The sequence below is a fragment of the Aspergillus thermomutatus genome, assembly GCF_002237265.1.
Source record: "Aspergillus thermomutatus strain HMR AF 39 chromosome Unknown NODE_11, whole genome shotgun sequence".
Classification (NCBI taxonomy): Eukaryota; Fungi; Ascomycota; class Eurotiomycetes; order Eurotiales; family Aspergillaceae; genus Aspergillus; species Aspergillus thermomutatus.
Genome location: NW_020798059.1, coordinates 1 through 133,967, shown reverse-complemented (window position 1 = coordinate 133,967; position 133,967 = coordinate 1). Strand labels below are relative to the sequence as shown.

The window sequence follows — 133,967 nt, the reverse complement described above, 5'->3', positions numbered from 1 at the left end:
TGCTTGACTTGGACCCTAGTCTCAAGAAGAAGAAGGGCGCCAAGTTCTTTGAGCTGGACGAGGACATGGATTTGGAATGGGTGAAGGAGCACCAAGCCTTCCTAATCGAAGAGCAGCGACAGAAGATTAAGAAGAAGTTTGAGAAGGAGAATGAGAAGCTTGTTGCGGAAGGAGAGAAGGAAATGAAGGCCAGCGAGCTCGAAAGCCGGCTCGAGGCGGCCAAGGAGATGGAGAACAGGTTCAAGAAAGAAAATAAGACGGGCAAAGTCGAAGCTGAGGGCAAGAGCCCGAGTGTCGAAAAGATCGAAGCAGCCATCACGAAGCTCGAACAGCGCATTGAGACAATGGAGCTACAAGCTCAGGACAAGGAAGAAAACAAGGAAGTCGCTCTGGGAACTTCGAAAATCGTGAGTCGCCCATCCTCTACCCCCATGATCATGAGATGCGCCGGAGTATCGACTGACATTTCTTAGAACTACATCGATCCTCGTCTTACAGTCGTCTTCAGCAAGAAGTTCAATGTCCCCATCGAGAAGTTCTTCTCCAAGTCCTTGCGGGAGAAGTTCGAATGGGCCATCAAATCAGTCGACGAAAACTGGGAGTTCTAGATGCCGTCATTTAAGGCCGTTCAAGTCGATCCTCGCCTTGTATTGGTTCATGAATTTATCTTTACGTCTCAGCATTCTTTATAGCGAATAGACGGAGTGCTCCATAGCATATTCTGAATTTTGAAGCCTTTCCTCGCCACAATACTTGCTTGGGAAGCCCTGTCTATCGTCCTGCTCACTCAAGCAATGTGCTTCGGGCGGTAGGAGAATTTATAGGGTTCATCCAATGCTTGCTTCTTGATTTGGATCTCTGCTTTTGCTCTTTGATTGCGTCTGCTCGCAGAGGTTGGTGACCTGGTTTGCCGGCTGGGTGACTTTGTTCCACCAATCTGATATCATTCAAAAATGATAGATCATTACAGTTGTCGATAAATCTAGAGAGAGTACACGATCTACAATATATATGCTTGTGAAGATCACTCATTTGACTTGCAAAGAGGAAGTGTGCCATTTTCCAAGATCACAAACCCGTGTCACAGGAGTCCTGTAATACCTCACCATGCAAGAAACACAAATGGAACGAAATAACATTATTATACATTTTCATCTAGCAATGCGGTCCGAGTCAGATGCAGGCATCAATGGCAAAGAAACATGTTGGCCATGTTCGACAACGAAGAGTAGCAGAAATGTACAGTAAAGAAGCAGACGGGAAATTCCAGCGCAGCCAAAGTGCATATGTTATGTTATGTACACCCAAGTCTAAATGTTCATGAGGGTCATGAGCAGAAGAAGAAGCAGCACTCTCTGAAGCAAGGAAGATGATGAAGTATGCAGGTGGATACGAAGCGGATATCACGAACATGCCGGTGTTGACTGTCGCGAAGCTGGAGGTTGAAGAAAAGAAGAGTAGAAGAGGAAAGTTCAATTAAAGAGAAGAAGGTGTCAGAAACGGAAATCCCTCGTTTGTGGTTGAAGCTGACTAGGAATTCCTGGCAAGATGGCTATGTGGTGCCTGACACTCTTTTCGAGCGTCGAATCTCAGGGTCATCTTGTGGTGGTCTTGGAGAGAAAAAGCTCGGTGGACCCGGCGATGCTTTTGGAGGTTGGGTGATTGCTCAATAACAGGCTACGGGCTCTATGGCCACCAGCCCATACGTTTGTAGCTCTCGACCATGGCCCGGACTCCGTCCGCATCAAAGCGTTCTCGCGTTGGCTTCCAACCGGTTGTTGTTTCGAACAAGGTGCCATCAATCGACATATCCTGGTCCTTGATGACATCTTTCTCGAGGAAGGGGCTGATCGGCCCAGGACGTGTGATGCCCGTTTTCTCCAGCAGCTCTGCCCAGCCCTGCAAACTCACCTCATTCATGTCATCGACAACATCGTCAAGATTCAACTTGGCGAGTTGAGATGCCAGCGATCCGAGGAACGAGCATTTGAGCCCGAAGACCGTGGACAGAGCCTCCGCAACATGTTCCTGGCGAGTGTCGCCGTGGTCGACGACGTTGAAAGCAATCGGGACGGAGTCGTCAACGGTGGCCGCCCTCCATTCGGCCGCCTTCCACAGAGCGCTGGCTGCGTCTTTTACGTAGAGCGTGTTAACCTTTAGGTTCTTGGTGTAGAGAAGTTCCAGATCCGTTTCCATGTCCAGGTGTACCCGCGCCAGGCAGATACCCATCGCGAAATAACCCGAGTCGTATTCACCGTAAACGTGTGGAAGCCGCAACAGACAGTAGTTGAGACCCGGAATCTTCTTCAGCTCTTCCGAAGCCTTCAATTTCCATTTGGCAAGACGGTGCCAGGGCTCGAGCTTGTCGTTCTCTTTTCGAGGGGAGGAGCCAGGCTTGTACACATGAGCGGTTGAGCACTCGACGTAGGAACGGATGCCTCGACGAGCCACTTCGCGGCCCAATGCCACCGTAAGATTATAACTTCGTAGTTCGTAGACGTCATCTGGCTGAGAGTGCCGTGTCTCACCACCGCAGTTGATCACATAGTCGAATTGTTCTCCGTTTGCACGGTCAAATATCCGCGGGAAATGCTCTTTACACCACATCAGACGACCGTCAGCAGTAATTTAGAGCAAAATATGCGATGAAGTGGTCACTCACGCTCCCGACTAGCGTCTGCTTGAACGAACTTATCTTTAGAGCATGCCTCCTCGAATTCGGGTGCCAACCAGGCCAGCTGAGGAAGGACCTTGTCCACAAGTCTGACCTCCGATGCGAGGTTGTTTTCATGAATGTACAGAGCTAGATGACGACCGATGAATCCTAGAGGGTTTTACGAGTTATAGGTCAGTGGTCCTTCCCTTTTTACCCCTTTCCTGGCATAAGAATCGAGATCGTATCGCGCATACCTAATCCTCCGACAATTAACACAGCAGGCTTTGTCCCTTGGTCGCTCGCCATGATCGTATGCGACGGTACTTCAGAAACACGCTTAGATAGTATCTCTGCTCGCTTTCCTCTGACCTCGACTGTCTAGTCAATTGTAAACCAGAATCGAATCAAGTGAAATGTTTTCAATCGAGCTGGTTAAAGATTCAACGCCCCGCACCCAAGTCCGACAAGCCAAAAGAATGCGGGGGGAATATTCAGAAAAGGGGGAGGGGAAAAAGAGAAGGAAAATGATTAGAGAAGAGATTAAGTATCAGTCCGCTAACGATGAAGGTGTTGACGAGTCTAAGTGAGGACGACAAGCCTTTTTTCTTTGTCTGGTTCTTGACAGTTCCAGGAAAGAAAGCAGAAAAGAAAGGGAAAAGGAGATGCCAACGTGCAAACACGAGGGCGACTCAAGATGGTCACTTGGGGGCAACCATTTTGGGACTAAGGAGACGCTTTGATGAGCCGGAGCGTATCAGCTTTAATGGAGTCGAACCTAATGGCCCCGGCCTTTGAAACAGCCTCCTCTGATCTGCTGTCGATGAGTTGCACCACGCTTGTAAATTGCTTGCTTTCGCAATGAATCAGATGGTTCATAATGAATTAAAGGTAGCATCATTCTTCGTTCCAACCGTTCTGTGTTCTGTGGCGTGGCAGATCGCCTCGACATAAAGAGTTGAAGAAGATCACCATGATGACGGCATCCCATCCTTCTGCCTCTCTTCTGGAACTAGATTGACTAAATCTATCTACGGTATGACCCGAACCAAATCCAAGGAACCAGCAATCATCTTGTTGGTACATGGTAGACCAGTACATGCTTCAATATTATTCCTCCTCTATGCTCTGACTTACTGACTCTCCCTCGTTTTGTCCAGTTGCAGAGCCATTGACAAATGCATACCTACCGGGTATGAGGATCAACTTCATCTGCGAGAGATTTTCTCACAAATAAAAACAAAATGATGATAGTCACGAACATGGACCAACAGAAAAAGGTGGAGGGCCTTTCGCATTTCCCACCCGAACAAACTCCGTTAGCGCTACGTCTAGAAATTTCGCCAGCACAGTGGGGATATCCGCTGTTCAGCATAACCAATATCTGCTTGGTCTCTGCAGAGAACCCAGGAAATGATTGATCATCTCTTCCCCTGCCAAGCACGCAGTGTGGGACGCCCTCCGTTCGTCAGGGACACCGTCCGATCATAGTTCCGCCTCTAAGTGGGTTTGCTCCCAGGAGGTACGAAGCCACGCGCCCCAAAGAGCAATGGTCGCGCAGAGAGGCGCAAGAGAATACTGGCTGGTTTGGATTGTTGGTCACGATCACTGTGAGAGACCGAGGGACTATTCCAGATTGCGAGACATAAATCCCGTTTGGGCAGATGAAGCCGATCGTTTCGGGGTATGGGATGGATGATCGACGTTCGTTCATTTGCATACTACTTGTCCATTCGCAACTAAAGATCGAGCGTCTGAAGTAATAGCTAGTTATTCCTGGAGCAATCTGAATTGGTTCCTCGACCCTCGTAAACATGCGCTTGACTTCACTAAGCCTTGACCACTTGAGCACTCGCTGGCGGAGGGACTACAAAAGCCACTATTGAAAATACCAAAAGCTTGCGCAGACATGTCCGGACTCCAGACTGCAGAGCCTAAAAGGCCCATCATCCTAGGCTATTTATTGCTATCGCTCTATTTCCCACATGGTGCTCAAGCCACCGCTGGGGCAATCCAAATCCCGCAATGAATGATTATCATTCAGAGCAACAAGGCAGGCATTTCTCACTCTGGTTCCCCTCCATTTGCTTCCATTTGCTTCCATGTCCGAGTCAAGAGTTGCGAAAGGAACTTATGTCTAGATAAGGGTTCCGCATAGACAGGGTCAGGGGACAACATGTAGCATCACAGCGATGTGGAATCGCTGCGTTCCACCCTGACTCTGCTCTTCACTTTTGACTCTCCATGCTGTCCGAAGTTCCCGCATGACTAGTTCTAAGTCCTCGTCCCTACCCTGGCGTATCCGTATAAAGAACTCTGACCAGTCGAACTTAACCGACGCCGCTACAACGGCTTGTGGTGGAGGACTGCTGTCCCACTTTGAGATCTCCTTGTTCAGTTGAGCGCTAGGATCCCATTCGTGGATGTTGCATTCCTCCGCCATGCGTGCTAGGAAGGATGCTGCGGATTGAAAAATCTGGAAAGGGACCCAAACAGGCGCCATGTCCGGCTGGTTTGAGGCAGATACCAGGAACTTCGTCTGCTGCTGTAGTGCGTCTTCGGACATCCGCGCTGTGTCTAAATTGCCTGTTGCAGTGAATCTTGAGTGGTTGGTTATCAACGAGTTCGTTTTCGGGGATCCAGAGTAGTCAGAATGGTTTATGTTTCTTGGTGCCTCATTCAGGCTGGCCGGGTTCTGTGTTCTCATGATGCTATCGGCGGTGTCATTGATTGAGCTGAACGGCCTAATGGCCCTGGTATCTGCACTTCTGAGTCGTGTGGGCGAAGCTTCAAGATCATCAGGGGCTCTCCTTTTCCCTAGACGGCCATTGCTTTCGCCAATCCTGGACGATAAACTTCCTGCCAGTCCATTTGTAGGAACGAGGCTCGAGGAAGACAGCGTTTTGGCAGGCGCATCGCATGGGGTTTGAGGAGTCTGGGTTGCCCTTCTTGTCAGACATCATATCGAAACACCGAATCAAAAGAGCACATTCATTTCACTGACCATATTAGCCTTGAGGGCGCTTCGAGCCTTCTTCTGTAGCAGCATCACAATCACACGCACTATCCTACCACGGCATCAAAGCAGTCAGTCAGCGGCGACCCAACATATAGACCGAGTACTTACTCTTTCTTCCTCTCCGGGTAGAGACAAAGAGAAGTCGGATCCGCTCGAGAATCCTCCATAAGGAACCTCTCTCTATTCCGCTTCGTACCCCAATACAGCGTCCCATACAGGTCCAAGAAGCTCTCAGCACACGACCTCCGCTCAGTTTCAGATTGCTCCAACATTCCCCAGTCAAACCCGAATTGCTCTGTGTGTTCGGTGAGCCGTGACAGGAATTCCTTGTGATATTGGTCTTTCAAATCGAGAAACAATGTAAAATCGCGGTATCGCATGTTGAGGCGCAGAACACCCTCGTCCAGAGCTTCTTCCATGGCATTCTTCTCGGTATGTCCGATAGATAAAGTTCTCTGGCTCCTTGTTTTGGAGGCCATATTTCGTGTTCTTAATGTGATCGTGATCAGTTTAGTCTTCGGGCCGGCAAGAGGTGAGCATTGAATGAGAGCGTGGGATGCATTCCTCTCGGGAAGAGTGTGGTCAAGGCACAAAGGTGTGAATGTGAAGTGATGAGTGTGTTGAGTTGATTCATGTGTTGGACTGTCTTAGTCGTCGGTCCAAAATCCAACTCTTTTTCGCACTCTCCACAAATTCACAAGAATTGATGTTTGCAAGCTTGTTTAATTTATGCAGGTGATTGCTATTGCAGGCAAGATATTTAGCTGTGCTTTCTTACTCCCTATGCTTTGTGTGCGGTAATGCCTTTTAGAGTGAATGAGTTTCTTTTACTCTTCAGAATACCATGCATCGTTATAAGCCAGGATTAGACTTGAGAAAATGAGCTCGTAGCTTTTAAGACTAAGATAGTGAGTGCTTTGATCAGAATGAGTTATCAGAGCTATGTAGTATCATGGTCATCATTATATAGCGAAACGCTTTCAGAAAGTAAAGCATAACCTGACCAAGCTGAACAGCTTAATCTGTGTACAGGAAGATTCCTTCAAAAGGTTGCTCAGCGCAAAGTACAAGAGTAGACATTGGTCTTTGACTCCATTACTCTGCCCCCAGATATTTCAAAGAGTTTTTGAGTTCTTTGATCGCCGTATTAACATCATCAAATGTCAACGCAGACACAGCCCAGCGGGCATGCTTTTGAGCTTGGGCAATGGCTTGGTCATCAATCCCGTGTGAATTGCTTTGACTTGAAGCTGAAACTGTGGGTACGGCCGCTGGTGCTGGTTGCTGGACCGGGCGTGAGACTACCGGTACCGGTGCTGTATCGGGTTGTGCAGGTGTTGAAGGAGCCCAGGTACTTGGCTTGGGATGATTATAGAAAGAGCTGGGTTGGTGAAACGTAGCTGGAGGACTTGCAGGAGGAAGGTCGGAAGGAGGAGGAAAGGAGTGGAACGAATTAGAAGCAGCGGGATGATGAGCGCCCAGGTTCGAAGGTGTGTCTGGGAGATTGGGGATCGACGAAGAGGAGGCAAACGTCACTGGAGCTGAAGGAAGATTTAGGGTCGAGCCTTGCTCGCCAGTAGGACCTGTTTCTGGAGCAGGTGTCCGTGGAGCGCTTGTTGGAACATCAGGTATGGTGAACGAATCAATCGTACGCTGCGGCCGAGGAGCCGACGAAGATCTCGACGGGTGCAACGATTCGTCCAGCGATGACTGCCGTGCCATAGCTCTCTCGGCACGCTCCGATTCATCAGGGACCTCCTCCACGGTTGGTTGCTGCGGCTGCGAGACAAGATCTGCCTGCGCCTCAAGATCATCTTCGGTTACTGTCGGTCCTTCTGTCTCGTCGTCTTCCTTGACAACCGGGTTTGTTGCGTTGGGATCCTCTCCGGCCTTGATCGCCTTCACAATTCTCAGCGCATGATACTTGGCAAACTTGATTTTCGCAGCAATTTCGGGTTCGAGTGGGTTCCAAATTTGACATAATTCAAGAAACGTAGCGGCGGCCTGAAAAGTGTCTGCTGTTTGCCTGCAACCCGTCAATCACAATCCAATCTTGAGGTTCGTCCATGACTACTCACTTGGTCACTTTGTTGGCCCTCATAGTCGTATCCGCCCGGTTGAAGACCTCCAAGCCGAACTGCTCCACGTAGGCATTTGCCGCGACTGCATCGATCACTGTATCATTATCCGAGTTTTCATTTCTGAACTTTGTACCATAACATGTCAACATTCAGTTACACTATGAAATCGCTCCAGGGGGTCCCATTGCTCGACGTACTTGTTCCAGCTTCTCCATCAGATCCATCGCGTAGAGTTCGACTTCATGGTCCGATCTGTGCAATCCTCTCTCAATTATTTGGTTGGCTATCCAGTAGTTACCTGCATTCGTAAAGTTATGTGTCAGCGTAGGTGTCTCGAAAGTACAATCGCACGGCACTCACACCAGTAGGCAACGACGGGCTTCACCCGCTCAATTTGGGCCGCTCTGGCCGCGAAACGCCCAATGTCCGCAGACTTGAGACTAGCAGGAATGTTGCTCATCATTGATATGAATAGATTAAGCTCAGCAGCCGTATGTGTATGGAGAAATCGGGGATTGTTGGGGTGGAGGAGCGGGACGCATGAGCAAAGCGGGGATGACGTTGAAGCTCCAATTTAATGTTGTCGGTCACCGTACCGAGCCTGGTGGAAATTGAACTACAACCGTAAACGGACTGCAGAGACATGCATTATACACAGTATGCTCATTTAGGATTTTCCAAACTACAATTCAAGAGAACCATATAATTTGCATGTCAAATTGATGGTTTTCAATCATTATTTTCATATCTCGTTACTTGTACTATCGTACGGCGTCACGCAAAGGTCTCACACTCATCAACAACCCCGCAGACCTAGACAACGTTGCCAAATCTGGTGTTCAAGCATCTTCAACAAACCATTCTCCGATCTCGACTCGCTCTTCTGCCAAGGCCTCAACCTCAAAGTGATCTTCTACCTGACCTCCAGGACCTCCAATCCTTTCAAGGACAATCCACACACCACGGCTGTCCTCAAGATCTGGATGCAGGTCGAAGTCTTCAATACGTACTCCAGATATGGCATCGCTGTGATCTCCGTCTTCTGAAGTTGCCAGAACCTCCTTGTAAGGACCTTGGCCCAGTTCAATTGTCATCAACACTGGTGAAGGGCCAACGGGATGACTCCCGATCGTGGAACGGCGACTGCGCGCAATAAGCTTGATTCGGGTAAGTCGCGGGACCTGCAAAGGCGCAAGCATCCTGTCTCTTCCCGGTGGCAAGACGCCAATATCTGATATCACTGCTCGCCGTCCTGCTGCTTCGGGTGCAAGGGGCTTGACCTCGCATGGAACCATAGATGAGACCCAAAGTGTGAATCGGCCAAGTTGGTCGGGAGCGAATGTGGAACAAACAATCGTGTACACACCCTTATCCAGGTGTCTCTTTTCAGCAAGAGCCGCTCCACGACGATAGTCGCCGCTATCAGTGATAATGTCGCGGTTGCGAACTCTAGTCACACGCTTTCCGTTCGAAAAGAACAACTTGGCATGTATTGCAAGGTCGGTGTCGGACGATTCCAACAAAATGGAAATATCGGTCGTATTCGATAGCGTCAATGTGAACTGCGGATTCGTTGGATACCGAGCTGATTCTGCATTGCCGCCTGCCGTCGAAGGCATCCAGGAACTCTGGACCTTACTCACACACATATATTTATTCTGTGATGGTGCGATATGCACAGGCGAGATTGAGAGAGCGGATAGTGTGAAATTTTGACTCAAAGTGGGCAGCGATTCCTCAGAGACAACTGCAGTATAAGTTGTTCTCGGCGGCATCTCTAGCCTCATCAGGGTGTTGGGTGAGTCCACGTAGGGACCCCGATGAAGAGCACCATCACTTAGAGAAACACGCTTACCATCCGCATTGAATACGTAAATGCTAATAAACCCAGCTTGAGCGTTCTCAGATAAAGAATAGCCGGGATGATCAATCGTTCTGAAATGCTTGCCGAGGAGCAGCCAGACAGTACCTCCTGTTTCGGAGGTTACTGCAAACTGGGGATTCTTCACGAAGCAGCCCGGAACCCCCTTTCCAGCTGCGAGGTCCCATGTAAAATGGATATCTTGGCGATATTTGAAGAGTCTGGGACTCCAATTCAGATAAAGGTTTTCAAAGTTTTGCAGGACCACCTCGCAGTCCATCCAGAACGTCCCAGGAGAGAGAGACGACCGGTCATGCGGCGCGTTTGACTCAAGGGCATTCTCGGTGCTTCCATCAGCCGTGTGGACTCCTGCCCATGGGTTCTTCACTAACATTTGGCGACGCCCCTTGAACTCTTTCATGTCAAGAATCGCATAATCATGCTCACTGACCAAGCCCAGTTCTTCCTCTTCCCTCTCGGTTAGCTTCCCAGTGCCGATAGTCAACAAGACATCGCCAAATTGAAACGACCTAAAGAGACGCTTCCATATTTGATCGCTAGTCACATCCTCATGATGTAGGAAGACTTGTTCGGGTATCCAACCCGTCAGTACCCACAGGTCTGTTCCAGAATTACTCCCGGGAAAGTCATAGCCCCCTCTAAGCTTTAGGTACGCCTTTTCCACGAGCGCGGGCCACAGAAAGTTGGGGTTATTTCTATCGATAACGTAAAGTGACCTTGAGGTCTTCGACGATGGCAAGCGGTCATCGATGACTACCTTTCTGAAGCATCCGTTGAAATAGAAACGAAGAATGTATCGTCCTGAAGGTGAAGCCTTGGGGTGGCTTGTGTCATACTCGCAGGGATAAATCAGAGGGAGATAACGCTACTTCCATGTCAGAGCCTGAGACACGAGTCATCAACAGTCGGAGGGATTACCTTGTCAAGGCCACGTTCTGACCGCGAGGTTGTAGCGCAGAGACTGGCGACAACAGAGCAGTCTGTCAAGACGTCTTGTACAAGATCAGTATTCTCTGGTACGGACATTACGGACGTTTCCCCGCCTGCATGCTTCGCCAACAGCTCGGAAGGCCGCTTCCACCCATCAAATATGTCCTTCTGTTTGTCAGAAAGATGGAGGTCAGGCTTGTCACTAGCTTGTGTTAACAGTCATCCAGACACTACATGTAGTAAAAACTGCATGAACGTACATGAATAATTGCCCTCCCTCACTAGGTTCGAATTCTTCTAGACTCGGAGGCCCCGCCCATGGCGGAAAGATAAAGCCATTCAGCTTGGCCCCTTCAAGTAAGATGATCTCTTCACGAGTTGTGAGCGTGCGCGTAGAGACTGGTTTCTGTAGTTCCGCTGCATGTCTGTCATGGACTCGGATCGCGGATCGCCAATCCTTGGCTTCTTTGATTTTCTCTGCTCTGGAGAGCCATTCCTTGCATTTCACATCCAACGACTGCTTATCTTGAGTGGTGGCTGCCAGAGACAAAGCTTTCATATAATGCTCAGCGGCGTCAATAGCAGCCTCCAGGGCTTGTCTTTGAGAAGTAGCTGCAGATACATCTCGTTCCGCTTTCTAATCACTGGTTAGTCGAGGGGGTGCCTGCTGGTTAAGTCGAAAGAGTGGAAACTATCTACCAGAGCTTGAGCAATCAGGGTCTTTTGCGAAGAGCCGTGGGGTCTAGACATCCTGCCCCACGAGGGGTAAGAATTGTTTGCTGAGCGTCTGTATGGGTGTAGCCAGATCTACTATGCGTCACGGCCTGTCACCCTTGCAACGAGCATCCGCGAGACATTAGGCAAAGATCAGCTAGCAAAAGCCACCTATCAGAGTACGGAGGGATCAAAACGGTTGACTCTGCTTGTGACCGATCCGAGGGGTCGCAGGGAAATCTCCGATCGTGACATCCGAGGTCAACACTGTCCCGCGATGTGTTGTATCTCTGACGGGTTTCCGATTGGCGGGTAGTTATTTAAATAGAGGTGGAATCAGGAAATGGGTATGCGATGACCTTGACGGTCTTTGAGAGACAGAGAAAATGCCCTTGTCTCGCTAGTAGTGAATGGTAATTTGCTCCTTAGGTCGAACGTATGACGATGATAATAATGATGATAGTGCTGAAGCATGTAACCTTGAAAGCTACCTATGTACGGAGTAGATAGATAGCGTATGGTTCGGCGGGGAGGAACGGGAATGCGGCGGGCGGTGAAGGCGGCAGACAGAGAACACAGTGGACCAAACACTGGACACTAGCAACAGAGATACCTCGGCTCATTTCGTCATGCGCGGTCCACCGAGGTGCTGGGTACTTCCGTACTACTACTGTACTGTCAGTACGGAGTATCTAGTAGATACCTACCTACCTACTTACTTGTTTCTTCTCTTCAGACAATCTCGTTGCATTCCCTTTTTCATACTTGGACTGATATGCGTCCAGTGCGTTCGCTTTCCTCTGCCTACTGAAGGATAACGGCGTTGCGATTAATTGTCATCTTCCCACCCCACCCAGAATTATCTCTCTCTCTTTGCCAATTATTACTTCGCCCAACCTTCAGTTGGAGATACCGAAGTGAATAGAGACTGAGTCTTTTGACTTTTTCTCTCCTTTTGTCCTCCATACCTCCTTCTTCCCTCAACCTGTCTTGAAGAATCACATATCGGGGTACAATTTAGCTCGTCGCAGACAATGACGGGCCAATCCAAAGCCATGCGTCTTTCCCCCTGGGGAAGTGCTGTTGCGGGTGCAACTGGCGCAGTTCTCGCGAATGCGATCGTATATCCGCTAGATATGTACGTCGTTTTCTCTTATAGTTGCAGAATCTGAAGGTTACGAAGCTAACACAAAAATGAATTGATCTACAGAGTCAAGACGAGACTGCAGGTGCAGGTGAAGAGCGACAGAACCGATGGATCAGACGGAACGGTGCACTATGAATCGACCTTGGATGCCATCAACAAAATTGTGGAGAGCGAGGGAATTGAGGGTCTATATTCTGGAATCGTTGGGTCCTTGATCGGTGTTGCATCCACCAACTTCGCCTACTTCTACTGGTACAGCGTCGTTCGCTCCCTCTACATGGCATCTGATCGGGTGCCGAAGCCTCCTGGCACCGCTGTTGAGCTGAGTCTGGGTGCCGTCGCGGGCGCTGTTGCTCAGATTTTCACTATTCCGGTCGCAGTCATTACAACCAGACAACAAACACAACCGAAGGGGGAGAAGAAAGGCTTGATCGAGACGGGTAAGGAGGTTGTCAACAGCGAGGATGGCTGGACTGGTCTGTGGAGGGGTCTCAAGGCCAGTTTGATTCTCGTCGTCAACCCGGCAATCACATACGGAGCCTATCAGCGCCTGAAGGACATAATTTTCCCAGGGAAGAACAGTCTCAGACCTTGGGAAGCTTTCCGTAAGTTACGCACGTCATTCGACTGTGGTCGCCGCTTGAAAACTAATTGGTATTTCAGTTCTCGGTGCACTTTCAAAGGCTCTTGCCACCATTGCAACTCAACCACTGATCGTTGCGAAGGTTGGTCTTCAGTCTAGGCCACCCCCAGGTCGCGAAGGAAAGCCCTTCAAGACCTTTGGCGAAGTCATGCGTTATATCATTGAAAAAGAAGGAGCTCTTTCCTTGTTCAAGGGCATTGGACCCCAAATTACCAAGGGACTTTTGGTACAAGGTCTCCTGATGATGACCAAGGAGAGAATGGAACTTACGTTCATTCTTCTCTTCGCATACCTGCGCAAGATCAGGCAGGAGAAGCTTCGAAAGGCCGTTGACGCCGCTGCGTCGAAGGCCAAGACGAGTCTTCCCGCGACTCTCAAATAGAATTCTGACTCAGTCGGCCTTAATCTTCTTTGTTCCGCGACCACAATTTCTCGTCCCACCTTCATTTCTGTTTGTTCTTTCAGGCGCTTGGGTTTGTATATTTCTCGGGCTTCCCTCCTAAAGGTTTTCTTCGATCCTCCTGTATATTTTGAGAGGCAGCCATGATATATAGAGCATGAACTATACCTCAGATGTACATCCAGGATAGACCTGCGTAATGCAAAAGCTGATGATTACAGAGAGACAACATGTGTCGGTAAATCTTTCGCGATACAGTCAGACATCGACAAAGTATAGAGACGAATCCCCAAAGGTAAACCACTCAGTACTACGTGCTACCACCAATAGACATTATTGTGAAGGGTTGAACAAGGTAGGATATGATCTGTAATATTGTTCGAGAATAAGTCCTGTAGATCTGTCCAGTCTGGCCGCAAAATATATCGCCTCGGATAACGGGATATATGTTTCGGGTCTGACCGCCCAACCCTTCCCCATAAACAACACTAATTACGAACTGCGCTTCTCTCAATTGTCATCAAGCTTCGGATTGCCAGTCCTAACTGGCCAGTCCTCCACAATCTCAAAGCCTCCAACCAAGCAGCAGCGAGATTATGAGCCGTCATGCGATGGCCGCCATGGGCTTCCGACTCGCAAGCCCAGCAACAAACCGCGAAATCCTCATCCGAACACGATGAAAGACAAGCCGCAACGAGCTCGACCACAACCTCAAAAAACAAGGACTGGGAGTCCTCGGTAACTGCGATAGACTGGGCTGCCTTTACAGAAGCCAGAACGATCATCCCTACCCTGATTCTGACGAGCGGTTTCCTGGGCGCATTCTACATCCATCACCGCTATCTGCGCCGGTTCCCCGACGCAGTGAGTATCACGCCCTCGTATTTCCGTCGCAGGAGTCTGCTGGGCCAGGTCACGAGCGTTGGCGACGGGGATAACTTTCGGATATATCATACACCTGGCGGGAGACTTGCGGGGTGGGGATGGCTGCCGTGGAAGAAGATTCCGACGTCGAAGAAGGAATTGAGAGATAAGACGGTGTGTTTGACCTCAGTTTATTTCCTCCTGTCGTCTGTTGCCAAGGAGAGTTACGAACTATATCTCATACTGAAATTCAGGTCCACATTCGTCTAGCTGGCATCGACGCCCCCGAGCTCGCTCATTTCGGCCGTCCCGAACAGCCGTTCGCCCGCGAAGCACACCAATGGCTGACCTCGTATCTTCTCAACCGTCGAGTCCGCGCCTACATCCATCGTCCGGACCAGTATCAGCGTGCGGTGGCCAGTGTGTACGTGCGCCGGGTTCTGGACTTTCCCCCGCTTCGTCGTCGGGACGTGTCGTACGAGATGCTGAAACGGGGGCTCGCGACCGTATACGAAGCGAAATGGGGCGCGGAGTTCGGTGGCGAGGCCATGGAGCGCAAGTATAAGCAGGCAGAGTGGTGGGCGAAGCTGCGGGGTGTTGGACTGTGGAAGGACTATCGTCGCAATACGAAAGAGTGGGAGAGTCCCAGGGAGTACAAGACTCGGATGGGACTGGAGGAGGCTGTGCAGCCCCGGATTGAAACTAAGAAATGAGGGCATGACCGGGATATGAGTTCAGGGTAGTGTATGGTGTCTATAACCCGCTGTCACGACGTTACGGTTGATATCCTTTGCCTTCCTTGTATGATGTTGACGTTTGGAGAGCTTCTGTGATCATAACTTTTACGTTATTACTATAGATATTCACGCCATGACCTTCTGTTTGTCATTCTAGAAGTTGAGAGGAATCTGCCTTCTAGTTATCTTTCGCCAAGTGCATATTTCGGTTCTCAGAGGCCGGTCGTCTCCATGGCTTAGGGAAACTCGCGTGGTTTCTGGTCCACCAACACATTAGGTCTTTGGCTTAGTAGTCCCAGAGTTGACAAAACCAGGTAAGTGAACTAGAAGTGATGTGGAAGAAAGGCAGGAAAGCAGATTAAGACACCTAGACTTTGAATACTTTAAGTTAGAGCTATTTCCTCCTTAGGTGTACGTGATTAAGGCAAGAAAGCTCTATTATAATGGACACCCTCTGTATATAGTGATTTATGACACACTTATGGGGTATATATGAAGACCAGCGAGCAATAGTGAAGAACTTAGACACAGACACGCTGTCATCATTACTCAGAGCCCTACCTTTACTCAAAGAATGGATTATTCTTCTGTAAATAAAGATAAGCTTGACAACTGATTATGAATTCAGTAGTAGCTGATAAAGCTCATGGAGTCCTGATCATGGAGTTCAAAATACATTGACTCATGCAGAAGTGATACCCAATTCATAACAACTAAAACCGTGATTGCATGTCTTGTCCGTGTCTTGCCAACCAATCGCATATGATACAGACGAAAGTTCAATAGCAATATGTCCAAATGGCAAGTTTCAACAGAACTTGCGCTCAATCTCTGCAAAGAGCTTTGGGCTAATTTCATCGCTAGAGTTGCCCTCCACACGCCATAGACAGCCCTTCCGCTCATAGTGCTGCAGCAAAGCCTTGCTGGTTTCTTCAAACTTGTGCAGTCGCTGCTTCCATGTATCGATCGAGTCGTCCAGCCTTTGTGTCAGGGGCTCTCCCGTCACATCGTCCTTGCCAGGGACTTTGGGGACGTTGAAATCGGTGTTGTACACTCTCCCGGACGGTTCGTGGACCCAGCGCGATGCGATTCGCGAGAGAATGACGGATGGTGGTGTGACGAGGTGAACGACGAAATTTACGGGGACAATTGTGTCCAAGCTCGACGCTTGGGCGGCAGTTCGTGGGAATCCATCGAGGATGAATGAAGCGGAGGGGGATAACGATGGGGTCGGACGAGATGTGTGATGTGATGTGGCCGTTGCGAGAGGCGGTGTTGCTGGGAGCCAGCCCTTGGACTGAAATTCGGAGGAGATGAGCTCGAGGATCATGGAATCGGGGACGAGGTTGCCAGCCTGAATTGCCGCCTCTGCTTTGAGACCTTCGACCGGACAAGATGGTTAGAGACATGCGCTTGTGCGACTCAATAAGATGATCTGGTTTACCTATCGGGGTCTTCTTCCGCACATTTTCGCGCAACAGGTCCCCTGAGCTGATCGAGGATAGCTCTGGATATCGTGCGAGGAGCCTTTCTGTCTGAGTTCCCTTCCCTACGCCAGGCGCACCAATGAGGATGATACGCGCAGCCTTTCTGAGCTGCCGAGTGATTGAGTTCATCCCCTTCATTCGCCCGCGTGCTGATATGAAACACTCTTCGAGGGAGGATTATGAGCCTCCACGTTCCGACAGCCTCTTAGATTCTTTGAACTTTAGCCGCGATGTTGCTAGATGTAATCAATTGATAAGAAAGGGAGGTTGAGACCCCAGATGTCATGCGCTGTACATATTCAGTCGAACTGTTTATTTCAATTGTACTTGAGCCTGGGAGATTGGCAGAGGAAGCTGTAACTGTCTGGAATCATATAGATATAACCTGTCGATCAAAACAATAATATATCTGCAGTGTTTGAAATTAACTCCGACACTTTATCGCAGGGCTTGGGGAAAGTCGCGATGGATTCCGTGGGGTTTAGCACCGTCTTCTTGATTAGGAAATCGGTGAGCGGAGATCGGAGGAGAGTCCGACGAGTCTTTACGACCCTTTGCTGGCAGCAGAAGGATACTTATAAGCCCGATATTGGAGGATACAGCTATATCAAAGGGTGTATAGTTGAGATGAACCGACAACATGCGATGCTGTACTCCGGAGTATACCTCCTCTCTTTCACATGCGTGCATGATACTTCCAAGTCCAATCGCATCCGTGAGCAATCTTTCCAGTGGTACGACTCCACCAGTCGAGTCCACCCGGACAAATCCCGTAATTCGAAGCTACCGGGGACTCCAAGCGTTCCTCGGCTGTCGAAAATGGAGGCCTGAGGCTACAAAACTCTGGAAGGGCGAAGGGAAAGTCACGTGCCTTTAGTGATCGACGCGTACTGAGCGCGTCTCGCGTGGGGTTCGTGAAAGTGGACGATATTGGAGGCTCGACAGTATCTCTACAAGACTGCCATTTGAACACAATATTCGCGCGCAGATAGACTCGGAAGTCATTCTGGACTTCAATTCAAAATGATTCGGCAAGATTATCAGAAAATCGATCCAAAGAGAAGAGCGACCTTAGACCACAAGAAAAAGCAGTTCGCATCGCCGGTATACAAGCAGCAAGACTACCCGCACCGTCTGAATTTCTACGATATTCCCCCAACCGCGGAGATCACACTCGAGCAGTTTGAGCAATGGGCCATCGATAGACTCAAGGGTATGGATGGTGATTCCTGTTAGCATGCCGTGTTCATCGACTCATAGTTCTGTCCAGTACTGGCCGAAATCGAAGCCTGTTCCTATCGAAATAAGTCGGCTGCGGAGACAGCGGCGCATATCACTCCTCTCCTCCAGAAATATCTCCCACTTTCCTCCAATACATCCTCTTCCTCCGGTGCATCAGATCAGCGACTAAAGAATGAACGCCAGAAAGATCACTATTCCCACTTCATCCTTCGCCTGGCGTTTTCAGCAACCGAGGACCTCCGCCGACGCTTCGTGCGGGCGGAGACAATGCTGTTCAGGTTTCGGTTTCAACAAGATGACTCGCGAGAGAAACGCGCCTTTATTGAGTCCTTAAATCTTGATTGGGAACCTGTAAGTGATGAGGAGAGGCGCGAGGTTGCTGAGAAATTAGTGAGTGCGACACCCGGTCTGCGGCGTGTTGATGAGGAGACTTGGTACAAAGTGGACTGGGAACGAGTACCAGAGCTTGTAGAAAGGAGAGCTGTGCTTCTGTCCAAGGGGAAAGCATATGTGCCTGGCAGAGAACAATTGAGTATGATCATTGCAGAATTCACAGCGCGATTGGAACGTGCCCTCGAGGTATGTGTCTCCTTTACTACTGCATCGTGACTGATACGGACCGGCTGACCTCTACAAGCTCACGAGCCGGGCCCTCCCACGATTGGATGAAGATGATCGTCTCACGCCGATCCTAAATCATCTGTCGAAGAATTTCGGTAGCGCAGAATCAGTATACTCGGAAGGTGAAGGGTTTGTTGAAGGCGCGCCGATTACTGCCAGTAACATTGATCGCCTTTCACAACACTTCCCTCTCTGCATGCGAAGTCTACACATGACGCTGCGCAAGAACAACCACTTGAAGCACTTCGGTCGACTGCAATACACGCTCTTTCTGAAAGGAATCGGTCTATCTCTCGAAGAGTGTATCATTTTCTGGCGACAGTCCTTCAAAGGCTTTACAGACGACGAGTTTAATTCTCGGTATAAGTACAATATCCGCCACGCCTATGGTGACGTCGGTGGTGACGTGAATCGAAGAGGTCGGGGATACCCTCCTTACTCTTGCCAGAAGATCCTCAACGACTCCAACCCTGGAGTTGGCCAGACTCATGGGTGCCCCTACCGTCACTTCTCCGTCGATAATCTCATCGGACTACTTCAGTCCACAGGTGTTCATGACAAGGAAGTGTTACGAGGCGTGCGCGAGGACGTTGAAAAGACGCGCTATCACATTGCTTGCAACAGGGTCTTTGAATGGGCGCACAAAGCGGATATCAAGCGGGTCAAGGAAGATGGTACTTGGAGTCAGACAGATTTGGACACCATAGTCCATCCGAACACTTACTTTAAGCGCAGCTATCTTCTCAAGCAAATGGGAAAGCCTCCCAGGGATGCATGAGGTGCACTGATACGGTTTGACGAAGCTATGGTCTTTTCTATTTTTGTGTTGCTAGGTTCTTTCTCCCACTAGGCGTTTTGGTTATGGGTATTGCAGGACACAACATCCGGATTATATGTTGAGAATGTCAAGTGTCAAAACACTCCAAGTACTATGTGCAGGGCTTTCCGCATTATTACTGTGTATATAGCTTAGGACTCCAAGGAGCAAATTGTACGAAGTCGTTTGTAACCACAGCTGATTCCCAGATTATCGGAAAGGATCGGAACGACCTCTCAAAGCCAGGTGCCCAGCAACGGGTCAGGTCAGTCTTCGCGCGATGCGAAAACAGCCTCATCATGAAAAGAGACAGAAGCTGTTGATGTATGTTATCGGCGGTTGTTGATGAGAAGAAGAGAAAAAAAAAAAGTTGCGGGAAGCGGGCAATCCGGAAGTATTTAAAGCAGTGAAGGCGGCGCGCTAGTGCACGCTACGGCTGTCTGCAGCAACCAAGGATGCTGCAACCTGGCCTCATGCCAACAGTACCAGCTTCACACAACATATCCCCAGATCTACGTCTAGCTCCCGGACAAAAGCTGTTGGCGTCGGTCATTTGAAGATAAGATTATGCTACAGAAATTTGTTCTTACTATATAGTCGAAGCGATCATAGAGTGTCTTGTTTGATCCGCAGTCTTGGACTCAATCCATAAACACCCCCTCCTATCCACCCCCCCCATCACCACACGATGGACTACGAAGCGTTGAAGGATCAATGGAGCGATGTCGAAGACCGTGATGGCATCAGGCTCAGCTGGAACACGTTTCCCAGCACTCGCATGGTTGGTTCATTGGCATCCCATCGCCTCTATGCGCTTCCATACTCATTCACATTCGCATACAGGAAGCGTCCCGACTTGTTGTCCCTATTGCCGCTGTTTACACTCCCCTCAAGGAGAAGCCCGATTCGCCGTTACTACAATATGAACCGGTGACTTGCAAAGCACCCTGTCGGGCTGTTCTGAACCCCTACGCGTATGACCTACGCCCCTGTCGGCTCTGAGCTTGCAGCCCGTGACTGACGAAGGATAGCAATGTCGATGTTCGAGCCCGGATTTGGATTTGCCCCTTCTGTCTTATGCGCAATCCCCTTCCCCCTCACTATAAGGACATCACCGAGAATGCGATACCCCCGGAACTACACCCTCAGAGCACGACGATCGAATACCAATTGGCGCGTCCCGCTCCCGCACCCCCTATCTTTGTCTACGTCGTGGATACTTGTCAAGAGGAAGACAGTCTGAAGGCGTTGAAGGATACTCTAATTCTGAGCTTGTCTTTGCTGCCGCCGAATGCTCTGGTTGGATTGATCACCTATGGCACAATGGTACGAACCGAATACCTTTGGGGGACTTCGGATGACCTATTAACCTCAGAGTATAGGCCCAAGTTCACGAGCTTGGATATACCGAATGTGCCAAGTCGTACGTGTTCAGAGGCAGCAAGGAGTATGCTGCGAAACAGGTCCAGGAGATGCTCGGACTGCTCGCCGCTGGACCTCGTCCAAACATGCCTCAGCAACCAGCTCGTCCGCCTGTTGGTCCCGCTGCGCGCTTCCTGCTACCCGTTCAGCAAGCCGAGTTCCAGATCACCAATGTTCTTGAACAGCTTCAGCGTGATCCTTGGCCGGTTGCCAATGACAAGCGACCCCTCAGATGTACTGGTGTAGCTCTGAGTGTTGCTGTTGGCCTGCTCGAGACATCCTTCCAGAACGCTGGTGGGCGCATCATGGTTTTCACGAGCGGTCCCGCTACGGAAGGCCCTGGTCACGTCGTTGGACCTGAGCTGAAGGAGCCAATTCGTTCCCACCACGACATTGACCGCGATAACATCAAGTACTACAAGAAGGCTGTCAAGGTAGGCGTGATTTTGGCTACTCATACAGTCTGCTCCCATGCTGATCAATATAGTTCTACGACGCCCTGGCCAAGCGCGCAGCTAACAACGGACATGTTGTCGACATTTTTGCCGGCTGCCTGGACCAAGTCGGCCTTCTGGAAATGAAGAACCTAGCTAACTTCACTGGAGGTCATATGCTTCTTACAGACAGCTTCACGTCATCACAGTTCAAGCAATCGTTTGTCCGAGTATTTGATAAGGACGCCAACGATAACCTCCTGATGAGCTTCAATGCCTCCCTGGAGGTGTTGACTACGAAGGAGCTCAAGGTCACTGGACTTATCGGTCACGCAGTTTCTCTGAACAAAAAATCAAGTTCGGTCGGAGAAACAGAGTGTGGTATTGGCAACACTTGTGCCTGGAAAATGTGCGGCATTGATCCATCCTCAAGTTACGGCGTGTACTTCGAGATTGCCAACCAGGGCGGTCCTGCAGCCGTGCAACCAGGTCCTCAGCGAGGTATGATGCAATTTTTAACCTACTACCAGCACGCATCTGGCCATTATCACCTCCGAGTCACAACTGTTGCACGCCCCTTAAGTGGCCCAACCGGTGACCCGACCCTCGCACAGTCCTTTGATCAGGAAGCTGCTGCCGTGCTGATGGCACGTATTGCTGTCTTCAAGGCAGATGTCGATGATGGACCGGACGTGATCAGATGGGTTGATCGCATGCTCATCAGACTCTGCTCTCGCTTCGCGGACTACCGGAAGGATGACCCAACCTCATTCCGTCTGGAAAAGAACTTCACTCTTTATCCGCAATTCATGTTCCACCTCCGTCGCAGCCAGTTCTTGCAGGTGTTCAACAACTCGCCCGACGAGACAGCTTTCTACAGACACGTCCTCAACCACGAGGATGTTGGCGACGCCCTTGTCATGATTCAGCCCACGTTGGATTCGTATTCTCTGGAACATGAGGGAAGCCAACCTGTTCTTCTTGACTCAGCTTCAATCCAACCCGCTCACATCCTTCTCCTTGACACTTTCTTCCATATCCTAATTTTCCACGGAGAGACCATTGCGGAATGGAGGAAAGCAGGCTATCAGGATCAGGAGGGTTATGAAAACCTGAAGGCTCTTTTGGAGCAGCCGAAGGAGGATGCTAGGGTTGGTCCACCCACTGCAGTTATACTACGAGGCACAAGCTAACTTCATGAATAGGAATTGATCGCTGACCGTTTCCCACTGCCTCGTTTCATCGTCTGTGACGCCGGCGGATCTCAAGCACGTTTCCTCTTGTCCAAGTTGAACCCATCTACTACACACACGACAGGAGGTTACGGTGGAGGCGTGACGTCGCAGACTATCTTCACCGATGATGTCTCATTGCAGACTTTCATGGATCATTTGATGAAGTATGCTATCCAAACATGTTTTATAAATGTCATGATTTACGCTAACTCACCAACCTAGACTTGCGGTTTCCGGAACCAGCTAGATATGACGAGGTAATGGCCATAGCGAGAGCAAAGGGCGGTTTGACGTCGGTCCTCGGGTCGCTTGTATCTTTAGCGGTGATTTTGTCTTGGTTTTTATTTCCTGCTCTTTACCCACCAATATAGCAAGTGCGTAAGTCGATGAATGATCATTCAAAAAAGAATCAATATTGGTATCGACGAGGATATTTACATACAGCGTCTGGAAAGACCTTGAAAGTATGAACATCTTAGTAGAGTATATGTCATGTGACCCTGGCGGGGTTAGCCCTAGGAGCTTTCCCCGTTCGAGATTTCGCTTAGCCGGAGGTGCGGGCCAAGCTAAAATGTCCTCAACTTCTTAAGGAATTTTGGTGAACTTTTCTTTTGCTTCTTCGTACCATCCACCCCGACCAACACTCCAAGGACGATTGACGACCTTTCGCACTCGCCATGCGTAAGTATCATCTCCTTGGCTATAACAAAAATGGCGACTAACATAGCACCCATTGGGCAGCTCCCAAGTTCGATCCCAATGAGGTGAAGGTCATGTAAGTTCATCTTGTCTTCGCGCCGCGAAATTCTGCAGCGACAAAGCTAACCCATTATATAGTCACCTGAGAGTGACTGGTGGTGAGGTCGGAGCCCAGTCCGCTCTGGCTCCCAAGATTGGTCCTCTCGGTCTGTCCCCCAAGAAGATCGGTGAAGATATTGCCAAGAACACTGGTGACTGGGTAAGCATTTACAGGAATCGAAAGATGAAGGAGTAATCGGATCGCTAATATGGGTTTTCCCTGGCTTTATAGAAGGGTCTCCGTGTGACTGTCAAGCTCACCATCCAGAACCGTCAGGCCACGGTCTCTGTTGTGCCTTCCGCTTCCTCTCTGGTCATCAAGGCCCTCAAGGAGCCTCCTCGTGACCGCAAGAAGGAGAAGAATATCAAGCACAACAAGTCTATCCCCTTCGACGAGATCGTTGAGATTGCTCGCAAGATGCGTCACCGCTCTCTCGCCAAGGAGCTCAGGGGTACCGTCCTCGAGATCCTCGGTACCGCTTTCTCCGTCGGTTGCCAGGTTGATGGCCGCAGCCCCAAGGATGTCTCTGACGACGTCAAGGCTGGCGAGATTGACGGTAAGTCCTGATCAATACACTTTCAGCCGAAGTTGAACTAACGTTGAAATTAGTTCCTGAGGAATAAATGATCTAAAAATGCGGCGGGCGTCAATTCGGTTTGTAACGACATGCTAGTTACAGAGAATATGATCATTCCCCCTGGACAAGAATTTTGTTTACGAGTTATGACCTAAGATTCCCACTTGTTTTCGTCTGAGAAATCCTACGCTTTTTCGCTAGGCAGTCCGTCTCTTCTCTCCATTCCTGTTTTATGCTTCTCGTGGTTAGCTTGCTTCCCCAAATGCGAGCTGGATCATGAAGTCGCGTCCCTTCAGATGACCTTTGCAACACTCTGGCTCTTACCGTTCTTTCCCGCCTTCGGGCCTGGATTGAACACACGCAACGTGGTATAGGCTTATTTTACGCAAAGAAGATCAACACTTGACCCTCTACTCACCGCAGTATCCTTGGAGGGGAGCTTGCTTCTCTCCGTGGGTGCAGTGGTCCATTTTTTGGGTCGACATCGCTGCCGTAGAACCGGGTTCGTACCTGGCACGTAGTCTGGTTAGATTATGAACTGCAATTCATTATTATTTTTTTTTTTAATTTGTTCTTCACTTCATAAGTCCTCGACACGGTAGACATGGAACTCCAAAGTCCTGTTACTGACAAGACCGAGTTAGATGATGGATTGAAGACAGTTATCTATCATCACAAACGAGCATGCTGATCTCCCTCGATCCCCGCAGAACTACATAGTACAGCTCGACGATCACTACAGACAATGACTGCGCAACGAGATGCATGAGCCCCTATCTACCTATCTCATCTTGTGATTAAGGAGTGTCCATTACAATCAAAACGCTCTCCAACGAAGAGTTCTACAGTCGTAAGTTGTCCCAGTCGAGATTCGATTCTCATCTGGGGGAACACAAACATCGATAGTGTCGCGCTGGCGTGGTCTCCATAATGTATGTATCTACGGAGCATAGGGAGCTGAGACTATATATTGCCAAGCAGTTACACGAAAATTCAGAAGAATCCTTCAGCTTGCTAGTGACATTCCAAGGGTCGGTGGGAATGTAGCAGCGGGGTTGAAACATATTTATCTTGATTCTGGAAGAGCAACGGCGAAGATCAAAGAAACCATCAACTTGACGGTGAGAATGGCAATACCATAGCGATATATCTGTGTAGTGGTAACCTAGGTAGTTTTTCATTTCCTTTTTCATCATATTTCGATGTGAGAGCCTGCCGATTGGTCTGATTGTCGATACTTGTGAGTTGTGACATCGTTGATCGCTGCATCAGATGGTCTGCCAACTGCCACTGCCACTGCCAGCGGCCCGGTTCCCGATCTGGGCCGTTTATGCCTTTTCGTTTGTCTTTTTGATGACTCTATCAAGGGATTAGAATCAGGTGGAAATACGTACCCATACACACCCGCCGACTATTGGATAGTAGGTAATTTGGGAGTCTGGGACATGGGATGGAGCTGCAGCCGATCCACCTGGTATGGATTTTGAGTTGGACCGGTGGTTTCTTGGACAGGGATGGAAATTAGCTTCCTGTATGCATTGCGTACACACTATTCATATTGTTCATTATTATTTATTCTTATTGCGTTCTGTAGGATTGTCAGTAATGAGTTGGGAAAGTGCGGCAATTACAGCTTAAGTATTATATAGCAGGGATTGTGCTCAAATAAAGTGCACCTAAGAAAAAGGGGAAATTATGTGATCCAGGCTATGGTGAAGAGGATGATTGTCTGCTATGAGCTGTCAGTGTTGGCATCTATTATTGATAATAATACTGCTGATCCCCCATACACCTTGGAAGGCTCCGTATGTCTCATATGATTTGCTCCAACCATGGCATGTGCGTCTCTCAGCCTCTGGATGCGGTTTGTGGCTGCAGGAAGAAGACCAGCCAGATGAGGCGCCGTCAGCCGGTGGAATCTTAGCCTCGTCTCATGTGCTGCTTTCTGGGCTGAATAAATTGCCTTGCTCCCAGACGTTATTCGACAATATTTTTGAACGAGATTTATCTATCTACACCCTCCAGAGCAAGGGTGGTGACTCAACCCACCATCAGGTATCTACCAACATAGTATAGGTGGATTATGATACATACCACATGCCAACACAGGAGTAACACCTAATATACAAGCGTCAAGCAGAGGCCAGATTGCAACCCTCAGCTTTTCCTGACTCCACTGCAAACCCACAGAAAGTGCCAGATCGCCCTTCCGCCGGCCAAACGGACCAACAGAATCCCCCCAAGGCTTGATCCCAGCGGGCGCCACTGGGACGGGGGTCGGCTGGGCGGTGGTCCACTGACGTTGAACAGGTCGGGACTGTCTCTAGCGCTCAAGGGCCGTTGGATCGTAAAAAAGGTGGATCCACTTGAGATGGGTTCTTTCTCTCTCTCTCTTTTTTTTTTTTTTTGGCTCCTTTTCCCTCTAGATTACTCCGTACAAATATACCTTTTGACGCTCTGAGAGACTGTCGTGAGTAGAAAGGGGATTATGATCTTGTCTATTAGAATCAAGGTATGCATGATATGAGGTGGAAAGCAGTCAAGATCATTGTACAGTAGTGACCATACCATCTACTGTAAATCAGCGCCTAAAGCTCATCTCCCAACTCAATAATCCCCCCCTCTCATGCTCTCCCATTGGCTCCACTTCCGCTGCCCCATTCGCCATATCACAGCATCACCATCCACCTTCCAAGAGACTACTAGGGAGAGAAGTACCTTACCTACCGTAGACCCCTCTCCTCCAAGCAATGACTTGATCATGATGATAAGTCATTATATGAGTAACTAACGAAATAGATAATAATTCAGTGCTTCGCAGCTCACGTAAGGAAATCACTACACTGAAGATACAGTGGTCACAGAAGGTATGGGAGGTTGAGTCCCTAGGCTAGTAGCCACTGTTTTCATTTGAAGCTCCGCCTAGTTCTGGACCCATAATAATGATCCTGATACTGGTAGTTCCATCGTTCTAGTGGACATACAGTAGAGACTAGAGACTCTGCACTCTATCTATCAGTCGATGATTATTATCCTCCTTCATCTTTAAGCTTCCTTTCACACCTTTTCTTTGTCCTTCGCTTCTTCTAGATCTGCGCGCATTTTGACTGGCGTCTTTCCCGTCCTTGTCCCGTTCCTTTCCTTACCCCAGACTTTTGTTCAAACTTCCTCCTCTTCTTCCTGTCCTCCTCGACATCACCTGTCCGCCAGCCGTTGAATCCTCGCTTCCGCCTCAGCGCCCGCTCTCCCCTGCGTCCGCTTCTCGATTGTTTCGAGCAACAATCCTTCACAAACGTTGCGCCCGTGTATAAATCTCATCGAGAGATCATCGAGAGAAACGAGGGCAAGGAAGCACATCACCGGATATCAATGCTCGCCTCAGACAATAAATCCTCTATTTTATTCATCCTCGTTTAGTGGTGTCATACTCGGCCTTCCTCCTACTTCACCGTCATTCTCCCGGGTCGAACTCATTTCATTTCATTTCTTTTTTCTGTTCTATCTCCTCCACTTCACAATTCTTTCGCACCAACTCAGCATTTTTGCCAAGATCAATCACGGTTTTGTCCCTCTCCAGTCGGCGGTCGATCGCGTCTCACGGACACCTGCGTCAGTGTGGGTGCTCTCAGGAAGCTGACTAGGGCTGTGACTCTTTTGAGTCCCTTTCCTCCCTTGCGTTTGCTCTTCACGGCCACATAGCAACTAACCTCGTCCGATTTGATTCGCCTTTCGATCTGTCGTTGGACCCGAGCGACCCTTTTGCGTGAATGCTAGCCTCGATTAGATATCCTTCCTCTCTGTTCCCCCCTCCTCCACGCTCCTTGGCCGTCTGCCCGATATCAAATCATCATCATCATCATCACCCATCAACAGCTTTCATGTCGAGCTCGGGGACAAGCAGTGGGGGGCTTCGCTGAGTGTTCAAGTGAGCCGGCTTACGCCCAGGATGAGGTGTAGGAAACGTTTCAAGGAGGTTGCTAGTTGATCAATCCAGCAGGAGTGAACGTGCGTGTGTCAACTTTTTGTGACCGCTCTCAACCTCTTGCGTCTGTTGCCTCTCCTTCTCTGGCAGCACTGTTTAGATTCCTCCCACCTTCTTTATTTCTATCCTTGTTTTCTCATACCTTCTGTCGGAAACTTCTTCTTCACTTCTTCGATAAGTCAAGGCAACCATGTTGCCCTCTGTGGCATCTTTCCCGTCGGTACAACCGCATCATCACCTCCCACCCTACTACACCGCCGACACCGCTACTCCACCCTACGACTCTAATTCCACGTCGTCCTTTGTTCCGTCGCTTCCTCGCGGTGATATCAATAAGGATCCCTCCCAGTCGCTCTCACGGACCCGATTTCAGTACCCGCATCCCGTTCAACGTTTAGGACTTCATGATACCGCCGGTCCGCAATCCAGTCCCAAAACCGCCGCTGAACATGCGCTTCGGAGGAAGACACCGAATGGAACCTTAGCAGCGGGTTACGATGGAACCCCTGGAGATACTACAATTCAGCCACCGGCTACGAAACACATACTAGTCTCACCTCTGGATTCCGGTCACTTTGTCGCTCCTCCGGCGGGGTTTCTTTTAGACAATTGGCAACAAGCGTCGCTTGACCAGTCTTCAGCCGCTAAACACCAGGTCTTTCCCCCTGTTTTCAAGATCGATGTGAGTCGGGGCAATGTAGCACCGGGAGACATGGTAACGGATGTCAATGGAACGAGCTGGGTTCGCTCTCTGAATTATGTTCCTGGGGCTGATTCGATGCTCAATCAATCACTCCCCATGCAACCAGCGCAGCAGAGATTCTACATGCAAAATGCGGCCTATGTGCCTACTGTCCTACCAGCAACGCTCCAGCCTTGTCTCGGCCCGACAGCGTCGGCGGGTAGCGGCCCGTATGGCCCCTACTGGCCCGACGGTGTCTACATTCCATACCGTCCAGCGGCATTTCGAGACACGCGCTTCGACCTTCCTGTCTCATTAGGCAAACATTTGCATCAAACCGGTCTTTCCTTCTTCGATGCAGCACAGCAGTCATTCAACAACACAAATACCGCACTCCCAGGCAGCCATGGTGAGGCGGGCGGTTGGAACACCGCACCTCCTGGGATTCTCAGCCACGACTCCTCGGTGAAAGGCAACTTCCCTCCCCGTCATTCCGAGCAGAAATCCCTGGATCCTACCTTGAATCACCGCGTTCTCCCGTTGCACATTCGTACTAATCCTAGCACTGGGTTTCCAACCCATCAGCAAAGCGCCGAATCCTTCTCCGCGCTGCCTGGGCCCAACGGGCCGGGGCTGCCCAGCTCTTTCTCAGCTGCTCACTCACGCGCTGCAAATGTGGAATTCAAGGAGAAGATACTATCATGGGCCCATGGCGTATACGTTGATCTCCTCGCATCCATTCATCAAGCCCGTCGAAACAGCATCTCCCAGGCCGGCAGAGATGGGCAGTCCCAGCGCTTGCTGAAACCTAGCATCTACCCCAAACCTCCACGACAGCCAGGCTTGGATTTCTCTCAGACGAATAGTCCCGAATTCCATCGCCATAATAGCTACCCCACAAGCCAATATGATAGGCGCCGTCAGAAGACTAATATTATTGAAAATCCGAGGCCAATGGATTCCACGATTGCTTTCCAGAATCACCGCCGTCCTTCTTTGAGTCAATTCCAACAGTCCGCAACATCAGATTCGCAAATGCTGGACAGGTTGCGACATGCTGGCAGAGTTGTAGCCCCAGGGTCAGCTCCTCGTTTCTCCTTTTCTGCAACAGGTGAGAACTCGACCACAGCAAATGCCATTTCTGCTCTTGAAATGCTCTCACATCTTTGCATGGAGAGCGGTTGGGAGTGGATTGATGGAATGCTGCTTGGCGGCTGCCTCGCTTATGGACTCGGGGACTATCACAAAGCTATGAGGTGGTACTCCAGGATTATCGCGAGAGACGCAACGTAAGTACAGGCTGCCAATGTTGTCGCGTATATGTGCTGACTGCATGTAGCCATGTGGAGGCGATCTCGAATCTCGCAGCGACGCTGCTTGCACTTGACCGTCGCGAGGAGGCGCTACAACATTGGCTTCGCGCTGTGAAGCTCCGTCCCAGCTTCTTCGAGGCTGTGGAGCATCTCATAGGTCTCCTTTGTAGCTGCCAGCGTGGTAAAGAAGCCGTGAACATCATCGACTACGTGCAGAATTCGCTACGCTTTCCCAAGAATGGTGATTGTTTTACCACGGATGAACATGCGAGTGAAACGGAGAGCGATGCGGATAGCAGAGCATCCAGTGTTGGATCTTATGAGAAGGCATCGTTCGACTACGACGATGATTTCGGCCGGTCGATGATCGGCAACCGGACTCCATCTGAAGCTAGCGCGGTTGGCTTTGGCTCCAGCGGCTATGCTATACCAGGTTGCGACAATGGAAGAATGCTTGCGCTTGTTCATGCGAAGGGCAACATGCTCTATGCATTGGGCGATTATGCTGGTGCTGCGGCGGCCTTCGAGGATGCTGTCTTGATTGCGGCAGGGAGACGGCGTCATGGCATTCAAAGTCTGATTAAACAGATATTTGCTGCGTTCTCCCAGGGTTCTCGTCAGGCTTACTCGCCCTTGAACTCTCACGAGTCCCAGGAGACTATTCTTCTTTATCCTGACAAGGCCTTACAGACTTCGAAGCTGGTGTTTGCGCCTTGCGGAAACCCCCCGGGGATCAAGTTTGTGGCCGAAGGTCTTGCAAGGAAAGCGGCCTTATCGACCACGAGCAACTCACTGCTTTCCTTGGCGAAGATCTATCAGGACAGTATGTCCAATATTTCCGGTTCGGGCGCTCCCAAGAAATCTCCTGGCGTTCGAGACATCTTGGCACTCTATTACCTCTCCCTCTCCCTACAGCCGAGTCCCTCAACTGCCAACAATGTTGGGATCTTGCTTGCTGGAATTCAAAACAATGCTGCCGGCAAGGGCCTCCCTCGTTCTAGCGGGGAAGCTCAACATCCTGAGGTTCCTGGAGTGGTTCCCGGCAGTGGGATTTCACTGGCGCTGGCGTACTACAACTACGGATTACATCTCGATTCGCGGCACGCGCATCTTTATACCAATCTGGGTAGCCTGCTTAAAGACATCGGGCAGCTCCAGGCCGCCATCCGGATGTACGAGCAAGCGGTTCATTGTGATGGTAACTTTGATATTGCCTTGGCCAATCTGGCAAATGCCGTCAAAGACGCAGGTCGAGTCAATGATGCGATTGCCTATTATAAGCGTGCCGTCAAAGTGAACCCTGAATTCGCCGAAGCAGTATGCGGACTGGCGAATGCCTTGAACTCCGTCTGCAACTGGGTCGGACGTGGGGGCATTGCTAATGGGTATGGTTTCCGCGACCGATGGCATGTCACTGAGCAAGGGATGCTCCGTGATGCGTCGAGTAGCGAAGCCGGTACTGGCTGGATACAGCGCGTCGTTGATATCGTCAACCGGCAGCTCAAGGAGGGGGAGTCGTGGGGTCGTGGTCTACTGACTCCTGCCACGATAGAGCAACTCTGCGTGCAGATCGCTCCGGCCTTGGAGTCTCGCCGCTCGGCCTCTGGGCCTTTGGCCGCCATACTGCAGTCTTGGGCTGGGCAAAGGTGGGAGGGCTCGCGGATCGTCAAATTGATCGAGCGTGCAAATCGGTCGATCACCTGGCAGTGGTACCAGGACCGCTATATCTACGGCAAAGAATACCCGCTGACCAAATATCAACGGCCGCAACTTCCACCAGGGCTCGTAGCCCCCAATGCGCCAACGGTTCTTCCCTTCCACACATTCACCTGCCCGCTTTCTGCGAAGCAGATCCGTCAGATTTCTCAAAGAAATGGCCTCCGAATCTCGTGCTCGACCCTACGTTCTCCGTGGCTTCCAGCTACGGTGTATCCACCGCCGCCGCCTCCGAATCCCCACCTAAAGGTTGGGTATGTGTCGTCGGACTTTAACAATCACCCCCTCGCGCATTTGATGCAGTCTGTCTTTGGATTGCACAACCCGTCCAGGGTCAAGGCATACTGCTACGCAACCACTGCAAGCGACAAATCCGTGCATCGTCAGCAGATCGAGAAGGAAGCACCGGTGTTCCACGACGCCAGCTGTTGGCCCGTCGAGAGACTTGTAAAGCAGATCGTTGACGACGGGATCCACATCCTTGTCAATCTCAACGGCTACACACGGGGAGCGCGCAACGAGGTGTTTGCTGCACGACCTGCGCCAATTCATATGTCTTTCATGGGGTTTGCAGGGACATTGGGCGCTGAGTGGTGCGATTATATTCTTGCTGATGAGATCTCCATTCCTGTCGATACGCTTGGCCCTGGAAGACGTAACACCCGCATCGAGGATCGACTCTTGGAGCAAGACTACGGCGAGGAGCTCGAGGACTGGGTGTATGGAGAGAAGATCGTCTACACACGCGATACATTCTTCTGCTGCGACCATCGGCAAAGCGCTCCCGACGCGAAAGATGCGCGCATCGCCTGGGAACAGGAGCAGGAGCGGCGATGGCGAATGCGGAAAGAGCTGTTTCCAAATCTCAGCGATGACACCATCATCCTCGGCAATTTCAACCAATTGTACAAGGTGAGTTATTTCTTTTTGATTGATGATTGGTGTGATGTGAGTGCGCTGAGCCCTTTCATCCAGATTGAGCCAACAACTTTCCGTACATGGCTTCGTATACTGGCGCGCATTCCCAACGCCGTTCTGTGGCTGCTTCGCTTTCCGGACCTGGGTGAACAGAACCTCCGGGAGACTGCCATCGCGTGGGCTGGGCAGGAGACAGCATCCCGGATCATTTTTACGGATGTGGCCCCGAAGAACACTCACATCGCTCGGGCGAAGATCCTGGATCTGTTCCTAGACACACCCGAGTGTAATGCGCACACGACTGCGACGGACGTGTTGTGGAGTGGCACACCACTGCTCACATATCCCCGCTACAAGTACAAAATGTGTTCTCGGATGGCGAGCAGCATCCTCAGCAGCGCGCTGCCGGATTCTGACGCTGGCCGCAAGGCTCGAGATGAGTTGACGGCAGTATCCGACGAAGACTACGAGGACAAGGCCATCCGCCTTTGTCTCAGTCTACGGTACAAATCCGGGTGTGGTGGTCGAGCGCGAGGCAGGCTATTCGACCTCCGTCGGATGCTATTTGAGGAGAGAATGGGGAGCCGTCTTTTTGATACCAAACGCTGGGTTCGTGATTTGGAGAATGCTTATGATCAAGTCTGGAAACGATGGGTAAATGGCGAAGAAGGTGATATCTGGTTATGATGTGCGCATCGGAATATACCCCTTGAGCGTTCTGTTTTGTCTTGCTTATTATTGCCATGTCATATGTAGCCCTATGCGCATTTATATTGGTCATTTCTGCGATCTAGGAAGTGTGAAACCTGGGTATTCTGGTCCCGTCTGATCTAGTGTGTTTTCGCCTTCATTTTGCATGGGAATGTCCGGTGATCCGTGATGTGCATATTGGCGTTGGATCTTTCCAGCAATGAATCTCCCTGTAAGTGCTGCGCAAGCAGCTCGAGTCGGCCATTCGAGTCCGCCACTACAGGTACGCATTAGATTTTGAAATACAGCTTCATCACTACCACTGTTTTCAAATCGATCGCCGCATCATTTGCCGGACAACTAGTCGCTGCCCGATACAGACCCTCCGCCCCCGCTGAATGGCACAACCCTCTACCCGACTTTTGGGGTATAGCGGGTGATGTAGAGGAACCCTCGTGGAGAAGATGTTCCCCCTACTGACACCAGACGGAGTACCGTACTCTCACCAAAACTTCAAGACAGTATCATGAGGATTCCTGTCATTCAGCATGCAGATGACACCCTTCACATGGAGCAAGGGAGGAAAAGAGGGACGAAAACATACAACAGCGGGGATTCGCTGGTGGTCACCCACCCAACTACTAACCGGCCGGCGTGTGGCTTAAGTACGGCTGAGCGGACGGGAAGCCCTGTTTTCCACACCCTGTGATCGTATGTACATGCTCACAAGTAAGAGTAATCTATATGGGGTGATTTATGAAATGTCACTCATAGGTCACAGGCATCCAGCAAGACAGATGCACAGATGCCAGATGGTCATACATACACACCAGCGACTTTTGTTGTAGCACCTAACTCTCCCAGAAATAGAGGGTCAGAATCTTGGCCTACCTAATATCATGATGGATGAGTCGAATTCAGTCTTGTTCAGTCTCTTACTAGGAGTCTTTGACATCCATTTCTTCCAAAGGCTGCCAGGCCGAAATATTGTTAGAGATATGGCACACGCCTCATCAACTGCCTCACTGCCATGCCTCAGGATCCATGCCTCACGTCCAAATTTGCCAGTCATTTCTAGCCAGTTGGAGGTACTTTTCATCAAACCTATAGCATTACCACAGAGCCAGTCTCTCATAGGGTACAATGCTCAAGCGAAGCAGGTGGACCACAAGGTCATCCTTCTAACTGTGCGGAAATGTACATAGTACTTTCATGCAAGCTCATCTTTAGAAATAGATACACATTGCTATAGACACATCGAGCTGGCATATAATAATATAGATACGTAAGTCACAGCCCGAATCCTCATCTCGCAAGCTCCAGAGGAAAATACAAGGCCTAATTTAAGCGCTGGGCAAGCCTGCTTCGCTGGATCAAAATGCCTCTAGAGTATTTGGATTTGATTATAACGGTGTTTTTCTATGACTGCCTCTCTGGTTATTTACCTCCCTTATGGATGACTACACTAACAGGATGAAATTCATTTGGGAACATGCATTCTATAAAGCTACCGCCCTCTTGGAGCAGGCTTCAGGATAAGAATGTTCTGCTTATAGGTAGTCCTGGTTCGACAGCGACAGTAACTGTAATTCGAGCCTGTCGATCACGCCGTTCTGGCCGTGTAATCCATAGTACAGGAGAAAAACAGTTCACCGACGGTGATGTAGTGAATTCTACCTCAGTCAAAGTCATCGTGAAGATGAGTTAGATCAGACACGCAGCCGCAGAGATTATATGGCCATCGCTATTCGTTGGCATCAGGCTATCTTCCGGACCTAGCAAACACTTTTTCAAATCCATCCAACAGTAGAGGAATGTGCTCCTCCCCAAAGATCAGCATCGGCCGCAGCCGAATAGTGGACACACCGCAGCTTCCAAGGTTGATTCCGACATTGCGCATCTCCTTGAGCAAGGAGCTGGCATCCGGGGTGTCAAAGGCAATGTACGTGCCCTTGCCTCTGCCTCGGAGATTGTAGATGAGCTGGGGAAACTTGGTCGACAAAGCAGCGAGTCTCTCGTAGAGGATATCGCCGATACGCGCCTAGCATAAAGCATCAGATTAGACATAAGACCGCAGTTCCATTAGCCTGAGGTAAGCTTACAGTGTGTTCAACCAGATTCTTCGAGAGGATCTCATTGATAACGGCATTGGACAGGGTGACACGCGCGGCGTCGCCCATCCACCTACTCTTGTTAGCACCGCCAGTGAACTTGGCTGGAGAAGAGAAGGGGTATAAACCCACGTATTAAACTGCCGATACGCCTTATCCGGCCGCAGCATCGCATCACTGAAAAAGTATCCCGCCGTCTGCGCCTTCTTCGAGAACGTCACGATATCCGGTGCAGCAGGAAGCTCCCAATGCTCATGGCCCCAGAACCTGCCTGTGGCACCGAACCCCGTCTGCACCTCATCGACAATCAAGTAGATCCCATGCTTCTTCGTGAGCGCCTGCAGTCCCTGAAAGAACGCCGGCGATGCATGGTTATCCCCGCCCTCACTCTGGATCGGCTCGACAATTACCCCGGCGACGGGGCAGTGCCAGGAGGCCAGGATGTGCTCGACCTCCTGCAGACAGCGCTGTTCCTCGGCGTGATTATCGTCCTCATGCTCTTCGAGAGGGTATTTGAGGCGCGGGAAGGTAGCCTGCGGCCACTTGAACGACGGGATATCCATCTTATGGACGGGCTTGGAGCGGGTGGCGGAGAGGCTGCCGAGGCCGCGGCCGTGGAAGGAGTCCTTGAAGCTAAGGATGGCGAGGTCCGGGGACCCGGGTGCTTGGTTCTTCATTGCGGTTTCCAGCTCGCATGTGGACCAGGGCTGGTTGTCCGGGCCGCGCTGTTTGCGTCGGTAGGCCATGAAGGCTGCCTTGAAGGCGAGCTCGTTGGCCTCGGAGCCGGACTGTGCGGTGAACACCTGGGTGCAGCCGCGGGGTGCGACGCGCATGAGACCCTCGCGGAGGAGGTTCAGCCAGCCCTGTGAGGGGAAGTTGCCGATTGCTGGGCGGTTGACGAGAGCGGAGACCATGTCGGGGGATTGGGCTGCCTGGATTAAGGTTGGGTTGTTATAGCCCACGGCAATCGAGGCGATCTGCGCATACACGTCCAGAAAACAGTTGCCGTCGACGTCTACTAGGCTGGATGAAGCATCAGTTGGTATTCTACGCGATGTGTGGAGGAATGGACTGACTAGTTTCCATAACTTTTGTCATAGTCGATGACGATCTGCGTTGTCCGGGCATCAAAGACGACATCCAGCTCACGCTTAATGGCATTGGTCGATGGGCCGGGAACGGCGGTCAGTATTGAAGGGCCAGGAGGCTCGGAGAGTGCAGAGGCCATTTTTGTTGTCTGGAACAACGAAGTCATAAATCGGTCAGTTGGTGACGTTGTGTTGTTGGGGATGAAGGGGAAGGTCGAGGACGGCAGTGCCCCCGGGGTTATAAAGGAACAAAAGCACTATTCCGAGCATTAATCTCATCGGGCCGAGTAGAAGCAACCGTCTCATGATTTATCACAAGGTTCTAACAATGTTCAAGGTGATTCAACCGGTCAGACTCGAAGGACGACTCAACCCGGGTAACTGTTCCCGGTCTGTCGAACACTGCATATAAACGAACCATGGCCATCAAGAACACAACCAGGTTCATCATCACTCACAATCATCGAGAGAAACACGACGAAATGTCTAATCTCCTCGACTACCGTCTCCTCTCCTTCGACGTCTACGGAACGTTAATCGATTGGGAATCCGGCGTCTGGAACGCCTTCCAGCCCGCACTGGCGAAGAATGGCAACCCCCCAATCACCAGAGACCAATATCTGCATGTCTACCACGAACTCGAGAAACAACAGCAATCTCAGACCCCAGACATGCCCTACTCCCGCCTCCTCACCACAATCCACCCCCTCCTAACCGAACGCCTGGGCCTCAACCCACCCACCGCGGAAGAAAGCCACATCTTCGGCGAGTCAGTCGGCCATTGGCCAGCGTTCCCGGATACTGTGGAGGCGCTCAAGCGCCTGAGCAAGCACTACAAGCTCGTCGTGCTCTCGAACGTCGACCGAGAGTCCTTTGCAAAAACCAACGCGGGCAGTTTGCAGGGTTTCCCGTTTGATCTAGTGATTACAGCGCAGGACGTGGGCTCGTATAAGCCCAACCTGGAGAATTTCAGGTATATGTTGAAGTCCATTAAGGAGGCTTTCGGTGTTGAGCCGGAGCAGGTGCTACAGACGGCGCAAAGCCAGTTTCACGATCATCATCCGGCGAAGAGGATGGGGCTGAAGTCGGTTTGGATTGAGAGGCCGGGGGCTACGATGGGGAATTTGAGTGAGACTGTCTACGACTGGAGGTTCAGGACTTTGGGTGATATGGCAGATGCAATCGAGAAGCAGTAATACGATGTTTTTATCGTTATATCAGTTCAATGTTATCCTCATGATTTGCTTGTTATCGTCCTGATAGCGCTCGGGTACATGTACCCGACTACTTGTGTGAAGAGATAATGAGTGTATGGACTCAGGGTATAAAACGCAATAAATTACCTTGTTGAGCATCCGACTCGAGTGAGAGAAGAGGTGTATATACCAGAAGTCATGTCTAGCCCATTACCGCGAAGACTCTCACTGCGATTTGCAGATGTAAGTTTTACCCCATCCCATTTCCCATCTCCAAAGATATGAATATCAAACTAATTGCGCACAGGTGGCAGTTACCTACACAGCAGACCAATTCCACGGCGTCTACCGCGGCAAAAAATACCACGACAGCGACTTTGGAGAAGTCATCCAACGAGCCCAAGAATATGGCTGTAAAAAGATGATGCTGACGACCATGTCCCTACCCGGCGCACATACCAATCTACAACTAGCAAGGCAATACCCCGACATCTGCACCTTAACTTTAGGCGTGCACCCCTACCACGCAAATGAGATCTACACTCAAGACGCGGGGAAGTCGTATCTCAGCGACCTGAAAAAGCTCGGAAAGCAACTGCTAGCCGAAATTCCCTCCCCACTTGTGGCATTCGGCGAGATTGGATTGGACTATGAGTATCTCGACCGCGCCGACAAGGAAACGCAGCAGCGGGCATTCCGCGATCAACTCGACCTAGCCGTTGAGATGCAGCTGCCTCTATTCCTGCACATGCGTGAATCCTGCGCTGATTTCATCAGTATCCTTTCGCCGTATCTGCCTCGCTTACCCCAGGGCGGGCTTGTGCATTCCTTTTCCGGATCTAAAGCGGAGATGGAGCAGCTTGTCAATCTGGGATTGGAGATTAGCGTGAATGGAATCAGTTTCCGGACGGAAAAGCAGCTGGATATGGTGCGTCATATACCATTGAACAAGCTGCAGTTGGAAACAGATGCACCCTGGTGCGAGGTGTTGGCCAAGGATGAGAAGATCGCGCCGTACCTGGAAGCAGCACGACCGCTACCTCCGTCCCGGAAGCATCACAAGTTCCTTGCTGGGCAGATGGTCAAGTCGCGTAATGAGCCGTGTACCATTGAACGGGTGGCGATGGTTGTAGCTGGTTTGAAGGGGGTCCCGGTGGAGACTGTAGCGGAAGCAGCGTGGAACAACAGTGTGCGGATGTTTGGTTTGGGAGTTCAGAATCCAGTACCTTAGAAATATTATCAGTCAATATCAAATAGAGGTCTCACACATTGCACTGGTCATTGTGTCGCATAATTATGGCTGTATACGTTCCGGGAGGTGTTCGGGAGCATTCACCCGAGGTCTGTCTCGATCCGAGTGGATATCCTTTCTCGGAAGTCAGCAAACAGATAATAGACAGATGGAAAATCGTGGCTCCCATGTCGTATGTCCAAATTGTGCTATAATACTGATGTTCCGATTCGCAAAGCTCAGCCCGAAGTTTCCCTATATCAAACATCTCGTCATGGATCCCACGGTTCTCGAAGTGAGTCAGATACAGAACGCACACTGACGACAGCTAATGTCTTCTAGCTGAGAGATAAGTCCCTCTTCATTGGCAAATGCTACATCAACGGAGAATGGGTTACTGCCCAATCCCGAAAGACCTTCAAGGTCTTTGGTAGGATGCCCCAACTGCCTTTCCAAGTCTCAACGCCCTGACAGCGTATATGCAAGACCCCGCTACGAATAAACTTGTCGGAACCTGCCCCGATAGCGATACTGCGGATGCCCACCGGGCAATCAACGCGGCCTCGGAAGCATTGTGCTCATTCCGCCAAACACCTGTCCGCGACCGTTCTCGCATGCTACGCCGATGGTACGACCTCATCATGCAGAATCAGGAAGACTTGGCGACACTGATTACCTGGGAGAATGGCAAGCCGCTGGCGGAGGCCAAAAGCGAAGTCGCATATGCAGCGGCATTTCTCGAGTGGTTCAGCGAAGAATGTCCTCGCTTGTACGGGGACAGTATTCCCGTATCCGTGCCGGGAACCTTCGTGGTCACCATCCGAGAACCCGTCGGCGTGTGCGGGCTCATCACGCCTTGGAACTTTCCTGCAGCTATGATCACCCGCAAGATAGCACCCGCCCTAGCAGCTGGATGCACGGTGGTGGCTAAAAGTCCCGGAGAGACACCATTCACAGCGAATGCGCTGGCGGAACTAGCGCACCGCGCGGGTATACCCCGGGGAGTTGTAAATACCCTGACGAGCTTAGAGAATACGGTCGAAGTGGGCAGAGTGCTTTCCACCCATCCCAGCATCAAGAAAATTTCCTTTACGGGGTCCACACGGGTGGGTAAGTTGTTGATGAACCAGGCGGCGTCAACCGTGAAACGAGTGTCCTGGGAACTCGGAGGAAACGCTCCTTTCATCGTCTTCGACGATGTCGAATCTCTTGATGATGCGGTTGATGGATTGATCGCATCCAAATTCCGAGGCACTGGACAGACCTGTGTGTGCGCCAACCGCATCTACGTCCATCGATCATGCTACGATGACTTCGCAGCGAAGCTCGTGGCCAAGGTGAGGCAGTTCCAGGTTGGACCGGGTTTCATGCCAGGCGTCACGCACGGTCCACTCATTCACATCGCCGCGGCGGACAAAGTCATGGCGCATATTGAAGATGCCAAGGCAAAAGGTGCCCGAGTGCTACTTGGCGGAGAAAGAATAGAGAATCTGGGTCCAAACTACGTCCAGCCCACGGTGCTGGCGGACATGACGCACGATATGCGACTGGCCTCCGAGGAAACCTTTGGCCCAGTCGCTGCTCTCTTCCCCTTTGACTCTGAAGAGGAGGTCATCGGACTGGCTAACGACTGTGAGGTGGGTCTTGCTGCATATTTGTATAGCAGAAGCGCGGCAAGGATGCTTCGAGTTGCGCAAGCGCTTGAAGTTGGCATGGTGGGCGCCAATACTGGTATCATCAGTAACGTTGCATCTCCGTATGTTTTCCTTCCTGTTCAAAGCTCTCGTAACTTAGTGAATCATCAGCTGACCACCACCCACAGGTTCGGTGGTGTTAAGGAGAGCGGATTTGGAAGAGAAGGGAGCAAGTACGGGATTGACGAGTTTACCCACGTCAAGACCATTACGATCGGGGGTCTATAGACCAGGGTAGAGAGATATTCAGTACTAAGAGGTGCCACAAGAGGGCGAATGTTATGCATGGATATCGATCGAGTGTTCCAGGAATCTCTCCCTAAAGTGAGACTCGTATCAAAGATCAATGGCAAACCTACCAATTTTTATGGATACCCAGGCAAACCGTGTGAGGATATATTTTGATTCTTCGCAAAGGGTTCCCTCACTGCGCTGTAGATCATATGTAGCGTGCGTAGCAGGAATACGGCCACGAGTTGTTTGCCCAGGTGTTCCCCGAATAAATTTCTTTATCACGAGTAAGAATCCATTGAACGATCGATTCTCATTCGAATTCCGTGGAGAGTCAGAAGCACTATAGATGGCCATACAAGGCATGCATTGATAGAAGATAATTCGAAGGACGTGAACAGATTTGTCTTCATGGAACCAGATCAATAGGCCAGGGTTTTGGACTTATGGAAAGTTCATGTACTGCCAGCCTCCCAGGCTGGAGCGCTTATGTCTTCAGAAAACGGCGGTAGTTGGAGATTGTCCAGCCACAGCATGCTTGGTGAGTTTAGACTGAACTGCGATTCGGCATCATGAAGGGTCGCAAAAGATCCAAGTTCTTGTGGGAAAGACGCGAAGAATCCATCGAATGAACCAGCAGTTATTTGAGGGTCATGAAGTTGAGTAGTAGGTTGACTCTCTGGCATGACACTCAAAGATGAAGGCTCGTTCTGCCACAGTCTAGCCCAACGCCGGAACTGACTGTAGGCAGAATCGACTTGACTGGTGGCTGTATCCTCACTTCGGCTACGATGATCCAGACGTCGCGCCGCCTGCTCCAGGGCTTCAATGACCGCTACCTCCGAGCGAGCCGATTCCAGGCCAACGCACATTTGACGGATCAAAGTCATTCCTTGCAAAAGGGCATCGCGTAAATAGTCCGGTCGCGCATTCAAGCTTTGAGCAATGATCGCCAGGAGTGCAGCACGACAGGAACTGAACTCCGTGTATGAAATGCGGGCTAACCCGACCGTGTCCTGCAGCAATTGGCAGAGCTCGATGATTCTGATAGCAGCCTGTACACCATCAGAGGACAAAGTCGCGCTGATGTCTAGACCTGGGTCGCGTTGAGAATCAACTTCTCCTGCACTTGACGAGTTTGCTGCCCGAATCAGAATGAACGGGCGGCCCATGTACAGCCTGAGCATAGCGTAATTTAATTCCATGTGAATATTGCAGCGGAAAAGGGGGCCCAAAGGATCAAGGTCCCGACAATGCACCTTCTTGGGGAGAGAGTCCCACCATCTTATGATTTCATTGTGAATGTAAAAGAGTTGTTCTAAAAAGGGCTGGTGCAAGCCTCGTGGAAGTCGCCGTAGCCGGCCTCTATACTCACTGTTAAAAGCGTGCGGAAATGCAACTAGTGTTAGCTGAGTTACTCACATGATATGTGCGACCTTTCCAAGCTGCTCGGTCAAGTGAATAGTAGCATTGACATTAAGGAGGTTGATCGCACGATTGGGTGGTCTCAGTTCAGGCAAGTCTTTGGGAAGCTCAGCGTCTGTCTCAGCAGCGGACACAGAGAAGGGACGCCCGTGAAGAATGCTAATCCTCCTGTGCATGACATGTTAGAAAGCGACACATCCTTTAGTAGTAAATTAATTAGGTTTTTCGTACTTCTCCAACGAATACGCTGACCACCAAAGGCGGTTCCGAACTTCGATTGTTCGTGCGTCCAAGCCATCCCCCGCGAATCGGCGATGCATCCCATTTTGGATGGCCATGTTGATAGCCAGCCCATAATAAGTGTAAGCAAGACCGGAAGTATCAATGGGGAGTGTGTAGACACCAAGCAGCAGAAATGCCTGAACTGTCTCGATTGAAGCAATGGTAATTAAATCGGGAATCAAGCGACATGAATGCCGATAGAGAGCCAATCCAATGTGATCGTCAAGTAGACTATTTTCGCCGGGTGGGTCGCGCAAGGCCTGTGAGCGGTCGCCGTGCATGTAAGCGAACTGCGTTCCGATTGCAAATGTCATTAGAATTGTACATATCCAGCCGGCGTCATTGATGTCCAAGGGACGTTCGATGGTGTAATAGTAGTCTAGTTTCTGCCGGAACTCTATCTCGTCGAAATAAAAGTAATTCGTCTGTGCGTACTCTAAGAAAGTGTTTGTCAGGAAGTCGGCAATATGCCGTGGCGGAAAGTACGTTGTCGACGACTTGACGAGCGAACTGGTGGACTGGAGACTGGTTGCACGAAATGAGTCATTGGCTATCGCAACGTCGCCTGCCTGATGATCCTGTCAGTACGGCACTGTAACTGCTGTACTATTCGTGGAAGAATAAATACCGCATTGTCATCGGGGTCATTCCCAAGGCTTTGCAATCGGCGGCGGATCATGCGCGAGTAGTTCCAGTGAGAGAACTCTCCAGAGTAGTCTATGTAACGGCATTAGTAGGCAGAGTATGGGCACGAATAGCCTGGTTCCAGTCCAGAATTTGTTCGACATACGCATTGTACTAGTGGAAAGCGGATGAATGGAATAGCTGTCCATTATGGCGCAATCTTCCTGGTTTGGGGCTGATATGGATGCATTGCGAAGTTCTGAGCGATTTCCCTCCAGCATATCCGCAACAACTCGCAGATTTGACGTCTCCAATGATATATCACCCAAAAAATGCTGTACAATCCGTTCCAGGTGTCGTTGCTTGTCCGACGCCGGCTGCGGGGAATGACTGGCAGAATACCATATCAGTTGAGCGCCCGAAATTGTGTTGCAGCGAAACACAGGCCAACTTCATACCTCGAAACGTTTGACTGAACTACCTGCTCTGATCGCTTATCGACTTGGCTGTATTGACATGTCCGCTTATATCGCTGGCATCGCACACAAGGCAAGCCGCCATGGCCTGGTGTCGTCGGTTAGCGGATTCGAGGCAATATGGTAAAGCCCTCAGTACATTTCTCCTTGTGGTATCTGCATGAATCGCATCTAGAAGAAGGGATTTCAATTAGCGCATGCTTCCAATTGAGAGCGAATGATGGGAAATCTTACGCTTGCGCAACCCTCTTGCGCAAGGCATCCGGGACCCTGGGACGCTTTTGACGACCGTGGGGTCTGGTACTCTGAGGTTCCGACATGATCTAACGGAAGAACATATTTGTCCTGGGCCATGCAGAAGAATAGACGCATTATCGTGAAACAGAGAACGCCGCCCTCCTGGCTCGTGGAAGGGATCAGTTGAGGCCCAGTGAAAGGAGGATACGGAGACTCGGAAGGGATTGAATCATTGAAGATTGGACGAGTGTGGGGCAAGGCACATGCCAAGAGAGGGGGTCATGATAGAAAGGTTCTCACGATAAAACAGCTCGCCATGAAAAGACGCGAGCGACCAACTCTGGGCGTCCTTAAACGGTCAGAGTTGACATTATCTCCGAAAGGGTCAATTCTATTTTTCTGGTCAGTCGGAGATGTCATCGATGGAGGAACTCTCGTTCCCAACAACCAAGGCATATAACGTATGTAGAGTTCCCTTTAGGAGATGCCTACTATTCCCGGGCTGGAACAAGCAATTCTTTCATCACATATCATCCACCTACATAAAGCGGGAGTCGGTGGTCTCATTTTAAATGTTCACTTGAATCACTTGAACTATATTTACGAGCATATTTCAAGGCCAGTCCCACCGAAATCCTCCTCAATGCACGGATACAAGCTCCTCTCCAGGCAAGTACACACACAATCTTGCCCCTGACTTGCCAGACGACCGCAGCATATGCAGCGAGCTTGCGTATGTCTTGACTCCCTTCGGACTAGAGAAAAATATCATTTCCAGAGAGAATGTGTGTGTTGACTGCGAAATATTCTTAATAACTTGATCTGGAATCATGAATCGAGCGACCAGTAATCTGTGCGTCAAAGGAATCTGCCCCAAGCAGAACACGCGCAGTTTCAAGGCCCTGGGTTCAAGCTTTTGACGTGCCACTAACAAATCACAATTAAACAACTATACTCCACCACCGTGATACATTAACTAGTCTTGGCAGGAAGCTCACAGGGGCCCTTGGCGAGATATCTCCTCACAGATGGCATCGACTATGACCCTCGTCGTAGCCGAACCTCCCAGATCCGCAGTCACAACCCCCGCCTGACAAACAGACTTGACACAATCCATGAGTCGATCCGCCTCTGCTCCTTGGCCCAACCATGTCAACATCTCCGCTGCAGACCAGATCGCGCCAATGGGGTTCGCAACCCCCATGCCAGTGATATCAAATGCACTCCCATGGACTGGCTCAAACATGGACGGGTTCTTCCGCGTCGGATCGAGGTTACTCGAGGCTGCAATGCCAATCGATCCCGCCAGAGCCGCGGCCAGATCAGACAGAATATCCATGTGCAGATTTGTCCCCACAACAGTGTCTAGCGTCTCTGGTTTATTCACCATCCGAACAGTCATTGCATCTACCAGTGCCTTATCCCAGGTCACATCCGGGAAATCGCGGGCCACTTCTGCGGCAACTTCATCCCAGAGCACCAGCCCGTGCCGAAGGGAATTGCTTTTGCTCACGACAGTTAAATGTTTTCTTGGCCGCGAGCGCGCCGTCTCAAAAGCGAACCTGAAGATCCGCTCCACGCCTATCCGTGTGAAGATGGCCACTTCAGTCGCAGTCTCCCAGGGCTGACCGATGTGTGAGCGTCCGCCGTGTCCGGAGTATTCACCTTCAGAGTTCTCGCGGATGAGCACCCAGTCAATTCCGTTTTCGGGCGGGGCTGCGAGGGGCTCTTGGTCCCCGGAAAGGATTTCACGGGGCGTACGTTGGCGAAGAGCTGGAGTGGACTGCGGATGGCGAGGAGGAGACCCCAGAGGGAGATATGATCGGGGACATCTTCATCAATCAGCCACTGGCAGGAAGTTTAGGTAATTCCTGACCCACCTGGTGCGCCGACGGAACCAAAGAGACATGCATCGAACTGTCGATAGACTTCCAAGTAGTCGTCAGGAACGTAGGAGCCCGTCTTTTCCCAGTAGTCGGAACCCCACGTGAATTCGATTTCAAAAGTGCGCAATACGGCGGCCAGCTTCGTGACCACCTCAATGGCAGCTTTCACGACTTCGGGACCGACACCATCTCCTGGGATGGAGGCGATGCCATATGAGGGAACCGACATGATTTTGAATGGCTTGAGTGAGGTGACACAGCTGTGATGAGAAGGAAAGCCTATTAAAGTACCTGTTGATATCTCAGGGAGGGTCACCGGCCCGGAACTCAGTGTACATCGGGCCGAGGACTCTTTTCATGGGATCTCGAAGCATTTCCAATCCAATAGTATCCAGTCTCGAGGATATGCTTGAATATGCATGAGGAATTCTTGCTTATCATAATCACTTATGAAACCAACAGCTCCATTATCCAAGAGGAAGAGCACGTACTGATCAAGATGAATGAGTCCCGTAGAAAATTACTGGTGTATACTAAATGTCCTAGCTACGCTCTTCGCTTTCCTTTCGTATCCTCCACTGATCAGCCGAGCAGAGTTCATACGACACCGATAGATTAGGCGCGGGAACACCTCGCCTCTGTGCCTCGCGGATCACCTCACCTAGGAGATTCTCATGTTCAAGAAGATTGCCCTGCAACTGTTAGTTCCCCCTAGTCCATCTCAAACTTTTCACACAACGCATACCTTTTGCATGTCCCTCTGCATACTAGGGCATATTTTGTTCTCGATCGGATACATGCGGATCATTGTCTCGATGATATCCTTGGGCAAATCAACTCCAACAGCTCAGGCTATTTTGACCACCTCCTGCATAGCGGGAATAACCAAGTGATCCAAAGAACCGCATATTTGTAAATCGCCAGTGTTCACCCCAGTAAGAGCGCATATAGGATTTAAAGTTGCGTTGTAGACCAGTTTTCTCCATCACTCTTGCTCCCAGTCCAGCTCATAGCAGACACTAGTCTTGCCTCCTGCACTGTAGATACTTACAAATTGCTCTGCAGCCTTTTGTTGAATATCCTTGCTAAGCAGGTTATTGTAAAAGGCACTGATGCATAGATGATCATTCTCTTTCTACTCAATCACTCCAGGGGCGATCTCATGAGCATTGATTTGACTCACGCCAGAGAGAATAACATTATATAGGAAACAAGACAGGAATGGTTTCTTAATGTTTAGCCTATTTTGGATGAGAATAATAACAGTAAGCCCCGGGATCATTGCAGGTGCAATAATCTTATATACTAAGGGGCTGACATCAGGTATGTTCTTAGTGGTGCACACAATATAGTCGAAGAACCGGCTCTTCTCACTAGGTGCAACATGGGGCACTACGTTTAAGACTGATATGGACGCTCGTTAGCCCATAATATTCAGCTAGGGAATTAGATTGATATACTGGCAGTCGGCCGCCAACCTAAAGATGGCCGTGTTCACAGGAGATAACTTCAAATCCCCTGGCCATAACACTTTCATAGTTGGACCGCAAGACGCAAGTGACTTCAGCCAATTCCCTAATCTCCAGATTAAGCGCAGCGATGGTTCCAACTCCTCCTGCCCCAATCAAGAGCACACAACATTTTGGAGCCATAACACGCGGTCAGATATTTGTTTGGATCAATTTTGATGGCGGGATGGAAATTTTCGGAGATTTTGTAAGGGTTGACACCAGGTGTGGTATACACTCTGAAAACGAGGCCTTGGGGAATTTCCAGTACTTAGATCTCATTGTACTTCCTTATCTAACGTTCTTTTCCTTGCTATTTCACGCCGGATCATGGATTGTGACATAGGGGGAACATGTACCCGAGTTGTTCGCGGCCCGGCTGCCCTTAGACCCAGATGGCTTGCTTTAAATTTCATTATAGACTATCTGCAGGCCTTGGCAGATTCTGTTAATGACCTGCTTAATGCTATATTATGAGAGTAGGAGACATCATCCGTTGTCAGACCCATCATCTATTCATCACCCTGGATTCCTCTTCCTTCAAACACCATGTCTGGCGATTCCGAATTGAGAGCAATCTCAACATCTAAAGCCTGCCCTGGTGAGTATGGGATTAGTTCCTTCCCCTGAGTACAACAAATTAAGTGGGCTATAATATTAACACTGAAGATCTGGTAGCAATCGGACCCTATGTAAGGCGCTCTCAATCTCTCAACTCTCAACCTTTGATGGCAAAGGTCGCTAGCTGACCGTGCCCCTCCACAATAGTCCCAGGCGATGGTCGCAGGCCCGTGCATCTTTCTCTCGGGCCAAATTCCCATCGATGCCAATGGAAATCCGCTCCAAGGGAGTATTGCAGACAAAACGCGGGCGTGCTGTAAGAGCATCCAAGCGGTCTTGGCCTAGGCGGGAAGCGATATCAGCAAAGTGGTGAAATGCACCGTATTTCTCAATGATATGGATCATTTCGACGAGTTCAACGAGGTTTATGAGACTTATTTTCCTCATAAGCCGGCCAGGAGCTGCGTGGCTGTCAAGACGCTGCCTAAGAGTCTGCAGGTTGAGATTGAGTGTGTTGCCTTGGTGAATGGCGAACCATCGAGACTTAAATGAATCCTTGCCCTTACTCTAGGCTTCTAGATGACCCAGTTTTATGAATAGCAGACTGTAAACCATTGCCAATGCCCCTCTTCAAACTCATAGGTTGCTCTTGAAACTGCTCCTCTGCTGCACTAGCTCCAGCACCTTCAGTGCGACTCCATAGCTGTACGTATACCCCAAAGTGTTGAACCCATAGGCGTGAATGACATCGCCCTCCCTTTCCAGGCGATACCCTCCCTTTCGGCCAGGTCTGAACCCCACTAAATCCTGTATGACGTTCCTGTCAACATCGACCGATTGGAAGCGATCTTTGGTGATGAGATTGACTCGTCGCAGAATGTCCGTCCGTAGTTCAGGCGTCACTGTCCGATCGTAGTTCCCCTCTTGGCTGACTCCGCCAATGATGACGCCTCCACTGTACATTCGAGGAATCTGGTAGGTATAATGCGAGCCTTGAAACATGATCATTTCATGCGATTCACTTGGTACCAACATCGTCTGTCCCCTCACGGCGACTACTTCCTTGTCACCAGCCAGATCCAATGCGCCCACGCCAGAGGCATTCACGATGACCTTGGTCCCAAGCATCCGCTGTGCCTCAGTGATGGACCTGACCTCGGCACGGACGAACCGAACCCCCTTGGAGTCGAGGAGACGCTTGATCCACGGGAGGAACGCGGCCGGATTCACTGTCATCGACTGGTATGTGAATCCGATCTTCGCACCCGCCGGAAGATCCGTTGTAGGAAGACGCCGGTACTTGGGTACTAGTCGCTTGTACCAGATGGTCGAGTCATCGGTCCGATCGTCGTAGTATTCGATCACATCTACTACCTACGTAGGACCCATGAGTGGATGTGCATGACGGAAAGAAAGGCGATCAAGCCGCAAAGGAAAGAACAATACAAACCTGTACGCCACTTGTTGGGTCTCGATGGGCCAGTGCCCAGTAATACTTGAACGACTCGGCCTGGAGTTCGTGGCCTTCGCTATCGGGATGGGGCAGTATACCCGCACCGGCCCTGAATGACGGGTCTCATATGTGAATCTTTGCAGGATATTAAGAAAAACAAAGGTTCGGTTCATACCAAGGACTCGCCCAGTTTTGAGAATTGTCACCCGGTAGCTCTCGCGCAACGATAGTCACTGAATACCCTGCCTCGGCAAGCGCCAAGGCTGATGTGAGCCCGATGACTCCTGCGCCGATAATGCCAATTTCCATTTTTATTGCCTGTGAGATCCTTAACTTGAATCTGTTAGTGAGTGTGTTCATCCAGGATTTAAGTATGAACTCACTTGTCTCTCGACCCGGATCGGTCTCCGGGTGTAAGCACCCGGTTCGTAGAGTGGACGGCTGGTCAATTTAGGTCATGCACGGAGTATTTACTGTACCTAGATATTGTCAACAGGCTTTGCCTGGTGTGGCAGTGAGAGACAGGGGAAGTGGCCAGGGAGTTAATAGTTAATCGGCATAGAATCTAATCATTAACGGAAGATGCTGACTGCTACTAACAAACTAGTTATCAAGCAGTAGATTACATTCCAAGATCCTGATATATGACCTCCCTCGGCCAGTCCAGCAAAGTCGATAGCCGTCCAGGCAATGCAGTTGAGATTTCAAAAAAGAGCATTCGTGCCCTTTTCCCAACAAACCAGTAATCTTCGAACACACAGACCTGGGCGCAATAATAGGCCATCAATACAAGAGCTGCCACGTTCATTTGCTTCACAAGAGAGATAAATTCTTCCCCGACGGAGAGAGGCCAGATGTAAATCATTCCACACTCCAAGGGCAATTCAGCACTCTCAATACACTTGAATGAAAAATAGAGTTGCTGTAGTGCGTAACTGCATGCAATTCTCTGCTGGATTTCCGGGACCTCCGCCTCAAGGAAGTAGCTAAGTTGGTGGAGCTGGCCCTCTATGTCACTGAATAGATCAGTTTGGTTTCCCCTATGGTGCTGTTAGCTAAAGTGCGCAGGACTTCACTTGTACAAGATCACAGAGCGCGCGATATCCCAATTGCACAACAGGGAATACAGCTACGGTTCAGACGAGACACGGACACTAGCCAGGAAACTTACTTCGCCAGAGAGGTTGGGGCGCCGAAATCCTGCCGCAAGAGTGGTCGAAGAGAGCTACTTTGTATTATATCCATGAAGCTCTCAAGTGCCATAATACCTCGACATAATTTAAAGAGTTCGATGACGGAGTTTAGAACTGGCGATATACTAGCACTGTCCGGTTCTGCAGGGGATGCGAATGTGTACACCATGATTAAGCTGGAAGAGGCAAACAGTGCGCAGCAGTTCTTAGCTGTTGGCGAGTGAAGAGCCTTTCGGAAGGAGGGCAGGGCGAGAGTAATATGGTACCTGGAGCTTTTCAGATAGCTGCTGTACTTTTCAGGACAGCTACAGGCGATGTGAATTGCTGATAGGGCCAGGATCCCATGCATCAAGAACTCGTACGAGTATGCAATCGTAGGGATATCAACCTGCCACACTTCTTGCATCTCTGGTCTTCTTGCCATAGATGTGGAGGTGTGGAGACAATAATGGTGCATCAACTCAGGGTCGCGGCCGGTCCATTCTGAAGACAGGGCAAGCATGGTCATCTTTTGATAGAAAGAGCCAAAGACATCTTCACGGAGAGGCCGGTACAATCATCTCTCACTTCAGAACCTGAGTTAGACATGCTGATATCTGATCCATATCCACAAGAGAGCAGACTAGGGCGATACTCATAGCTGCAATTCATTCCCCACATTAAACAATTTAAGCACAGGTTCTCCTCATTACACTATAGTTTTATCAATAAGTGCATTAGTATACATACAAGCTTAGATTCTAGGGATAACTTAAAGCAAAGCGGCAACTAGAAGCACAGGGTTTCCCAACCTTAACCCTTCTTTTCTTACACTGCTCACAGCCGTTGCGGGACTTCTTATAGGATCTTCACAGCGGCATGTTGGGAATTAGTGAGGGGAGTTGTTGTATGGGCCAGGGAATCAGAGAACAATATTTGGCCAAATATATTGAAAGGCTGGAAGTAGCTACTACGCTTCTAGGGGCTTCTGGCTTCAAGATGAGGCCAGAGGATTACACCGCAGAAGGGAGAGTGGTCATGAGATTTACGAAAACGAAAACGGATACGACTTGTAAAGTCCTCCCATGCCTGGTCAAATTAAAGAAATTGCCTGTTTAGGAGCTGGGGAGTGTGTGGTTATCCAGCGCGGTGCATTGTATAACTATAGTGTAGCTGTTTAGGTTCCCTCATTACTACTCTGTACATCTTGAAATCAAGGCCACCACTCACAAGAAAATCAGTATCTCAACAAGAAACGCAGATAAAAAGAAGACACAAGAAAAAAACATTCAACAGCATAAGTATGGTAGTGGTCACCAGGCGCTGCATGGGCGGCTTGCTGCCCTATTCAGTCTTCCTTTAGGGCACTTCTGGCCCCTGTTCACCCACCCAAATATTATAGTATAGGTGCAGGTGGCATGGTCCTTATTTATGAGACTCGGAAATTGCCTATGTATTTTTATTTGCATATCTTTAATTCAAACTATGGGCTTCATTCCATGGATTCAGTGCGTATAGTGAACTATGCTCTTTTGGTTTTTGTGAGCAATGCCGCTCTGAGCTCGCCTGACTGGGGTGATGGGAGTCTGGGCATTCTTTATCACTCGTTCAACCTCCGTACTCTATCTATACTCTCTCTACCTAACAACTGAACTACATCTACTATACGAGCTGCCTCAATCCAAAGGTTCTTTCAATGCCTTTGTACTAGCTGCGCACCCTCCGGGGGCCTGGGACTCTAACCTTGAGCATATCAAGCCTCTTCAGTACCCTCTTTCCTGAGGCTTATGTATGCATCTCCAGAGCTGAGAAGTTATAATTCCTAAAATGAAAGCAAAGAATGATCGATTCTTGGTGTTAAACTGCCTGAGCTAGTACATTGTCTCTCTTAATAATAAGCTAATCCTCCGAACACCATGCATAACCCTCGGAAACACAGCAAAACCAACGGCCCTGTCATTAGAAGTAAAGCATAAGGATCAAGAGATCGCCCAGGGCAGATACTCAGGGTTGTTTTCATCCTTGTCCAGCGGTCGAATCACCTCCAAAGCTCTGTTGAACGCTGTCCACTTCCTCGCCACGTTTAGGTGATGACGAAAGAACCCCATGTCAATGGTTAAAGTCCTCGACGCATCGAAGTTGGGAAACAAGCTCCGGCAATCTTCAGGAATTAAATCTGTGATTTTAAGTACAAGGTTTCGCGGATTAGCGGGGGGTGGAAGAACATCCTAAAGACCTAATCAGTTCTATCCTTCGTTCATCAATATAAGACTCACAATGCGTGGCTCCCTCAAAGCAGGTTGTCCGTCTCTCAACTCCCAAACCTCTAGATATACAGAGATTGGGCCAACCCAATCAGACACAACGACTTCAGATCTAACTGCCTTATACAAATCGGGTGAGGAATCCTGAATCCCATCTGTGGTACTTTCAATATCGTGTGTTGCTTGGGACATCTCATCTCCATATTTAGTAATAAGCTAATCGCGAGTGCATTTAAACTGCTCTGTTTTCTGATGGATATCGCGCTGATGCTTGTCCTCCTCTATTTTGGCAATGATCACTAGTTTGGGCTGACCACCAGACCGCAGTAGCCATTGTGAAGCGTCACGGACCAGGTCATAATAGCTTTCCGAGAACCCAATTTCGACGACAATTTGTAGAAATTGTTCTTCGCCTCCCAACTCCCCGAAATATATCACGTCATCAGGATGCTTCATCCACACTGCAGGTTTATCTCCACGTTTGTCTCCAGGATTGATTTGAGGTGTTCTGAATAGGCGAACGGACAGTGGGCTTGCCACAATGCACATGGCCTCGTCAGGAGTTAGGGTGGTATGATTCGCCTTCGTGAAAGATCGGAAGATGCACGCGTTGAGGGCGGCATGCAGAGGAGAAACCATAGCTTTAACCTTCAAGATTCCATATTCCGGGTCATATTCCCAGTTGCACAATTTTTTCTCTGAGGCTTTTTTCAAAATGTGACGGATGTCCTTGGTGAGGTTGTCCCACGACAGCCTCAGTAGCAAGTTCTCTTCGTTACGACTGAGCAAGAATGATATAACGTGATTTTGTGCCTCTGCTGGCGAATCCACTGGGATAGCGTTTGACGCCTTGGGATGGTAAGTGATCGATGGCTGAGAGATGGCTGACGGTGCCATGGTGAACTGCATGAAGAATTGCAAATGGGGGGAAGTGTCTAAAGATGACAATAAAGAAGGGTGCGAAAAAGCGCGAAAATGGAAGGTGATCCTTCTGGATGAGGAAGCGGGAATAGAAACCAAGAGGTAGTGACGAAGGGGGATTCAGGAAACTAGGACAGAGGTGTTTTGTGATGGTAGGAAAGAGAAGTTAGGAAGGTACTAAATATTCAACGAAACAGATGCCTGGTTATATAGGACCTCATCTTTTAGGGGAGTTGTAAACTTTTTTTTTTTGCTCTTCCCTTGTCCTTTCCCAGTCATCATGAAGTAATGGTTGCCTACCAATTAACAAAGGCGTCACCATCATCATAAGCAACTGCAGAGGCATCACAGACCACAGTATCATCAGCATCTGTAGGGGTGTCATTGACATCGTCAGACAGAGCATGAGGGCATGGAACAATCAGATCATTGTCCAGCAAGTGCTTCTAACAAACTAAGATTTCTGGAGGCACCCTCGCCTTACTTTTGTCACCGTCAAGCCAATTATTATTGATTATTTGGCCGTTTGCAACCATAATGAGACATGCACATGCGCACATCAGAGCGACGTTAGCACAGCGATTATCAGAGGCGAAGCCTAAGTCACTCAATTCACCAGAGGTAACAACCTAGTCGACGATGATAATATAGGCTCGGTTGCCCTGCATTCCATCCACCATAAATACAGAAACCATGTCCTCCCAAGCAATGTTGAGTTGGCGCGAAAGGTTGAGCATTGCATCAATATAAGCCTTTTTTTGATTGGCATAGGTTGGAAGGATGCAGCAAGACAAACCATGAATTGCGTTTGCAGTAATAAGATGCTCAATTAGATCCATAACTACTGCAACGTTACAGGCATTGGATCTTGAATATGTTGTAGGGTTGATCACCATCTCCCCATCGCTCACGTCAAGCCCAATAAGCTCCATCCCATTTCTGAATTCGACATCGTCGGCTTTGAGCTTGAGCCATTCGAGAAGTTTCTGAGAAAACACTGGACTCAGTGTAGTTGATTTCACAGATGGTGGGCGATTGACAGGGTCGTCTGTTTCAAGCAGTGTTTTATGGCCTGAGCAAATCCTGACATTTAAGCCGGCGTCAAAGAGAGCAACACCCCCAATGCTACCATCTAGGGACTCTGGGAGGGATGGTTTAGTAGTTAGAAGGACTGTGGAAGACCAGGACACCGGCCGTAGCCAGTGAAACTCAAGCTCAAGGCGTTTCTGATCCTGGCTGAAGAGCAACTGGCTCCAACGCGAAGAGGCATCTCCGCCAGTAATGTGTCCATTGGGGGACAGGGCGATAAGGTTGGCACAGTCCTCAGGGTGAAGCCCCCCTAAGATGTCTCTTTGCCAATGTTTAATGACACTCTCCGGCCAGAACATCCAGAACATCGCGAGTGCAGTCCAAAACCCAACATGTTTATAATAGGAGTCGGAATAAAGAGAATATGGATAGATATGAGCGCTTTCTACAGCACCCCCCTTCTTTGTTATTATGCATTGGTTCCCATCCCTCTGGAGAGCCTGTGTAGAATCAAGTCAGCCCATCTGTAGATGCATGTGGAAGTCATACACATACTGCTTCCTTTGCTGATGTAGATCTCAGGGAATGAATATCCTGGGTCGTTAACCCTACAGATAGTTGAGTAGCTTTGGAAACGCATAGTTGGTTCCGTAGAGACAGTGAGAACATCCATGGCTTGATTATGTCGGTGTGACAACCAGTGTACAGTAAACCCCAGCAAGACTAGCCGGTCTGATCTCGATCTGCCTGACGTACTCTTCTGGTCTGTCAATCTCTGAAGCCACAAGACTCAAAAGTGGATAAGATACTTAACCAGGGTCCGGGAGAACCGTACGTCTGTACGTATAAGGGCAGGGATGAAGGCCTCAACTAAAATCTTTGAATCTAGAGCATTCCCATCTCCCTTGCAAGTGGATGGTAATTAAACCTCCACTATCACTTCACTGCTAAGGTACTATTCACATAATATAAATCCCTATATATCATTCACTACCTAAGTCTCTCACTAATTCCATTAGGTCTCATTCACCTGAGCTCTAACCTACCTTCACTTAACCACCTTCTAGCCAGCAGTGCTGTCTAGCGCTAATTTTTCTCCCCTCCACTCCCAAATCCTCAGCTATCTGAGGCAAAATTGCAAAGCTTCTGCTTGGCAACAGTTTGATCAAGGGACCAGAAATAAGGGTAGCGACTGTTGATGCAAGGTCAACCATGGCGTTCTGTGTGTGGGTGCCTCAGGCACAGTCATGTGACCTGGTGCATCCATGGGAGCCTGAGGCATGATCATGTGATCATGCCTCAGGCAGAAAGGCGGTGGGCCGGCTACCCGAGGGCACACCACCTCAAAAATATCTCCCACACAGATAGACACAACAACAGACAAGACACCAATGAATACACTACATGCTATACTACTACTACTAAGCTAGCTTTCTCTCCTTCTTGTATACACTATCTAAATATCTTCAATAGCGACTGCTTCCGTCCACATCCACAGTAGATAAGTAATAATTAACTAACTAGTTATCTAGATATTGGGGATCTTCTATAGCATTATACACCATACTTCGCCAGCTCTTTAGCTAGCATCCTAATCTCTTACATTATGCACTGCCATTAAGGGAAAGGAGTGGGAACTAGCTTTAGCAAGAGGCTGGTGAACTTTAGCGGATCTTTATAGCTGTGACATCAGATCCCACATCAGCCAATACTATTTATGTCCTTAATGTGCTTGATAAATGCCATCTAGCTGATTAAGAATAACTCATCTAGAGACTCAAGGACTTCCACAATCTAACCGATTCATCGGCCCATAAATCCTGGTTAAAGTTTCTGATTACCAGTCGTCCTTATGATGAACTTAAGATCAGTTTCAAGGCTATCACAGATTCCTTCTCACATATACATCAAGGGGGAAGAGGAAATGATTGGATCCATGAAGTGAACAATCTGATCATAATAATTAGAGTGAAGGAGCTTGCTGAAAATAGTGGATTTGCCCTGAGGGAAGCTGCTAAAGGAGGACATGACAAGATCATCCAGTTACTGTTACACTGGGCGCCTCCCGGCTCTGCTCCTCAACACAATTATAACGAGTACAAATCCCCTCCTGCTGTACCACAAAAGGCACCTTCTTTGCCCTATTATAGGGCCTTGCTGCCGCACATCAGCAACAGCAACTACACCAACCTCACGCCGGAGGATACTGTGGACCCGCCCGCACGCCTGTACAGCGAGCGCAACACAGCAACAGAAGAAGACGAGCTGGATACTCTCCTCCTCAAACATCACAAGAATACCTACGCCTTGCTCTTCCCCGCGTACGCCATTAATAACAGGGCGCTCAGCGTCGGCGAGCTGAGGCAGCGCGCATTAAGTTACTCTACAAGGGGAAGTTGCTGGATGATAACTTAGTCTCATGCCAGTTAGAGGGCCTAAAGCAGCAGTCGGAGGTGCTGTGTGTTGTGTCCGAGATGCCGCCCGGGAAGAGCACACTGAGTGAAGGCTCGGAGACGGAGGCGGACATTTGGCAAGGCGAGGTGCAGAGCGGAGGAGGAAGGAGCAGGAGGTGGAGAGGGAAGAGGGTGTTGAGTCCACCGAATGAGAGCTAAAACACTAATCGTTTCCAAAAAATAGAGCGCATATAGTAGGTAGTCTCTCTATATTTTTTAATTACCATGGTCATCATCAGAGAAGATATCATTTAACTACATTATAGGTCAAAAGTCTCCGGACAGACGAAGACAGTATTGCTTATCTAAGAATATACAGTCGGCCCCAAAAGTTTCCGTACCCTTAATGAATTTGAGGTGATCAAAATACTTCGAGTCTTCGAGATAGTCAAGCACTCACCGCCCTCCATGACCTGCTTCATACTCGCCAGACCTAGTCACCTAATATTAATTAGCTGCGCCAATTCCCCTACGCGTGGCTCATAGGTAGTATCGACTACTCATCAGTTTCTTGTCAGCTCGCGAAACAACCGCAGACAGGAGCCATGTTGCCTTTTTCCTTCTCTTCCCCTCCAACCCATTTCAGGGCAATTAACCTACTTCCATCGCGGACACTCTAGATCTGGTTGTTTATTCTTCTAATTCCAATCATCATGCATTCAGCAACATTCATAGCCATTGTCGGTCTGCTAATAGCCGTGTATATTGTCACGCGGCGTAAATCAACTTCGTCTTTGTCCCTGCCGCCGGGCCCCAAGCCATTGCCGATAATTGGCAATGTCCACCAAGCTCCCAAGTCCCACGGCTGGAGGACGTATCGCGAATGGAGCAAGCAGTATGGGCCCATCGTTCACGTCAACATGCTTGGACAGCCCATCATCATTTTGTCTACGTCTGAAGTAGCCCACGACCTCCTAGCGAAGCGTGGAGCCATATTTTCGGACCGACCTCGTCTTTTTGTAAGACTCTACTCTCCTCCCCTTGTACGTGCAATATGAGCTAATCCGAACTGGAGTTGGCGACAGAGTTGGCCTTGAAAGGACTCAACATCCTCATGATGAATTACACCGACCAATTCCGACAACATCAGAGGCTACAGGTCTCAGTGTTAAACGCGACGCCGGCAGCCGCCTATCTCCCCTTCCAGACTCTGGAATCACAGCAATTGATACACGATCTCCTGGAAAATGCGGGCGGCGCTGGTGCTGACGTTCAAGGACATTTTCAGCGCGCAGTCGCTAGCATCATCCATGCGTTGCTGTATGGCTTCCGTGTCAAAGACTACAACGACCCGGTGCTTCGCGCCGTTGTTAAACTCAACGATGAGTTCTCCGAGTTTATCCAGGTTGGCGCGCACATTGTTGACCAGTTCCCTGTGCTTAATAATCTGCCCGGCTTCTTGGCCCCATGGCAGGCAAAGGCTGAGAATCACTACACGACCAAGTATGATCTGCGCGCTGAAAACTTTCGGCGGGGCCTGGAGTCGGACGCCTGGAATATATCAAAGCATCTCAAGAAGACCGTCGAAAAGGATAGCCTCGACATGCCCTTGGACGAGCTAGCGTTTGAGCTTGGTACCATGATTGACGCCGCGCTGGACGGTACTACAGACAGCTTGATCTGGTTTGTGGTGGCCTGCATCACCCAAGACCAGGGCTTCGTCGCCAAGGCACGCGAGGAGCTGGATGCCGTTGTCGGGCGCGACCGACTCCCAGTCCCAGATGACAAGCCCAAGCTGCCGTACGTCACCGCTATTGTCGAAGAGATATTCCGTTGGCGACCCGCTGGCCCCGAGGGCGTCCCTCACTTGAACAAGGAGGAGACTACCTACAATGGATATATCATTCCCAGGGGATCTGTTATTGTACCCAACGTTTGGACAATCTCCCGGGAAGAGGCCTTGTTCGGCCCGGATCCCGACGATTTCATACCGGATCGCTGGCTCGACGAGGACGGCAAAACGCTCAAAGCCCTCCCCCCTGCCGTCTTCGGCTATGGAAGGCGGACCTGCCCGGGGCGGTATTTCGCCCGTAATGCTATCTGGGTAGTCGTCGCCCAGCTGCTATGGTCATTCGACATCAAGGCTGGCCTGTCTGAGGAGACGGGCGAGCCCATCCTCGTTGACCCTATTGCATGCACCTACGGCCTGGTTATGCGGGCCCTGCCTTTCAAGGCTTCGTTTAACCCTCGTGGGCCTTGGGTGCGTGAAGTGATTGCCAGAGATGGTGACACTTATAGCAAGGATCATGCGGCCATGCTCAACCAAATTGGGGCAGAGTTCGCTAAGCTGTAGCCAGCCCTCTTTCCTTTTTTTCTCTCTTATTATACACACATGTCGATTATGGCTATAATAGCATCTTCTCGGTGATGAGAAAGCCCATCAAGGGGAGATCTCCCCCTGTTCAAGCGGAATGAAACCTTGGAAGTTGCAATTGCCAACATTGTTCTCACCAGACATCTTAGGCTAAAGGGTGGGGGCAAAGTAGCTCCTGTCCCTATCATCCAAGGTCCCCATAAGACATTAGTCTGCCATGCAGACTCGGGGTATCCCCTCACCTGTCGCCAAGTCGATCAAATACTTTGGGTTGACCCACCAACGCACCGTTGGGAAGCCCGTCCCTGACAATGACACCCATTTTCGCTGCATACAGTCTCACACACCTCGTCATCGAGGTCATTCAGTAATAAGCAGAGAACGCCCCCGCACTTGGACATGTCTCGTGACAGATGGAGCTTTGTTTGCTTGGCAACACAGGAGTCTCTGCCCGGATTCTCGCTTACCTGATGACGATGCTGAGCATTTCCAGATGTTGGTTCGAGGGTACAAGCGCACATTAACCATTTCACATCCTCTTAAGTCAATGACTGGAATCACAACTTGAAGTCATTTTCAAAATTGCAAAGCACTTCAATGCTATACTTCTTTTGAATGAAGTGGATACGTTTATGGCAAATTGGACGGTGCTCCACGATAGCCACAATCAACCGGTCACCATATTCCTGCAAAAGATGGAATTGGCGTAATGTTGGCAATGTTTTCACGTGGACAGCTAGGAGCCTGAGGGACTGCCATATTGCAGCTTTCCACCCTTTCCAAGTCTTTGCTTAAATTTCCTTGCTCTGACGCAGTGATTACGCTGTGTATTGCCAGAAGTTGGTTCAAGGGCCCTTCTGCATATTTTGAAACAATCGAGATGCGTGGCCATAGGTATACTTCGTTAGCGGGGGACAGCGTCGCGGCATCTACGGATCCCTGGATATCATTGACTAACCTTCTTTTAGAGGTACCGTTGGTCTCCACGGGAGTATACTGTAAAGTTGAAATCATAGCCATTCTGAACAGGTCGAAGTCAAGTATGAGATGCTTCTTACGTCGTAGACAAATTGGACCTCTCAAGTAGCCCGCTTTGCCCCCAATCCAAGCTACAATCAAATCCCAAAAATGCTGCAATGCCGAGCATTGCTCAGTGGACTGACTCGTCCTTCCAACCGTTCCCTTGACAACAAAAAGGAAAAGTATACGTCAGTGACAAGCCTGAAAGTCGGCGGGGAACGTAATGGCGCGAGTCCCAAAGCCAGACAGCGCAGTGTCCGGAAAATCTGCAACAACATAGCCTTCATCGGCCCTATCCTTCGTCGCATTACGGGGAGTGAGCGCATAACCATCTACTCCTTGGAGGATAGCCTCTTGACCCGGATCTATCAGTATCTTCCCCTGGTCGATCAAGTCTGTTTGGCTCTCAGCTGCGAAAAGCTCTTTTCCCAATATAAGGTGTTTGCCAAAGACAGCTCAATGCTTCCCCCACAACCCACGGACCATCATCTTCCTCTTTCACACGTAAACAGCGAAGAGAAGCTACGAATTCAACTCCTTGTTCGACTTGAGAATTCCCGGTGGGCATATTGCGCTAAATGTTTATTGCTCAAACCACGAAAGATGTTTACGCCAGACGCACTCAAGGCACCGAACCTGGAGAGGCGTTGCACGCGCTACGATGGCCTAATAGAATTATGTCCATGTCTTCATTTGACTCGTCGGGATCGAAAACATGTGATGGATCTTCTCCGGTCCCCAATCACGCCTCTCGGGGTCCGATATGGCTGTTTTGGCTTTGAACGTGATGGGTGGCGACTTGATGGCCATTCCTGTCCATTCTACTCAGACACAGATCGAGAAGTGCGAATTTACACGGAAATCTCCATCTCTATTGTGGGCTTATTGATTTTGAATATTTGGTATTCTCTGCGAGTATCCTCTGGTGATTCTTTCGTCGCAGCTGGGCCTGTCTTCGCATGTCCTCACCTGGATCTGATGCCTCTGATTCACACGACTGGAGACTTTACACGATGCTACAAATGTTTTGCTTCTGTTTGGAAAGAACCAGAATTGCTAGAAGACGCTGGTTTAGTGACTTTCTATGCGAATCGGCCTCTTGGGTGGGCCGATAAGTCAGATGACGTGTTTTGGTATGATCGCTGTTATAATCCTGAGGATAAGGAGGGGAACAGTGAACAGAAGCAGTATGATCCTGCCAGTCTTGATTTACAGTTAAGTTAAGATCGTCTACTAAGTTCTTTTTAGGTCTCCATCACAAGATTTGAGAAACGGGTCGACAATTTGGCACGGCCGGCGCGAGGATTACCCGCAACGGTTTAATTCAGGAGGAACGACCATCTCTGAACCTGTCGCCCTACGAGGAAACTTGTGTGATTTGTAGTATGCGTTACGATCTGTCGATTCTGCTTCCTCTTCGTGATCGTTCATTTTTGGACCTCGTTCTATCGAGGGTTCCAGTTCCTGCACATAGCGTAGTCACTTCTGCGGGCCTAGTTGAATACTCGCACCATGATCACCAAGCCTTCAATCAATATCAGATGAGGACTGTTGAGAACATGACTGACAATTGTGACTAGTGATCACAACAGCCACATTACACTTAGTATCCATGAATAGAAAAAGACTATATTCTAATATTGGTGAGGTCAATACTCGTATTGACCAGAGCTGCTATCTACCTAGCTATCTAGGTAGTCTCTGTGGGTTACGGGGTAGCTACAGATTAAATCGAACCAAGGCCCCGTCAACTTCTCCTCTCCGCAGATGTTGCAAAACCTTGGAATCACGTATAGGGAGAATGGCCGTCGATACTCGGAAATTATGGCGTCTGTCAAAGTGGTGGATATCTTCTCACAACACTATAACCCGATCTTGGCCCTGTTCAGTCGCAGGTCTAATCGTCTGCCCTCTGGCCTGCCATCGCTGCTGATGTTTAAGCGTTGGTCCAATGGAACTCACTCCGAGATTGGAGTTGATGTCGTTGAAGGGCTGAGGAATCACGCCGATAAGGCAGTTTCTGATATCCCTGATAGGAAGCAGCCTAGGCTGTTTGATGTACAACATCTGAGGAACGTGATGGATGAACCATATGATTGATCAACCGTGGATTGACTTGCATGTTACATCTCAGAGTATTGTACCATGCTAATGTCTTTAAGCTGACATATTGCTAATTAGCCATCTCATCATATCAGAGAGCACTACCTTTCTATTATCAATATTTGTGTTTTCTCTCGAGTGGTGCAGCACTACTCTCGGTGCACTTTTCCTGAGGGGGAAGACGATAACATCCCGATAATACGGAGAATTGAGACGATACAGCCAAACATGAGGCAAGACGTCATAAACAAGCTTCCTGCGTGAAGGAGAAGGGTGGCGATGGATATTGTGCCGATGCAGTGCAATGGCCACCTAATCTCAGGCATGATGGAGAGGACGTAGCCTTCAAATCATATATGACTTCCTCTGCAGTCTGATATCCATTTGACCAACATTTTCTGATTACTTCCCGGATATCGGCAGCAATGCTTTCTAGATCTGGAAATTCTTGCTGATGTAGTAACTTCCGGATTTCTCTGCTAGATCTATCAGCATACAATTGATGTCCAACGCTGATTTCATAGATAATTGTTCCAAGAGCAAACAGGTCGTCAATCTCGGTAGAGTCAAGGTCGTCAGAGTCAGAGCACGGCCTAGCGTATCGGGTCGAATATGATACCACAGCTGAGGTGTTGTCGATCCGAGAGCCACCAAAATCCGCGAGGGCCAAGGTGCCATCTTCCTGAATCAAGAAATTGTGGCTGCCAAAGTCGCTATGAATCACATTCCTGGAGTGGATAAATCGTAGGGCTTCTGCGGCTTGCAGAGGGCCATCTGTAATGCGTCAGTCACGAAATGACAGTCTAGAAAGGAATCTTGATCTTACTGAGTTCGCCTCTCTGGATAGTTTGAGAGCGCAAGATTGTCCGCCAGGGTACCAGCAGGTTGATATTGAAACACAAGCCCGTTTGGGAGACCATTTCCCTGGCAATACTCGCCGTAGTATCGCAGGATAAAAGGATGATGGCCAAGTCGTTCATAGATACGTTTTTCTGTTGGTTGCAGATTTCCCACGACAGGATGATTAGTTAAAAGTCTCCTTGATGACAAACCCAGTGTCGGCTAGTTACTTTGATGACATGTGCAAAACAGCCGACGCCTGCAAGCTGTATCTGCTTTCGGTCTGCTTTTTCCAGAGCTTCCGCCACACAGGGTGGTAGCATATTCGACATTTGGAGAATGTACTTTTCCAGTTTATTTGGGACATGGGGACTGCGATGAGTGTTGAGAATAAGATGATGGGCGTAAAGGGGCGCTATGCCTTATACAGCCTAGGGTCACTATGCTCTCCAAGCAACCATCAACAACCATCAACAGTCATCAATAATCATCAACAATCATCAATAATTATCCAAGTATAGCAACCAGGCAAGGCACATCAGTGCGTAATGGGGAAGTCTGACCAGAGAAGCTATTGTGAACAATTGAGAGAAAACGGAAGTGCACTTGTTCAGGCCTATAAATCAATCATCTGTTGTCATCTGCTTCTGCCTGTTTGCATCTCTCCTATGTACACTCCTGAGTCTCCTGAGTCTCCTGAGTCTCCTGAGTCTCCTCACCACTTTCTTCCTGGCTCTCCTTCCACTCGAGGTATACCCTCTCGGTGAGGAAATTGATGCTGAACTCCTTCCTATCCGGGATCAAGTCCTCCGCAGCCTGGAATTTTCTGAACGTTAGAGGATCTCCGCTCTCGAGTTCGCTCGTCATAATGTTTAGCATCAGGGAGATTTGCTCTGCAATGAGCTTCTCGCCCGCTTGCTTGGCTTCTTGATTGATGTCTTCCAGTCGCTTCAGCCAGAACATCCATCTCCAGTGACTAAACCCAGAAGGCGACTTCTTGCCTAGCTCTGACTCCACGAAGGTGGCACCGCCTCGCCCAATATCATCCGAGCAGTCGTTCCACGACTCGTTTGAGAGCGAGATCATCTTGTATCTTGCTTCCTGCATCCAAGCAAACACCGCCGGCAGCAAATCGGCAACAGTGAGGTCTTGCATCGTGCGGTCGGGATCGGCGTCACCAGCGTCGTCAAGACTACCAAGCGGCCGCGCGGTCTCCAAGGCATCACGGCACACCAGCAAAGCGATCTGGAAAAGCTTATCATTGCAAAGGCCTGCCGACGCAAGCTTGGCCAGAAAACGGGCAAAGTTGCAGCGCTGGCTAGCACTCATCGTGGCGCAGTCATTGAGCCAGTAGTCCGTCATGTCTATGACAAGAAAAGGCAGATCTTCCCAGACGACGCCAGCCGGTGTGTTGGCGATTTTAATGTCTTTGTGGTTCTGCTTGCTGGGTTTCTTCAAAGGACCTCTTCCCCGGAAACGGACGATGTCAAGTATCAAACGATCGTGTTCGGCATTCTCGTGGGAGAGGTGCCTGCCACCCTGGTAACAGGCATACCAGAAATCATGTAACACGGGCTCGAGTGTCGCCATTGAATAACCATGTTGGCAGTATCTCATACTTACATACCACACTTTGTTCCACATTGATCCCCGGATTTCGTCGAAGTTACCCCGACGGACTTCATCCTGGACTGACTCTCGATAGATGGGGGAATATTTCAATTCCTGCGCGTGCATTTCCCTGTTAGGTGGTCTGTTTGGGTGAAGATCTCCTGAGTCTTGCATCGTGAAAGAGAAGTGGGAAGCGAGAGGCTGTTGTCGGTAGAAGTTTTGTTTCTGTAATCAGATTGATAGAGTGTAGAATAGGAGGCAACTCGAGGGGTGAAGGTGGGTTTATATGGACAATGATTACTCCCACTGTTGCTTGGTCTGGTTTGATCAATCTCTCTTAGTCTCTGGACGACACATTCAGCCAGTGTCTCAGGCAGCAGCATTGACCTGCGCGGTGGTCTAATGATCTAATGCATGTCTATTATAGTCTATAGGCAATATTCCCTACTAATACTAAGGCATCGATCCAGTACTATGTCAAAGTGTAGGAGTTGCTGAAATACTATTACCCTGAAAGAGTGACTGTCATGACACCATTTTAGTACAGTGGTATAAGTTCTCCGATATACTACTACGACTTTGGCAAAAGTGAAGGGCAGCATGTGTTATTAAAACTCAATCATGAGTGGTATGTTGAATACTATCCTCATGCCCTTAGCATAATGAATGACTACATCAGCTCATTTCCTCCACCTCCACAAGCAGCCTATTGTCATCAGACAGCTGCCTAGTTGCAGTAGCACTCTCTTTTATAGCTGTCCCAATGGCATTTCGCGCCGTCATGGGTGCACTAAGATGTCAGTCAGAGTGTTTATTATATCTAGGTCTGGGATAAGTTACCGTTTTGAAATGGCAACGGCAGTAAGCAACTCCGCCATCTTGTGGCGTATACCTGCATTTATTTTTGGCTTTGGTACATGTCTAAGAAGCGCATCATTAGAAAACCATAGAATTAGCAGAGTTAGCACTCGCCCCATCGTCATAGGTGATTTCAACACTGTTGTCCCTCCCCTCATCCAGACCGCTTGATGCAAGAGAATCGGAGTTGACAGGGCTGGCCACCACCCCCAGGGCAACGAAGAGGGCAAATCCCATAGAAGCAAGAAAGGGTCTTCATGATGGAACAGCGCGGGGCTTTGCGATTGTGGAATGAGCGGAAAATTAGAGTGTCGCGGAGTAGCGCGCCAGTTAGGGCTGCCTTGACACACTGTGAGTATGAGATGGTGCCATGTAAAGCACCATATCGGGAACACACCTCGGCTTGCGGAGCTCTCTCTGCTCTGATAGTCGTCTCTCTTTGTATCCGTCTTTCCCCTCGCATAAGATTTGCCTGTCCATCTAGCTTATTGCGCGTGGCCAATCCTCTCCCCGGATTGCCCAACATAATGTAGGTGGTATATTCGCGTAGTCTGCGGGTAGTATGGCAGGTCTCGGTTGGATTCTCGGGGCCGTCGTTCTTGTTCTGCTTTTTGGAGAAGAGCATCAGGCTACGGTCACAGCTGGATACTGAGTATGGACTGAGGGGAGCGGAGCAAGATCGTCCTGAAAAGCATCCTGCCGCGTGATACTTGTTATTGTATACATGACGCGGTGTCAACCCTGCATGATTTCTCAATATTGCAAAATACTAATATAGTCGAATATCGATCATCGATCATCTAGTATGCGGGAGATATCGCGATAGGCTACCATACTTGTATGATAGACTTGTAGCTATACTGCAGTAACATCTAGGTATAATCTGTGAATCATTTGAGCTTTTTCTAAAAGTTGGATAGTCAGCAGATATCGACGGACACTGCCAGGCTCTTGAACTACTCAATATGAATGCGATGGTTGTCTACGGCCAACTATCATCGTTTGGGAGGTTCTGGACTCGTATAATATGCCTGAATCGCAAATTTGGGAATTCTGCCTTCCCTAGGGAAATGAAAAGCCGCAGCCTGGAATGTCGCTGTGATGGTCAATGGCCACCAAATTGCCATTGGCCTCGTCTTCCTTGAGAAGCTGCTCGTGGAGGGAGTCCAGTCGAATCCAACTGTCAGCGTATTTCATTCCTTTCAGACGCTCCCTCTCGATGGCTTCAGAAACTCCCGGACCACCTGCGCAATTGCCATCGTGATCGATGCCGTCCATATCCTTGTCGCGCATTCTGTTCTCAGCGCTGTTACCGCTCTCTTCCAGGAGACCGGAGGCTTGCAGAAGCCGCTCCGGAGGGATCGTCAGTCTTCCTTTCTTGAACACATATTTCGATACAGACGTAGCGAAGATAACGGGCTGAGCTGAGTGCGATCCCGTTTCTCCATTCGAGCTGTCCAACACCTCCCCCTTAGCTCTGGCAGCCACATATCCCTTCGGCTTCACTGAACCCTTCCGGACGAAGTGCGTGACGATGTACAACCACTTCCGGTCCCACGTGAGGATGCGCGACCATACCTCATACTGCTGGAACATCCGAATCTCCTTCCTGAAGCTCGTTGTGACGCCTCCAATAATCGACGCAACCATGCCGCGGTTCCCCTCTGCAGTTAGTTCGCGATCGACCGCCATCAGCCCCCATAGCAAAGACAGGAGAGCAGATGCGATCTGCTAGCATCCAAGTCCGTGAAATAGGTACTGTTGGACTTGTGGAGGTTATAGTCGCATTCCAGCAAGGGAGCATAAGTGCTGGTGACCATGGGCAGGAACACGGTAGGGATCTTTGAATTCGAGATCCATGAGTTCGGCCCGGGGCGACGACGGAATTTGGCCCAGGCGGCTCTCACGATCGGACTGAAGATGCGGTACTGGCGTGGAGATTGTAGTCAGTGGCTGCGGTTTCGCAAAGGCAAACTCCAAGGGCAGAAATAGGGAACGTACATGCCATACTAGCGGCAGGCATTTGACATTAACCGCCAGCAGGATGAAGGTTGCTATTTTCCATGGGTTGATTGAGTTGAAGATGCTGTAGAGGAGTTCGCCGTTGATGAAGCCCATAATCACCCGCAATCAATGTTTGATATGAGACTGAGGTGTTCTCTAGGTAGGGATGATATGGAAGATGGTTACCTGTGGTAAAGTAAATGTGAATAACGGTAAAGAAAAAGAAAGTATAGAAATTTCCACATGATTTGTTCCATGGACGCTTGTACGCAGTTTTGGAAGCCGAAGCCAACTCGGCAACCCGAGCAGCCTCGGGACAAGATTAGGCATTGATTTGAGATGCTTTCAAGAAAGTGAATTGGTAGGAGGACAATGACTCAAGCCGAGCCGAGCTCGGGTCGGCCTCTTTAAAACGCTGTGGCAAACGGCCAGCCACCTCGGATACAGAGTATGTCTAAACATTTCAACCATTCATTCATATATTCAGATCCAATGAGTCTTATTGTAGTGCTAAGAGCAAGAGCGGAAGGAAAAGCAACGGGAAGCGTGAAGACGATTGCAAGCAAGCGACAAGGAGATATCCCCTCAGTCTGACTGACTTGCCATAATCAAGGCTATGGCTCTATTCACTCATCCCATCCCAACAGGTGGCCAATTTATCTGCGCCATGCCAACTGAGAGAGTCTACTTTCTTGTTTTCGATGCTCCCCCCAGTAATGATCTAACACTCGCCTTCCTTGATTCCTTTTCTCAATGCCTCAGCAAAATCGAGCGTAGCTATCCCCAGGGCGTGCTCATCACCACAAGCAGAATTCCCGACATCTACAGCAAAGGATTCCCCGATGGTGCGCCTGACGACCAGGAGAGCCACTTCTGGCCCGTCCTGCGCCAACTCCTCGAGTGTGAGGAATCCTCAGCCATTTTCCTAGGCGCCTGGCTGACACGAGTAGGTATCCCATGCCCACAATCGCCCTCATCAACGGCCACGCCTTTGCCGAAGGCTTTTCCCTCGCACTGTGCCATGATTTCAGGATCCAGCGTCCCTCCGATTCCCTGATCGGGCCTTCCGCAGACCCTTCTGCGACGGAACTCTCTGCGCGTATGCAGAGCTTGATCGGCGCCAGACTGCCAGCCTTAGCGGCTCAACGGTCAGATCTCATCAGAGGCGAGACGCTTTCCGAGCTGGGCTGGTGGATGCCATCGGACATATCAAGGAAGCGTATGCAGTTATCAAATCTAAGAAGCTGTTGGATACTACGCGGAACAAATCTTACCATCTGAGCAAGAAGCGCCTGAACCGGGGGGCTATTCTGCTTCTCGGTTCACCGGGGAAGGACATATTAGAGGCCGATGAGAGTGGATGTGGGACTGGAAAGGAGCGGCGAGGAAGAGGCCGGAGTTGTGTCTGTAGAGACCATAAAGTGTAGGAAGTTGTTATCTACATCTTTTGTCTGTAGTGGTAGCCTGCCGACTAGCTTCCTTTAAGCATGTAATACATGTTACACTTATATCATTGCATGTTCAAATGGAAGATATCTGCAACAGTTTAGGACGGGCGTGTCTCAAGCTGGTCAACACTTGAAAGGCATCGACAAGTCTAGCTCTTGGCGACAGACTGGAAGGACTTTCGCAGTTAATATCAAAGCTCACTAAGGCGCAAATCAACAATGGGGATGGCTCAGAAGTATGAATTTTATTCAGGCCTAGATTGTTTAGTGCCGCCTATGTAGTAGTGTCTGACTAGCTGAGTGCTTTAGTTTATTTCTATGGTATTTTGCCGTGCTATGCGATACGAGTCTGCCCCCCTACTTGATGTCGATACGTTTGCTCCCAGAGGGTCCGCCAGTCTTCGGGACGGTAATAGAAAGAACCCCATCCTTCAAAGTTGCATCGATACGATCGCGGTCCACTGAACCCGGAAGGCTGAATGAACGTCTGAACTCTCCCACCGAGCGCTCAGAGTACCACCATGACTGGTTGGGATCTTTGGACGTTGACTCGCGCTCAGAATGTCCCTTGATCGTGAGGGTATTGTCGTTGCCGAGTTCGATGTCGATATCCTTCTTGTCCACGCCTGGGAGTTCCCCGTCAAGGTGGTAGTAGTCTTTCGTCTCGCGGACGTCGAAACGAGGATAATGCCCCAGCAGGTCACTGCTGCCCGTCGGGCGACTGAGGAACGACTCGAGGTCATTGAGCGCTCGTGTCAAGGGGGGAAAGCCCCCGCCAGGATTTCTTTGCAGCAGAGATATTGTCCTGGTTTGCCATGGCTGGCGAGTCCTAAGAGTAGGTGAAATTGTAGGGTGCGTAGTGAGGTATCTGAATGGTAAGCACAAATGTCTGCGGTAGTACATCTCGGCCTGGAGAGGGTAAAATCCGTCGAGGAGAGGAGACGCAGATATGTTGTGTGCAATGTCTGATTTAAATCGATGATTTTATCGTCATTTTTAGATCACTTCCCTGGCTTCCATTTCTCCTGGCCCGCGGGCAGTATACCATATGATCTAATGGGTCATATGCATCATCATTGCGATATGATCCCTATGGATGGTACCGCGGCTCTACTGTGTACCTGGAAGAGGTTACCCTAGAGATGTTCTGGGATTCTGATCCAACCAACTGGAACTCATGCCGGTGCTTATAACATACGGCTGATAGACATCCCACACACATGTATTTGTGGACCTTCCTCCTTGACACAGACGGCACCCCCCTCTACGAGACAGATTACGGGGCCCTTCTGCTCAAAATCATCAAACTCAATGACATCTCCAGACTGAAACAATATATCTCTGTGTACTCCAGAGCGGCCGCCCTTGCCCCAGGAGAGGTATACTACTATGATCCATTCTGGGTTGCCGCGGCGCATGGCAGCATTGATGCACTCCGCCTCCTCCTAGAAGAATATGCTGCCGCCCCAACGCAAAATACAGCGCTTGACCAGCGGGGTTTTTCCCCTGCTGAATGCGGCATGTGGTTCTGCGCGTGTTGAAATGGTGCAGTTCCTTCTAGACAGTCAGCTTGGGACAGTGAGTGCCAGAGATCGGTATAATGAGACACCACTACTGTCTGCTGCGGCATCGCTAGCTTATTTGAAGTTTGAAGATGCAGATGAGACGGAGGATAGCTAGGGGTGGATCCGCGACCGTATTGCGCGTGGGGAGGAACTGATGAACCTCCTTCTCGACAAGGGTGCTTGCGCTCAGGACGCCGTTCTGTAGCTGAGCCCATCAACACTGCTTTACTTGACTTGCCGGTGTCACATGGTGCTAGTGTCAACCATGCTGATAAAGATGGGAACACAGCTCTTCACATCATGGCTATGAATCTACGCCAGGTGCAGGCGGCTAAGTTCCTACTCAGTCGAGGCGCTGATGTCCATGCCATGAACGCAGAGGGGGACACGGCCTTTCATAAAGCAGCATGAGGATTCCTCCAGCCGCAGGAGACTAACAAGGTTGAGAAGGTTATGGTCGCGGATAGGATAAGAGCGCAGGATAAGATGATGATTGTCCTGCAGGAAGCTTCTGATGGCGATAGTACGATGAATCAACCAAATGCAGCGGGTAGGACGCCGCGACAGCTGCGATCAGAGACAAGGAGTAGGTGGCAGAAGTTAGGAGCGCTGCTGGGAGGGGACGCGGTCGTGGTCGTGCATTAGAGGCTCGGGGTTAGGATGTGTTTCCTCGTCATTGAGGACGAAATATGATGAAATTGGCAGATGAGGTTGTTGATTGTGTAGAGGGATCTGGATTGCTGTCACTGTGATAGAAAGAACAGCGATGCCTTCAAATACTCAGAGTCCAGAGTCCCGACTCTTAAGGGCAACCGGAGATAAAGCGCCGGAGTCGGACTCGGCTTTGTCTTTCCAGATTTGGCCAAGTTTGGCCGATCTTCTATATCATCCATGATTCATCCATTCTTTCATGCAATCTCAAACTTGAAGCACAGTCGTGAAACCAGCTGAAGTTGCGGATTTCTTGGCCTGACTGCCTCAATCCCCTCGACTTGTCTTCATGGCAAAATTCATGATCCTGTCTGAGGGACGGCGCAGGAGGCCAACAGTGTCATGTACTTTGTGTCGGAGACGCAAAATCCGATGTAATCGAGAGAGGCCCTGCAGCAATTGTCTGCGGTCCAGAAGCGGCACTTGCATCTACGAGAGTCCGAGTCCTCAGCCTCACCCTCCTGGCCCATCTCCACAGCGCCATGCTGGCCAAGGTCTCACGGTGCGCGAAGAGCAGCCCAGTCAAGATGCCGAGATGATGCGGTTGAAACTAAGGATTCAACAACTTGAGAATCAGCTGTCGCAAGCAAATGCAAGGCCCATCATCCAACCGTCCCATGATTCAGCTCCTGAATCGGACGTCGAGACAATGAGCTCACGTCTGAGCGGAACGTTTCACATCCATCGCAAGAGAGGCGCATCGGGCCAGCCGGAGCCCATCCCCCACAACGTGAGCCTCAAGACACGCTTGTTCGGCCAAAGCCATTGGACCGTCAGCGGTATCTATCTGGTGGGTGTCCACTCCCGGTCTTTCTCTTGGACATTACCCGGAAACTAAACTCGCAATCAGATTCGCGACATCTTCAATATCCTTGAACCCTGCCTGCGTGACGAATCGTCTAAGGCCTGGACCGGCATCAAGAAGTGCAAAGACTTGGCCCGGTGCATCAAAGCGGCTCGAGCACCTGCATGGCCTTCCCCACTGACGTCCACACTGCCTCCTAAAGAGGTAGCCGATGCACTCGTTGATAACTACCTCCGAACGACTGAGGCTATCTATCGAATCCTACATGTCCCCACCTTCCGCAGGGAGTATGAGGCGCTCTGGATATCAAATGAAAAGCCCGATGTGGCCGTTTTGATGCAGGTTAAGCTCGTGCTTGCCATCGGCGCTGTCACCTACGATGACCAGTTTTCGTTGCGGGCCTCGGCCATTCAATGGGTCTACGAGGCCCAGCTTTGGATCTCCAGGCCAAAGTACAAGTCAAGGCTGAACATTCAATCTCTCCAGGCGAACCTGCTTCTTTTGTTTGCGCAGGAACAAGTGGGGGTCAGTAGGGATTTGCCTTGGGTTTCCGCCGGCGCTCTGCTGCGGAAAGCGATCTACATGGGTCTGCACAGGGATCCGAGTCGCCTACCCCGGGTGACGACTTTTGTAATAGAAATGCGGCGACGGCTCTGGAACACAGTCCTTGAGGTCAATCTCCAGTCCAGTCTGACCTCTGGTAGTCCTTCTTTACTCTCACTCGACGACTTTGACACGGCCCCTCCTGGCAACTTTGACGACGAGCAGCTCGAGGCTCAGGATCCAGTTCCGAAACCGGAAGGAGACTTTACCAAAGTCTCCATCGCAGTGGCACTCCGCAGAACCTTCCCCCATCGCCTTGCTGTGGTCAAATTCTTGAATGATTTGACCTCTCCCAGAACATATGAGGAGACTCTCGGTCTTGATGCGGAGCTGCGAGCGGCATACCGCGTGCTGGCACAGACCCTGCGAGCATGCACCAACGCCGGCGCTCGCCCCTCGCCCTCTCAATTCGAGATCCAGGTTGTGGATCTCCTCATGCACCGCTATCTTTCTGCTCTGCACATCCCATACTTTGGCCCGGCACTGCACGGGACCGCCTACGTCTTCTCGCAAAAGACGGTGGTCGAGTCGTCGCTTAAACTGTGGCGAGCGGCGTGCCCGTCCCCGTCGCTGGTGGGAGGAACCCCCTTGTACAGCAACGATCTGCCGCGCCTCGTCGCCTGCAGCTCGGGATTCTACCCAAGCGTGGCCATACATGCTGCCTTTCTCATTGGGATGGAGCTCTGCACCCAACTACGGGAGGAAGACGGTCTCTGTCCTGCTCCGTTGCGGCCAGACCTTCTTTCTGTGTTGGAGGACGCAAGGGCATGGTGCTTGCGGGTCATCAAGGCCGGTGAGACCAATGTCAAAGGCTACTTGCTCATGAGCATTGTCTCAGCGCAGGTCGAAGGACTGATGCGCGGCCTTGGGGAGAAGGAGGTCGCCAGGTTAATGGTCAAAGCTGTCGAGAATGTTGGCGAGAAATGCTTGCCAATGTTAGAGGAGATGGCGGCGTCGATCCAAGAGCAGAGAGGGGGGATAGTCGATGAGATCCAGCAGTCCATGGCAGTTGAGATGATGAAGGACTGGAACATTCTAGTGAGTAAAATCACCATTGTTCGCGAGTACTCGTCCGGTCGCTGAGAATGAGCACCGCAGACACCTGACGCGCTTTTCCCTCCGGGTGACACGGAGCCAATGAGCTGGATATTCAACGACGACTTTGATCAGGGGTTCTTGGGGCTCTAGTGGGAGATTCAATCACTTGGCTGGGGGCCGACTCAGGGGTAAACATACACCGAGGTCTCAATATCCCTACGCGGGTCAGCGTACATGAAAATCAATACCATCCTAGATTTCATCTGACCTTGCCAGGCGATCTCCGAAGACTCACATATCGACGTCGTCAATGCCATCCTGCAAGTCAGACTCCACTCCCCGTGGTCATCTTCAGGCGGATAGAAATTCGCAGCTCGCCAAGCAATCTACACTGTAGTGTACAAGCCACTATTTCAACAACCCCGATCCAGCCGCCATGGATCCTGATCGCATCTGACAGAAACCGTTTCCATTCGATGGCTGGCTGATTGGTAGTACACATGAGGGTGGTGGTGATTGTCTACAAATCCCGTAATTCCCTGTATCAATGCCATACAAGCAAGCTTCACAATCCACCTTGCCTCAGGAAAGTGTACTCTGTAAGGTATCTCCGTTTTCAACATGTAATACCAGTAACCAACCCAACAATTCAACGGCTGGTATGTGACCGACCCACGTGGCTACCCTCAAGAACCCCTTAGGCATGACCGGTTTGTGCTTTGACCCCGGAGAGGCCGGATGGATGGCTGATCTGGGATTCTGGGCAGTGATTAGCTCGCCTCAGCCATCCATCGATAAATTGCAAATGCAGATCTAGGGAGTGGAAAATACAAATTTACAGGGCGAGGCTGCGCTGCAGCACAGTGACAAATATTTGGAATGGTGGGAGCTGATCTCGAGCTGTGGTCTCGTCTCGCTGAATATATCCCAAAGCAGAAATTGGGGGACCGCGCCAAGCGGGGAACGACCAGAGCAGGGGTGGGCGACTGACTCAGGTGAGTTGAGGTTATTTTTGCAATGGTGGTATTTGCAGAGGAATTAATAGAATTTTGGTACTGATGGATCGCTATTGAAACACAGATTCCTACCTAATGCTTAATTCTTAAGGTGATTCCATGCTTTGTATGAAAGATATCTATAGAGGTATGGTAACAACAACTACTTGGTAAGGTAACCGTTTCAAATGTAATATACCTTACAGACCCACAAGCGGATACTCTAACTCATTCAAGCAAGTGGAGCATGAGGGTTTTCCTTCCAGTCAAATATTTGCATTACTATTGCTTGATCATTACACTTAAGCAATAATTACACTTACTACGAGGGCAGAGGCAGTAAGGTATCTGAATTCTGAAATGCATGGATGCAAGCAGGAACATGCATAACACTTAGTCCAGCTTCCCTGTCAACGTTCCGGCTTCCGCATATTGCGAGTTATGCCATAGTCTGAAGCCAGAAAATGCTGGCTGCTCTTTGTTACTCTGTAAGACAAACCGCCCCACAGCCGCATGAGTCCATGACCGATCAAGCACACTATCAAGATCCAAGAGGCGACAACCCATGGACTCGCATCGCCCCGGCCGTTTCATAGAGCGGCCAACCAACGGTTCTCGACTCTGGCTGGTCATCCAGTGACCCCGGCTCTCGGCCCAGGAACGGTTCCTCGTCAAGAAACTGGATTCGAGGACGTGTGCTTTTTCCTGATCGGGGAGAGAATAGCAGTGCTGAATGTGATTACTACGTGATCTCGCTGATGTTATGTTATCCACCCGGACAGAATGAGTCTTTTACAATTACTGATATGGCTATTGCAGTTCGTAGTCAAGCTCCACTCAGAGAATAGTAACACAGGACATGAGACCGATCTCGCTTATCGCGACGATTCCTCCCACGATGCAACAAATAAGAAGCAGCAATCACGCAACAAGAAGTTTTTCCCCAAATTCAAATTGAAATTGATTAATGATCAGCAGAACGGGCGTTTCAGCTTTCGAACGCCAGCGCAGGAGTTATTTTTGTCTACTAATCGTGATGGTCGAGATAATGACATTGTTCCTCATCAAGTTTCAACAACTTGCTAGTCTTTGGTTTCAGCGCCAACGATCGAGTTGTTAGATTGCTATCCTCCTACGTCACGCCGCGCCTAGCCAATCGACTAAACCAAGACAATTCCAAATACTACTCTTCTTCCAGGTTCGCCGGACGCGCTGATCTCTAGCCATCTGAGTAGATCCCTACTACCTCCACTTGCAGTAGTCAACTCTCCAATGTCCAAGTCTGAGTCTGTCTGAAAGGCTGATAGCCTCGCAGTCAGTCAGGATTGTCGACAGGCGTCGAAGTGCACCGTGGTAATAACTAAGAACACTGTATTTTTACTAAAAGTTTTTATCTCTGCGATAGAGGGTTGTCGGTTAGAGATGGTGTTAATTGATTTGTCTTGCAGGGAAGAGACCTACTCCTGTAAGCTGTATCTGCAGCCTGCGGTGGCAAGACTGGAGCTAGCAGCGATCAGCTATCCATTGTGGCTGACCGGAGGTGTCAACTGACATGGCAAATGGAAACATCGCAGTCCCCAAAATCAAGAAGCTGAACTTCAGAGCATGGCTGTAGCCGGTCCCTTCTCGGATGAACGTTGGCGCTTAGGGCCGCCTAGCTGTCCCGGTACACCCTACAGCCTACACTTACTTACACTTGCAGCCTACAAACCTTGATCTTAGCGGCCCTGCACGCGAGACAAAAGGGAAGAACCCAATCCCCCGCCCTCACTGGCCGAGTCCATCCCCAAGGCTCGAACTCTGATGAGCGCAAGACTGGAAGGGAAGGTAGGTATCAAACCCCCAACCAGTGACGACGCAGGACAGGAGGAGAGTGACAGAGGCGTGCTCAACTGCATGAACCATCCCTGGCTCGTGGGCTACTGGACTCGACTGATAGGATCTGGGCCGCTGGGGGGTAATTGCAGAGGTCGATACTCGATAGTCTACCTGTCAACTGTGGTCAAGGGTCTATGTCTATTGCGTGCATGCTGCTTTCTTTTTCTTCCTGTCTGAGAACTGAGGTGAGCATCTTGGGCATGCTGCGTAGCTCTTTGTTGGAATTCTGCCAAGTAGCAAGCAAGTAATCCGTTGATTCCATTTGCATCCCCCTTGCATGATCCTCGTGAGTGCGTACTGTGTAGCATTCCACGGAGAAACCCTGACAGCCAGCCAGCCAGCCACAGTTCTCGCCTTACGTTGTTGGCTGTGATCCTGTTTCTGCGAGGGAGTTCTCTAGATCCAGATCCGGAAACCCGGGACTGAGGGTACTGCGTAGAATAGACATTACGATTCATTTATTTTGCTTGGCTAATCGTCAACAACAATAGGGGTATTATCCAAGTCCAAATATGCTCCGTGAGATAGACACTTCAGGGTTCCCTTCTTCCCCTGTTTGCGATAAACACACTCATGCTTTTTCTTGTGGGTTGTAGGATCACCGCGTGCCCTGCCGCGGCGTTTGTCGTCCCAGAATTTGTACACCGTAAAGACAAAGGAAATGATGGACAGTAAGGAAATGTAAAGAGAGACAGAGGTCGGGGGGGTCATATATACAGAGGCACTGCCCGTAACAAAGAGAAATAAGCTCATCCGGCCGTTGCAAGACATCATTTAGTTAAGCAGGTTGTCGAGACCCATTCGTGAGTCTCGTCGGGACTCCGCTCGGCAAGGCTCCGGCGTTGTCCATGCCGGCGTCAATGATGCGGTCGGATGGCCCCACGGCTGAGGATCGGGGATCCAGCGTGGTTTCGAAGCCACGTCGGAGAAGGGCTCTAGGGTCTTCAGACGGGAGTAGGCATGGCTCATGTAGACGTCCTCTGATCCATGGCTTGGTCTGCGAAGGTCGACCGGGAGCGGGAGCAGCTGTGGCGATGCAACGGTCCTAGGGGATGCAGAGGAAACCGAGTTGTGGTCGGAGACCATCGAGGGAGGAGAGACGTCGGAGAATGCCGGCGAGGTCAAGGGCGTCTCGACGGGGCGGTTCAGAGCGGGAAGTGTGTAGATGGGACTTAACTGCCGAGGGCAGTCGACTGAGGCGGCGGAGGATTCTCGTCGGGTGTGAATACTGGGGGAATTCGTCCATGAAGTGAGAGGTCGGTCGTGGGAGATGGAGGAGAAGCGGGAGCGGTTGGGAGGACTGCTCAGGGCCGTCGAGGTCGAGGCCCGCGGGTATGGAGCTTCCACTCGGCCATGGAATGTGCGGGACGGACTCGCGGTGGAGACAGAGAGGCCTCTTCTCTTCCGGTTCATGCTGCCGTTCCACCAGTTCTTGACTGCATTATCGCTGCGGTTGCCCAGTCGTCGGGCGATCTCCGCCCATCGCTTGCCCATCTCGTTGACCATGCGCTCGATCATCAAGCCCTCCTCGGCGGAGATGGGCTCCCGATTCAGCGAGGGCTTCAAATTCTGATGGAATCGCTCCCGGCATTGCTTGGGAGACCGGTAGTGCATGTGCTGTGAAATGCGCACCCAGTTGTTGGGCCCTTGCTCGCGCACCAACTGAAGTAGTAACTGGTCCTCCTCAGGGACCCAAGGTCCTCGACGGTGAGTTGGAGCCATGTCGAAGGAAGGTTGTCAAGATTGTGTCTTTTTATTTGAAATAGACAGAGGAGTATAATAAAAGGTTTAAGAACAAAAGAACAAAGCTTGGGGCTCGTTTGGTGATATAGTTGGTATGCGGCGGGCGGAAAGGGTTGGCTCAAGGCTGGCTGGGTCTTACACAAAGAGTGGGGAGCAGACGTTTAGCGCGTAGATAGCGGAAGGAAAATGACGAAAGTCAGTGAGCCCTTGCTTGGTGCCGAATAAGAATTCAAGTCGATTGAGTTTTGGCCGATTGGAAGAGCGTGGCAGAGGTGGTAGTTATATGCGGATGGACAAGTACACAGGACGATGACCGGCGATGATCATGACAGGAGACGGAGATGGTGATGGACTTATTTATTCTCCAAAGCAGTCCAGTCCAGTCCAGAGAGACGGGTCAAAAAGAAAAATGGAAATGGCTACAGGAGTAGGTAGTACACATCAAGCACGCTATAGGAGAAGATCTGATCCAAGATCTCAGAGCTGACAGTTGTCAGAATAATATGATTTTTATGATTTTCTTTTGAGGGTTTTGTTTTTAATTTGCGATTTTCCATTTTCGATTTTTGATTTTTGATTTTTTCATTTTTTGATTTTGGTCTCATTACAGATCTGTATCCAGCCTGTCTGTAAGATAACATGTACAACAGTTGTAACCATAGACTAGGGAGCCTCAGGAGGGCGGCAACAGACAATACTTCCATATGGATAAACACTAATTTTTATTTTCATTTTCAGCCGATTGATTGTACTATTAATTTTGTTATGAGGCTTGAGTTACTCTTTACCTGAAAGCATAGATAAGTACGGAGTAGGTATACACTGCTATAAATGTATCCTCTCATGACAATGTTCACATGAAGGTGGGGCAGACAGAAGTATGTGGCCCTGATGCTTGTGCAGTATCCCTTCTGGGAAGACAAGACCAGGGTACCAGACCCATCAGTCTGACAGGGGCCACCAAATGATAATCCAAAACCAGGAAGCGAACAAAAAGCAGGACGCAAAAATCAACTGCAGGCTTGCAGCAGACCAGCAGCCTGGGCGTTTCCAGATCGTGGGGGACTCCATTGTAGTCTTCCACAGGATTGGTATTGCAGCAGGGATCTTGTCGCAGCCAGCCATGCTGGGTGAAACAGGACGATCGCTTTGCCCAGGTCGATAGTGCTCGTTCAGTTGCTTTTGCTGGAGGATTGTACAGAGTGGGAAGAGCCATGGACTACTACCTACAGTGAATACTACCGATTCAGGATACTTCTGATTCAGGGGGTCAAAACGATTCCCTGGTCAATTTGATAATTGTAGGAACAATTTGAAAGCAGATTGATAGATCAATTGGATAGTGCTCCACAGCAATAAGGATTTGAAGGTGACCATTTATCAATTCAATGTATCCTGTAAGTAAAACACAAATACTCTCTATCCAGTAGCATATCTAGTCCTTCAGTAACTTTCTACACCATCGATCAAGCCATTGAGTGCGACGGTGGCCCATGCTCTTCAGAGTTCAGGCCCTGACAGAAAAACGGGAGCGGCAGAAACGGCCTACTATGGAGTATGGACGAATGAACCCGCGCCAAGGAGCCATCGTGGGCTCGGAATTAGAGCTTTGCTTTGGTTTCGAAATGGGTAGAAGTGAAAGAGTGGAATACTCAAGTCAAAAACGTGGAATTCTTTTCCGCCATCGAGCATGTGTCTACATCTATCAAATGTAAGTCCAAAACAGTGGGCAATATCGTGGACAGCAGCTTATGGAAAAAAAAAACAAGTGCTATTCTAGATGCAAAGGGATCCACAGGATTCTTTCATGCATTGTAGGTACTCTCACTATCTGAAGAATTATCCCTGAAAGAACTATTGTTGTCTGTTGATCAGTTCTGCGAAATAGACAAAATGAAAAGGAGACAATAAAACAAATCATGGGAGCTGTTGATTCTCTATCCAATGCATTGAGGTGGTACTTCAGCCAGCCACTGCATGTCCACCCCTCGGGCCCTCCGTGTCATCATTGGCCGTAAAGCAGAAGATGAACCGTTGAGTGGAGAATCATGATTGGCGCTCTTGGGATTTGGAATCTTTTGACTTTGATATTAACCCAGCCTGGTTGCGATCGACATGGATCTCGCCAAAACGCAGCCTCTAATCGGCGTAGCTACCTGCTTGTCGGTGCCACTGCCACCACTGACAGGCATGATATCCTGACTTACACTCTGTACACAGTAGTTACCTAGTAGGTTGTTCACTTACATACTTACATCATACCTAATCATTCCACTACAAGTAATGATGGATACCCTTTCTTGATGGAGAAGTTGCCACAACGTCACATCCAGCTAATGTTCATCATAATGGTGCTTGAGATCGGAGCGCGATCAAGATCGCATATCTCCTGGACTGAACTAGAATCGATACGCGACTCGCCAACCCTCTAAGATCAGCTGCAATGGCGCCTCTCTCCAGTTTCCACTATCTATTGCTCACTGACCAGCCAGAAAGGAAAAGAGACACCGCGCAAACGCTCCACCAGACCTCATGTTTGAGATCCTGACTCACGTTTCGCTGCAGGGACCATGCCCAGATTGCGGGTGTCAACTCGCTTCATTCGAGAAAACGAATGGAAGATTGACAGGTCTCATTCGACCCCTTTTCCTCTGAAAATTCTTCCTAGGATCTCTTTTTCCCTTTCCAGTGTGGCAGGGCAGGCTGGCAGCGTGATAGATCAAGACAAGTCATGGCGAAAGAAGCATGCATGCACTTGGCAGATTGAAGTACGAAGTCCTGATTAGGATAGATAAGTAGTTGTTGACCTGCTGAGCCACGATCCTTCTCATGCAGTCAAAATAGTGACCAAGGCGAAAGTCCATGCCTGACTAGCTACACATCGGGGAAGTCGGGAACCTCTCATCGCCTCGCCTCCTCATCGATACAAGACGAGATGCCACCCAATCAGGCAGATCTGGCTGCTTGTGGCAAGGGCCCTGCCGTTACTTGGCGACCCTCCAGAACCGTCCTCCGCTGTCATAGTGAGCCAGGCCCACTGGGGGACAATAGTCTGGGAGCAGGAAAGCCAAAAGTGACAGGATTTGGGAATATGGAAGTGTTATTTGATTGATGATTCATGATTGACATGTTTACTTTTCCTTGATCAGCACTCAGCAGCCACACGGTATGGTTAGGCGCCCCATTGCATCGGAGAATTTCACTGTGATATCGATTCATGCACCCGGCACCATGATTGATTGATCAATCGAGGTTCTTGGGGTTGACTATTTGCCTGCTGAACCATGGAACCAGCGCAATGGCACGGCACTAACAAGCTTTGTCAACGATCAAGGATGCTGATCATAACTTAGATCATCATATAGTCTAGTTCCCTGTTTGTCATTTTCTAGTTTTCAGGTAGAAGAAGCATTTTCCTATCTCAACCGGACTGCTATGGTCAACTGATCGACCATTGTACGCTTCTAGAATCAGGATCGGCATAATGTTTCTGGTCTGAAAACAGATGAAATCTGCACAGAGCGGGATCCGATCTGAGAGCATACTATCTAAGCCATAGAGCATCTACCTAGGAACCATCTGCAAAGTATCTGACTCTGTCACAATGCACTTGCACTTCCCTGAACGGGATCCGGCGCTCTAAAGCCGTTAGGAACCAAAGCATAAGAATGAACCACTTAGTGATGCATGAAAAGAGTTTGATCTTCATCAAAAAGTTTGAACTCCATAGGCAGTAGATAAGATGACAGCAATGTCAAATACACAAATACAGGGCATATGGACTCGAAAACCAAAAGTACAGGTATGGATACACTCGTAATACGCTAATCCGATCAGAGGCATAGAAGCATGGCAGCACGAACCCCTGAACCTCATGACATGACGAACTCTCGCCAAAGCGTGCATCTGATTGGTGGCCCGTTTTAAGGTATTTGTCATTCTGAGGCTCCCCCGACTAAGCTTGTTTCAGGAAATGATAGACGGGCCAGTCTGATTGGTCTGCAACATGCAAGTCGCAGACATGGGGATTTTACCGAGCTGGCGGTCTTGTCGGGCGACTGCCATATGTACCCAGTATGGATCCTATCTGTAGAATCTTAGCAGAGGCGAAGAAGGAATTGTTTAATACTAATGGATGTATTCATTGATTAGAGCTGGTTGAATACTACTGATTGAGGTTGAGGAACAACGCCCCCAGTCATTGACTTATTGTTTCTTTGCAGTTGACAGGCTGAAAATGAATATAGCCGAACATCTCCAGCTTAATCAGTGCATGTCGGTAGTACAGACTTAGCAGTGCTCGGTCTGGATCGGTCTCACTCTGAGGAATTTCTGCAGCGATTATTGGACTATTCACTGGCTAACTGTCAGTCAGGCTGGTGCATCGTGGCAGGTTACGAGAAAAGCCATGTGGACGGGGTCGTTGCGATCCACCCTCGTGGTACAGCGCAACAGCAACAGATACAGACTACTACAATGCATTTGGTACTCTGTACTCTGTAACAATAGGAATAATGCCGAGTCCGCAGGACTTCATTGATTGATGTGAGATTGGTGATGGATGAATTGATAGAGGGAAAGAAGATGTGATGTGATATGACCTGTCATATCTGACAGTAGTCTATTTTTTAGTTATTCCGTATCGCGTATGGAGTAGATGTACCTTAGATAGATATTCTATCTCAACATTTAACCAGCTGGACAGCAGCACTGACTACTGGCAGTGATGACTGAATAGTGAACAATGCGCGACTATTGATCCTTGATGGAATCCACAATCCCGCTGTCTCCCAGTCTCTGCAGTCAGTATTCTACTAGTGGTGCGGCGTACCCCTAGCCTGGGTACCAACCAGAGACGCGGGAAGTATTTGAGATTTATCCTGGTACTGAGGTAGTAGGTCTGCCTAGGTTGTTAGTGCGGTGCAGGGATAACCCCCTGTCAGTTGCGTTGACGATTAGCGAATGATGCCCCAGGCAGCGATACAGGATGTATTACCTTGGATAGACAGCTGAGGACCTTACACAATTTGACATTACACTTAAAGCTACTAACTACAGAGTATCTGTCATGTCCAAAGTGTATAGAGCAAGTTCCAAAATCAGTCAGAGGAGGATGAACCAGACAATGGCTACATACTACCTATAGGAGGTATGGAGTACCTTACCTTACAGTACAGACAGTACAATACAATACAAGTATCTATCTGTACGGCCAGGACAAAATGAGTAAAGAGCAGCTTTTTGCGAAGAGTGGAGCGAACGGCCCTCTCGCATCCGCCGCTGTTTCCTGACTGTCGGGCCTCCAGCCTGCACAATGCGAACCTCAGGGGGTCCGAGCACCCCAACTGTCGGAGATACGGAGTTTCGGAGCCTTACTCTGTGTACGGAGTACAGGGCTTGCATGATCGTCGCTAGGCTCGCTTCCTACCAAGTCTGGTATATGCAGCAATATAATATATAATATCAATATGGAGGATGGCAAGGATATTATTTCTTTGAGTTTCCAATAGGAAATCATCTACGGAGGTGTGGTGCAAAAGTCATTGTCGGACCCACATACCTACAGCCAATTAGCATTCAGAGATTGTATGTAGTAGGTCACGTGACTGCCGAGGACTTTTGCACCACACCTCCGTATCTACATTCTACAAGTGGCTGAGGATCTGACGGCTGAGATGTCATCAATTAATGCTCTGATTGCGATCCGACACCACGTAACCATCGACGATCATGCCGTGCAATGACAGAGGAAATGAGTATGTAGTTAACGACTCGGCAGACTATTAGTGCGCTTATACAGACTATGGAGTTTCACAAGGTTTGATTCATGTGTAGGTATCTGTATCAGGGTTTCTGGTCAGATCGAGGTTATCCACGATCTTCTCCGCTTCAGCACTGTTCAGAACTGATGAAAGTCGCGATCTCTGAGTTCTGACGTAAAGAATGACCCTTGAGAAGGACACGCTGTGATCAAGACTGTCGCTGTAAAGAGTTAGAGTTGTGAATAAAGTAGTCTAGTGGCTAGTTTCATAGTCAGAACAAACCAGACAAACATTGATCGGGCTTCATATCCAGAGTTTGTACCCGTTCGGGGACCATCTCAGCCATGTGGTTCCCGATACGCCCAAGCGCCGACACGGGAGACCTTGTATTTCCCCTTTGGGGATTGACGTCGCATCCATCACGAACGCCGGAGTACACTACATCCTCTCGCTACCAGTGCTACCAATCCTGTGCCAACATCCCATTCTTCTGGAGAGGCCGTCCACCTTGTGTCTGTAGATTGTTGAACCTGTGTGTGTGTCCGCGTCTGTGGCTATCCTGCATCAACCTGAACCACGTACAGGGCTTCGGAACAAAGAGTCGTCGGGAAGGGGCAGGCCCTGCCTGCTGAGATTCCAAATACTCCTTCTTGGTGTGTGAGTCTGCGGCTGCTGTTCCACCTGTTCCTCTCGCCCAGGGCGCGGGGCATGACCATCATCGTCATCATGGCCGTCACGACGACCATCGCAAATGTCGATTCGAGCTACTAGTTCCTCGCTCCAAGTCTGGGACGGTATCGCCATCAGCGGTGATGCCATAGACCCTGTACGGTAGATAGTCTATGATTGCCACCCCCTCTATTCGTCCTCTGTCTTGGTGAGTAGGATTGGCTGAAACGCAATGTGATGTGATGGCACTATTGAGTCTCTAGATGCTGCGTCACCTTCAGCTTTAACTGACTCGTCGCGTCTGACAAATTGTGTCCTCTTCTGGCATTGTTCCAGGATTCATCAATCCTGAGAGATTGTATGCAGTGAGGGGGCCTTGGCTGGTCCCTGACCCAGAAAGTGAAGACTCTGGTTCTACCGTTTTTCCGTCCGCACCCTGAACCACGTATCTCGAGAAGAATGGGCGGATTTCCCGCTGTCAGAGCAGTTTAACTCGGCGCCTCAACGGTGTACCAGTACCACTATCACGCAGGAAATCAGACCGAGAATAATACGTCCACGGGTACTAACTCCGTACAGTAGAATACACCTTGTACGGCAGTGGACGAACTGCTAATCCATAATTCCTCCTGATTATGCTTAGTGAAGTCAAGTCTGTGGATCAAGCTTGATCTGGACCAACCAGCCTGAGCCAATTGTGCCCCCGGCCAAGAACCCAATCGACACCGTCGAAACTCAATCTGCGTCCCAGCGCACAGGTAACTACTCACGGTAAGCGTAAAACACGACGACAATGACTCCGCCAGAGTATGGGATTTGGAGGTAGTAAATGTCGGTAAAAATCCGGATGATCTCCGCAGCATGCAATGATGAGCAAGACGGAGTAAATCGGTGGCTGTCTGTTAGCTTGGTGCTGCAGTCCTACTACGTACGTACAATAGTATGCTCGTGCTGCTCGAGGCAATTGAATCGCGGGTGTCGACTGGCTATCCTGGGCCGGGCACTCGGGGACCATGAAGGGGATCACTTGGTGTCAGGATTCAAAACATCCGTGCCGGTATCGTCGACTGAAGGGGTAACACCCTGACAGTACTGACTCCTCCAGACTTTCAGTGTTCCATGCTGGTAAGGTATGATTGGTATCACTATCCCAATCTCTTCTCTAGACTAACGGTGACTAGAGGATATTGGATCGACTCGGTGTCGCACCAGTCTAATAGATGAAGCCCAAGAGTCCCCATGAACCATGAAGGGGAGGGGTGGATCCGAGCACCTGCACTACCATCCCAAAAGAGGTCAGAGACGGGCCCATCCATTCACAACAGAAATGTCTAGTCTGGAGGCCAGACTACTCCACCGTCGTGGTGATGCTGATGGCGCTGGTGTCCGTATCCACTTTCTGCGCGAAGTTGACAAATTCTCCGCCTTGGTGGCGGTTTGGTCGATCAATGATCAGTGAGTCTGACTAGATACTCGGTAGATATCCGTACTCATTACTGACTAGACTCCGCCTATTCGGGGCACAGCACCGGACAGAAGCAGTGGCACGGATCTAACAAGCCCTGCTTGTCAGATATCGTGTCAAGGACCTATGAACCAGGATTCACCCCAGAGATATAGGTGAGCAGTGAGCTTATGAGCTAGAGACAGTGAGGCAAGCCCTTAGCATAGTTATACTCTCTAAGGAGAAGGAATATAATGGTAGGTAATTTGTCTCCAAATACACCTTGAAGATGGCGATGAGAGAATGCAAGAGATCTCTATAGAGAATCCTATGATTGCAGTTGGTTCTCCACATAGCTTAGAACATACATATAGCATTCTCAGTCTAATGAACCTGGACTGAATGCAACTCTAGAAGTAGATAGATAGTTAAATATATGCAGAGTTTAACAAAGTAAAAGGCATTCTTATGATCATAGTAGTAATAGGCATTACCTATAGGTGATAGTAAGAATTAGGGTTTACTTTTAGCCACTTTGTTAATTCAGTCCGCTGTAAAGATAGTTATATTCTTCCAAGAGTAGTGCTATCTAGCCGCCATTCACCTAGATAGCCATGTGACACTCAGCATCTGACCTTTGCAGTCTTTGGAATCTCCAACAGATCTCCCACTGGGTTTCCCTGCAGCCAGGCGTCCATGGCCTTATATAACTTAGAAAACCCTTGGTTATTCATCGTCGGCAGATCATTCCAGATTGGATGTCCCAGACGCGCCTGCGCCACTGCCAGGTACTGATATCCAACTGGATATTTCTTCAGTTCGGCCGGGTCAAAGTGCGGTACGGTGCATCCGTCAATGGGGACGACACGGTCTTTCTCATAGAATAGCTTGATATACACCACCTTCCAGTTGTCACCTTGAGACAGAAATTGATGAGCATCCACAGTAATGTCTTTGCATCATGACTTATATCCGCATCTGATATCTTGAATCTGGAAAAACTGTAACATGCCGGCGGGCGAATTGCTGATCAATATCAAAGTACAAGGCTTGGATCAACCAAGCAATAGTTAACCTCTTATTAACTCTTCTGTCAAACAGAACTAACCTGAAGCTAGTTTTGAAACATCCACATATAGTTGTTTGTATTAGCTTTGATGCTACAGTCATTCTGTTCGCCGCTTGTGGATGCCATCCTATGAATAGTGCAGACGTTTTGCATAACCAATTTCTAGAGGCCTAGCATGTAAAATCTCAAGATCTTGGCAGACGAGGCGGCTGCTAGCCTTCTGATTCATACTGCATCTTGGCGCTGATCGGAGTCTCAAAAGTACCTAGCTTAATCTTATCCCCGGCTCTGTTCCGAGGACATCGACTGTGGCTTGCAGCAACTGTCGCTGTCTATACTTGTCTCATTCAAACTCAACCGTCTAGGGAATGACCCGCTCAATCGCCTCCTCTGTCGTCAAGCTACCGTACGATCGTACCTTGTAATCTTTTGCGCTCATAAAACCACGGTAACCACCCATGTATACTCCCCCAAAGTCTTCTATTTCCAAGTCTAGAAATTCAGGGTGACAGGAATGGCACACGAAGAGCACAACATCAACTGGAACATCCTAGCTGCTAACCTCATCCACCGCTCTCCCTCCTACCCCGCGGCAGACCTAGTCTCCAATCTGTACTTTCGGTTCAAACCTACGCAAGGGCGGGAAATCGGCTCCTTTATCGAATCGTTCGTAAGGACTCTCGAAAAACATACGCAGTGCGAGCGCCGCAAATATCCAGACCAGTACAATCCCTTCACGCCGGACGAGCTGATCCTGAACGACCACGTGGCGGAGCAAATCCGCCCCCTCGCCTCCCGATGGTGCAAGGCCTACAACTGGCCGCTGAAGGATAAAATCCGGGAGACGGACGGTCTGTGCCGGCATGTCGACAGCGAGAGCTTTGCCTGTGGGTGTTCCCTGCCATACCACGAACGGAGGGGAGCCGCTTTCCAGCGGTCGTTCCATGACAACACTTGCTACGAGTTCTTCGCCGACAACACTGAGGTTTTCTACAATTTGCAGGTGCTGAACGCACTCCTTGTTCTGGGGGAGATGGACACCGTGCTGCGACTGTGCGCGCAACCGGATAACAATTTGGAGGAATCGATGCTTGTGCAGCATTGTCGATGTATGGTGAGTGGGGCGTATTTTCTGGCCTGGTCCTGCATCAATGTCACAAAATGGGCACTCGTCTGACTGGTTATAGAGCCCGGATCTTGGCTGGGACCAAGTCTTCGAAGCTGCTTTGAACATCTACCTCCTACTAAACATCCTTTACTGCTTTCCCGAGCTCTGGGACTCAGCGTCCCGGCAGGCCCGAAACAAGAAAAGGAGCGATGAGTACCGCGCCACGCGGATGTATCAGCGGACTGTCAAGATCTGGACCCATGACGGGTCGGAAAGCGACGTCTCTCGCCACCCTCACCGGCAATTTTTCGGCCTGGAGGGGCATTTTGGCTCCAGACTACATGTCTCGCGCGGTTGGGATCGGCCCGTCCTTGCCCAGCTGCGCGAGAAGGTGGCAAAGGACCGCTGGGGGCGTGAGACCACGCCGGAACATATATCGGAGCTCTCTCTCTGGGACGAATGTTTCCCGTACGGCAAACTGCCCTTTGAGGAGTTCTTGGCTTGCGGAAAGGGGGGAGCAGCCGGCGGCCAGCATCAGGCCCGAAGCGCGGCCGACGTGGCGCGGGTCGAAGCATATCTTCGGGCGAAAAGGTTGCCGCAGGAGCTGGTTCTGCAGATCACGGCCTGCACGGAGTATATTCGATCGCGTTCGCAGCTCCCTGTGCCGCATGATCCACTTCATCGACGGAACCGGACGCAGCTACGGCAGCATTTGGACCACTGCTGGCAGATTTTGGTGCGCTGCAATATGCTGGCGCGGGAACTGGGCACCAAGATCGATTGGGAGTACCGGTTGGTCGATTCGCTGGACCGCATGGTGTCGAGTCCGGTGGGGATGAATTTATATGAACGGGAGGCGCACGAGTCGGGTGATTTCTGGCAGACGACGCTGAGGGGAGGTAGTGGTGAACTTCCGTACAGTATCCCGGACTAGATCGCCGAAAAGCAGGACGGGTCGGTCGATCCACTTATGTACATATCACTATTAAATGATAATCCACGACGAGACGGTCGTTACCATAGACCTTTGAACCTGGATTCACCCACAGAGACTTAGATGAGCTCGTGACACACCTACCTAATCATACTCATGATCGGTCCATTCATCATCCGTCTCCCTCTCCCACAGATCATCCTCGTTGTCCAGCGGCTGCTTCACCGAGGTTGCATTCTCGATTAACTCATCAATCCCCTCGATGTATGTCAATCGTGGTAATTTCTTGTCCTTATCGGCGAGCAGATTCTCCAACTGCCAATCAAATACGTCGTCCGGAAGACCCTTAACCTGCGGTTTCATACCCTTCTCGTACCCGTAGATACAGAGTGATTCGAGACTTGGTGGGAGATGATCCACGATCGCAAATGATGCATCCTCCACCTGGTTGGGACCAAATCCTCGAGCCAGGTAGTAGAGGAGGTGGATTCCGAGGCTCAGATTCTTGAGATTGGTAAACCCACGAAGAGAGCACGGTGACGATCGACAACCGACTGGGTCATCCTCCGGTTCGAGCTCCTGGAGTTCTTCTGCCCACTCCTGCCGATAAACGGGGTGGGATCTCGACGATGGGCCGTCACTGGCAAAGAAAACTTGTCCTAGGCCGGGGTCGAAGGTCTCGGCCAGTGGAGTTTCTGCCTCCACATCCAAATCCAGATCCAGCAACGAATCACCGTGCAAGAGGAGAGCCCGAAGGACATGATCTGGACTGAACATGCTCAACATGCCATCGCTCGAACCTCGGCCACCAACCGCATAGGTGAACTCTTCCAGCAGTTTAGCCGACTCGATGGCCTGCACCAGATGATGGTAATCTAAATTGGAGTTTCGAATGGTGATTCTGGTATAATTCGCTGATTGGGGCGGGGGTTCAACACTGGCACTCTCCGTGCCCATAATGGCGTCGACTCGGATGGATTCCACTCCGGGCAGCCGGCGCACCAAGTTAAGGCTGCCGTACAGGTCATAGGGCTGGTAATAGAACCAGCGATAGATGCTTGTATCAGGATCGACAAGAAATCGAACCTTGCGAAGGTTATGCAGGAATGGCATAGTCTCCTGCGGGCCACTATTCGCACGGTCTAGGAAATGCTTGAAGAAATAATCCGTTGCCCGGAGAGGAGTCCCATTAGCTTGCGCAGTCACTTTCGACAGCCTCGAATGTTCCTGGCCGACAGGGCAGAAATTTAGCGATTCCAACAGTGGCGAGACGCTGACCAGCAACGCTGCCAATGCCTGGGCGAGAAACGGGGTTCGCGGGTCATGATGGCTAGTCAAAGTCAGGCTCGGGTGTTTTAGAACTCATTTGCTTTGAGGACATGAAAGCCGCACCATGAGATAGTAGAAGAACAAAGAAGGGAGAGGGAAGGGGAAAATCATACTCCATGCTGGCCGGATTCTGTAGTAGGATGTTGAGCATCTTCTCCTGTTCTTGCGGTGACTCAAAGCCGGCCCGCCGGATAGCCTCGGTCAAGCGCTCCTGGTCTTTTGGTCGGAGGGACCGCTCAGGGGCCTTCACTGTGTATGACTGCACGATTCCATATCCTAATGATGGGGATCGGTTCAGCTCTATATGGCGAACGTACCGCCCGTATTGAGGGGTTTTGAGAATCGACCGGAGAATTTTGAAGGCCACAGCCAAATCTAAGGTCTCTCGTAGCTTTACTCGGCGGTATTTGCGCCGACTGGTCATGTCACAAAGACGATGCCAACGGTGGCATTGTAGAGAGAGCGCCGCTGCATCGGCATGTGATGGAAGGTAAGAAAGGATGAGCAGGAGAACTTCGTCTGGGAGGGATTGGAGAGACATTCTTATAGAAGGAGGCACTGGAGATATCCAGACAGTCAGCCCACCGGAAGAAGGATTGATACAGCCTCTAGTCGAGAGAAGGAGAGAGGCAGAGATGTGAGGGAGGATAGGATGTCTGGTATTGGGTGGATCAACCGCCATATCATGTTGGAATATAACTACTTTTTTACCCCTTAAACAGCATTTCTAAACAAAAATTAATTTCTAATGTGATTGGGACATTGTAATTACTTATGTTCTATAATATGACAGTCTAGTAGGGTCTGTAGGGATAGTTTAGATAGCCTCATTAGCCTGATTCCTGCGTTAAATGAACTCCTGCCCTTCCTAGATACAAAATCCCTCTTTTTTTGGACCTGCTTTTCATACATAGTGTGTAGATCCTAGAGTTGCATTTGGGTCTGAGTTTGGGTGAGTTCTTAACTAGTTAGTACTGAATCACTGTGATTTTAAGTTTAGATTTTAGAACTTGGAACCTACCCTGACCTAGTATAAGTTTATTATTGATAGCATGCTGGTGGATGAGCAATGCTTGGTATGTCACTGTCTATACCCTGACAAAGACTGGCATCGTCTCAATGGGACACGCAACCTCAACGTCCTGACCTCCAGCACGCACCATTTCCTCCCCCCATAGCCTCCATGAAGCTCCTGCGGGCAGATACACTGTGATATTTCGCTGTTCGGCCTCGAGAACTGGCGCAACAAGATACTTGGCCCCAAACAGATACTGCGTCTCAATTTCCCAAGACTTCTTGTCCCCCGGGAACTCATAGAATAGAGTCCGAATCACTGGCGTGCCCTTCTCATGCGCCTCTCTCATCAAACTCCTCGTGTAGTCCCGCATCTCCTCACGAATTCCGATGTACTTCTTGCAGATCTCATACACCTCCTCGCCATAGGACCAAATCTCATTGTCGCCGCCTGGAGCGGTCGGCTGATCGGCAGGCTTGGGCTCCCGGTCACCGTGCAGACGCATCACGGGACAGAACGTACCCCATTGGAACCACCGGGTGAAGAGTTCCCGGAATGCGGGATCAGCGGGGTTGCCCCCATGGAAGCCTCCGATATCCGTCGTCCACCACGGGATTCCTGCGAGGCCCATGTTCAGGCCCGCGGCCAGCTGGTTGCGGAAGGAAGCCCACGAGGACGCGATGTCGCCGCTCCAGACGAGAGCACCGTACTTTTGGCTGCCGGCCCAGGCGCACCGGAGCAAGTTCACGATGTTCTTCTGTCCCTCGGCCTCCATGCCTTCGTAAAAGGCCCGCGCATATTCCCTGGGGAAGATGTTGCCGATCTGTAGGTTGCTGCCAGCCTGGTAGCGGTAAATGTCAAAGTCATAGATCGAGTATTCCGGCTCGGCTTCGTCGAGCCAGAAGACCTTGATCCCTTTGTCGTAGTAGTTTTTCTTCGCCTTTTCCCAGATATACTTGCGCGCCTCGGGGTTCGTCGCGTCGAAATGTGTGATGTCGCCGTCACACTGCATAGCTACTCGAAGGCCGCGGTCATGTCTGATCAGTAGACCGCGTTCGAGCATCTCCGGGTAGTTTTCGGATAGGTTCTCGACTGTGGGCCAGATGGAGACCATGAGCTCCACCTTCATCTCTTTGAGTTCTTTCACCATTGCATCTGTGGTCGCAACCACCCCTATCAGCAACTACCGATGCATCTCATGCGGCTGGAGTAGACTCACCTGGGTCTGGCCAGAATTCGGGATCAAAACTCCACTCTCCTTGGTGCTTCCAGTGAAAGAAGTCAATCACAATAACATCCAAAGGAACATTGCGTCGTTTGTACTCTCGCGCGACGTTGAGCAACTGCTCTTGGTTCCAATAGCGGAGCTTGCACTGCCAGAATCCAAGGCCGTACTCGGGCATCATCGGGACATGCCCTGTCACCTTGCAATATGCCTCTTCGATCTCCGCAGGTGTGTCACCCGCAACAACCCAGTAGTCGAGGACCTTCGTCGAATATGCCTCAAAACTCATGATATTTGTTCCGAGCACGGCTCGTCCGATCCCGGGATTGTTCCACAAAAGACCATACCCAAGAGAGGAGAGAGCAAACGGAACGCTAGCCTGGGAATTCCGATGTCCCAACTCCAAGTCGACTCCCTTGAGATTCAGATAAGGCTGCTGATACTGGCCCATACCGTATATCTTCTCCTTCGGGTCTAGCGACTCCAATCGCATCGTGAGATGGTAATCTCCTCCCAGGATTGGTCGGAGCTCGCGCGCTTCAATCTCGAGGGCGCTGCACTTCGGGTCCATTGGATCACGACGATGACGGGCATATTCTTCCAGGAGCTTCTTACCCTTGGAGTTGTAGATTATGATCTTGCCTCGTTGGGAGACAACCGCCTTGATTTTGCCATTTGAAATACTCGCCTCTTTGCCGGCGGGGGTATCGATGATCGCCTTGTGTGTGCTCGGCTTCGAAGATAGCGCCCAATCCTCAGATGGCATAGACGCTAACTTTGTAGCTCTGATACGGAAAGCATTCTCGCTCCATGGCTGGATCCAAAGAATGTGGTCATCAAATCGGTAGACGAGCTTACCGTCTTCAGCGTAAAGCATAGTGGACAAAGTGAGTGATCAAAGCTCGATATTTACGTCTGTCGGTCTCTTCGCAAAGCTAGAAGTATGAGTGGCACAGAGAGAAATACGTTTATTTTGGGGTACAGCTCACTGATATGAGAAGGTGGTCTCTGCACTGCGTCTTCAGTCAGAGTCCAGATTGGCCAGCGCATCATCCCTAAATGTGGAACGGAGGTCCACATCATCTCCATCGCAGCTGTCTATGAGCCTGTCATAGTTTTTGTGCTGCAAGAGGGTCTTGCAGGCGCGATATATGGCTGCAATTGATCGCTTATGTCCTCGGAAAAAGTCCTGTGGAGGTGGAGGTGGAGGTGGAGGTGGGGGAGACGACCAACTAATCCTTTGGAGCTCAAAGAAGCGGAGACGCGCTGTTCGTCCACATCCATAGGACTATAGTCCTGGAATAAAGGTTTAAGGTATTGGAGAATAGCCTAAATTGAGGAATGTTGCAAATTTGCGGGACACGTAACGGGGAGAAGGATGATTGTTCGAGCGGGGAAGTCGAAAGTCTTCACTGATGCTCTTGAAACAGTCTGCGCAAACAGTAAGTGATGGTGCCCTCACTACCTGGGAATCTACCAAAAGCGTAGCAAATGACACTTGAGTCTGAGCTAACAAGGCTCAAGTCTTATATACTCCTCCTCCTATTGCATTCACTATGACTGCATTTCTCCCTTCATGGTATCAGGAGTGGCTCGTACAAAAGCCAGGACGATGGAAGACCCAGGAAATTGACAATAATTGCTATCCGTGATTGATTCGAGGTTCTGATTCCATTGACTGCAGATAGAGTACGCTCCAGATCTTGGGCGAGCCGACTGAAGACCTTTAGCCAACTCTCCTTTGCCATGCCATAAGTGTACCTATGTAAGATAATCCGGCCTGAAAGTCAAGACGGGCACAAGCAAGTCTATCTCAGTATAGCCCTGTCAGTATAGCCCTGTCAGTATAGCCAAAGGCCCAGGATGTGCCTAATACTGGCACAGGAACGCAGCATCGTCTGAGTAAACTCGACGAATTTCGCGTATGATCCTTCTGATTATCCTGCAGCTTGAGGAAATGTTTTAGGAACAATGTATCTGAGCTTTGAATCAGACACCATCTGGAAAAACCGAAAGCAACAATGACGCACTGGCGGGATTCACGTCAGTGCTCGCACGGGAGTAGTAGATTGAGGCCTGCAGACTTGACCTGAGTCTCTGAATCTTGTTGACAACCTTTGATAGCATGTTGATGAGGCAAACTTGATTTCCATGTATGCCGCAATCCCAGCGACAAAGGCAGTCTATCTGGTGACTCAATGAAGTCAGACTGAAGATTTGTAAGTAGTCTTTGTTGCATGTCAGTCATCAACCTGAAGCTCATCGCCAGTTTATTCCAGCTTCACTACAGGAGGATAGTGTCGAGCTGTCCAATCTCACAAGATCAGGCGATGACGAGATGGTAGCGCAAAGAGAATGTTAGTTCAATGAACGTTTCCTCGAACGACTCCAGCTTGCCAGAGAGGATGCAAAGTCGTCCGCAGTGTTGTTCGAATAGACCAAGTCATCCAACTGCAACAGCTAGACCATGCTCAAAGCCATATTTCGCTCAATGTTACCTTTCATAGATAGAGTGTAAATCCAATTGCTTCGTCGGTGAAGACCATATACCTATCAGCTGGTTGATATGAAGACAGACCTGATATGCGGCGGAGTCGGAGCTCTACTCCGCCCGACGCCTTTCCCAGTTGGGCAACCTGGAAGTAACTTCATCACCAGCTGGACTCACTGCTGCTTCAGTTCGCTGCATACTTATCAACTCCACGTCTTTCACGGCCCCTCAATTGATTGTCACTTCTCGTATAGATCATCCGCCTTTACGAATCTGCCGACTTTCTTTTGTCCACGTACCTTCTCTCCTCCATCATGGAGGTTGCCAGCATGACACAGCCAGACCCGGCAAACGGTGCTCACTCAACCTCCATCGCCATGGACGCCTCTATGGATATCGACATGGATATTGACCTCGGACCACTTCCAGAGCCGGAGCCAATTGAAACAGTGAGCGAGAATGATCCCAATTCGTCTGCTTTGCTCTCTTGTGGTTACTAACACATCTCAACCCTCCTTAGGAACCCGCGCCCGCCACAGTCACTGGTCAGGACGGCTTGGTCGATCCCACAACGGCTGAAGCGCAGTATGAGAAGGTTCACGTACGGGGTGTTGACGACTTAACTACGGATAATATCAAACAATTCGCGACGGATTACTTCTCTGGCGAAATCCCTTCCCGTATCGAATGGATCGACGATACATCCGCAAATATCATTTACTCATCCCCCGAAGTCGGCCTGCAAGCTCTGGCAGCTTTTACGCAGGCCAGCGAAGAGGAAGATACATCTTCGTTCCCAGCTTTGCGCTTACGGTCCGCCAAGGCGTTGTCAACCCACCCCGAATCTGTGCTTCAAGTGAGGTCGGCAGTGAAGACCGATCGCAAAAAGCCCCGGGCATACGAAGCCAGTCGATTCTATCTCATGCACCCCGAACACGACCCCCGGGAGAAGCTGCGACGAGAGCTCGCAGACAGACGACGTCAAGGCGGTGAAACCTCGAGCGATGGTGACTATCAACGGAGACGGTTCGACGGTCGGGAGCTTCGACGGCGAAGAGACCGTGACGCGGACGAACATTTCAGCGCTAATATGTACGATGATGAAGGCCCAAGTGCTAGCACCGACTATTCAGACACAGAGAGAGGTCGCGACGGACGAAGACGGAGCGGACACCGGGAGCTTTTCCCTGACGAAGGACGTTCATCTGGACGCCTTCGAAATCGGAGCGCCTCTCCAGGTCGTGACACGCTGGCCGAGAGTGGTCGTCTAGAGCAAGAGGAGCGCGGCACACGAAGTCGCTTCCGGGAGCGCTCGCCACAGCTTAGCCGTCGCAACCAAGGCAAGGAGCTTTTCCCCTCTCGTACTAGCGACAGCGATTCCAATTCCCGCGAGCTCTTTCCAAACAAACCAACGTCTAGTTACCTCAAGAAGGAACTTTTCCCAAGCAAACAAAGCAATCATCGCCGCTCGGATGCGATCGATGCCGCGGATGAGACAGCAGATCTGTTCTCGAGGAGAATCTCCGTGCCCCTGGTTGATAGCGCTCGGGACCAGAACTCGTCGCGCAATAAGAACTTCGACTTGTTTCCCGACTCGGCGAATCAAAACGGTGTCAACATTCGTGGAGCAGCTGGCCAGGATCAGGGTATCTCGATTCGAGGTGCGGCCAACGGTATCTCAATCAAGGGTCGAGGCGCATCTGTCCGAGAGCTGTTCCCTTCCAAGTACAATTCCAATGCCGGCAAAGAGTTATTCTCTGATAAGATAGAAGGACGAGGAGGCCCTCGAAGGAGGGCCGAGGACATGTTTGGCTAAGGGGAATAAAAGCTCTCGCATGAAGCATTAAAATTTTGGAATCTGCTACTCTTTTGTTTCATTCTGCTCTAAATACCTAAGGATGGCCTGATACCATTGCATACTGAATTCGTCCGAATCTTTTGAACTAGTTCAAATTTCTATCCAAACTGTATTAGTATGACGATTTCTAATAGTTCCTGCATGAAGCAGTCAAAATTTCATTCCGGAGTACCTCGTTCTTGTAAGGCATTATTATTTTAGGAATGGAACTCGCTCACAGCGATTTGACCTTCGTTCGTCTTCGTTTGTCAACCATTCCGAATCGCCAGACGCACCAGCTCGGCAGGATGACTGCAACAACACAGCTGGCCAGTATTCTAGTGGCCCGCTTTCTTCGTATGAATAATTATACAGACACCCTGAATGTATTCATCCGAGAGGCGGGACTTCCAGCCAACGCGGGGCAACCGGATGGAAAGACCGACGACAAGAGCGAGTGGACCATCGAGGGAATCCTCGAGGAGAAACAAACATTTGATGAGAGCTTGAAATTTGAGCGATACGGTCAAAATGAAGAGAAAGACGTCTGGACGGTTCCAGGTCGGTTAACAATCGTTCCCTCGCTGTCTTGCGGTTTCGACGTAGCCGGGAGATATTTATGTTTGCTGACACAACCCAGCACCCTCAACACCAAATGTCATCCAGACACCAACCTCTGCCAATCTGTTGGCATGTTCGGTAGAGCCCTGGCACAATCCTAGTCCGAAGGAGAATCATGATACCCCGTCACGTTACATCGTCGCCACGGGTGCAGATAGACAAGTGCACCTTTTCAAGACAGACGAAGGCAACGATGTTGTCGCTTCGTTTGCTGGACACTCTGACTCCCCGGTGTTGTCATACGCGCATATCCAAAATGGCAAATACGTCCTTATGACCAATATGTCCGGTCAGCTTCTTCTCCAACGGGGTGCTGAGATTCTGTCCCGCCGTAAAGATCATGCCAAGTATGCAGTCAAGGTGATTGCATATGAAGAAGATGACCAGCCAGACGAAATTACAACGAAAGTCGTATGGGTCGCTACCGCTGGCTGGGACTCCAAGATCTTACTCTACCGTCTCCGTATCCCCAGCAGAGCAGGAGATCCTGACCGCGTGGAGCTCAACGAGCCCGTCACCCACATCAACCTGCTAACCAACCCAGAATCGATCCTGTTCGTCCACCATCCAGATACCCAGGAACTCATCCTGCTCGCCTCGCGGCGCGACTCGACCTATCTCTTCTACTACGGCGTCCCGTCATCGACGAGTACCGACACACCCAGCAAGTGCAGGCTCCTCGGCAAGCAGAACCTAGCCCCTCACTCAAACGCCTGGGTGGCGTTCTCCCCTTCATGTCTTGCTCTGAGTCCGCACGACCCCGGCCTCATAGCTGTCGCGACTTCAACCCTCCCGCACATGAAAGTTATCATAGTGCGCCTGCTATTCCCCAAGCAGGGGTCGTCGGAGTCGTCGGAGTCGTCGGAGTCCTCTCTGCCCTTGGGCAGTACGTCCGCGGAGCCAGAGACACAGGCCACGCAGGCCATTGCTGCGCTTGCGCTTCAGAACCGGGAAGATGCGGCCATCATGATCCAGGCGAATACGTTTGCGCCGCAGACGGTCTACTCCACTCCGCAGGTGGTTTGGCGGCCGGATGGGTCGGGACTGTGGGTGAATGGCGATGATGGGGTGATTCGGGGGGTGGAGACTATGACGGGGAAGGTTACGGCGATGTTGAAAGATGGGCATCAGGTTGGGTCGAAGGTACGGGCTATCTGGGCTGGTTGGGTTGAGGTGCAGCGAGACGGCAAGGTGGTGAAAGAGGAGTGGCTTGTAAGTGGTGGGTTTGATAAGAGGCTTGTTGTTTGGAGGGTGTAGATCTTGTTTGAGACTATTGAGGTCTTGAAGCAGGTCCTCTGAATTGGAACGTATGACGGAGCTCAGAAACCGTCATCAAAACAGAAAGAAAATCGGAAGATAATGATAATTATCAGAACTATCTTGCTTACGAGTATGTAGCCCTCCGTCCATGCACCCTCTCGCCACGGGAGAGAAAGGGAAAGGGTGTTTGGTAATAGGAGGGCATGGGATCTCTTCTCGGCACGTTGAATAATCCTTCAGCAATCGCGCATGGAAAAAGACACGAAGCTGTACACACATATGCCTGAATGTACGAGTGGGACGACGGACAATCGATCCCGGTGTAGAAGAAAGCAAAAACAAGACTGAATCGAATCGGGACGAAGACGATGCAAGACGAACAGCGGCTCGTGCCTTCCTGCCCCAACCGTAGAACCAAGATCATGCTCCAGGCACTCATGATGGCCAAGTCGTGGAATCGAATCCATTTTTGTGTTATTTAACAAGCCGTCGCGCGAAAACCCAGCCAGGCTCTTCCGACATGACGCTTTGTGTCATCGCACGTTAAACCAACTCAAATCGCTTCCCATTTAATTTCGATGATTTAATTTATGCGACCTCCCGCTTGCCCTCCTTGCGCTCCTTCTGTAGGATTGTTAGCCATGTCCTCCGGCACCCAGCTGCCTCCGACTCAGCAGCAGTCAAGATCAACGTACCAGAGCCTTCATGGTGCCGTGGAGAGCGTGTCTGTGGTTGCGGCGGAACTTGGGGTCAACACCCTTGAGGGAAGGGTAACGGTGAGTCTTAGGCTTCTTGATACTGTTGGAAACAAACGGCAAATATCAGCGACCTGTCTTTCCCCTCTTGAAAAAGCTGGTTGGTGGATAAGTTGCATGCTGGTCGCGAGTCATTCAAGACCGATTCGGTGATGTCAAACTCATCACTGCAACAAAATCCTTCCTCCCGACTGAAGTATTCCGATTTCAATATTGCTGAGGACTGTACGAACCCGTTACGGTGAGCCTTCTGGCTGCGGTGGTGCTGAGACGCGTTCTTGGACTCTGTTCAAAGTGCAAATGACCGTCAGCGATTTCCGAACCGTCCAGGGAGATTGTGCTGGTATGAAATCGAATCGAGAATTCCAAAAAGCCGGGTTTCAGGTAACGTACTGGCCATCTTGACGGGATGTGTCGCAACAAGAAACGGGTTGACGATGAGTTGGCGGATTGAAGATGTCCTTGAACTGAGCAGAAGGCTAGAGACCCCCAAAAGATTCAGGCTAGGGCTGCTGGAAAGATTTGTGTGGGATTTCGCTTACTGCTCCAGCGGCTAGCGTGATTGGTCCATTAAGTCCAGCCAACTGCGGCAGCGCCAAATGGCTAAGGTATATGATGTTCACAACAACACTTGCTGCCAGCCTCTATCATGCTGTTCCTCTACGCGCTGTGAGACTTCTTGCCTATATGATTGTCTTTCAATCTTGACCCTTGTAGGGGGCAACTTATCAATTCTCAAGATTGAGTACTTGTGCCCTCATAAGAACGGTCGCAAATGTGAAAGGGATCCCGTCCTGATTAGTAAGCTGATTGCTAAACATCGCTTGGCACGGATGAACAAGTGACAATGATGCCAGAGATCGCTTGCTTGTTACAGGAGGGTAGTAGGGCGAGTCAACAATAGTTCAGGTGCTCAGTAAGCCATTGTGAGCTCGAAAATACATTTGCATAGGCGAGGGATATCCGGTACGAAGATCAAAGACACAGCGTGTAGGCACGAATATCACGTGATTATATATATCGTGGTGCTTGAGAGATCCACATTGAATCGTACGGAGTACGTCTCCGACATCAATGTATTCCTTAGTAGAGCATATGCCATTGATATTCCTTTTGAAAGAATCTGCTGATGGCCCTGGGCATGCCACTGCTGTCCGAAATGGATACGAAAGCTTCGCAATCGATGTAGGCGCAATGCGCGATGGAGTCTATGTCCTAACAATAGGCGAGGGATATTGGCCCTTCATGATAGAAGAATACTTTTTTCATCATCATCAATCCATCAACAAGACCTTGTATATAACACACAATTTCAGGGTCGTTCAATTAGCTGGCTGAAGATTGGTGTTGAATTCTTCGGGGTTGTTATATTTGTTGCCTACTTCAAAAGACGAGTTCTGTCACGTGATGTGAAGAGCCGCTAGGGAACAACCGGCATGCGGACTTCGACCTTTGCATCTTTGACCCAGGTTCAAGAGGGATACCATCACCACCTTCTCCCTTCCATCCATTGCAAGATGAGCTCTCTTCGCTTCGCTCGCTCTGCCCTCAGGGCTCGTCCCTCTGCTCTCCGCGTTCCTCTCCAGCGCAGAGGTTACGCTGAGGCTGTGTCGGACAAGATCAAGCTTTCCCTGGCCCTTCCTCACCAGGTACGATCCGAAATAACTGAGCGCATCCTGCTGCTCGTATAGGCTGGAAACTGACATAGGTATCTTGGAACAGACCATTTTCAAGTCGACCGGCGTGTACGTGACGGCTCATTCCCTTCTGATCGACGACCGACGATTCTGACCATGACTTGAATGTGTACTGACCAGCTTGCCCCTACAGTGTCCAGGTCAACATCCCCGCCGAGTCCGGAGAGATGGGTGTCCTCGCCAACCACGTTCCCTCCATTGAGCAGCTCAAGCCCGGTCTTGTTGAGATCGTTGAGGAGGGTGGTGCCAACAAGAAGTTCTTCCGTACGTCCGGACAACCCCGCTAAGATTTGCGCTGCGATATTGCGGTTCCACGAAAATTGTCGCATTGCTTTCTTTCAGCATGACACTAACAAGTCTGCGTTCTTCAGTTTCTGGTGGTTTCGCCGTCGTTCAGCCTGACTCCGCTCTGAGCATTAACGCCGTGGAGGCATACCCCCTCGAGGACTTCAGCGCCGATGTAAGTTGTGGAAACGAAGAAAATGTCTTGATATACTTTTTTGACCGTCATCTTTCAATTACAGGCTGTCAAGTCCCAGATTGCCGAGGTTCAAAAGATTGCCAGTGGCAATGGCAGCGAGCAGGACATTGCTGAGGCTAAGATTGAGCTGGAGGTAGGTCAACCGCAAACACCTTGGCATGAACCTAGACTCAATGACTAACGTTGTCACAGGTTCTGGAGACCCTTCAAGCCGTCCTGAAATAGATTCCTGATGTACATAACCATTCGCGATTGCAATTCTGAACTTGTAGAATTATAACAATTCTCCGGCAAGGTCCTGTCAATGATTCTTGCACCTTATCCTACCATGTGCCCTACTCTGTGAATCATGGAGTCCTAACCCTCAGGAGAGTCGTGCGGGACTCGAGGGGATCACGCCTTCCCAAATGGAATCGCAATCTACTAACTTCCTTACTTGGCCCGCAATCCTATTATTCTTCATCCTCTCCCTCGATCCCTTATATCTAATTGACAAGCTTCACAGGTCTCTTCTTCTGCCGTCGCCCATTTTCTGATACCTACAATAGTTGACAATGGGGCAAGTAACACCGCAACAACAGTTCGGCCCTTCACATACATTGCAGTTTGCGCTGGAGAAGCATCTGCAGGAAAATGCGCCGGTTACTCCTTCAAAATCTCCTAACAAGATCAGGCTCACAGAATCGGAAGGCGACATTCGCAATGTGCTCGACGAATATCCAACCAGATTGGGTCTGTCTCATGTGCTTGAACTCGACGAAGTTCGAAATGACCGAAGTACGAACGCCAAGGCTGCTACTCCAACAATACCCTTCAGTCGGCAGCCTAATACGCACTTTGTCTTTGATGAACCCTTGCCCACAAATCCAAATAATAGTCCGGCGTCTGAAAGCGAGCAGGCAACCCAGCTTTCGTCTGCGCACCTGTACCGCGATAAAAACAGAAAAAGTACGCTCTCTTCACATAAGCCTAACATCATCTCGATCACCTGGCCAGATTGCAGCTCAAAGAAAGTCCAAGCCAACTTTTTGAAAAACGAAGGTGGAAGCATTTGGAGACCGCCAAGGCCACCAAAGCCTCCTTTCCTCACTAATGCTGCTGGAGAGGGTTCCAAGCCTTCTGGCCAAGCACAACCTCGAGCAAGTATAATCTCACCAGAGCGCAAGCACACCAAGCCATCGCCCCGCGCAAGTCTTCCCCAGCCTCGAAGATGGCCTCGACCACATTCTCGCTTTGTGGAAAATCTTCCTTCGGAAGAGAAAAATGCTTCAACTGTGCAGAAGAAGGAGGCATGGATCAATTCAAGCCCACCTAAGCCTCATCATCAGCGGAAAATCGCCCATCGCGGTACTGAGAATGCCTACCGTGTTTTATTAGGCGACCCAGACAAGCCATATCCAGCTGCAATACCTACCAATGATAGATTACCACTGCTTCGGGCTGTACTTTCGCCTGACTCCCGAATCGCATTCTTGAGGTCACTCAACACCGACTATGGAGCCTCATCTGGCAGACTGACAGAGAATAAATTTCCAAAGCATTTAGCTGGTTTGCTGTCGCGCCCTTCAAGATTGATTCCCCACTGGCAGAAGCTAAGCAGCTCCACTCCGATAATATTGAGCCTATACCAACCTCTGTACAGCCCGCGGTGCTCCTCGTTACTTCAAGTTTCATACATGGTGCACGTGGAAGCTGTCTTACCAGCCGACCGGAAACGTACTGCAGATTCCGAACAGGATGTGCCTTCTTTCCATACTTCAATGGATGGGTATACACGTCTTTTCCAACTCCGCCTCCCTATGCCCACCTTATGCTTCGACATCGTCCGGCTATTCGTCATTGGCATGCGGCATCCGATCTTAATGACCGTTGCATCGCTATTCGTCTGTGTCTTCGCAATTATCCTACGATTCCTTGCTGGTATGGGTTTTCACAGTCTATTCAGGCTTCATGAAGACCGCCCTTATTCGGAAGAGGAAGATTCGGATCCCGTTGCATTCGAAAAGTGACGGCTCATACTTGCAAATCAGGGTTCGGAGAACTATATGGGAGCAACGGAGTTTAAACGGAGATCCTCTGTATCCCAACTCATGGTTGTTTTATGGCTATACCTTTCTAGTGAAGAGACTGCTACGTTCTTTCCTATGCATGTACAATCTCCAGTGAGCCGGACTATAGTCATGAGTGAGACCGGAATGATCAGACAAAGAAAATTTTACCTTATCAATTGCTCTATCATTTCAGAACCTAGGAACTGAATAGCGTGAAATGAGAGAGCCCAGAGACAAGGCACAGAAATTCAAAATAGGATGGGCCGCATATACAAGGACAAACATGACGACATCACAATCGGTAAGCCAATTTCAATACATTATTACAATCTGAGAGACAAACTGAAAATGGAGAAAAGAACCACCCCAGAAACATGAAGCATGACGACGTGTATCATTACTTGCCCTTCACCAATTCCTTTAGTCTCTTTTCAAGGACCTGTCGACCTTCAGTGGTCCTCCACACCTCATGAGGCGCACCCTTGACGATATCCCAATCCTTCAAGTTCTTGGTGATCTTGGTCAAATCCTCCTGCGTCTTGGCCCACTTCTGGCTCTTGCGGACCTCGACCCCGGAGCTTACGACGACAAGCGGCGTATCGGGCATCTGGACATGGCGCGCCGTCTGAATCTCGGAGGCAGTCATTGACTCGGCGACGAGATTCTCCTGCAACTTGGCCTTGAGGAATTTGCCCGTTTGGTACGCACTGCGGCCGTAGACGCGGTCTTCCCGCGTGCGGCCCTTGAATATGGCGCCGGCGATGCGGTCCAGGCCCAGAGGGGAGAGGATACCACGTAGCCAGAGCAGGAAGCCGCGGCCGGCGTTGCCCACTTGGCCGAGGTAGTCCTCGTGCATGGCGTCGATGAGCATGATGCCCTTCGTTTCGAGGAGGTGGCGGCTGGAGAAGATTCGGCTGTAGATAGACCCGATGCCGGAGGAGACCAGGATCCAGGGTCCTTCCTCGCCGGCTAGGGCGAGGGCTTCGGAGAGAGCATCGGCGGCCATGCCGGCGGAGTGCGGGGAAGGGGCATTGTCGGACCAGGCGTATCCTGGCCGGTCCCAGTAGCAGTAGCGGTCGATGAGGCCTTGTTTGTAGACGTCGTCGATGAATGGTTGCAGGGAGTGCTCGACTGGGCCTTCGCCGCCTTCGAGGAGGACGGTGGGTGGTCTGTTTCCGTTGCCGTCGGTAGAGCCGTTGATGGGGCCGACACAGGCGAGGTGGACTTGGTATTTCTCACCGTTGACAAGGTACTTTTGTCCTGGGGCGGGGAGGGAGGCATCCCGGGCGCGGATGATCAGGGTTGCAGTGAAAAGGATTGAGACTATCGCGATCACGACCATGAAGATCGTTTCGAACAGGACGGCGATCCATTCCCGGAGTGACCGGCGGGTTTCCTCTCGTCCGGTAAGGCGCTCCTCTTCCTCCCTCTTGCCCCAGGCAACGGTGCGGTTCTGAAGGATGTTGAAAATGGATATCAGGGTGACCCAGACGACCGAGGCGATACCGACCCAGCCCTCTTCTACACGGAGCTGAGGTACGCCGAGGATGATGCACATGTCCACAAAGAGAAAGATGGATAGTACCAGGCCGGATATCGTCATGACCTTTGACGGGACAGTGAAGAATAGCAGCGCGATGATGAGGTAGCTGACGGTGAGTGTGGTATACGCGAAACTGAAAAAGCCAGAGCCACGGCTGTGCATCATTGGAGGGCTGACGAAGATGGAGACGAGCAGGAACGTCCACCAGACAAAACTGACGGCAAGGAAGAAAGAGGAGAAGGCTCTGAGAGCCCTGACACTCCACAGATTGTAGGGGGACACCTGATAGTAAAAATATGTTAGACAAGCACGAACACAGGAGGTTTGCTCTCTTCAACATCCAGGACGAAGCAACTTACTGCAGGATCATCGGGACTCAGATATGCTTGATTTTCTCTCGGCAGTAGTCGTGTCCGTTCATCTGCTTCATGATACTGCCCTCTGGATCCATCATCTCCCTCACGCCCTTGTTCCTCCCGTTCCGAGTCATCGTTCCTCCGCCACAGTGAAACCATCGTCCTCTGCGCGGCCTAAGTCATAGGTAGAACTTCAGTAATAGATGACAGTGGGAGTTGTTGTGACTGTGCTGCCAGGAATATCACGCGAAGAATAAAAATTAAACTTGAATATATAGGGATGGGTGAATTATGAATGAGAAAGAGTCGAGACACTGAGATACTGATAGATCATGAATCCTTGGTGGAGTGAAGGAGTTGACGTCATGACGAACGCAGCGAGGGCAGCGCCAAGGAGAGGGTTCGACACCAAACAGGATCTGCGATTCTTTTTTAGGCCGTAGATAGATAAAATGTTTGCCCCCGGAAATGGAGCTGGTTCCCAGCTGATCAAGGGGATCTCCATCATCGACGATCCTAGAGGGCTAGAGGGCCAGAGCCACCGATGAATGCATTATCCAGCTCCCGCAGATCAGGCCCGGTGAGGTCATCAATCAAGTAGATCATTCTCACAGAGGTACCTCTCTCTATGGACCTACAATCTGGAGGAAGCCTCAACTGACTGAGGGGCAACAGAAGGCTCGTTGGGTCTCAGTAGTGCCAGTGATCTGGACTAGAGATGAGTGCACGCCCATACTGTTAGAGGAGCATTTTTTGGTGTCTTTGATTTTGGAAAGGTACTGCACAGAAATCGATGCGGAAATATATATCAGGATCCATTTCAGGGGGGTTTGAATCAATATCAACGACTGGCGCTTGGAACCTTTTCATGCTCTAGGATCCCAACATCTGAAGATTTATTTGCCATCGATGAAAATATCGATGGTTCCAAGCGTCTCTTAGTGATAATGGACAGGAGGGGATGATGTTGATGCTGAGGACCTGAGGACATGTCAACGTTGACTCCGTATTGTTATCGATAAGGAAGTAGACACATGCTCTTCAAAGCACACAGTAGCACATTCATCAACGTCTGCTTTGCATGTCCAGGATGCTTTGATAATAAGACAATTGAATCAATGATATAAAAATCATTGTAAATGTCAGTCCTATTTCTCCTCCTCTCCACTATCTAGACCAGTGCCAAAACCCCTGTTTATGTTGGGCTTACCCCACGGTTGCCACAACGCCATCTCCTGATGGCATGTTGGCTATCCATATGAACTTCCTTCCCCAACCAACGAATTTGCTCTGACTGCAATATAGAGGGATATATAATCGGACATAATCATAGTTAATAACCGTCCATGAGCGATCTTCACAAGGCTTTTGCCAAATCAAAGCTGGCCAAGTTGCCGCCCGAGGCCCCTCCTATATTCGAGTCTTCGTCAATGAACCCCCACGACGAAAGCAGTCACGATGAGGACTCCTCTTCAGTCTCATCGGCAGGGACTGTGGTTCCCTCGCCAAGCAGGCAGCTGTTCGCCAGAGCCAGCCAAGGGTACGTTAGCGCAGTCTTCCTGCGCATGCATATGCATCCCCGGATCCATCCACCCAGCCTTCCCCATGGGACTCCGGCGTGCTCATATGGCGAAAACCCTGCTAATGAATTCTTCAGATCGTCTGAATCCTCCTCACTGAGCTGGTCAGACTTCTTTGCCCAAGAGCTCTTTCTGACCCAAGAAACCGGCAATCTCCGCATCGTCCACCATGTCTATCTCACGCTACCTGCCGATTCAGGTCCACTCTTTGTCATGCACCATGGAGCCGGTTCATCGGGTCTCTCATTTGCGACCTGCGCGGGTGAAATCCGCAAGATCCTCCCTAAAGCTGGGATCCTGTCATTAGACGCGCGCGACCACGGCCGGACGTCGGCGGAAAGGGAGGATGGAGGGGTGGTGGAACTGGATCTTAGCCTCGAGACTCTCAACCGAGATTTGGTCTACGTGGTCCGCAAGACCCAGACGGAAATGGGCTGGAAGGATCTTCCGGACCTTGTTCTTGTTGGGCATAGCCTCGGGGGGGCTGTCATTACTGATGTTGCGAAGAAGGGCGAGCTAGGTTCCAGACTACTGGCTTATGCGGTGCTGGATGTTGTCGAAGGTATGTGATATCGACCCGTGGCTGTTATCCCGTGGGTTGATTTTCTGACAATGCACAGGCTCAGCCATGGATGCCCTCCAGAGCATGGAGAAATATCTCTCCACTCGCCCTTCCAGATTCCCCTCGTTGACATCAGGGATTGAGTGGCAGTAGGTCGAACTAATCTCTTCCTCTGCGACTACAAAACTAACCCGCTGCTACAGCACACGTTCCCGGACAATCAGGAACAGAACCTCAGCTAGAGTCTCCGTCCCATCCCTACTCTACAGAGAAGAAACCCCCTCAGACCCCTCCAAACCCTGGGTCTGGCGGACCAACCTCTCAGCCACGAAGCCCTTCTGGGAAGACTGGTTCATCGGCCTCAGTCGGAAATTTCTTGAGGCGCGCGGCGGTAAACTTCTCCTGTTAGCCGGGACAGATCGGCTGGATAAGGAGTTGATGATCGGGCAGATGCAAGGTACGCTGTTCCAGTTGTTTCTGTTCTTTGCCGTGTATCTGCCGTTGCCGTGCCGTGCCTGCAGCTGACATGTTATGTTCAACCCAACAGGGAAATATCAACTCCAGGTCCTCCCCGAAGCGGGCCACTTCGTCCAGGAGGATCTGCCGGCAAAGACGGCCCAGATCTTGGTGGACTTCTACAAACGGAATGATCGGAGCGCGCTCGTGCTTCCGCCAAAAGTGGCTGATATGCAGGCTTCCGCTGCCATGCAGAAGGGCGCAGGCGCTTCATTTACTGGTTCGCAGTGTGGTGGCAGCACGCGACATCCGCAGAAGCCGTAGAGTAGTGAGAACATTTCTCTTTTCTATAGTTGCGCGGCTTCCTGACAAAGAGGGATTGTCATGTCTCGGCTGTAAGACTTACAAACATGGATTTGATTAAATCATTATTGGACAGATGAAAGCTGGGGACTTTCTTTGTACTCATTTGAACCTAAGCATTGCCAATGTAACACCGATGCCGTCCCCCCCACGACGCCGCCGAATATCAAGCCATCAAGCCCCATGATGGTCCAGTGAGTAATGGGAAATGCAAGGGAAGAGATCAAAATACAACACGGGTATCTGGCGCCACTTTTGCAACGTAACGAAACTCACAATTTCTCGTCAAGGAAGATAAGCGCCGCCGGAAATAATCAGATTCATGTTGGTGAACTTGACTTTGTAGACGGGACTCTTCTTCGTCGGGAAGGCGCTGATCTGGTCAGGTGTAACGACGACATCCTTTCCTTTCTTCTTGCCCATTCCCGGAGCAACCGAAGTCGAGGGTTGGGTGGAAGCGGCCGAGGGGTTGCCAGCATCGACCTTTGTGCCTGCTCCGCCTTCTCCGACTGCACGACCTTGGGACGGATCTTGAGCTGGGCCGGTGACATCCCACACACGGACAGTGCCGTCGGCACCGCCAGAGACCAGGACAGTCGACTCAACGCTCCAGCTAAGGGACCAGATGCCTCCTTTCCCATGACCGCGCATGCGCTTCAACAATCTTCCGGGTGCCAGATCCCACAAGAGGATCGACCCCTGATCGTCTGCGGATGCAAGAAGTTTGCCGTCTCTGCTGCAGGCCAAGGCCGTAATATTGCCGGTGTGACCAGTGAACATCCGCACAGCGTTACCGGTGGTAACCGCCCACATGCGGACGGTATGGTCGGAGCTGCCAGTGAAGATGTAGGCAGAATTCGAGTGGAAGCAGACGCAGTCCACATCCTGATCATGGCCGACGAAAATGCGCTGCTGACGAATGTGGTCTGTAACCCAGAGACGAGCGGTCTTGTCATGTCCGCCAGAAACAAAGTAGTGACCAAAAGGTCCCCATTGAAGATCCCAAACGGGCTGATCATGGCCCTTGTAAACGACCATGCACTGCCATAGATCAAGAGACCAGAGTCGGATGGTCTTGTCTGCAGATGAGGAGAGTAGCCAACGGGCGTTGGTCGGCGCTACAGCGCTCTCTGAGCGTGTGGCAGAAGGTGCAAAGGCTACTGCATAAACCGGACCAGAGTGCCCGATCAGACGACGCGAGTTCGAGGGAGGCGCATCATCCACGTTGTCGTAGGTTGTTTGGATTTTCTTGCCATCCATACTCCAAACACGAATATACGACTCCTGCATGCCAGCTGCAACGAGCATATTATCGTCGGAGAAGTCCAGGCAGTTGATTCTATCACTTCATTAACAAAAATCTCCAGTCAAAGAAAACCGTCGTTACTCACCCGTCATAAGTGTTGTGGAATGTGAACATGCAAACACTGACTGCGGGACCAACACCTCCCGTCCGGCCCTCGATTCTGAAACGATCACGATTCTCTTTCACCTTTTGAACTTCCAGAGCCACATCGCGTGCAGTCGAGGGCGGATATGGAATGTCGGCACGACTGGGCGCTTCGTCGTCTTCTTCCTTCTTGATCATCTGGTCAAACTCCTGCACAAGACTGTTGTGGCCAGGTGCCGGAGGATTCTTCATGTCTTCATCTGCTAATTCGCCTCGTACGTCGGTCTCGAGTGTTGATTCCATGGGAAGCTTGCCGAGTCTAAGCCGGGGTAATGTCCCAGCCATTGCCGGATTATCACCGGTATAGGCCGATCCAGGATGGTGACCGGGAATGCCTTCGTCTTCAGCCGGAAACGTTTGCCCCGCTCCTGCTTGGCCTAGCATAGCAGCGAAGCTGAACCGATCATCGGACGCACGCTCTTTGGTAATGATTGTACAGTAGCTGCTCAAAATAGCGGACATAACAGAGCCTCCCTCTTTCTGCTTGATCTCAAGAAACTGCATGAGGTTCGAAAATGCTGGGTTGCTGAGTACTAAGCGGTACTTGTTACCCCGGTAGAGTTTGGCTGTAGAGTTATCCTGAACGTGCTCAGGAAGACTGATGGGTTCCAATTTGCGGACATCGTCTGTGTGCTCCGGGAGGAAAAGGTTCTTGTTCATATCAAAGAACTGTTTGGCTTCTTGTGGGTAATATGATGTAACCATGTTGAGAAAAGAGTAGACAAAAAGCGGCCACAGAACGCGCCTAAGTTCAGGCTGTCCGAAGATAAGCATTTGCCCATGTTGATGATGAGAAAGTGGCCTACCTTGTACAGATCTAGATTGTCTTCTACCCAGACTTTCAGTAGATCTAGATGCATGTACATTAGTATATGTCTAATGATACGATAAGTAGGAATCTCCTCACCGAACCCCAATCTATACTTGGGACGTGCATCCTCGCCAAGAGGAGGTAAAGGACGGCCATCGATTTCTTGGTTAGCAGATTCCATGCGCAGCATGGCTTCAGTACGGCTGTATCCTTTCTTGGCCAGGTAATCAATGACCTAGAAGATAACATTAGCAACGCGGGGAAAAATGCCTGTACACCATGTAAAACCAAGCCATGAAATGAAGTACTGAATCATGAGAGACTTTGTTTCTCATGGGTATATGGAAAGCTGCAGCCGCGGCTCTCAAGCTGAGCACCAACAGCCTGTTTCAAGAGTAACACAGCCACAACAAGCCGCTTATCAACGATGGAAACACCCCACACAAGAGAGATACTCTGAGCAAAACCCACAAAACTCATGCGCCAAAATCTCCAGTACTTACTATTTGATTCAGATTCTGCTGCGACATCGCACCACTCGGCGGCGGCGGCGGCGGACCCGGAGTCGGAACTCCAACTGGGGTGGTAGCTCCCATGGGCTGCTGGGGAGGCATAGACATACCACCACCACCACCGGGACCGATACTTGCACTTCGAGGTGCAGGGCTCGGAGCCCCGCCTGGCGCAGACATGGCCGCGACACTAAATGTCCAGATACAGACGGACGCTTCTTTAGTCGAAGCCAAAGGCTGCGTTCGATCGAAGAGCGAAGAGAAGATGCGAAAGTGACTTGATTTGGGATGGTTCAATAAATCGGGAGGCTTGCGAAGTCACGTTTCTGATATTGAGCTAGGACTTTCTGGGGTTAGCGCTGGAGCTTGGTTTAGGTAATCAGGCTATCACTGTCCATCATCACGGCACGTGATGAGATAGCTACAGGTTACTCTTACCTTGACCTTATCTTCAATTGGGTATTATTGAGACTTGACTTGCTGGTGAAATCCCTCAAATGTCATAGAGATGGCCGAGAGCAGGGACTCTGCACAGCCAGATCAAGTATTTACTTCAGCGGACCGAATTCGCCAGTTGAACGAGGTGGACAAGGTAAGGAGGTAGATCTGCGCGACTCTCAACATAGACACAAACGAACCTTTACGCAGCTGTCACAGAACCTCACTTAGCTAGCAGACACTAATCGCTCGCAGGATGTTGCAAAACTAATCCACTCCGCCGGTCTCGCAATCCAAGCCCTCACAAACGCCAGAACGGCCGACTCCCCGGAGGACACTTCCCTCGAGTCGCATAAAGCGCGGTTCAAAGAGGCCACGTCGCGGTACTTTGCGCTCCTTTCCTCTATCGATGTCAGATTACGTCGCCAGGTATACGCTCTGGAGGAAGCTGCTATCTTAGCGCCGGAGTCAGCCTCGAGGACGGGTGATTTACCTGGCGCTGGCGGAGGAGCTGCAACGGGTGCTTCGAACCCGTTGGATGTCAGCTGGTTGAATAGCAGGAAGGACACTGTAGGGAAAGATAAGGAAGCTGAGCTGTGGGCTGCAGCGAGGCAGTTCGTGGAGCGACTTGGCGATTCCTCAGCTGCGAGCGTGAAGGTGGAAGGTGGACATAAGATGGAGGTCGATTGAGAGGCCCTAAACATTTTGAGGTTGCCGACTACTAGGCGGATCTCAGTGCGCTGAAGTTCTTAGTCTTACAAGTCAAGCTACATCTTATGGGGGCCAACGAGTAGTGCTTATATGATACCCACACACATTGAATTGGAGATTCCCAGTCCCAGTATGCTTTCATGAAAGAACTTCTTCACCAGGAGTTGAAAAGAAACGATACCTATTTACTCTCAGAACAATGAACGTCTTTCCCAGAGATTACCGATCTTGACACGTATGGTTAAAGCTTTGATGATGCGAGATGAGGAGTAAGAACATAGGCATACTGATGGTAAGACGACAAGCACAGATGCTGGTTCGCAGAACTCAAAGAGCAATGGCTGGCCGATGCATTACCGCTGCATAGACCTAATCATCTCCAGATGCGCAGCCTTCTCTTTATTGGTTTCCGAAAGCGGAGCGAGGCCTGTATTCCTTGTCAGCATATCATTTCCTTGGTTCTACCCTGAAAAGAGAAGCGGCTTACTTCGAAGTTCACCCACCACATCCTTGGCCTTGCCAAAGTAGACCTCCTCTGCCATCGCAAGTCAGATTAGCATGTGACATGTACCGAGTATCATCAACACAACTCTCTCCAGAAGTGACACATACGCAACAAGTTCCGCATCTTCAACTCCATATCCTCGACGAGCCTACCCACATTGGCGACATGGCTCGCATCCGACTCCACAGGCAGATCAACCTCCATCTGCCGGGTCATATTGCCGCTGAGATCCATCTCGCCGAGGGCCTCATTCTCGTTCGCCAAGTGCAGAATCACCGTGCTCGTGAGCTTGTAATGAGACATGCGCGCCCTATCAGTCGCCTCGAAGACATGGATGCTGTCCCACTCTCCCGAGCTCTTCGCTCCGGGCGTAACACCTGCCCGCATTACCCATTAGCAAAGCCCATATCTCACCAGTCATCAAGTAGCCCTTGCGCACCTTTCTTCAGAAGGATAACACCCGCAAACCCATCATCTAAATCCCAAAAGTAAACGCTGCCCACTCCGCCCTCATAGTACAGCTCCCGATACACGTCAAACGCCTCGTTAGCCGCAACCTCGAGCTTCCTCACCCGCTCGCTGGGAACCGTCCCGTCCTCCAGTGGCGGATCGAACTCATTGCTCCAAGGCGAGCGGTAGCTGTCTCCGTCCCGGTTGTAATCGCAGAGCAGGTAATCGCGGTTCGACTTCGGGCAGCGGCGGATCTCCAGTGGCTGGTCGACGGAGGAGAGGAGGTCTTCGGTCAGGTCGGGGACAATCGACGTAATGGCCTGCAGATTCTGTTTCGTGTCGCGGGGGTTGAGGCGCCGAAGAAGATCGCTAGAGGGTGGTTGTTATGGTCAGCTTGAGCTGTTGTTGTCTCCGAGCGGGGTTACACTCCGCTGTCTGGGTTCTCGTTCTAAGGGCTCAAGATGTGGGATATGAGGTATCAGTTGCTGTGGATTGAATACTTACAGCGCACTGTCAAATTGAATGTCCGCCATGGCTGTGAGATATGGGAAGAGTGTTGTATTTGTATAGCTTTTGGTGAAACCGGGACCTCCCTCTCGACTTGGCCGATTAAGGTGCGTGCGCGGAGGAAGTGGAGTGTGGTATTTAGGCCACCCCCTGAGACTGGAGAACGGTCTATGTGAACATGCTATGATCATCCCTTAGAACAAGACAGGATTCGAGACTCATCTATTGTTATCTAATTTTGGGTATCTAGAGACAACGATAACCTTCCAGAAGCCAAGCTCAAGTATCCAAAAGTGTCCACGCTGACCCAAAATGTCATTCCTCACTGTCATCATCAAGAACAAATCTACTCCGTTTGCGAGAAGCATGGCGCTCTGCGCTGCGATTGAAAAGTGTCTCAACATCGGGGAGATCAAGATCTGATTCAAAATCGTCCTGGCTTCTTTGTGATGAATAGAAAGGTCTTTCTGTGCGAGGTTCTAGAAAAGATGATATCAACTTCTCAGGGGACAGCAGTTCGGGAGTGCAATCGTCCTCATTTTTGTCTTCCCGCACAGGTACATTGTTTGGCCTTGAGGTAGCCGACTGCTTTTTCAACGCGTACAGCTTCTTACCAAGCGGTCGGCTATTCTGTGCTGGAGGAACTGATTCGCGTGAGAGGACTGAGTCCTCGATCTTCTTGTTTGACTCCAGAGCCAACACTTTCTTGTATCGGCTTTCACAATCAGCACTCACCTTACTCATTTTTTGGAGAGTGCCAATTATGCGGCGGGTCAAGGAACCGTGTTTAACAGCTTTTGTTGGCCTGAGAACGGATTGCAGGCGAGGGTAAGCGTCAACGCGTGGGTTCCGGATGAACTCTGGGCTAGTGCCTCCTATATGACAATAGCGTCGCTCAAGATCCTGTTGCTGAGCGGGCGTAAGGAGAATTTCTTCCAGGGTGGGAATCTCCACAGGCTCTGGTGTTGGTTTGCGGATGGTTCTCTTAGTTTCTGCTTTCTTCGTCACTTTCCCAGTGAGACTGGACGCCTTTGCAAAGCCAGTCTCGACATCATCTGGCATATGGAACTTCTTCGGCGGCCTTTTTGGGGGCCGTGCTCTTCTTCTGGGCTCGGGTAAATCAGCCTGCGTGTTCTCCACCGGAATATCGATATGCCTTTTATCAGCCATAGGCCGAACTCCCGGGGGTAAGATGCGAGGGGAGCTGTCGTCATGAAAGGTGAAACGAGTACCGCTGGCAATCATTTGCTGCATTTTCTCATAATTGTCTTTAGCCTTGATATAAGACTCCTCCTCTTTGCCCTGCATCAGAAGCAGCACAATATTACCTGCTCTCTTACGACCAGTACGTCCCATGCGCTGGAGCATGCGGATGGGCGACGCCGACGAGTCGTAGCAGACTATGAGATCAACCTCTCCAATATCCAGACCTTCTTCACCGATTGAGGTCGCCACGATAGTGTTATATGTGCCTTTCTTGAACTTCTGCACAATGCTCAACTGTGTCTTTTGATCCATTCCCTCTGATCCTTTCGCGCTGCTCTGCCCTACAAACACGTGGGGTCGAATCAGAGGCTCGTATCGCTTCAGAACTCTCACAACCTCCTCAGCGCTGTCCCGAAAATGTACAAAGATCATAATTCTTGTTGCTGACTGATTCTGGTCTCCATCGGCTCCCGTTCCTTCCCCACGATCCATGAAGTGATTGAGTACGACCTGTTTGAGGTATTCTAACTTCGGGTGGCCGATGAACTCTGGGTTCTTAGTCCAAGGCTGGAGATGATTCATGAGTTTCTTGAAGCTTTCGTCCTGCACAATTTGGCGTTGATACTTGCCGCCTTTTTGACCGTCAGTGTTAGACTGAAAGTGCAAAAGGTGCCGATAAAACGGCGTGATACCGTGATATTTCAGGAGATCGATGGCATGGGCCAAACTCGCAAGGACGGTAAAAATCGCGTTGACCTTGCCCTTCCGCCCAAGGTTCGCATTCCTCCCTGCGTCCGAACCCATCCATTGCTGACGGGCCTTGGTGAGACCGAACGCGGTGAGAGCCATCGGATCCCTTCCCCAGTAGGCGTTGAGGTTACGGAGTTGGTCGACAAGCGGCTGCAGAGTCCTTGAGAAAAGGTCCATGCATAGCACCATTTCATCGGAATTTTGGAATGTTTGCACCTCGGTGTTTCGAGCATGTACGTACTCCCGAATGTCGAGAGACTGCTCGGTCCGAATCTCCACTTTGGCAATATCCAGGCCATCAATGACGGCTTGCACTGATTCCACGGTGGAACCTGGAGTTGCAGTGAGGGCTAGGACCCGGAAGCTCTTGTTATACCGCTTGAGGAATTTGACCACTTCCACGTATGCATAGCCGCCAGTCGCACGGTGAGCTTCGTCAACAACGAGCAGGACAATACGTTTGGGGTCGGCTATTCCTGACTTGAGGTCATTGACCAGGGTTTGAGGGGTCATGAAGAAAACACGTTTGGTCTTCCATTCCTCCGCCCGAATGCCTGGCGCGGCTTCACCAGTCAGCATTGTCGTCTGTGATCGCGGGATGCCGGCCACCTGGAAGCAAGCAGAGATCTGCTGAGCCACCAGGGGCTTCGTCGGTGCTACGAAGATGATTTGAGCACTCTTTGTCCATCGATACCAATTGAGCATGATGGTGGCTGCAATGAACGTCTTTCCCAGACCAGTGGGAAGGGCAACCAGCAGATTATGGAAAAGACCTCGCTGTGCGATGTTGAATTGGTAGTCTCTCGTCTTCCCCAAATTGGTGGGGTAGACCCATGTGTCTATAGCCTCTTGATTTAGTTTGTGATGAGTAGGGGGTTCATTTTTCTCCGGTGGTGAGAAGATTTGCTCTCCTCGCTGCGATGAGATGTCCGAATTTCGTGCAGTCATGTCGAATAACGTGGATTGCCGTAGGCCTAATGGGCGATTGGTGCTGAATTGGGATTGAACGGGCGGCCTACGTGCCGCTTGGGATGTCGTTCGGGGTGGCGACAAGGATAGATCGGAATCAAAGGCATCATCTGGTATATCATCAAGCTCGAATGGCACATCCGCTGCAGGCTCTTTCAGTGCTGCGGAAGGCGCGACAGCAGTCTGTGCTGCCGAAGACCTGGATACCGCAGAGGCGATAGTTCCCACATTTTCTTCCTCGAATGAGCGCAATGATGCTGCAATAGCAGCCTCCATTTCTTTGTCTTCGTCATAATACTGATCCGGTTGATGACTCGCATCAACTGTGGTTGTTGTAGGCCCGGGCGCAAGAGGTTCGGGCTCAGGCTTTTTCCATCGAGGGCCCCGAATCATCTCCGGGGGCGACGGCGGCTGGGTCAATTGTGTGACAAAAATATTCTCTTGGAAGTTGTTGCGCTTTGGTACAAAGACCTTGTACTTGGAGGTTCTTTCGACATCCTCAAATTGAACGCCGTTAACAGACGCTCGGTCGGGCGATTGTAATTCGTCCTCCCCATCGCCTTGATCTATGGAAATATCGGATTCTAAGTCAAAACTCGTATCAGATCCAGGTCGTAAGTAATATTAGCGTCGTGGCAGCTTGCCTGCATCTTCATCAACCACGCCAGCGTCTAAGCGCCGACGCTTCGCTGGACGGTTGTTCGCCTGGGCTGATTTACCTGCATGAGGTGTCCCAGGGACGATAAAGTCGTCAATCTCATCATCAAAATAATCAGCAGAGTCGTTACCAGAATCTGACATGTCGCGAGCCGCTAGACCTTGATGAAATAGCCGCTCGTCGGATACTAAGTCTCATTGTTTGGTATTGGACCGACAACGCGACGCGGTATCGCGACATCACGTGAGACTAATTGCTTGTGCTCCGGGGTTTGTCTTGTTTGCACTTTTCACTCATGATTTATCGCCTGGCAAAACAGTAGTGACTCGGTGGCGGCGCACGTCCTTTCGCTTCTGGGCTGTTAGTGCTATCGGTGGACGGAGGAGTCATGGAAACCATTTTAGCAGCTCCACTTGGTGCTTTCGATGAGGATTGAGGAGGAAGATTCGAGATATCTTATCCAAGGCAACAGTCGCCCTATCCATACCAAGTTTTACGAACCTCAACTTGTCAGGGTGGAAAACCGACTGTACTTATGGAGCAGCGTCAAGGATCAACAAAAACAGACCCCCTTTTCGCCTCACAATCTCCGTTATGGTCAGAAAGCGCAGGCACAGGAGTCAAAATTGAAACTTGGTCCGAGTCAAATGACTTTTGGCTAGAGGCAGACAGAGTCACACTAAGGAATCTGGTTATTTTTGGCACTCTTATTCCTGAATTCCGACCCCAGATTCCGCATCCACAATCTCCTCATGTCTCTGATCTTTCTACCGTGCTAATAATAATCAGCAAGGGTCTTCACTTTTCAGCTGAAGTTTAATGCCGTTGGCCGCTGATCGAGGGATTCGCAAAATGATGGTTACACTGAATGAGTATATCATTATTTAGTCGAGTATCATTGTGACTATCACAAGGTAGCTTTGATCTATCAAGTGTCACCATATCAGCCAAACAAGGTGGCTTGCTTCAGGATTAGCAGTTGGCGACGATGATCGGATCCTCCTTGGGAACAACCAAAAAATCAATAATATATTCTGTATTTCGTAAGGACAAGCCATCGGCCGATGCTACTGGAAGAATCCAGACTAAAAGGTGACAACCTGATTCTCTCCAATTCTGCACAGCTTTGTCCAACCACAATCGTCCACAGAGCTAAGCTAGCTGAGTAGATACTGCCTGAAGCCTCACTTACCCTGTTCAATGGATAGACAGAGTCCTCGCGATACTCCTAGAAATCAAAAAAGTAATATTTACAGACAGGAAGCACTGAAACCCCGCTAATGAGAAGGCGTAACGACGAAAACTGGGCGGATTCACGGAGTGACAACCTAGACATGGAATTGGATCAGTTACCTTAGTCTACCTTAGTCTGTCCAATATCCACAGGTCAGAGAACCCTTCCCAGCAAGGTTTCATTCATTTCTGATTTGTTGATGGCCTGAGGGTATCTACTATTGTTATTGGTCTTACTTTATTACTCCTCTTTCCCCCAGTTATCCTACTTCTCTTTTTTCTCCTCCTCTTCTTCCTCCTCATCAACAAACACCAGTCTCTCTTTCGTAGCAATCTTCTTTTCTCTTTCTTGCATTGAGATCTCAAAGTCTGTCGCTTCTGGAATCACCACAGTCAGTCCAAGTCAAAATGAAGTTCAACAACATCATCGCCATCTCCTCCCTCTTGGTCCTGGCTACTGCCCAGTCTACCACTACTACCAGTACCGCAGCCTCCACCACAACCAGCCTGTCACCTGAGGCCTCTTGCGCCGCCAAATGTGCGTATCTCCAACTTTCTTTTGAACCATCCATCACGTAAAGCTGACCCTCCCGATTGTATTTAGGCGCTTCTGGTGACGTTTGCTGCGTTGCTGGATGCTACAAGGTCCCCTGCCCTAGCGACCAGCAGGCCAACGACACCATCAGCTGTGTTGCCGCTTGCCCTCAGGGTTCCGGCACCCCTAGCGACACCGACAAGTATGCTTCGTGCCAGAGCAGCTGCTACAGCAGCCACTTCTTCCCCGCGACCATGACCAACGCTGGTTCCTCCGGCACTGGTGTCAGCTCCAACGACGCGACCACCACCGGCTCTGGCTCCAGCAGCTCTGAGACTGGCTCTTCTGGTATGTCGCTTATTCTACTTGACCATCCCTCGAACGACCAAGGAAGTCAAAGCTGATTGAATAATCTGCAGGCTCCGGCTCCTCCAAGACCTCTGGCTCCTCCAGCACTGGTACCAGCAGCGGCTCCAACGCCAGCACGACTGCTAACGCTGCTGCTGTTAGCCAGCTACAGCTCGGTGTCTCTGCCGCCGGTCTCCTCGGCTTCGTTCTTGCTGCCTGGGCTCTGTAAGCGAGGACCTCTCCTTTACAGACACGGCCCATGGCTACGACTGGGTCCCAGCTGGTAATGAATCTCGAGACGGGAGTTAATAGGGTTGCGGGACATGGGTCGATTGATTTTGTTTCTTTTTATTCTCACTTGAAGTACTAATAAGGATGCCACCTAATACTGTGCCATAGTTGCCTTTCATGTCTAGTACTTTCAAACTGTTTCAAGATACCAATGCGAAGATGCTTAATCATGACTCCGGCCCATGGGCGTCTACTTCGAATCACAATTTTCCGAACTCCACAGTATGAACGTTGAATAAGAACACGGCACAATCTAGAACATTCAATCCACGTAAGCACGGTTGCCTTGATTGAGTTATCGCTGAAAACCAAGGCAACCGTCAGCCCACCTCCAGTTCGGCGAAGTCTGTCCAAGTTGACGAATCGTCCCGCGGGCCATCATCCCACCTAGGGGACACTATATGCTCTGAAACGTCATTTGAGAAAGTCCGGAAATATTCTCAGTAGCACTTTGTAGCTCAGGAACCATTCGAGATCTCCTAGGTCTTCAGGCCTTCCACTCCACCCCGATCTGTGAAATCCCGTCCTTTGAATCGAGGCTTACTTGGTGCTTGAATCCTTAGAAAATCCAGCAGACGACAACTCATAATGATTCCCTCGCGGCTCCTGTTCATTGCAGTACCTACAGACGCGGCGTCAATTTTTGATGAGCCACGAAGCCACTTAGCTTTACCTTGCCAACATCAGGTATGAGTCGGCGGAGACTGGCGAATTGGTGATGAATTCCTTCTCCCAGGATGGCCACGCAAAGGCAAAAATTGACATATTTGACCTTTTGCGTGTAAGAACAAGAAAGAGTGCATCAGGCTTGAGTAGAACAGTTTGTCCCTGATCTTGATTCTGGACAGGCCCTGGCAGTTTCAAACAGAAATCATTGGCCATGTTGCTGGCGCTTTCAATATTGTAGACGCGAATGGAACCTGGACGTTGGACTACCTCGGCATCAAGCCGGAAGATCTCACTTGACGCAAGGATTGGATATTGCTTGGGGATAACTGCCTGGGTGGCACACTGATCAACCATGTATCCTCAAGCAGCCGCATTGCCGTCCTGCGCTCCTCTGGCAGCAAGTTCAGCTCGGACTGCATGGATTGAATAAACACCTTTTGTTCCTGCCCTGAGAGTCATCTCTCTAGGTTCTCCAGCAAGACCGATGGTATATCAGCGGCTTCATGGCAATCCAGGCGCCTGCATGTGCGTCAATCGCTGTGCGAACGGAAAAAAGCTAACGAGGTACAAAGCAGGACAGTTACGTCGTAGTCAATGCATTGGTCTCTTCCCCAATGGACATTTCCGGGGGTATTTGCCAGACGTTGGAGCTTGTTCTTGATATTGATGGCCTTTATCGCAATGCATGTCTCCGAGCTCTAAACCCACATCATGCGAGCCTCAAGGTACATGCTTGCTTGTATTATAATGAAGTAGTGCCAACTACGGAGTATGTATAACGAGAGATCTAGACCCTGGTCTACAGTTGACTGATAAGGCTGATAAGGTGCGCGTCAACTCCCCGCCCCAGCGCGTCACCCACATCATAAGTATAAATGGGTAGAAAGAAAAACATACACCGTATCTTCCTCATTTCCGGGGGACCCAACTATCAACAGCCCGACACAGCCTCGATCACATAATTTTTTAGCATAGAAACATTTCTCTTCCTCCCACTACCACTACACCCCTACACCCCTACACAACCCCACCTCAACCAAGACCAAACCCAAAACCCAAAAACCACAAAGTGAGGCAAGACGAAAAATGGCCAGCCCGACAGCCACAGACTTCCAACACCTCTACACCTCCATGGCCGCCTTCGTTACATCCTGCATGTCCGCCCACGATCCCTCCCACAACCCCGCCCACGTCCACCGCGTCGTCACCCTCGCCCGCTCAATCCTCGAGAAGGAACAGCTCGCGCACCCGGAGATCCCCTACGACGCCGACATCGTCAAACTCGCTGCCTTGCTCCATGACATCGGGGATAGGAAGTATCTGACGCAGGTTGCTGCGGCTACGTCTGCGGCTGGGGAGCAGGAGGCGGCGGTCGATCCGGCTGGGATGGTGCAGCAGGCGCTGCTGGCGCATGGGGCGGACGCGGCGCTCGCGGAGAGGGTGCAGACCATCGTGACGCATGTGTCGTACTCGAAGGAGGTTAAGGACCCCGCGACGGTGCGGAGATTGATCGACGAGGAGGGGTATGTGGAGTTGGCCATCGTGCAGGATGCGGATCGGTTGGATGCGCTGGGGGCGGTGGGGATTGGACGGTGTTTTACGTTCCTGGGGGCGCAGGGGAAGAAGTATCTTGGTGCCGGGGAGCCGTGGGACATGAATAATGCTATAAATCACTTTCAGGAGAAGTTGGTGCGGCTGGAGGGGATGATGAAGACGCAGACGGGGAGGGACATGGCTCGCGTGCGGACACAGCGGTTGGCCGAATTTCGCAAGTGGTGGGAGGAGGAGATGGAGCAGGCAACCCATATTCCTTGAAGAAGGGACATTGCAAGTTAGAAGATAGTCGCAGCGTACCTATATACAGATTCCTAAGGCCCCTCGGCAAATGCATAATAGATCAAGCAACACATTCCGTAGAACTCATTCTGTCTATCCTATCTCAATACAGTATTTGGGGTATTTAGTATGTAGTAGCAAGAGTATCAGGCATACAGCAAATATTCAGACCCAAAGCGAGAGTCTGGAACCCAAGATGTAGTTATCCTGAAGCCAGAAAAAGCAATCAAAAACAAAACCAACCGTGTAATAAACTCCAATGACCTCGAAACTGCTAGAATATCTCGTGCTGCTCTGCATGTATGAATTTCTATAAGTAAGCATGAGCAGGATACCGAGAACAAACGCCGAGATCAGATCAAAATCTAGAATTATGTCAGGCTGTCCCGATGCGGAATGAAAAATAAGGCACAGGGTACTCCGAGTAGCACAGAAAGGTCTGGTGATGAATTTCAAACCCGGTCTCTAGCAAAATCCAGCACCTCACAGTCGTCTTCGAAGAAGCCGTCGTCGATCCCAGCGCCAGGAGCAGTGGAGACTGCCATGGAATGTCTCTTCTTCCGGCGAGTGGTGATAACAACTTCTTCAACGTTGCCGGTGCTGTTGCCCAGACTAATGAGGTTCTCCATTTCTCCCCCGAAGCCGTGGTGTTGCTCGTGCACGATATCGTCCTCGTCCCCGGTGCCGCCACCAGCGCTGAATGGCCGCACGTGAAGTTTGGTCAGCGAGATGCTGTCGCCAAAGATCCACTGGCTGCCCGGGCCACACGTCAACGGATCACATACTTCATCTTCATTCGAGAAAACGAAGAGATTGACTCTCTGGTCGGTGTGGAAGGGCTGGTAAGGTGCGTTCGTCTCAATCTCGGCCTGAGAGAGGGGCTGGCATCTAATCTTTGAGGTAGTGTGGGGCCGTGAGTTTGAGGACGGCAGAGTTAAGATGGCAGAGACGGTGTGTTCATGGGTGAATGTCCCTATCGGCAGAGGGCCGCATGGAGTTTGAAGGTTCGCGGGCAACTTGTACTCGATTTCCTTGTTTCCAATGACCGACTGCAGCTGGCGATTCTTGTGAGTAGAAAGGGATCGCTTGACCCGGTACAGCCGAAAGAATCCATTATCTACCACACCTAGGAAAGGCTGCCCTTTGTTCGAGAGCCAAACGACACGAGACGCGGCTGGGTCCCGGGCGAGACCGGAAAGGTGCAGTCGATTTTCACCTGCATGCCGGAGAGTATTGACTGTACCAGTCGCTGCACCCATCGATTTGCTAAGACCAGCAGCAACCACCCTCCCACTTCGGACTCCAGCCGCGGAGGGAATTGCGAACGCACCGACTGCAGGAAATGCAGAACCGGCTGACGGAGTGCGGCCTCTGACGGCAGCAAGAATAGGTTGGGTTTTTCCACCAACGAGCTTGAATGCCGCGGATAGAGGATTCGTCACGGCTGCTCTGTCAGTCGTTTCGTCCGTGGGGGAGTTGTTGGCTTGCGACTTGTGGGGTTGAGGACGAGCTCGCCGGAACGGAGGCCACTGGAAAGCACTGCGGGGAAGGTCGAAAACGTGCACTGTGCCTTTACGGGTTATCACTGCCAGACGATCTCCGGATGGAGGGGACCAGATCACATCGACAATGGATGATGTAGTAAGACGCGTGAACCGCGCAACTTGTCGCACGTTGGCTGACGGAATTGTAGAATCCTCGGAGAGAAAGACCCCTGCCCGACAATGCCTGGCTTGCATTAAGTCCCAAACGTACTGGACATCCCCCTTCTTGCTCGCTGTGAGCAGCATCAAGCCATTTGGGGAGAATGACAGAAAGCTACATCCATTAGGGACCTGGAAGGTAGCGATTGGGTTGAGCATAGCATTCCTTGTCTCGCCCCCATCATCGAATCGTCTCAAATCCAGAATCGAGACAAAATCAGGTTCCGCAGGCGACGTCGTTTGCGTTTCCTGGGCATGTGTCGGAGGGAAGAGACTGTATCCTTGTTGTGGTAAGTCCATGAAATTTGAAGACCGCCGAGAGGACGTGTTCTGAGACTGGTCTTTATTCCAGTAATTGTTCCATGCTTGAAGTCCCTGGTCGCCCATCCAGCGGGCACCACGTACCAGCTCTTGTGTGACACCCCTTGCTACTTTGTCAAAGAGGCTCTCGCCCTCGCCAACGTCCGTGGCGGAGGTGACTGGTGGCTTTGCTGGAGGACTACGCGTCTCGAGCCCAGAAACTTTGCCCTGAATAAGTGAGGCAGGCACCGTTCCACGTATAGAGGGTCTATAAGTTGAGGATGGTGGCACTATGGCTAACCATCGTCCTCTAAGCGCAAGCACAGGCTTATCTGAAACAGCTGAACCGTGTGGGGAGTCGTTTCGAGATGCATCCGGATCAGTTGAACTGGACGATGTTGAGTATCGCCGAGCCTCTCTTGTCTGTATGCTTGTCCAGGTTTTACCCAAGCACTGATATGCACATGACGGTGAGAAGGGGTTCATGCCGTATATATACACCTCCCCACTGACGCCGGACGCCAACACAATATGATTTCCACTGACGAGTAGCTTTAGATTCCCAGAAGGAGATGGGGCAAGAGCAGGCAACCCGGGAATGTTCTCAAAACACGGAGTAGGTTTCGTGGTGAAGAGGGTTGCGACCTGCTCTCCGCTCCTGAGTGAGTAAATCTCGGCTCTGGTTTGGTACAGTTTCGACTCATCCTTGCTAAAGCGGTTTTCACCCCGCGGAAGCCTTCCAGTCTGACTAGGTGTTATCTCGTTCGTTTCCGAACCAGCAGAAGATGTCCGCCCTTCGTCTTCACTTGATGCACAGGGTCCGTGTATTATGACGGCGACATGCGGTCTAGACGAAATGAACGGGTCGTTCGATGAGGTACAGGCTAGTATCTTGGCCTCTATCACCCGGCCCCTGAGCCCACTGAGCTTTCCCACTAAACGCGTTTTGCGGTCTTCGATTGCGAGAACGTCCAAGGCGCCATCAGTGCCAACAAGCAATACGGTGCCACCCATTTTAGAGGACTTGAATGCTGGGCCAGACAAAGTGTCAAAGCCACAAAATGAGTAACCTTCATCTCCAGCTGCCCGATTCGAACCAGTAAATGGAGCGAGATCAATATCTGGGGCACCGTAGAAGTGAGGTTGCGGCAGATGAGGTAGGGGAATGTGACCGTCGTACGGGCCACTAAGAGAATGGCTCTTCTGCCTGTCTACAGATTGCTGCCTGGACAAATTGCTGCTCAGGTATCCATTACCGTAGCTCAAAGGTCTCCTTCGAGGAGGAGGAGAGGCTGACGAGGGCTGACTGAAACCACCTTTGTCTAGGTGGGTCGGGAAGCTGAGGGGAGACCCGCCTGCGAGCTCCTCAGTGATGGCATCATTTGGAGGACTCTTCCCATATGGAATTGATTTGGCCCATGTACCCGTACGAATGGCAAGATCATTTTCCGTCGTTTCCGTAAGAGACCCAAGAGCATCCGGAACGGGCGAGACTATCGGATTACTAGTAGAAGCTAACGGAGGATCTGAATAAGAGGCCGCCTCAGCTAGCAGAGGCGGGGAAGTGTCAATCCTGTCGCATCAAGGACAGACAGAGTCAGTTTATGATACTGTGGCATGAAGTGGAGGGATTCCCATGCATACAGGTCATCAGGCGGAGACTTGGCTACCGCTTTGGCCGCTTTACTTCCCTTGCCGTTTTTACCCTTTTTCTTCGTTTTTCCAATGGTGTCATTATTTTCGGGGCTCGGCCGAGTGAAGTCTGAAGGCAGGGGGCTGAGATCGCCTGAAGCCCGGGTTTGCAGGCGGAACAAGTCGTCCGAGGCTACCGGGGGCATTCAACTGGAAGGAGTGCCTCAAGGAGGCAACAGATCTCTCACGAAGAAGACCGCCCTCAAGACCTCGATAAGGTCTGAGAACGGGTGTTTAACAATGATATTGACTGGAAAAGACGATTGATGAGCTGGGAACCTATCTCGAAACTCCGTAGAACCCTGTGTACAGAGCCCTTGTCAGTGTGAGTCATGGCAAGAAGCAGTCGGGGGTTCTCAGCAAAACATACTATCGTTTGTTGATTGAAGAGATGAGAATCTGAAGAGGAAGGAAGGAATAAGCTATCGCTCTCTCTGCTTGAGTGAGAGACGTTGCAACAGCCAGCGTATCTGGAGTCGACGCCCTTTGATACGCCTTGTAGATCGCGGGATTCAGTATGACTCGGATGCCAGAGCTTCTTCTGTCATCCAGGTCCTCCAAAACTGTAATGATCTCCAATATCTCTGAAATCCAGAGTTGTATAACCGTTCCAAAGCTCAAGACCTAGACAACTTATATCTAGTTGTTCGAAAAGAGATGTAGAGAAGGTAAACGATGCAAGAGAGGGGGAGGGGGAACCCATTCAGGTCAGGAGCATAGATGACATCTCTCCATGGTAGGCTGACTGTTCATACGTAATTAAACCAAAGTTTACCTGTTATCTCCTATCGGCTACTATCAGTCAATAGTTCCAGGCCTAGTAAGGTACCTACTTTCAGCTCCGTATCTCCGTTACCTAGTGAGATCCATTTGATGCCAGCACTACTCAAACAGAAGGTCTTATTTGTGGTATATATGGATATACTATTAAAATGATGAGGTATTCAGGCAGAATTTATACCTCAAAGCTACAAAATTCCTCACAGCATTCTCAACAGCTGATCCTGGAGTATGAATGCCTGCACCTACTCCGTACATGGTAACGTACGTATCTTTTGCTGGTAACGACATTACCAAACAACCCCCCAATCCCGCATGAGGGGTAAGACAAACATTGCAAACAACACGCACCTGAAACACGGGGTCAGCACGCGCCACGTGATTTGCCTGAGGGCTGTGGCAGGTCTCAGTCATCGTCAACTGGATGCAGGAACTTGGATCGAGCATTCCACATATCCACGGTCGCCCCGGAGGTAACCGCCAGTCAAATAATGACCAAGTCTTTCCGACTCATGATCGAGCATCAGGTGTTCATTGTCAAGTTGTCACGGGGTCACTTCTGCAGCATAGCCATGATCTGTAAGGCCCCAAGCTGTCATTGGTGGACGATCAAGCGACGACTGAGAAATGACGCCTGCCGGTCAGATCAAAAACCCATGCTTGAGGTCATCCAGGGAACTCTTCCTCAAGGTGTTATAGGGAAATGACACCTCGTACCATAGACTTGTGTGCCTGCCGATGACCTGTTGGTTCGTCATTGAACAACATCATGAGACAGCGTGGAGTATTCCTCCCTAACTCGGCATAGGTAAAAGAAGGTCAAAGATTTAGATAATATTGATACAAGTTTATCAGATAAAGTAAAGGGGGAAACTCCTTGCACAACTCCGGTAGACCTTGCTTTTGTACACCAGGCCTTTGTATACCACACCTTCTTGGCAATATTCAGGTCTTCTTCTTCGCAGCAGCAGCTTTGGCGGCTTTCTTTCTGTTGCTGTTGATCATTACCAACCCAATGAAGGTGCCAACCACGGCCGAACCCAGTAGAGTCAGAATGACAGGAATGCGGATTGCCCACACGCGAGGAGGGAAGAGGTCATGGAGAGGGTGTCCGGGGTCAACGAAGGGCTGTCTGATAGTTAGTTTTTGTGTCAGGTGTCGCCAAGGGGGTTGTGGATTAAATACCATAAGGAGAGTCCAAGCCGTATAATAGAGGAAGATCGCGGTAGCGACCAAGAGCATGGCGGATCCCACGAGTTGGCCCAGCTGCGATCCAGAGTCAGTCAGTATGAGGGCGTATGAATGAGAAAGAATTAAAGGCTCACCATAATGGAAGTTCGAAACTAGGTTGATTCCTAACAAAACGCCGGAAGTGCACGACGAAATGTCTCCTCTGATACTGCCCATAAACAGTCCAGGCCAGCTTGGCTCCTTGAATGTCACGTGATGATATTGGACGCTAAGGCTTTCCTCCCTTCGCCGCCTCACGTTTCCGACTGGTAGAACTTGGCCGGATCACATCCTGCATCTCGAGCTCTGGAGTTGACATCTAGCTCAAGAAACTCCAGAGTAGTAGATTCTGACACAGAGCAACCATGACGGATTCTGTTGTGTTGCAATCCGCCGTTCGCGTGCCTACACCTCCCCCAGGCACCTCGTACTCTCCACAGCCCTCAGCCTCACGAAAACGCTCTCCTCCATCTCGGTCCCCTTCCCCTCGTCGCCGTCGCTCGCCACCTGGTGACTCGCTGAAGGAAGACGGGGATGCGCCACGTATCGATCCCGAGCGTGCGGTTGAAAGAGAGCGCCAGCTGGCCGAGCGCCTCCGTCAGCATGAGAGGCAGGAAGCTGCGCGGAAGCCCATGACGGAGGAGGAGAAGCAAGCTGCCGCCAAAGCTGAGTATGAAAAACTTTTGAATATGCGATCTGGGGGCACATATATACCACCAGCTCGATTGCGCGCGCTACAGGCGCAGATCACGGATAAGACCAGCAAAGAATACCAGCGTATGGCGTGGGAAGCTCTGAAGAAGTCCATCAACGGTCTCATCAATAAGGTCAATGTGTCCAACATCAAGTTCATCGTTCCCGAGCTCTTCGGGGAGAACCTGGTCCGTGGACGAGGTTTATTCTGCAGGAGCATCATGAAGGCGCAAGCGGCGAGTTTACCGTTTACCCCGATCTACGCGGCGATGGCGGCCATTGTCAATACCAAGTTGCCTCAAGTCGGCGAACTGCTGCTCAGTAGGTTGATTGTCCAATTCCGAAAAGCATTCAAGCGGAACGATAAAGCCGTCTGCATCTCATCCACAACTTTTATCGCGCATCTGTGTAACCAGCAAGTCGCCCACGAGATGCTTGCCGCCCAGATACTCCTTCTTCTGCTACATAAACCTACAGACGATAGTGTGGAAATTGCCGTCGGTCTGACCAGGGAAGTTGGCCAGCACTTGGAAGAGATGAGCGGTCCCATCGCTCTGGCGGTGTTTGATCAATTCAGGAATATTTTGCATGAGGCCGACATCGACAAACGAGTTCAATATATGATCGAGGTCCTGTTCCAGGTTCGTAAGGATAGATACAAGGACAACCCGGCGATCAAGGAGGAACTCGACCTGGTTGAGGAGGAGGATCAGATTACCCACCGTATCGGTCTCGACGATGAAATTGATACTCAAGATGGTCTCAATGTCTTCAAATTCGATCCTCAGTGGGAGGAACACGAGGAGGCTTACAAGAAGCTCAAGGCCGAAATTCTTGGCGAGGGCAGCGATGATGAAGAAGACGAGGACGAAACCGACGAGAGCTCTGACGAGGAAGAGGAGCAAGAACGACAGATGGAGATCAAGGATCAAAGCAATACAGATCTCGTCAATCTTCGGCGAACAATCTACTTGACTATCATGTCCAGTATTGACTTTGAAGAATGTTGCCACAAACTCATGAAGATCTCGTTGCCCCCTGGCCTGGAGCCAGAACTCCCCTCTATGATCATTGAATGCTGTTCCCAGGAGCGAACGTACTCGAAATTCTACGGCTTGATTGGAGAGCGATTTGCGAAAATCAACCGTTTATGGTCTGATCTTTTCGAAGCCTCCTTTGCCAAGTATTACGACACAATCCATCGATATGAAACCAATCGTCTGCGCAATATAGCGCGTTTCTTTGGCCACATGCTGAGCACGGACGCCATTGGCTGGCATGTCTTGTCCATCATTCATCTTAATGAAGACGAGACAACTTCTAGCAGCCGTATCTTCATCAAGATTCTGTTCCAGGATCTAGGGGAACATCTTGGCCTTCCGAAGTTGCAGCAGCGCATGAGGGATGAAATTCTGCGTCCCAGCTTCGAGGGACTCTTCCCTCTGGACAACCCCCGCAACACCCGCTTTTCAATCAATTACTTCACGAGTATCGGCTTCGGTATTCTGACGGAAGACATGCGGGAGCACTTGAAGAATCTTCCCAAACCGACTGTTCCCGCACTGCCTGCACGCGACGCAGAGTCGGACTCGGAGTCTGTCCGTTCACATTCTACCTGCTCTACATGCACAGGTTCTTCTCGGTCCCGCTCGCGATCACATTCCTATTCACGATCCCCTTCACGAAGCCCCGGCCGGCGTCGTTCCGTCAGTCGTGGAAGGTCGTACTCGATATCAGTGTCTGGATCTTCTCGAGGAAGAAGTTATACCCCGAGCTACAGTTCTCGATCGAGACCTCCAGTTCCAAAGTCTCGTCAGCGCTCAGTGCCCTATAGCCGTTCACGCTCGCCGGCTGGCCGAAGAAGGTCGTCAGTCTCTCGCACACCACCTAGACGTGTTCGTGACAAATCCTATGACTCTCGCTCCCCTTCGCGATCCGTCACGCCACCAAGAAGGCGAAGCTCTTACAGCCGGAGAGACCGATCTTACTCCAGGTCACCGTCGCGCTCTGTTACCCCACCACCCCGAGCTGGGGAAGCAAGGGCCCGTGGTAGACGCTACTCCTCGCAGTCTCTTTCTCCTCCTCGTCGACGTGCCGAGAAAGGTGTATCGGCTCAACGTCCCCCTCCTGGTCGCCGTGCCCGTGGCGATTCCCTGTCACGATCGCCCAGTCCTCCTCCGCGGTACGGACATGATCAGAGACGCAGGAGGAACTCAAGCTCCGTCTCGCCATCTCGCTCACCCCCAGCTCGCGACTCCAACAGGCGCGGATCTCTTTCGAGGACTCCGCCCCGTCGGGGCCGCGCCTCCGACTATCTGTAACAAGAGAAAAGCTCATATTGAATCGTGTCCTTCGGTACTAGGACATGTACAACAACTTAGCAGGTATTTGATGATCTAAATCATTGGAACAAACAGGGTCGAACAAAGGTCAAACGTGTATCTATATTTCTAGGCTGTGAATTACGTTTGCAAGCTGCTATGCCCAATACCAGTCTTGACTATCTGCATCGCTCATTAAATCTTTTGGGTATTCTATGCTATGAAGTCTCTGTAAGATTCACATATGTCATTCAGTCATCTATAGGGTATCTTGAGTGCTATATTGCCGTCACAACCATTCTATGTACCAAGTCTCAGGTCATACGTGTCAAATCATCTACGCCGTAGAAGCCTCCCAGACACACCTCTCGCACAGACACAAACCCCCCAGGGCGCCCCTGGCCCACTCCCTCCGCTCCTTGACATCAAGCCCAATGTCACAGTAGTGATTCAGAATCTCTTCATCCGCCCTGATCCCCTCGCCCGTCCGCCGCACAGGCGCCCCATCCCCCTTCCACACCGCTCGCTCGGACTCCGTCCGCGCCCGGAACGTAATCTCGCCTCCCCATTCCCAGCGCACGTTGGGATCACAGGAGTGATTCGCCAGGCACCAGAGCGGATGCACGGCGCAGAGCTCCGGCCCGCCGTCCCAGGTGGAGAGGCGGCCCGACGCGGTGCCGCGGAATTTGGCGTACAGCGTGTTGAGCACCCAGGTGTCGTAGCGGGGGAGGTTTGCGTAGGGGTCGAGTTCCATTTCCTCGAGGATGCGCATGGGCTGGAGGATGTTGAGCTGGAAGGAGAAGGGGAGGGTTGCGGTGGGGTCGGCGCCTGCTTCTGCCGTGGCTGCGAAAGAGAAGCCGTTGAGGTCGTGGAAGTCTCCCCAGATGTACTTCACTTCCGGGAGGTCGAGCGGATGCACGTCCTGCGTTGCGGCCATGGCGATGGCCCGGCCCAGGAGCAGGAGGTACAGGTAATCGGCCTTATCCTTTGGGTCGGGGATATCCTTGCCGATAGACTCGAGGTTGTCCATGAGGCCGCAGACGGCGCCATGGTAGACGGTTTGGGCTTGGTCGTGGCATTTCTGGCTGCAGAAGATGGTGTCGGCGCAGCCGTCGCAGGCGACGGGGGGTTCGGCGGACGAGAGCTCCGGCAGCGGAGCGTTACAGGCATCGCAGAGGTCATCGTGGAGGCGATTGGTGGCTGTGAGCAGCGATGACTCGCGCAGAAGGATCTCCCCAGGGGCGATATCTTCCTTTGCGAACAGACCCAGTTGAATGGAAACTTCCGGTGCTGCGGTCTCGTCGGCCGCCGAGCTTGGGGCTGTAGTCGTACCGTGCAACGCGGGCAGCGCAACGGCCCTTACTTCGCACTTGGGCGCAACATCCTTCAGTCTCTCGTTCAGCAACTGCAGTGTCTCGGGCGCCTTGCGATCAGGCTCATGCGTGTTCCACGGGTAGAGTACCCGCCGCGCGTAGCCCTGCGCATTCAGCACGCTCGAGTCCACCACCACCTGGCCATCATCACCTTCTTTCCGTCCATGCTTAGCAGCATACACCTTCTTAAGTGTATCTAGCTGCTCCTTCAGCCCAGCGATCTCGTCCACCGCACCCGTACCCTCCACATCCTCCAACAACGCAAGCCCACGCACACAGAATTCATAGGCATCACGGTAACACCCACAACGAACCAAGCTCCTCACAAGCAACTCATACACGCCACCGACCATATCATCATATTCCTCCTGCGATATGTCCTCAAAATCCCCCTCCTCGTCCCCACCTTCCTCACCATCCTGACTCCCAACCCGCCGCCTAGCCTGAAACTCGCACCCATCCGGATCAACAACAGACTCGAGCAACGACAAAGCACGGTACGCATCCGCCGACGCAAGATCTGAGAAGCCCAGGCGCTCGTGCATCCGGCCTCGCTCAAGGTATCTGCGCGGATTGTGCGGGTCTGCGTAGAGCTGGGCCGTTACATCGGAGCGTTCGCGGATGAGTGCGTCTGCGTCCATGTTCGGGGATAGATGGTTTGTGAGCGTAGCGGAGTAGAGAGTATATCCAAATATCCGGAAATTGAGCTGTTGCTGCCGGGGTAAAATTTGTAATCTGTCCTTATATGCGACGTATCCGTCGTGCCCTGAAATGTGAAGGTATATTTCAGTTTGGTCTCCTCCGGGGATCTCTATGGGGTAAACCAATGAGGTGGCAATAACAAGAAGAGGGATAAGTTGTTATACACATATATCCAATAACGGCAACAGATTGTCGACTTTCAATTGCTTCATGAAGACCTTGGATTCGTAATTCATTTCTCGAATTTTTCTCTAGGACCCACGAAAAACGTGGGGTATCATTATCATCACGTGGTGATATCCC

The 133,967-nt window shown here is 50.4% G+C and overlaps 44 protein-coding genes across 44 annotated transcripts in view; 22 read left to right on the top strand and 22 right to left on the bottom strand.

Moving 5' to 3' along the window:
- Positions 1-608, top strand: part of CDV56_108918 (DNA topoisomerase 1) — a gene marked incomplete at both ends in the record, with an annotated part of 3,093 nt that extends 2,485 nt beyond the window's left edge. The window contains 2 exons of the mRNA XM_026762537.1: positions 1-407; positions 474-608. The exon at positions 1-407 is cut by the window's left edge and continues 43 nt beyond it. Coding sequence (XP_026618215.1) covers positions 1-407; positions 474-608 — 542 coding nt within the window. The remainder of the gene's footprint in view (positions 408-473) is intronic.
- Positions 609-1,686: 1,078 nt separating this feature from the next.
- On the bottom strand, positions 1,687-2,962 carry CDV56_108883 (NAD-dependent epimerase/dehydratase family protein; the record flags this gene model as incomplete). The annotated part of the gene is made up of 3 exons (XM_026762502.1): positions 1,687-2,594; positions 2,663-2,824; positions 2,911-2,962. The coding sequence occupies 3 exons, from the start codon at positions 2,960-2,962 to the stop codon at positions 1,687-1,689; spliced, it is 1,122 nt and encodes a 373-aa protein (XP_026618214.1).
- A 1,855-nt stretch (positions 2,963-4,817) lies between these two features.
- CDV56_108836 (uncharacterized protein) lies at positions 4,818-6,151 on the bottom strand (the record flags this gene model as incomplete). The annotated part of the gene is made up of 3 exons (XM_026762455.1): positions 4,818-5,588; positions 5,658-5,721; positions 5,781-6,151. The coding sequence occupies 3 exons, from the start codon at positions 6,149-6,151 to the stop codon at positions 4,818-4,820; spliced, it is 1,206 nt and encodes a 401-aa protein (XP_026618213.1).
- A 616-nt stretch (positions 6,152-6,767) lies between these two features.
- Positions 6,768-11,315, bottom strand: CDV56_108742 (uncharacterized protein; the record flags this gene model as incomplete). Its single annotated transcript, XM_026762361.1, has 8 exons — positions 6,768-7,698; positions 7,751-7,878; positions 7,951-8,051; positions 8,114-8,193; positions 8,612-10,500; positions 10,554-10,767; positions 10,826-11,202; positions 11,265-11,315. 8 exons carry the CDS (start codon positions 11,313-11,315, stop codon positions 6,768-6,770), a joined length of 3,771 nt encoding a protein of 1,256 aa, XP_026618212.1.
- Positions 11,316-12,313: 998 nt separating this feature from the next.
- CDV56_108695 (putative peroxisomal carrier protein) lies at positions 12,314-13,451 on the top strand (the record flags this gene model as incomplete). Its single annotated transcript, XM_026762314.1, has 3 exons — positions 12,314-12,417; positions 12,490-13,031; positions 13,090-13,451. 3 exons carry the CDS (start codon positions 12,314-12,316, stop codon positions 13,449-13,451), a joined length of 1,008 nt encoding a protein of 335 aa, XP_026618211.1.
- Positions 13,452-14,075: 624 nt separating this feature from the next.
- Positions 14,076-15,046, top strand: LCL3 (thermonuclease family protein; the record flags this gene model as incomplete). The annotated part of the gene is made up of 2 exons (XM_026762278.1): positions 14,076-14,507; positions 14,588-15,046. The coding sequence occupies 2 exons, from the start codon at positions 14,076-14,078 to the stop codon at positions 15,044-15,046; spliced, it is 891 nt and encodes a 296-aa protein (XP_026618210.1).
- An 832-nt stretch (positions 15,047-15,878) lies between these two features.
- On the bottom strand, positions 15,879-16,695 carry CDV56_108619 (adenylate kinase ADK2; the record flags this gene model as incomplete). Its single annotated transcript, XM_026762238.1, has 2 exons — positions 15,879-16,450; positions 16,515-16,695. The coding sequence occupies 2 exons, from the start codon at positions 16,693-16,695 to the stop codon at positions 15,879-15,881; spliced, it is 753 nt and encodes a 250-aa protein (XP_026618209.1).
- Positions 16,696-19,925: 3,230 nt separating this feature from the next.
- On the top strand, positions 19,926-22,575 carry sec23 (GTPase-activating protein SEC23; the record flags this gene model as incomplete). The annotated part of the gene is made up of 7 exons (XM_026762097.1): positions 19,926-20,018; positions 20,081-20,211; positions 20,269-20,563; positions 20,620-21,093; positions 21,147-22,244; positions 22,299-22,492; positions 22,551-22,575. The coding sequence occupies 7 exons, from the start codon at positions 19,926-19,928 to the stop codon at positions 22,573-22,575; spliced, it is 2,310 nt and encodes a 769-aa protein (XP_026618208.1).
- A 5,301-nt stretch (positions 22,576-27,876) lies between these two features.
- On the top strand, positions 27,877-33,002 carry CDV56_108205 (UDP-N-acetylglucosaminyltransferase; the record flags this gene model as incomplete). The annotated part of the gene is made up of 3 exons (XM_026761824.1): positions 27,877-29,657; positions 29,708-32,309; positions 32,373-33,002. The coding sequence occupies 3 exons, from the start codon at positions 27,877-27,879 to the stop codon at positions 33,000-33,002; spliced, it is 5,013 nt and encodes a 1,670-aa protein (XP_026618207.1).
- Positions 33,003-34,767: 1,765 nt separating this feature from the next.
- On the bottom strand, positions 34,768-36,344 carry CDV56_108109 (uncharacterized protein; the record flags this gene model as incomplete). The annotated part of the gene is made up of 4 exons (XM_026761728.1): positions 34,768-35,046; positions 35,108-35,189; positions 35,249-36,139; positions 36,193-36,344. The coding sequence occupies 4 exons, from the start codon at positions 36,342-36,344 to the stop codon at positions 34,768-34,770; spliced, it is 1,404 nt and encodes a 467-aa protein (XP_026618206.1).
- Positions 36,345-36,623: 279 nt separating this feature from the next.
- On the top strand, positions 36,624-37,400 carry CDV56_108076 (uncharacterized protein; the record flags this gene model as incomplete). Its single annotated transcript, XM_026761695.1, has 1 exon — positions 36,624-37,400. The coding sequence occupies one exon, from the start codon at positions 36,624-36,626 to the stop codon at positions 37,398-37,400; it is 777 nt and encodes a 258-aa protein (XP_026618205.1).
- A 198-nt stretch (positions 37,401-37,598) lies between these two features.
- On the top strand, positions 37,599-38,631 carry CDV56_108033 (TatD family hydrolase; the record flags this gene model as incomplete). Its single annotated transcript, XM_026761652.1, has 2 exons — positions 37,599-37,643; positions 37,708-38,631. 2 exons carry the CDS (start codon positions 37,599-37,601, stop codon positions 38,629-38,631), a joined length of 969 nt encoding a protein of 322 aa, XP_026618204.1.
- A 274-nt stretch (positions 38,632-38,905) lies between these two features.
- On the top strand, positions 38,906-40,553 carry CDV56_107969 (NAD-dependent succinate-semialdehyde dehydrogenase; the record flags this gene model as incomplete). Its single annotated transcript, XM_026761588.1, has 3 exons — positions 38,906-38,926; positions 38,974-39,061; positions 39,118-40,553. 3 exons carry the CDS (start codon positions 38,906-38,908, stop codon positions 40,551-40,553), a joined length of 1,545 nt encoding a protein of 514 aa, XP_026618203.1.
- A 458-nt stretch (positions 40,554-41,011) lies between these two features.
- Positions 41,012-43,057, bottom strand: CDV56_107886 (fungal specific transcription factor domain-containing protein; the record flags this gene model as incomplete). The annotated part of the gene is made up of 5 exons (XM_026761505.1): positions 41,012-41,921; positions 41,979-42,149; positions 42,213-42,832; positions 42,892-42,980; positions 43,054-43,057. The coding sequence occupies 5 exons, from the start codon at positions 43,055-43,057 to the stop codon at positions 41,012-41,014; spliced, it is 1,794 nt and encodes a 597-aa protein (XP_026618202.1).
- Positions 43,058-44,594: 1,537 nt separating this feature from the next.
- Positions 44,595-45,715, bottom strand: CDV56_107793 (uncharacterized protein; the record flags this gene model as incomplete). Its single annotated transcript, XM_026761412.1, has 3 exons — positions 44,595-45,326; positions 45,362-45,432; positions 45,481-45,715. 3 exons carry the CDS (start codon positions 45,713-45,715, stop codon positions 44,595-44,597), a joined length of 1,038 nt encoding a protein of 345 aa, XP_026618201.1.
- Positions 45,716-48,191: 2,476 nt separating this feature from the next.
- On the bottom strand, positions 48,192-49,317 carry CDV56_107657 (FAD-dependent oxidoreductase; the record flags this gene model as incomplete). Its single annotated transcript, XM_026761276.1, has 3 exons — positions 48,192-48,929; positions 49,006-49,117; positions 49,184-49,317. 3 exons carry the CDS (start codon positions 49,315-49,317, stop codon positions 48,192-48,194), a joined length of 984 nt encoding a protein of 327 aa, XP_026618200.1.
- Positions 49,318-52,660: 3,343 nt separating this feature from the next.
- On the bottom strand, positions 52,661-53,353 carry CDV56_107484 (uncharacterized protein; the record flags this gene model as incomplete). Its single annotated transcript, XM_026761103.1, has 1 exon — positions 52,661-53,353. The coding sequence occupies one exon, from the start codon at positions 53,351-53,353 to the stop codon at positions 52,661-52,663; it is 693 nt and encodes a 230-aa protein (XP_026618199.1).
- Positions 53,354-56,318: 2,965 nt separating this feature from the next.
- Positions 56,319-57,006, top strand: CDV56_107320 (uncharacterized protein; the record flags this gene model as incomplete). Its single annotated transcript, XM_026760939.1, has 3 exons — positions 56,319-56,335; positions 56,386-56,743; positions 56,821-57,006. The coding sequence occupies 3 exons, from the start codon at positions 56,319-56,321 to the stop codon at positions 57,004-57,006; spliced, it is 561 nt and encodes a 186-aa protein (XP_026618198.1).
- A 494-nt stretch (positions 57,007-57,500) lies between these two features.
- On the top strand, positions 57,501-59,140 carry CDV56_107220 (cytochrome P450; the record flags this gene model as incomplete). Its single annotated transcript, XM_026760839.1, has 2 exons — positions 57,501-57,806; positions 57,863-59,140. The coding sequence occupies 2 exons, from the start codon at positions 57,501-57,503 to the stop codon at positions 59,138-59,140; spliced, it is 1,584 nt and encodes a 527-aa protein (XP_026618197.1).
- Positions 59,141-60,370: 1,230 nt separating this feature from the next.
- On the bottom strand, positions 60,371-64,909 carry CDV56_106941 (uncharacterized protein; the record flags this gene model as incomplete). Its single annotated transcript, XM_026760560.1, has 5 exons — positions 60,371-60,562; positions 62,144-62,210; positions 62,782-63,058; positions 63,844-64,655; positions 64,752-64,909. The coding sequence occupies 5 exons, from the start codon at positions 64,907-64,909 to the stop codon at positions 60,371-60,373; spliced, it is 1,506 nt and encodes a 501-aa protein (XP_026618196.1).
- A 1,746-nt stretch (positions 64,910-66,655) lies between these two features.
- On the bottom strand, positions 66,656-67,711 carry CDV56_106792 (thioesterase family protein; the record flags this gene model as incomplete). The annotated part of the gene is made up of 3 exons (XM_026760411.1): positions 66,656-67,257; positions 67,353-67,521; positions 67,595-67,711. 3 exons carry the CDS (start codon positions 67,709-67,711, stop codon positions 66,656-66,658), a joined length of 888 nt encoding a protein of 295 aa, XP_026618195.1.
- Positions 67,712-68,264: 553 nt separating this feature from the next.
- On the top strand, positions 68,265-69,024 carry CDV56_106714 (uncharacterized protein; the record flags this gene model as incomplete). The annotated part of the gene is made up of 2 exons (XM_026760333.1): positions 68,265-68,543; positions 68,629-69,024. The coding sequence occupies 2 exons, from the start codon at positions 68,265-68,267 to the stop codon at positions 69,022-69,024; spliced, it is 675 nt and encodes a 224-aa protein (XP_026618194.1).
- A 378-nt stretch (positions 69,025-69,402) lies between these two features.
- CDV56_106673 (Hsp20/alpha crystallin family protein) lies at positions 69,403-69,948 on the bottom strand (the record flags this gene model as incomplete). Its single annotated transcript, XM_026760292.1, has 1 exon — positions 69,403-69,948. The coding sequence occupies one exon, from the start codon at positions 69,946-69,948 to the stop codon at positions 69,403-69,405; it is 546 nt and encodes a 181-aa protein (XP_026618193.1).
- Positions 69,949-71,803: 1,855 nt separating this feature from the next.
- Positions 71,804-73,812, top strand: CDV56_106428 (fungal specific transcription factor domain-containing protein; the record flags this gene model as incomplete). The annotated part of the gene is made up of 3 exons (XM_026760047.1): positions 71,804-71,823; positions 71,877-72,111; positions 72,172-73,812. The coding sequence occupies 3 exons, from the start codon at positions 71,804-71,806 to the stop codon at positions 73,810-73,812; spliced, it is 1,896 nt and encodes a 631-aa protein (XP_026618192.1).
- A 3,602-nt stretch (positions 73,813-77,414) lies between these two features.
- flbD (putative MYB family conidiophore development protein FlbD) lies at positions 77,415-78,362 on the bottom strand (the record flags this gene model as incomplete). Its single annotated transcript, XM_026759754.1, has 1 exon — positions 77,415-78,362. The coding sequence occupies one exon, from the start codon at positions 78,360-78,362 to the stop codon at positions 77,415-77,417; it is 948 nt and encodes a 315-aa protein (XP_026618191.1).
- Positions 78,363-87,841: 9,479 nt separating this feature from the next.
- On the top strand, positions 87,842-89,369 carry CDV56_105338 (uncharacterized protein; the record flags this gene model as incomplete). The annotated part of the gene is made up of 2 exons (XM_026758957.1): positions 87,842-88,441; positions 88,515-89,369. The coding sequence occupies 2 exons, from the start codon at positions 87,842-87,844 to the stop codon at positions 89,367-89,369; spliced, it is 1,455 nt and encodes a 484-aa protein (XP_026618190.1).
- A 144-nt stretch (positions 89,370-89,513) lies between these two features.
- CDV56_105189 (uncharacterized protein) lies at positions 89,514-91,239 on the bottom strand (the record flags this gene model as incomplete). Its single annotated transcript, XM_026758808.1, has 2 exons — positions 89,514-90,699; positions 90,812-91,239. The coding sequence occupies 2 exons, from the start codon at positions 91,237-91,239 to the stop codon at positions 89,514-89,516; spliced, it is 1,614 nt and encodes a 537-aa protein (XP_026618189.1).
- A 547-nt stretch (positions 91,240-91,786) lies between these two features.
- On the bottom strand, positions 91,787-93,815 carry CDV56_104995 (putative glycosyl hydrolase; the record flags this gene model as incomplete). The annotated part of the gene is made up of 2 exons (XM_026758614.1): positions 91,787-92,886; positions 92,933-93,815. 2 exons carry the CDS (start codon positions 93,813-93,815, stop codon positions 91,787-91,789), a joined length of 1,983 nt encoding a protein of 660 aa, XP_026618188.1.
- Positions 93,816-95,743: 1,928 nt separating this feature from the next.
- CDV56_104700 (NCBP3 domain-containing protein) lies at positions 95,744-97,245 on the top strand (the record flags this gene model as incomplete). Its single annotated transcript, XM_026758319.1, has 2 exons — positions 95,744-95,878; positions 95,950-97,245. 2 exons carry the CDS (start codon positions 95,744-95,746, stop codon positions 97,243-97,245), a joined length of 1,431 nt encoding a protein of 476 aa, XP_026618187.1.
- Positions 97,246-97,574: 329 nt separating this feature from the next.
- Positions 97,575-99,144, top strand: CDV56_104542 (uncharacterized protein; the record flags this gene model as incomplete). The annotated part of the gene is made up of 2 exons (XM_026758161.1): positions 97,575-97,827; positions 97,907-99,144. The coding sequence occupies 2 exons, from the start codon at positions 97,575-97,577 to the stop codon at positions 99,142-99,144; spliced, it is 1,491 nt and encodes a 496-aa protein (XP_026618186.1).
- A 2,275-nt stretch (positions 99,145-101,419) lies between these two features.
- On the top strand, positions 101,420-102,305 carry CDV56_104235 (F1F0 ATP synthase subunit delta; the record flags this gene model as incomplete). The annotated part of the gene is made up of 6 exons (XM_026757854.1): positions 101,420-101,551; positions 101,625-101,647; positions 101,733-101,863; positions 101,971-102,059; positions 102,124-102,213; positions 102,273-102,305. 6 exons carry the CDS (start codon positions 101,420-101,422, stop codon positions 102,303-102,305), a joined length of 498 nt encoding a protein of 165 aa, XP_026618185.1.
- Positions 102,306-102,634: 329 nt separating this feature from the next.
- On the top strand, positions 102,635-104,089 carry CDV56_104056 (uncharacterized protein; the record flags this gene model as incomplete). The annotated part of the gene is made up of 1 exon (XM_026757675.1): positions 102,635-104,089. One exon carries the CDS (start codon positions 102,635-102,637, stop codon positions 104,087-104,089), a length of 1,455 nt encoding a protein of 484 aa, XP_026618184.1.
- Positions 104,090-104,528: 439 nt separating this feature from the next.
- Positions 104,529-106,189, bottom strand: CDV56_103848 (uncharacterized protein; the record flags this gene model as incomplete). Its single annotated transcript, XM_026757467.1, has 2 exons — positions 104,529-105,956; positions 106,034-106,189. The coding sequence occupies 2 exons, from the start codon at positions 106,187-106,189 to the stop codon at positions 104,529-104,531; spliced, it is 1,584 nt and encodes a 527-aa protein (XP_026618183.1).
- A 1,187-nt stretch (positions 106,190-107,376) lies between these two features.
- ppe1 (putative ribosomal protein/carboxylic ester hydrolase (Ppe1)) lies at positions 107,377-108,952 on the top strand (the record flags this gene model as incomplete). The annotated part of the gene is made up of 5 exons (XM_026757186.1): positions 107,377-107,570; positions 107,688-108,172; positions 108,231-108,321; positions 108,376-108,629; positions 108,720-108,952. 5 exons carry the CDS (start codon positions 107,377-107,379, stop codon positions 108,950-108,952), a joined length of 1,257 nt encoding a protein of 418 aa, XP_026618182.1.
- Positions 108,953-109,276: 324 nt separating this feature from the next.
- CDV56_103254 (putative transcription initiation factor TFIID subunit) lies at positions 109,277-111,944 on the bottom strand (the record flags this gene model as incomplete). Its single annotated transcript, XM_026756873.1, has 4 exons — positions 109,277-110,330; positions 110,383-111,197; positions 111,248-111,487; positions 111,756-111,944. The coding sequence occupies 4 exons, from the start codon at positions 111,942-111,944 to the stop codon at positions 109,277-109,279; spliced, it is 2,298 nt and encodes a 765-aa protein (XP_026618181.1).
- A 328-nt stretch (positions 111,945-112,272) lies between these two features.
- On the top strand, positions 112,273-112,892 carry CDV56_103133 (mediator of RNA polymerase II transcription subunit 11; the record flags this gene model as incomplete). Its single annotated transcript, XM_026756752.1, has 2 exons — positions 112,273-112,356; positions 112,458-112,892. 2 exons carry the CDS (start codon positions 112,273-112,275, stop codon positions 112,890-112,892), a joined length of 519 nt encoding a protein of 172 aa, XP_026618180.1.
- Positions 112,893-113,266: 374 nt separating this feature from the next.
- cap2 (F-actin-capping protein subunit beta) lies at positions 113,267-114,401 on the bottom strand (the record flags this gene model as incomplete). Its single annotated transcript, XM_026756584.1, has 5 exons — positions 113,267-113,340; positions 113,401-113,448; positions 113,526-113,795; positions 113,858-114,237; positions 114,373-114,401. The coding sequence occupies 5 exons, from the start codon at positions 114,399-114,401 to the stop codon at positions 113,267-113,269; spliced, it is 801 nt and encodes a 266-aa protein (XP_026618179.1).
- A 289-nt stretch (positions 114,402-114,690) lies between these two features.
- Positions 114,691-118,101, bottom strand: mph1 (3'-5' DNA helicase; the record flags this gene model as incomplete). The annotated part of the gene is made up of 2 exons (XM_026756113.1): positions 114,691-117,884; positions 117,984-118,101. 2 exons carry the CDS (start codon positions 118,099-118,101, stop codon positions 114,691-114,693), a joined length of 3,312 nt encoding a protein of 1,103 aa, XP_026618178.1.
- A 1,498-nt stretch (positions 118,102-119,599) lies between these two features.
- On the top strand, positions 119,600-121,331 carry CDV56_102065 (uncharacterized protein; the record flags this gene model as incomplete). Its single annotated transcript, XM_026755684.1, has 4 exons — positions 119,600-119,729; positions 119,796-120,074; positions 120,146-120,299; positions 121,214-121,331. The coding sequence occupies 4 exons, from the start codon at positions 119,600-119,602 to the stop codon at positions 121,329-121,331; spliced, it is 681 nt and encodes a 226-aa protein (XP_026618177.1).
- A 789-nt stretch (positions 121,332-122,120) lies between these two features.
- CDV56_101855 (HD domain-containing protein) lies at positions 122,121-122,849 on the top strand (the record flags this gene model as incomplete). The annotated part of the gene is made up of 1 exon (XM_026755474.1): positions 122,121-122,849. The coding sequence occupies one exon, from the start codon at positions 122,121-122,123 to the stop codon at positions 122,847-122,849; it is 729 nt and encodes a 242-aa protein (XP_026618176.1).
- Positions 122,850-123,322: 473 nt separating this feature from the next.
- CDV56_101312 (uncharacterized protein) lies at positions 123,323-126,711 on the bottom strand (the record flags this gene model as incomplete). Its single annotated transcript, XM_026754931.1, has 2 exons — positions 123,323-126,446; positions 126,518-126,711. The coding sequence occupies 2 exons, from the start codon at positions 126,709-126,711 to the stop codon at positions 123,323-123,325; spliced, it is 3,318 nt and encodes a 1,105-aa protein (XP_026618175.1).
- A 1,579-nt stretch (positions 126,712-128,290) lies between these two features.
- Positions 128,291-128,673, bottom strand: CDV56_101008 (dolichol phosphate-mannose biosynthesis regulatory protein; the record flags this gene model as incomplete). Its single annotated transcript, XM_026754627.1, has 3 exons — positions 128,291-128,473; positions 128,531-128,611; positions 128,671-128,673. 3 exons carry the CDS (start codon positions 128,671-128,673, stop codon positions 128,291-128,293), a joined length of 267 nt encoding a protein of 88 aa, XP_026618174.1.
- A 267-nt stretch (positions 128,674-128,940) lies between these two features.
- CWC22 (pre-mRNA-splicing factor cwc22) lies at positions 128,941-131,668 on the top strand (the record flags this gene model as incomplete). Its single annotated transcript, XM_026754149.1, has 2 exons — positions 128,941-130,821; positions 130,901-131,668. 2 exons carry the CDS (start codon positions 128,941-128,943, stop codon positions 131,666-131,668), a joined length of 2,649 nt encoding a protein of 882 aa, XP_026618173.1.
- A 258-nt stretch (positions 131,669-131,926) lies between these two features.
- Positions 131,927-133,603, bottom strand: CDV56_100115 (putative MYND domain protein; the record flags this gene model as incomplete). The annotated part of the gene is made up of 1 exon (XM_026753734.1): positions 131,927-133,603. The coding sequence occupies one exon, from the start codon at positions 133,601-133,603 to the stop codon at positions 131,927-131,929; it is 1,677 nt and encodes a 558-aa protein (XP_026618172.1).
- Between the last annotated feature and the right edge of the window lie 364 nt (positions 133,604-133,967).